Raw genomic sequence first — 144,179 nt, 5'->3', positions numbered from 1 at the left:
CGAGGGTCTCAGTATGAGATGTTTGGGATGGTCGAGACTTAGATATCTTTGGGTATCGTCTGCATATTGATGGATAGACGTTCGTCCCTCAAACGCTGTTCTAGGGCCTAAGTTAGACCGCGACGTAACTCACTTGCATCTGGTCACCTTGCGATGGTTCATAATCCATTCATCCCACTAATCTACGGTCATCTTGCGAGGAGTAGCCGGCAGCAATCTTCTATTCCACCTACCTGGTCATAACAGACAGACTTGAAAGCCATGATCCTATCACTGGTCTGGTGCTTTCGCTATCACATTCCCTTGTTGAGATGCTTAGAATGTAGCATCCTAGTACGAAGGAGCAGTGTCATTGCACTTCTCGTTGAACTGTTCTATGCCGCCCCCATCTGTCACTCGTACCTTTTTTTGGTGGTCGGCACCAAGGTTCTAGATTGCTGTTCATTTATTCACTCATGCTTGCACCTTAGAGTCTATGTTAGACATAGTTCTTCCGTTTTCAGGACCTGCCCTCTGGTGTGAAGCTACTTCCTGGTTTAATGGCCCATCAGCTAAGGCCCTGGACTTCAGAAGTATAATTATAGACCTAGCAGAAGCTATTTATTAGCTCCGACATCACGGTGATGTCCAACCAGAATATAATCAGTTCAATCGAAGTCTCTTTCTAGTCAATTGACGGCTTTTATGGAGAACAGCTTAAGGGAGCTAATGTTTCCGCGCCGGAACCAGGCTGCTTGCACACCTCAGGCATGGCTCCCCAACTCCCTACTGCTCGTCCCCGACGTTGGGGTACCAGGAAAGTCACTAAATAACAGTGCACCCCCTTTTTGCACACATGAACACCCGACTGTCAGGGCTGGCATGGGAACCCAAAGCAACCCTGGCAAATTTTGTCAGACCAGCTCCCATACTATGTGTAGCAAGCGCAGCGAGGGAGCTTGACTACTACAAGCGGGCTTGGGGAGGTTCTCCCCCAAGAAAATTCGGGAAAAAATGGGAAAAATGGTGCATTGTACAACACATTTTTCATTATATATATACTCAAATGTATTTGTTTTTAAAGCATAGTAAATGATGACCTTACAGTGCACCAGTATACAGCAATCTTTATTGGGGCTCTGTAATGATTCCCTCACTGTGACCCTCCAACAGTGCCTCTCGTCTCCCCATAGCCCCTCTCTCACATATATTTCATTGGTTTTATAGCGCCTCTCATACCAGCATAGGGTGTCGGAGCACTTTACATCACACACTCACATACAGAGACAATTAATCATACGTGTGTAAATAACTGTATAGAAAATGTTACGTAAGGCAAATGGCACTACAAGGTGTAGTATGCACATGTCACCCATATTAGTAGGCATTTGTTAAGAGTGCTTGGTATGGGCAAACACAAACTCAGGTTAGGGTTGCCTTTACCAATAAGAAGTTATTTCAACCCAAACAAACCCTTTTTAGGAAAATCAGTCTAATAAAAGACTGGGACAAAAAACACGTTCTTACCCTAGTAACTTAGTAACTGCACAGTAACAAAAGGATCTATGTGACAAAAACGGTAACCCACTGGGCTATGCACATAAAATATTGTTCTGTGATCTGCATTGTACATGTCCTTTGCAGCAGGCATATTAACCCTCTGTGCTACCTTAGATGAGTCAAAACTGCCACTAGACAAAACCTCATCTCTCTCCAGCAGGTACATTAATCACTCTTATTGTTGCCTGAAAACTGTCTGATATACAAGGAACTCTGCAGTGCTTTTAAACCTGCTGCACTGCTACAAAACCCACCCTTGCGGCCTCCCAGGGAAACGCCCGATGCCCGGTATGTGGAAATCGAAAATAATTGCTGTTAGCATGAGCTGAAGCCATCTTGTTTGCAGCTTCCATTTTGTTAGCCTTGTGATTCTTCCGTCTTCACTGTTGCTTGCTTTTCTATTCTGCTTGAGTCATCAGATTTAGTTAACTCCTTCTGTACTGAGCCAAAGCAAGACGTGCTGAGAAAAGGCCTGTAGCTGCTAGAATGCACCTGGCTAAAAATGTAACTGTCTACCATTTCCTACTGATGTAAGCAGTTCTGTTCCCCCTCCCACTTTGCTGACTAAGTGATATCCATCTGCCCATGTTTGTCAGTAGTTATTCCTGTGTATGCTTGTACCTTCTATTTGTAACTACATGCTTACTCTGCAACAAACTCAGTTTATAAGCACCATGGTCTGTGACTTCAATGTACTACCTCCTGCAGCACTTGAGGGTGTTGTATTGACGTAGTCCCACTCATGAGTGATTAATAAACTTGTTATTTGAATTCCAGCTTCAGTGCCAATCTCTATTTTGTTGGTCTAAGGGCCCGTGGAGAAAGATGAAGGGTGAACCCTGCACCGGTATGCCCCTTAAAAGGCACATTTCCACAGTTTGGCGCCCGACATGTGGGGCTCATCAGAGACGCGGCCGCCCGAAGGAGTGGTCTTGACGGAAGAGTGGAATTTTGCTGAGGAGACGTCCTGCATGAGGAGACCCTTGTCTTTGCAGACCGAAGTGATTTTTCCGTTTTTTTCAATTTGACCCTCCAGGTGGGGGCCGGTCCAGACTGAGATTTCCTTTGGCACAAGTTTTGCAGTGACCATTAGGTCGACCAAGAGATTGGCAGTTGGAGGTTGGAGACTTTTGTTTGGTAAGGTCGCTGAAGCGGCACTCTTGATTTTGGATTTGCTTGGCCAAGATTCTGGTTTTGTTTGTTTGTTTATCCTTTGCAAAAGATAAAGGCAGGTAATGTGGATATTTTTCTCTACTTTGACATATCTGGGATAAGTAATATTTTTTAAACATTTGGTAGCATGCCTGCTCCTAGCACACTCCGTAGGTTGTGTTGCTGTCTTGGAGGTACCAAAATGGATTTAGAAAGAAGTCAGCCGGCTCCCCCAGAGAGAACACCTAATAGGCATATGTACATTAAATGCGGTATTTCTTCCATAATGTATAGTACACTGTGGAACAAATATACAAATGGGTCATTTGACTTTAAAAAGATTCAATATTTAGAGCAGTGTTTATTTAAGAAAAAAACTCGACAAGATATGTTTGATTGTGTACGAATGTGGGAGAAAGAAGTGCATGAGAGAGTGAGGAAAGAAGAAGCTATAGCAGAAAAAGAACAGCGTAAAACGATATATCAAAAAGCGTTGGAATTAAAAAATAAAGAGATGAAAGCAATAAAAGAAAAAGAAGAAAAGGAGCGTTGTTTAGAGGTAACTGGCCAGTACCCTATTAGGCGCCCCATTTATCCCAAACTTAATAAACCTCAGGATGATTCCATCTTGTTAGATCGACCTCCGCCCCGTATAAGTTTCCTTCTGCCCCTGAGGATGATCTTTCTGAAGAAGAACATTTATCTTCAGACGATAAAGACATAGATAAGGAAGATGGGCGGCAGACTCACTCTTCTTTGACTACTGAAGGCAAGGCCACTCTTCGATCCGCTGCTCGTAAAGCAGCTCGCGGGAGGGCCTCTGCTCCAGAACTCGTAGCAATGGTTCAGCAGTGGACAGATTTAGAGCAGTTATATTTTGTAGAGATGTTTACTTGGGAAGTAATACTCAGTTTTAGAAAAAATTCTGATGATTTAGAGCTCTCTGATATAAATTCTGATTATAAACAATTAAGTGATGGCACCTTTCTTCTTTCACACGTGCCTGATTTAATTAGGCGAGTGGTTAAATTGCGAACTGACACGGAACGATCGGAGATCTGCGAGAGGAGAAAAAAGCAGCTAGCAAAGCTACAACCGCACAAACAGTTCAGACCCCAGTGCAAAAAGAAGAAGTTTTGGGGACAGATAATGACCCTAGTGATACTGTAGTTACTGTAAAACCGATGCGTGAAGCTGAGCCTCTGTATGTTCCCCCAAAGGGTACGGGAACAAGTGCTGATAAAGGTTCAGATAATGCAAAGGTATATTTTGTTTATAATTGGGTCTATACTCCTTGGAGTAGAGCAGATGTTATGGCTCTTAAGGCTACTTTGCCCAACCCGTGGAAAAACCAGTCTTCTTTCTATGAAGAAGTGGAAGGAGCTATTAGCTCCTGCACTATGACTTTGCCAGATATCGATATGTTTTTTGGACTTATTTTGCCCCCTAATATGTGGAGATCAATTCGGAAAATAGATGATAATGTAATATATGGTGATACTTGGGTGCATTTAGAAGAAATAGATGCGGCTAGGGAGCCTGCACAGAAACCACAACAGGAGATATTAGATCTTCCCAAAGCTATTGTGACAAAATTGAAAACTCTTATACCCCCTAAGAAAATAGATTGGACTACATTAGCGTCCTGTAAACAGAAAGCGGATGAGTCCGTTTCTGATTTCTTTACCAAATTTGAAGAGGCACTCCATGATTTTAGTGGGCAGTCATTGACAGATGACACGGGTAAGCATCTGTTCGTCGACAAATTTGTCGCCAACATGTTGCCAGAAATAGCTAGTCGCCTAAAGGCCTGAGAGTTCATGGACCACGTCTTCCCCAGTCTCCCTTTTGACTATGGCCCAGTATTATGGGCATCAGGAATTGGAAGCAAAAGGCAAGGAGGATAAAAAGGTTAAGGATTTTAAAATGAAAGTTAAGTTGGCTCAAGTATATGGTCCACCATTTAGAGGTGGTGGAAAAGGGGACGTGCGATGTATCGCCCTGGTGTACCCCCTTTCCCTCGAGCAACTTTGTCTTCTGATCAGTGTGCCTATTGTAAAGAGATTGGACATTGGTGTTCTGAGTGCCCCTTTTGAGAGGTCAGTAGTATCAGAGGGTAGAGGAAGTATGAGAGGCTGCCCAGGGAACTCAGGAAATAGGGGAGGCATGGATAATGATACCAGATTTGAGGCAGTTGAACACAACATAAATTCTTCTAATACCTTTGATAGACAAAACCAATATCAAATGTCTGATTATTCGATTGATGGTCTTAAGGATTCTGATTATACATAGGAATGCCTAGGATGGGGTAAGGAACTGGTTGAGGTCCCAGTAGATCAGAGGGGTCCCTATGTTGATGCAAACGTTTTGGGTTCTACTGATCAGTTTCTGGTTGATACAGGAGCTGCTCATAGTGCTCTGTCTAAACAATTGATTCCTAGGGCTCCCCTGTCTGGCACAATGATAACATTGATAGGGTTCGACGGGACACCTACACTTAGCCCACTGTCACAGCCACTTGCATTTAGTCTTGATAAATTCACTGCAGCATGTCCATTTTTGCTCTCCCCTACCACGCCAGATAACAATGTGGGTATTGATATGCTTAAACATTTTTGTGCTAAAATACGTTGTTTTCAAGAGGGTGTGCGTGTTATCTTAAATGATAACTATGAAATGGTTGAGAGGACTTGTCTCATTAAAGAGGATGTTGCGCTGGCATCATTACCTAGTTCTTTGTGGGCTACATCAGATACCGATGTGGGACACATGGTTATTCCACCAGCGCATATTCAAGTGAAGGAAGGTACTTCGTTGCCTCGATTGCCCCAATATAAAATATCTCGGGAAGGCGAAGAAGCATTGACACACATTGTTCAGGATTTGATCAAGGGGGGGTTGTGGAAGAAGTCCCTTATAACATTTGCAACAGCCCTATTCTTCCTATTTTGAAAAGAGACACTGATACTGAGATTTACAGATTCATTATCGATTTACGAGAGGTTAATAAAATCGTAGTGCCCCATTATTCGGTAGTCTCTGATATCACAACACTTCTTACTATGGTTCCTCCTACTGCCACTACATTTAGTGTCATAGATTTGAAAAATGCATTTTTTTCAATACCTATTCATCCTGATAGCCGTTATTTGTTCGGCTTCACTTTGAATAATAGATCATTCAGATTGTGTAGAGCTCCACAGGGGTATACAGAGAGTCCTAGCATTTATAGCCAGGCACTGAAAAGGCAGCTTGATTCTTTTCCTGTACTGAAAGGGGTGGCTCTTATTCAATATGTTGATAACATCTTGCTGACTGCGGATACCCCTGAACAGTGCGAAGAAGGGACACTGTTATTGCTATCATTCCTTGTCTCTCATCATCACAAAGTCTCTTGGAAGAAATTGCAATATTGTAGACAGCAGGTTACCTATTTTGGTCACCTCCTGTCTAAGGAGGGATGTGCACTCACACCAGATCGCATTCAAGCTATTTTAGACACGCCTGTGCCCCGTACTCAGAAGGATGTCCGTGCACTGATTGGCCTTCCTTCTTTCTGTAGGCAGTGGATCCCTGGCTTTTCTCACATTGTTAAACCCTTGTTAGCCCTTTTGACTAAAGACACTCCGATGCCCCTCCCACGGACTACTGAATGCCAGAATGCTTTTCAACAGTTAGGTCAAGCTCTTTGTTCTGCACCAGTATTAGGAACTCCAGACTACACTAAGGCCTTCACACTCTATGTACATGAGAGTGACGGTTGCGCTTTCTCAGTTTTAACACAGACACATGGTGATAAACAACGTCCTTGTGCATATTTCTCAGCTGTCCTTGATCCAGTTGCTCGTACGTTGCCTGGGTATTTTTGAGCGGTGGCGGCAACGGCTGTGTCCATACGTCAAAGTGAGGGAATAGTCTTGTCACATAGATTGCTTGTGCTAGTACCCCATTCAGTTGATGCTCTGTTAAATCAAACGAAACCCAGCATTTGACTAGTGCCCGTTTGACAGGATATGAATTGACACTTTTGGCCCCTCATATCACACTGAAAAGATGTTTGACTCTGAATCCTGCTACACTATTGCCATTTCCAGCTACTCAGTCTCAGTCACAAGAGTTACATGACTGTGTATCCCTTACTGAAGAACAAACAAAGGGTCATGTTGACCTACAAGAAATTCCCCTTTCTAGTGTTGATGGGGAACTGTGGGTTGATGGGTCCTGCCTGAAGTTGCCTGATGATGCGACATCCGCTGCCTATGCAATCACAACACTTCAGACAGTAGTTGAGACAGCTCGCATCCCACAGAAGTCAGCTCAAGCAGCCAAGTTGATAGCACTGAAAAGAGCATGTGAGCTTAGTACAGATTTGCTTGTTAACATCTACACCGACAGCCGATACGCCTTTGGAGTGGCTCATGATTTTGGGCAACTCTGGAAGGAAAGATGCTTTCTTACTTCACATGCGATACAAATAGTGCATGGGGAATTAGTACATAATCTCCTTACTGCCTTGACCTACCCCAAGAAAGTGGCAATTGTTAAGTGTAGTGCACACAAGAAAGTGACAGATAAAATAGGAAAAGGAAATGCCTTTGCAGATCACACAGCCCGTGAGACTGCATGGCAGCGAAGTTCTACATCTATGTATGTGGTCAAGTCACAAGATGAACGTTGGCATGATGCCAGACAAGAGGTGCTGGACATGCAACAATCTGCTTCTGTTGATGAATTAGACCAATGGTCTAAGGAGGGAACACTGAGGGCTGTTGGAGGAATAAAGAAATGACAAAATGGAAGTTACCCACAGCCTATTTACATCCTATGATTCACATGGCACATGGGCCGGCACATGTTGGAGCGTTCTCAATGATGAAGCAACTTATGCAAGTTTGGGATCATCCAGATATTGTCGGCAAAGCTAAAAAGATAGTCCAGTCTTGTCTGATCTGTCTCCAATATAATCCTGGAAAGGGAACACGAACTCCAATAGGAGGGTTTGCAGTACCAACTGCACCTTTTGAAGTCCTGCAAATGGATTACATCCAATTTGAACGCTGTAATAATCTGAAGTATGTTCTGGTGGTGGTTTTTGCCTTTAGTAAATGGGTGGAGGCATACGCCACGAAAGATAATACAGCTCTTACTATAGCGAAGGTGCTCCTAAAGGGCTTTTCCCCCAGATTTGGAATTTGTCGAGTTTTGTGGAGTGTCAATGGGCCCCATTTTATTGGGCAAGTTGTTGAGTATCTCATGAAAGGGTTGGGAAATAAGCAGAAATTTCATGCTGCTTTTCACCCACAATCAGCAGGACTAGTGGAACGTTACAGCTCTACCCTCAAATTGAAGTTGGCCAAAATACAGGCTTCCACATCTTTGAAATGGCCTGATGCACTGCCCTTGGCATTGCTATCCATTAGATCAATACCACATGCACGATCTGCCCTCACACCGTTTGAGGTGGTTTTTGGAAGGCCAACGAATATCTGGGGGATTCCTAAGCCACGCCCTATACATGATGTACCTTATGTATTGATGAATGACTAATTGTCTCAGTTGACTGACAGTTTGTCTTCTATTTATCAGACAGTGGAACTGCAGATTTCTTTCTGTCTGTGTCGCCCTCCCAAAAACCTGCACTGCCCCTTAAGACCCAAATGGAGAAGACGACAAAGGCAGACACCCTCAAGCTTCTAAGCTCCCCAATCCCCACTTGGACGTCCTGACTAGACTAAACCACAGGAGAGGATCAAACAGATAGTGCAAGGAGAGGTGTGGAAATGGTGGTGGAGTGGGGGTTAGAGGTTAAACGGTGAAGGGTTGTGGCATTACACTAGCCCTCGCAGCCCCCGTGGTGTGGGGGTCCCTGAGCTCCATGGGCCCCCCCCTCAAGTTTTGTTACGCCACTTGTGGAGGGAAATCCCAGACTGCACTAGGGGAAGGACTGTGTGCAGTTCAGGCATAGGGCAGGGATGACATATAAATAAAGGGAGAACTACGAGAGAGAAAAAAACAAGACAAAAAGAGGGGAAGTTAAAGGGACAGGGATGGGAAAAGCAGAACAAAAGAACAAAAGAAAGACCAGATAAAAGGGTATACAAATGAGGAAAGAAATATAAAAGAATACAGCAAAGGTATGAATGTTGTGCATTACCAACTCCTTTCCAGGGTGCAGATGTGGGTGGTCTCGTGAAGGACATCACAATGGTGGATCTGAGGTTTCTTTCACTAAAGCATCTATGGGACACATAAGCACCTCCGATACTCGCCGCTGGGTCCAGATCGTTGCCGTAAGCCTGCGGTCCTTTGAAGTAGATTCTATGAGATGGTGTTGTCATTTTTGCTAATGTTGCGGCTCATCTTGGAGAATTGCTCATGTGTCCAGTTGTGCACATGTACATGTGTGCAAACCATATGCTTATTTCAGGTGCAGGGATTAAAGCTATAGGCCTTCTTCAGAGTTTGGTGGATAGGATGGTCAATCACATACGTGACCGATATCTCGCCTGCCGTATTACAAGTGCCGTAGGATATAATGCACTTGTAATACAGTGGGCGGGAAAGCCATCACGTTTGTGAAGGAATATCCTGTCCGCCAAACTCTAAATCGGGCCCATTGTTTTGTTGTTTCTTGTGCTGGTTGTTTTTTTTGGAACAGTTTTCTCATGTCTGTTGTTGGTGATTTCTGTGTGGTTGGTGCAGCTCTTTATGTCACTCTTGCAGGTTCTTCATCTTTACTTTCTTCCTCTGTCACTCTTTTCCTTTCTCTTCCTCCTTCCTTCTCCATTTTCTGCCTTTCACTCTTTTGATCTAGGATCAAGTCTGATGATGAAATATAAGTCCAGCTCCCCAAAAATGGTTGCCAGTGGCCAAAACCCGCAATCCCTGGCATTGATTTAGCACTGGTTGCTTTCCCCATGGTTCCAGCGGATCGCCAGATCTTCTTAGGATCTCTGGGCCCTCAGGATCAGGACACTCACCTAAGCTGCCGCCGCCAGTAATGGGATCACTGGAGCCCTTTCACCCTATCTGTGTCTTATCCAAACCAGTCACCCTAGAACGGATCATGAGTCCTGCTGGTGCCTTGGAAGCCGATAGGGCACCTGCCATCTGCTGCAGTGAACGCGCTATGTAAAACTGCCAAAATGAAATGTCGCGGCCTGTCATGCCCGCTAATATCCCCCTCCAAGAATATCCCCTCCAAGAATTAAGGGCAATACGTTCTGGCCCAGAATATATATTTCTGAGCTCAAATTGCCTTGTTTCCAGTGGGTCATGATTCGGCAATCCAAATCGGATTTTCGCATGCAGGAGTCAGGAGGCGGGAGATGAGCCTTGAAATCGGTAGTCTCCCACCTGAATCCGGAGGGTTGGCATGTATGAGGTAGGAACATCCCCTGCCCCTCCACTGAGAGTGAAGCAGGAATGCCTGGGAGGGAAGATGGATCCCTGGGGCAGCTGTGGGGAGCGGGTGCAGAGGCAGGAGGTCTGAGGACCAGCGCAGTCCTCCGGGCCTGTGCAGTCAGGATTGTCAGGAGACTGGCCTGTTGCAGGCGGGGGTTTACCCCTGTTCCAAAGGATGAATACGCTGACACACAGCATGAGGGTCCCTTAGAAGGGTCTGGGTCTTCCTACAGGAGGGTGTCACTAGGGGCAGTGGACCCTGCAACGCTCCTCTCCCCGCGCAGACATCAGCAGTACCGCAGAGAAGGCCCCTGGGAGAGACGCACCTGCTCCCCAGTACCCAGGGGCGTAGCCTGGTCAGTAAGACCCGGGGTGGGGTGAGCTTCAAATTTCCCGACCATCACCCTGGCATAATATGTTAATCAGGGCCGGACTGGGAACCAAAACTGGCACTGGCAAAGTGCTCGGCTGCCAGGGGTTTGGGGGGCCGCTGAGCTCTTTGCCAGGGCCAGTTTTCGGCCGATTTTGTTACAGGGCCGCAAAAACGGCCCTGTAACAAAAACGGCCCCCAGGGGCCCAAAACCAGCCCCCACCCGTGCGACGCACCGGGGAATTGCCCGGTGCCGGCTACGGCCAGTCCGGCCCTGATGTTAATCGTTATATATGATGTGCGCTTCATGGCCAGTGGAACGGGACAAGAGTGTGGATTGTGAAGGCTTCCTAAAACACAGTGTTTTGTACAATAACCATGTTTTAAGACCTTCAAAACAGAGAGTTTGTGTCTGTGTGTTTCTGCCCGAGTATTAAAAAACTCTCAGATGAAATCAGACAGACACCTTACCATTGCCAAGTGAAAGCTCCCGTACCCAACTATTTATTAAACACTACTTTTATTAGGGGGTATAACACCCCAAACACCACCCCCCTCCTTCAAGATATGCCCCTTGACCTCAGACACGTGCTGGGCATTAAACTATACATGCAAACCCTTCCCTCTTCTATCACTCCACTATCCCTTTTCAATCCTAATATACTCACATATCCACCGCTCAATGGCGACGTCCCCCCGCCCCCCCATCACCATCTCCCCAGATAATGACAGAGGTGATGGGCTTTTAAGCATCTTCTGAAGAGGACAAGTGACGCAGGGGGAGCGTACCCGGCCCCCACCGCACGTGCCGCACGGCCTGCTCGTAGTACGTCATGTATGGAGCAGTAATTACTTAAACGGGAGGCCCCTTGAATGAATGGACCTTTTAATGAGGCGCGCGCAGCATCCTGCACGTACAGTCCGCGCGACCGGAAGAGCCAGAGGGGGCCCAGCTGGTGACAAGCAGGCGCCACGAAGACAAGCCGCCACTCAGCTGCCTAGTGTGGCAAACATGGAGCCAGGTTAGCTTTGCCGTACACCCTGGTTTGTCTTCGTGTTAGCTCATTGAATTCGGGAATGAGTTTTTGACCCTACAAATCCTGACAGGTGGCTAGATAGTGGGAATTACCCGAGAGGGTACCCACCTGTGAAAGTAACCTGGACACTCCAAGTCCTATCGTAATCAAATGGGCATGAAAAATAGTTTTTTTTTACAGCTGCACAATAAAAACGTAGTGACAATGGCTGTCCTGCCCAACCTTAACCCTCCCACGCTCAGGCAGTTGGTGTCAATTAAATTGCCAAATGCTCTTTCTGTGTGACGTCATCATGTGTCTCTTTTCCATCCATTGCACTCCTTTCTCTACTTCACTGCACACTTCATCTCACCTCTCTTTCTCTCTATGCCATAATACATTACCCCTTCTCTACCCCTGTCAGCCCTCTCTCCACCTCACCACTCTCTACCTCAAATCTCTCTGCTCTTCTCCGTCATTGCCTCTCTACCTCACACACACATCAGTCTCTGCACCTTCTTCTCCATTCCAGTTCACTCCTCTATCACCTATCTCCCTCTTGCTATCTCAGATATCTCTCTCCCTCTCACCCTCTGTCCTACTCTAACAGCGTCCATCGCCGTGGGAGAGAGACCAGCCAACAAGTAGACAACGGTCCCACCCACCATATTTTGATTACACCACTGTGTAGGCAGTCAGAAAATGCATTTTTCTACTGCGGCTTGTGCTGCGGCCCCGAAAAGGTATAAAAAGGCAATTTGCAAACATCCATGTGGTGCCTGGCACACTGTGCATGGATGTGTGGGGGAGCGCAACATGCGCCCCCCTGGCCACTTAGCAGTAGCCCACAAGGGCCCTACTTGGGGCTCCAAGGCCCATTTCCATCTGTTTATTCATGGCAGTGGGACCACCATGAAAAGGCATTCGGAAAGGGACATCGTGATCCTGACGGCGGTGTCCGAGCAGGCCCCGCCTCCATACAGGATCACGATTCGGACCGCCGCTCCAAAGGCATCAGTATATCCTGTCAGAGGCGACAGTCCATTCCACGAGATTTTAGGGTCCGACCAACTGCATCGTAATGCGGTGGTCGGCCCAAAGTGCTGTATGTCAGTGGGACCGCCACCGACGGCCTGTCGGTGGCGGTCCCACCAGCATCGTAATGTACCCCTTAGTTTTGATATAGTTCACTAGTCCACTGAATATCCATCAAGCCACCTTTACCATCCCTTTCCTACAATCAGTGGAATAGGACGGTTTAACACTGGATTTCACATAAAATATTATTACTGCAGATTTAGAAAATCTAAATCCAAGCACTAAAAGAAGTGGCTATATCAATGCCCGTTCAAGATTTCATTAGTGCTATGTAGCTGGCGGAAACCAGCATCCTGAGCATGTCGCTGCTTTTGCGTTCCCCTGTTCCTGAAAGTTAAACGTATAATTTTGTGTTGTGAGGGCTCAACATCTGAAAACTCAATCAATCAATCAATCACGGAATTTGTAGAGCGCACTACTTACCCGCGAGGGTCTCAAGGCGCTGGGGAAGAAAAACAGGGAAGAGAGGAGGGGGGGGGGGGGGTGCTGCTACTGGTCGAACAGCCAGGTCTTGAGTAGCCTCCTGAAGGTCAGCAGGTCTTGGGTCTGTCGTAGGCTGAGTGGAAGGGTGTTCCAGGTCTTGGCAGCGAGGTGGGAGAAGGATCTGCCGCCTGCGTGGTTCTTCAGATGTGGGGGACAGTGGTGAGGGAGAGGTCGGCGGAGCGGATCTGCCGGTTGGGGACGTAGAAGAAGAGCTGTCTGTTGAGGTAGGCTGGGCCGGTCTTGTGGAGTGCCTTGTGTGCGTGGATGAGGAGTTTAAAGGAGATTCTCCGGTCAACGGGGAGCCAGTGCAGGTTTCTCAGGTGGGGGGGTGATGTGGCTTTGGTGTGGTACGTCGAGGATCAGGCGTGCCGAGGCGTTTTAAATGCGTTGCAGTCGTTTGATGAGTTTGTCCGGGGCTCCCGCATAGAGGGCGTTTCCATAGTCGAGTCTGCTACTGACGAGGGCCTGGGTGACTGTTCTTCTTGTATCTGTCAGGATCCACCTGTAGATCTTACGGAGCATGCGGAGTGTGTGAAGCAGGAGGAGGAGACTGCGTTGACTTGCTTGGCCATGTAGAGCGTTGAGTCGAGGATGACTCGACTCAACGCAAACACAAAATTATCACAAAGAGGGGGATTAAAAAGATGTCTTGCTGTGGGAGCCAAAACTCCTTAAGTTGTCCTAAGGTTGTCCTTGTGTTATCCTAGTGTTGTCCTAGTGTTGTCCTAGGGTTGTCCTTGGGTTGTCCTATCGTTGCCCTAGGGTTGTCCTTGGGTTATCCTAGGGTTGTCCTTGGGTTATCCTAGGGTTGTCCTTGTGTTGTCCTAGGGTTGTCCTAGGGTTGTCCTACTTTTATCCTAGGGTTGTCCTTGGGTTGTCCTAGGGTTGTCCTTGGGTTGTCCTAGGGTTGTCCTAGGGATGTCCTAGGGCTGTCCTAGATTGTCCTAGTGTTGTCCTAGGGTTGCCCTAGGGTTGTCCTTGGGTTGTCCTAGTGTTGTCCTAGGGTTGTCCTAGGTTGTCCTTGGGTTGTCCTAGGATTGTCCTAGTGTTGTCCTAGGGTTGTCTTGGGTTGTACTAGGGTTGTCCTAGTGTTGTCCTAGGTTGTCCTAGTGTTGTCCTAGGGTTGTCCTAGATTGTCCAAGCGTTGTCCTAGGGTTGTCCTAGGATTATCCTTGGGTTGTCCTTGGGTTGTCTTAGCGTTGCCCTAGGGTTGTCCTTGGGGTGTCCTAGGGTTGTCCTAGTGTTGTCCTAGGGTTGTCCTAGGGTTGTCCTACTGTTGTACTAGGATTGTCCTTGGGTTGTCCTAGGGTTGTGCTTGGGTTGTCCTAGGGTTTTCCTAGTGTTGTCCTAGGGTTGCCCCAAATTGTCCTAGGGTTGTCCTTGGGTTGTCCTAGGATTGTCCTAGTGTTGTCCTAGGGTTGTCCTTGGGTTGTCCTAGGGTTGTCCTAGGGTTGTCTTAGGGTTGTCCTAGGTTGTCCTAGTGTTGTCCTAGGGTTGTCCTTGGGTTGTCCTAGGGTTGTCCTTGAGGTTCTCTGTGCTGCAATGCACCAAGGGACATAACTCCATGGTCCAACGACTGCATGGGGCAACAGGACTCTACCCTGGAGCTTATGGGGATCAGGCACCCCTCTTTAGGACCACTGTGAGTTAAATCAAGAGAATTAAACTGGGGTGCAGGGGTGAGATATATGGTGCCTGCATCATGACATATATCTGACGTGGCAGACTCTACCCGAGCCTTACTGGCCTACCAAAGGCGATGTTAGGAATTTGTGACTGTCTTGTTGACATGACTGACCCTTTTCCAGCCCCACTGGCCTACTAAAAGCACCGGCCATGAGCGAGCCACTGTACGACATTTGCACTGTAACAAATCATGCGATTGCGTTGGAAAAACAAAGAGTTTGAGTTGTTTGGATCTGGTGGCGTCAGAGATTTTCATGCTAAGAATTTAAGGAATGTCACTGGAAAACTGACTGATCTGTGGATAAATGGCTGGAATGAAGGGTATGTGGCTTTAAATACTGAGCCCGTCATCATCTGAGAGCACGAGATGGCTCCAGACCTCGAGTAGACCTCATGGTCATCACAGAGTGGTCACGCGGAGTCACAGGAAGTCGCCGGCTGCATCCTCATCACGGGGGAAGAGATAGACCCATGAGACAAAAGGAGGAAGCTCTTCTTCAGGAGGGGGCAGTCAATTAGAGAATATCATTCCAGAAAGCGAAGAGGGACAGGATCTGTGACATCATTCCTAAAGGCCTCCAATAGCAGTGTTGGTTGGTGAGCTTTGAAAGTGGTGGACCGTAGTGCTTGTCCCGAAGTCGTTAGAGCAATGGATGGAGATCTGATTACTTTCAAGCACTTGAATGAATGAATGAATGAATGAATGAATGCTACAACTTGTATAGCACACAGCTACTCAGAGAGTGCCTTGGTGCTGAACAGACAGGTAAAGAATAACAGCTCTCATGCTCAATGTAGAGTAATATGGCCTGGTATTGCCGAGTCCCCTCCCAGGTATTGGTCAGTTACACCCCACATATGATCCCTCTCCCTCCCGAGGTATCGATAGTAAATCATCCAACACAATTCAATTCGTTTTTGGATTTGGGGTCGAAAACCCCAGCCTTTTTTTATTAAAAATAATAAAACATAATGAAACATAATTCAAAATTCAAATCATTGAAAAAACGTTTTAAGCAGAAAACATCAACATATTCGCTGACGTTTGTCTTACAATTTTTGACATGATTTATGGCTATCCTTAACATGAATCTGATACATAACCATACCTAACCTAAACTGGAACATGTACATTTGTTTTCTGCGTATCCTGGATGAGCCTACGTGCAAGGTCATGGTTGTTCCAAGTAATTGACAGGTCCCCCTTTACCGGAGTGACCTTGCGCAGGAGGCCCGTGTGCCCAGCAGACTCTTTTTGCTGGCACCCCTTACACCTTCCAACCTAACTCCCAGGGGCTGATGTTATGCCATGTTTGCGCCCAATGTGCCTGCGCTGGGGTTGGCCCAAGCTGCCTTCCGGAAGCGGAAACTCCCTACCACCTGGCTGATGTTTATGCATATTATGTAAGAAAAACGGAGGCTACAGTAGCCAGCTGTGTGCACTGGCGAGGTGCTGTGAGGGCAGAGCGGCGAAGAAGAGACTCCTTTGCCGCTCCGTTCCTCTTTTTAAAGAGCACTTCCTCATCCGGCTAAAACAGGTCCCGGCTAGTTCGATGACCCATTTCCTGGCGTTGCCCCGGAAGCGCAAACAACTGCTTCCGGGGCACGCCCCCTCTTCTAACCCATGGGGTCCAAAAAAGGCAGGGAGGGGGAGACCCCGGCACGTCATCGACACTGGCCCCGCCCCCTCCCCGCCAGTAAATCCCACCGGGGACCGGCACCACCGCCATATCGGCGGCGTGACCGAGTTCCTGGTTCCGCCTTGGTTAACAGAAAAGGTTTCATAGCTTTTTGAAATAGAAATTCATTACTAGTACCCTGGAGGAGAAGTCAATTCCAAGCCTGCGCAGCCAGGACAGCGAAAGAAGACCCACCTCTCCTTGCATGTTGAATTCAAGGGTCTGCCATCAGGAGAGCCGTTAATAGACTGCCACCATCGAGCGCCATGAGGGACAGCCATAAGAGGCGCCATCAAGGGACTGTCTCAAGAGCGCCACCGAGGGACTGCCCTCAGGGGAGCCATCGAAGGACTGCCATCAGGAGCACCATTGCAGGGCGGCCATCAGGTACCATCGAGAGACGGCCACCATCGATGGACTGCCATCAGGAGCACCACCGAGGGACTGCCATCAGGGGAGTCATTGAGGGACTGCCATCAGGAGTGCTATTGAGAGACTGCCACCATCGACGGACTGCCATCAGGAGCGCCACTGAGGGACTGCCATCAGGAGTGCCATTGACCGACTGCCATCAGGAGCGCCATTGAGGAACTGCCATCAGGAGCGCCATTGAGGAACTGCCATCAGGAGCGCCATTGACCGACTGCCATCAGGAGCGTTATCGAGGGACTGCCATCAGGAGCGCCATTGAGGGACTGCCATCAGGAGCGCCATTGAGGGACTGCCATCAGGAGCGCCATTGATGGACATCCATCAGGAGAGCCATTGACGGAGTGCCATCAGGAGCGCCATTAAGGGACTGCCATCAGCAGAGCCATCAACGGACTGCCATCAGGAGCGCCATCGAGAGACTGCCATCAGGAGCGCTATTAAGGGACTGCCATCATCAGAGCCATCAATGGACTGCCATCAGGACCGCCATCGAGGGACTGCCATCTGGAGCGCCATCGAGGGACTGCCCTCAGGCGAGCCATCGAGGGAGTGCCATCAGGAGCGCCACCGAAGGACTGCCATCAGGAGCACCATTGCGGGACTGCCATCAGGAGTGCCATTGAGAGACTGCCACCATCGACGGACTGCCATCAGGAGCACCACCGAGGGACTGCCATCAGGGGAGTCATTGAGGGACTGCCATCTGGAATGCCTTCGAAGGACTGCCATCAGGTACCATCGAGAGACTGCCAACATCGATGGACTGCCATCAGGCGCACCACCTAGGGACTGCCATCAGGAGAGTCATTGAGGGACTGCCATCAGTAATGCCTTTGAGGGACTGCCATCAGGAGCGCCATCGAGGGACTGCCATCGGGAGTGCCATCGAGGGACTGGCATCAGGAGAGTGATTGAAGGACTGCCATCAGGAGCGCCATCAAGGGAATTCAATCAGGAGTGCCATCGAGGGAATTCTATCAGTAGCACCATTGAGGGACTGCCATCAAGAGTGCCATCGAGGGACTGACATCAGAAGCGCCATCGAGGTGCTGCCATCAGGAGAACCATCGACGGACTACCATCGGGAGCACCATCAAGGTGCTTCCATCAGGAGGGCCATTGAGGGACTGCCACCAGGAGCGCCATTGAGGGGCTGCCATCGGGAGCGCCAACGAGGGACTGCCATCAGAAGAGTGATTGAAGGACTGCCATCAGGAGCGCCATCAAGGGAATTCCATCAGGAGTGCCATCGAGGGAATTCTATCAGGAACGCCATTGAGGGACTGCCATCAAGAGTGCCATCAAGGGACTGACATCAAGAGCGCCATCGAGGGACTGCCACCATCGATGGACTGCCATCAGGAGCACCACCTAGGGACTGCCATCAGGAGAGTCATTGAGGGATTGCCATCAGGAATGCCTTTGAGGGACTGCCATCAGGAGCGCCATCGAGGGACTGCCATCGGGAGTGCCATCGAGGGACTGGCATCAGGAGAGTGATTGAAGGACTGCCATCAGGAGCGCCATCAAGGGAATTCAATCAGGAGTGCCATCGAAGGAATTCTATCATTAGCACCATTGAGGGACTGCCATCAAGAGTGCCATTGAGGGACTGACATCAGAAGCGCCATTGAGGGACTGCCATCAGGAGCGCCATCAGAGGACTTCCATCAGGAGAACCATTGACGGACTACCATCGGGAGCACCATCAAGGTGCTTCCATCAGGAGGGCCATTGAGGGACTGCCATCAGGAGCGCCATCAGAGGACTTCCATCAGGAGAACCATTGACGGACTACCATCGGGAGCACCATCAAGGTGCTTCCATCAGGAGGGCCATTGAGGGACTGCCATCAGGAGCGCCATCAGGAAATTCCCATCAGGAGAGTCAATGAGGGATTGCCACCAGGAGCGCCATTGAGGGGCTGCCATCGGGAGCACCATCGAAGGACTGCCATCAGGAGAGTGATTGAAGGACTGCCATCAGGAGCACCATCAAGGGAATGCCATCAGGAGTGCCATCGAGGGAATTCTATCAGGAGCGCCATTGAGGGACTGCCATCAAAAGTGCCATCAAGGGACTGACAGCAGGAGCACCATCGAGGGTCTGCCATCAGGAGCACCATCAGGGGACTTCCATCAGGAGAGCCAATGAGTGAATGTCATCAGGAGCGCCATCGACGGACTGTCATCGGGAGCGCCATCGAGGTGCTGCCATCAGGAGAACCATCGACGGACTACCATCGGGAGCACCATGAAGGTGCTTCCATCAGGAGGGCCATTGAGAGACTGCCACCAGGAGCGCCATTGAGGGGCTGCCATCGGGAGCGCCAACGAGGGACTGCCATCAGAAGAGTGATTGAAGGACTGCCATCAGGAGCGCCATCAAGGGAATTCTATCAGGAGTGCCATCGAGGGAATTCTATCAGGAACGCCATTGAGGGACTGCCATCAAGAGTGCCATCGAGGGACTGACATCAGGAGCGCCATCGAGGGACTGCCATCAGGAGCACCATCAGGGGACTTCAATCAGGAGAGCCAATGAGTGAATGTCATCAGGAGCGCCATCGCCGGACTGCCATCGGGAGCGCCATCGAGGTGCTGCCATCAGGAGAACCATCGACGGATTACCATCGGGAGCACCATCAAAGTGCTTCCATCAGGAGGGTCATTGAGGGACTGCCATCAGGAGATTCCCATCAGGAGAGTCAATGAGGGACTGCCACCAGGAGCGCCATTGAGGGGCTGCCATCGGGAGCGCCATCGGGGACTGCCATCAGGAGAGTGATTGAAGGACTGCCATCAGGAGCACCATCAAGGGAATTCCATCAGGAGTGCCATCGAGGGAATTCTATCAGGAGCGCCATTGAGGGACTGCCATCAAGAGTGCCATCGAGGGACTGACATCAGGAGCCCCATCGAGGGACTGCCATCAGGAGAGCCAATGAGTGAATGTCATCAGGAGAGCCATCGACGGACTGCCATCGGGAGCGCCATCGAGGTGCTGCCATCAGGAGAGCCATCGACGGACTACCATCGGGAGCACCATCAAGGTGCTTCCATCAAGAGGGCCATAGAGGGACTGCCATCAGGAGATTCCCATCAGGAGAGTCAATGAGGGACTGCCACCAGGAGCGCCATTGAGGGGCTGCCATCGGGAGCACCATCGAGGGACTGCCATAAGGAGCGCCATTGAGGGACTGCCATCAGGAGTGCCATTGAGGGACTGCCATCAGGAGCGCCATCGAGAGTTTGCCATCAGGAGAGCATCGGTAGAACGAAGTGCTCTTACTGGGCGATACGGCCCAAGACTCTCAGAAACATACTGAGGTCCAGTCTCGTAGAAAGCCTGATGGACTAATACCAGTGATTTAAACAAAATTCTCTTCCTAACCACCAGCCAATGTAGCTCTGGTGAATAGAAGGCTATAAAGGCATGCAGCTGCAGTTTAAATAAGAGGCCTGCACGTATTCTGCACCACTTGCAGGCGCTTAAAAAGGAACTCTGGGCAGTCTAGACCTGACCAGGGCGTGAACTACCACACTCCGGGCATCCAGTGGCAGCAAGTGTGGAGTGTTTTTATGCCCTCATAATCACAAAGCTGACCACCGAGGATACCTGAGGTTTAAATGAAAGTTGACAATCGAATTGAACACCAGGTTCCTGACCACTGAGGCTGGAGGATGGGTGGGGGAAGCTCACCTGGCCAACAGCCTCCCACCTCCAGGCGAGGTAGGCCAAATACGACAACTTCCATTGTATCCGGGTTCCATTGCAAATGATGGCCCTCATCCGGTTCACGAAAGCTCAGGGTTCACGGTGCGCCAAGTCTGTGAAACTTGACGCTCTCCAAGGGATCGACCCTATTTCCATCAAAGTGTGCAGTGGGTGCTGTCCATATGTAAACATTACCTCCATCATGCCAGGGCCATCCTTTCTCCACGGGTGCCCCCCATGTGAAATGCATGCCTTATGAGAAGAATTGCATCCGATAAGCCAGCGCCATCATTCTGGCATCGATGCTGTCTATATACCACTGGCGACCGATATGTAAACATTACCTCCATCATGCCAGGGCCATCCTTCCTCCACGGGTGCCCCCCATGTGAAATGCATGCCTTATGACAAGAATTGCATCCGATAAGCCAGCGCCATCATTCTGACATCGATGCTGTCTATATACCACTGGCGACCCATATGTAAACATTACCTCCATCATGCCAGGGCCATCCTTTCTCCACGGGTGCCCCCATGTGAAATGCATGCCTTATGACAAGAATTGCATCCCATAAGCCAGCGCCATCATTCTGGCATCGATGCTGTCTATATACCACTGGCGACCCATATGTAAACATTACCTCCATCATGCCAGGGCCATCCTTTCTCCACGGGTGCCCCCATGTGAAATGCATGCCTTATGACAAGAATTGCATCCCATAAGCCAGCGCCATCATTCTGGCATCGATGCTGTCTATATACCACTGGCGACCCATATGTAAACATTACCTCCATCATGCCAGGGCCATCCTTCCTCCACGGGTGCCCCCCATGTGAAATGCATGCCTTATGACAAGAATTGCATCCGATAAGCCAGCGCCATCATTCTGACATCGATGCTGTCTATATACCACTGGCGACCCATATGTAAACATTACCTCCATCATGCCAGGGCCATCCTTCCTCCACGGGTGCCCCCCATGTGAAATGCATGCCTTATGACAAGAATTGCATCCGATAAGCCAGCGCCATCATTCTGACATCGATGCCGTCTATATACCACTGGCGACCCATATGTAAACATTACCTCCATCATGCCAGGGCCATCCTTTCTCCACGGGTGCCCCCATGTGAAATGCATGCCTTATGACAAGAATTGCATCCCATAAGCCAGCGCCATCATTCTGGCATCGATGCTGTCTATAAACCACTGGCGGCCCATATGTCAGCCTTTACCTTTAGCATGTCACAGACAGCATTTTATCAGGGTTCCCTGGCCAGCATTTCATCAGGGTTCCCTGGCCAGCATTTCATCAGGGTTCCCTGGCCAGCATTTCATCGGGGTTCCCTGGCCTCATGCCCCAAGTGCCAGGGTTGTGCTCCCTAATGCCAAGCAATTCCGTCCAGTATGCCAGACCAAACCTTTTGCTACGGGTGCTCCAGATGCCAAGAATTCCCTCCAATATGCCAGCCACCGTAGTTTAATATCGATATGAAAATGGCGTGGTGTTGCAGAAACTGGATCATAACGTTCAAAGTTGTTCTGAACAGTGGGCCCCAAAATGTCTTTCCTCGGGCCCCATAAATCCTTAAGATGGCGCTGCTCGCTCTCATCTCACAGTATTACTTGCAACCAGTGTCACCTATTTTCACTTGTTGATTCTCACTCAGTTTCACTCATTCATTGACACGAGTGGCAGGACTCGCGCAGCAGCAGGAACGTCACAATGCGTAGATGGAAGACGAGGGCACGCGCGCTTCTGCAGCCCTGCACGTGGGTTGGATAATGCGCTCTCAGAACGGATGGCCATTGGTCACCAAACTCACTGTGGAAGTTGGGCCACTTGGATTCTGAGCTGTTCTTAAGGGAGCTCTCTTTAAAACGATGGGGCAGATTTATGTTAGACTTGCGCCACTTTTACGCCGCCGCTGCGTCACTTTTGTGATGCAGCGGCATCGTAAACCATGCGCCATGTTGCGCCTTATTTACAACGTGACGCATCTAGCCCTGCGCCACATTAAACCTGCGTCAGGTTTAATGTATCCAGGGTGGGCGTCACGGCGGAAAAAGCCTCGGAAAAGTGACGCAGTGAAATCTACGAGATTTCACGCAGTCACTTTTCTGACGCTGGTCCGTCAAATCCTTACGCCTGCTTCAAGCAGGCGTAAGGCGTGACGCACCATGTTAGGGATAGGGCAGGTTGGAACAGTGCTGGAGTTGCGTCGCGCTTGCGACACAACTTCAGCACTGTGCCAACCTTACGCCAGCAGATGCGTCACGCATCTGCTTGTCCTTGCGCCATGATGCACCGCATTGTAAATGCACCGCATCTGCAGTGGCGCAAGGGCAAACTTGCGTGACGCATCTTCCCTGGCGCATCCCTGCTGATTTGCAGGGATGCGCCAGGGAACGTAAATCTGCCCCGATGTATTCAATGTCTGAAAACAGGAAGGATGTTGTTGGCACGTGCCCCCTTAAATCCAATCACTAACCTCCCCCAGTGCTGTTGTGTGTTGAGATACTGACGTCTGGCTCCAGAATCTCTCTCGGTGCCAGCCCCCTCAGCGCCACAGCCACCCCCCACCCCTCACTGACACCTGGCTTCTGCTCAACATTTACCTTTCACACGCTTTTTAAGCAACCCCCCTTGAGTTGCGCCTCACACAATGACACTGCTGCCAATATTTGCTCACAATTAATATGTACAATGTTTATATTGCAAGCAAGTTAAACTATAGCAGTGAGAGTGGAGACATTTCCTATGAGAAAATGTATAAAATTGCATTTATTAGTGACTTTTTAGTCAGTTATTTTTAACTTACCACAAGTTCTAAAACTTCTTAAAGTCTTTTTGGAGAGGGGCTCGGCTCCAATAAATGTTGAGACACGTTGATGTACACTTCAACTGAATACTTCCTCCAAATGAAACATTGAACATTAAAGGCGTTTCAATGATGAAAAGGTCTCCCTTTCAGGTGTTCAGAGACACACTTATGTATGTAAACATGAGTGGACTTGTGTAGTGCACAGGTAGATGGGGGGAAGGGGGTACAATCCTCATTGGGGACCGGTTGTCAAGGGATGTCCAGTGCTGGGGATGTAGGGCTTGTTAGCCCTTGTAGTTGTAAAATGTATTTATACAGCACCTACTACCCCTGACGAGGCGTCAACGTCCTTTTTGGAGAGTAGCACGCCACTCCGGAACCCAAAGGTGGATTAGTGGTGGATTAGTAGCGGGAAATATACATTATGATTGTGAGTGGGGGGATGGTAGACATGAGAGCCTGTTAGTTTAATGAATAGGACAGAGGAGGAAGAGTTTAGAAAGGATTATGTGGGAGTTCATGTTAGTAACAGAGGTTTGGGGTGAGTCAGAAAGTGGAGGTAGTGCATATTTTGGCAGAGGAACAGGACGAGTCATAGAGTGGTCATTTGGTGAGGTTTGGGGAGATTAGTTAACTTTTTGTCTCTGCAATGGGAGGGAAATGTATTAATATGTAGATACATAACCACACATAAGAGGTATATATACATAGAGATTTTAACATGACACATATAGAAAATAATCAGGAGATAAAGAATTGCACTGGACAAAGTCTCATACGTACAATCGTGGATAAATATTTACAAACTCACGCTTTCCATTTTTGCTGCAAATTAGGTTTTTAATGGGATTTCTATTCCGGTGGACGGGATATCCGTCACCGTTGTGATGGAGGAACCACTTCGGCAAGATTTACATCAGGCGCTATGTTTTTTAAACTTATATTTGTCCCCCAGTATTTCAGCAGTGAAGCACTTATACATACAAATGCTCTAATCATATTTACACAATGTGACACGTGTCTTATTATAGAAAAATAAACCCACAAGCATTTACTCGGATGACAGAAGTATGGGCCGAGGCTCCCCAGAGACCTGCATCTCAGCCCAGGACATCTTTCTGCTCCATCAATTCTGGTTGGCACTTAGGGCCTCATTACAACGGCGGTCGACCTGCCACCGACAGCCTGTCGGTGGCGGTCTGACCGCCGATAGCCCTTAGGGCTGACACTGTGGCGGTCGCCCCACAGCCGTCCGAGGCAAGATCGCAGCTGACCATGACGGTGGTGCGGAGTCAGGCACCACTTGTTAAATGGTAGCGGCAGTTTCAGTCGATAATCTTTCAAGTATTTGCCCGGCGGTAATCGCCTCTCATACCACTCGATAATTTACCAATAAAAGAGGCAGGCGCCGGAGACTGGAAGGCAGGAAACAAAGTTTTATTCCGTCGGAGCAGAACACATCAGATCTGACAGCAAGGTATCGTCACGAGGTGCTCTAACTGCATCTCTGAGACCTGGTCTCTTATACACTGGTTTATTGCTTTATTACACATAGTATATTCTTGAGATTCCCTTGATGTGCGGGGAAATATCCCCTGAAGCCCCGGCTCAGATCCGATCCCACACATGGTTACAGTAGAGGTTCCCACCCTACCCGCAGTGGGAGATGGCTATCGCGCAGCAGGGAATTCCGCTAATTCCCGGGGGTGTGTGCAACCGGCCGGGTCTCAGGGGGTAGGGGCTTTGATTCTACTGTAATCCCTTTGATGTGGGGTGTTTCCCTTACAGTAGGGGCAATAAACTGCATCCGCAGGGCTAGGCGATGGCCTGGGACCAGTTCAGACAATGGGGCGCAGAGGAAGGGGGTTATCAAAGGAGAGGCATGACCATGTATGGGTTGTCGGTCGGAAGTGGTTCCGTAGCAGGGTCGCGCAGAAGGAGAGGGTTTATGGCCTGTATGAGAGAGCGGGGGTGGCCAGCGCGCGGGGGATGCTTGCAGCGCCAGGGGAAAGCGCTGGCGGTCGAGAGTTAGCGGGGAGAGAGTGGGGTGCCTAAAATGGCGGCCGTGCGTTCGCTTGTGCGTGGTGCTGGGGAGGGGCAAGATGGCGCAGATAATGTTCAGTTTGCGAGCTAAATTTCCACAGTCCTCCCTTTTAACATATCTCGCCAGCTTGTCCGGCCAATATTCGCCTTTGTTAGCCTTTCAGTTACAGTATCGTCAATGTTCGTCACACATTTAAAGATACAGAGTCTTTAGGGTAGGCAGGAGTAATCTGACACATTTGTACATTGTCTCATACAGTTTGATGAAGTAGGCGAGGAGGAAGTACATTCAAAGTTGCAGTATACTCGTGTACATGGCTGGTGTTGTATAAATGTTACTATACAAAGTTACATTTTCTTAACTTCTCAGTGTACAGTCGGAAGTGATTGATGCAACATCATGAAAACTTGATAAGAAGATAGTTAATATAATAAGGTGGTTGGGAGAGGATTTTCAACTTTGACATGGGTTCTTCTTTCCAGTGTCCTTGTTTTATAAAGAGCTATCACTGGTAAGCTCTCATTGTGGTTCTTCTTTCGTTGGCACTGTTGAGCACCGGCGGTGGAACTAAGGTCCAGCTCAAATCCGATTTCTTCACGTGGCAGGGTGTGACCACTCACTGTTCTTTGATCACAGTCCTGTTCCTTAACACAGTTCACCACAGGTACTTTTGAGACAGGGTGCCGGCCTTTTGTTCCTCGGTAGTAGGTCAAAGTCATAGTCCAAATGAAAGAGGAAGAGAGAATGGGGTGGCATGGGATCGGATCAAAAATGCGGACCAAAGGGGGGGGGGCAGAATCTTTTCAGCACTGGGCCCATCAATCGGGCCCGACGGGTTGAGACTTCAGGCACGCTGGTCAGTGAGCAGGGGCCTCGATGTAGCCCTTCGCGCTCATCGTTCTGATAATGGTGTCTCGTCTCACACCCTCGTTGCTTCGTCGCTTCCCCCTTGGTCGATGTCATAGATGCTTTATGATCCGCAGCCAGACTGGGCGTCACGTCCGACCCCTCTCTTCCGATGGCTGCAGGTTATCCTTGAATAGGTTATAAGAAACGAAAGTCTTAGAGATTTTGGCAGGGAAGACATTTACATACTTCATTCTCTCTCCCAACCACTGAGTAGTTGCGGAAATGCTCTTATCTGTTACTATATGATTGGTGTCTATTAACTCTGATGTTAATGTGCGTGTTACTAATCTATTAATTACTGCTGTGGTGCAGGGTTCTGTGGGTGTCCCTGTCCATCGTCTGGCCTTCTAGGTGTCAGTTTCTGCGCCCTATAATGCAAGGTTTGGTAATACCCGTAAGTGCGAGGTGCTATGGTCATGCGTTCACGAGTATCCTTTTCATACAGTAGGTGACCCTTTATCAGTTTAAAACAGGGGCCATCAGCTGTTTTGTTCGGGATACTCTGAGACGGCTAGTATAGGGCTGGAGTTATCTTTGGGAGAACAGGGTGCTTTAGACATTCTATTTCGGGCTAATTGGTCAGGGGTAATTCTGGGTGGTGGAGATGGTGTCCTTTAAGAACAAAAACCACTGACATATAGTCCCCGTGTTGTGGGTCAGATTGGGAGACATCAGTCGTCTTACCTGTCCTTTCCTTCTCAGCCGATTAGGCTTAATGTTTGTAAAAAGGAGAGGTAGTAACGTGGTAAAGTATGGTCGTTTTTGTTTCTGTCAATTTGTTCGAACACCACTGTGTTCAGGCCAATTATACACTTACCAAAGGGGTGTATGTCGTTAATTTATTCAAGAAGAAAAGAGGGCAAGAGAGAGCCTTTTGCGAGGGAGGGGGAGAGAGAGAGAGAGAGAGAGAGAGAGAGAGAGAGAGAGAGAGAGAGAGAGAGAGAGAGAGAGAGAGAGACGTGTGCATCAAGTAGGCTATTTTGGCATACATACGACACAAAACGAGAGAGAGAGAGATGGGTAAGATAATAGGCCACTTGGTGCACACACAACATGGAGTAGCATGGGTCTGTTCCATGTAAGAAAACACAAGCGGGGAAAAGACATAAATTCGGTGATCACGTACACACAAATGCCGGATAGGGTGTGACAGTACATGCATCAAGACGGAGACTCAGGGCTGCGTCGAGCACGGGGACCTCTCCTTTCCTGTCCTCTATTCCTATGCATGCTGCGTACCTTCAGTATTTTGTAGTTCATCTTATGGGTTGTCTGACCCTTTATTCTCCTCCCTTTGATCGGTGGACGCACACTTCAATCATACAATGACGCTCTCTTCAAGTGATCCGAACATGAAATGCATACACATTCATATCGTATAATCGTAGTACACACGCACAATCATATCATACAGTTTTTCATGTTCCCAATGGTGGTCTGTAATTTTACACACTATCTCACAACGTTTGTCTATGTTTTCCCTGATATTGAACTTGGTGCGGTCCATGTCCACTCCACTCTTCAGTCGGAACTTCGTCGTGACCTATAGAGGGGAAATAAGAGGGGAGGGGAGGTGCAGTATTCAAAATACCCCAGCGCGCGCAGACACGAAAGGTTCTACTTACCATGTACCAGGCTAGCCGCAGGGGTGGGTAATACCACGGACCCATTATTCTTTAGTTCGAGGCAAAGATGCTCTAGTTCATTCATCTCCTAAATTCGCGTTCCCTGGTCGTGCATGTATTTCTCAATTGGTCGTGTATTATGGTGCAGGATACCATACCTTGCATGCGACATATACCTTAAGTTATAGTTCATTATTGATTTGACAATTCTTGGAAAAAGGGCAGGCGTGATGGGTACAAATTCCGTTAAACAAAAAGATTTTTAGGCAAATTGTGTCTGTATTATCTGTATGCTTTCGCTTAGGAGTAACAATCATTTATTCAAAGGAAAAACCTTCAACAACCTAGATGATTAGTCATGACACTGATTCCGTAATTCCTTTTTAAGAAGCCCTTTATTTAAAACAATGTCAGTATGGAAATACGGGCCTACAGCCGCCATAGACCGGCCACGGTGTGAGAGGCGTCGAGCAACATGAGCAACACTGGATTAACATAAAAATCGGTTCCCCCCTTTCCCCCACCATCATGTGTGAAAGCATCGCATACATATATATATATATATGTCTTTTTAACACAAATGTCACGTGGCTGGAACGCCACAAGGAGTTATAGGCCACTCCTACATCAGCGCCATCTTGGGGCGGGGTCGGGCCAGTGCACAGTCTAAGTCTTTCCATGAATTAGCAGTTGAACCAGAATTCCTTTCGGTAGTTCGAGAACTTTCGTTAGCGTCAACTTTGCGTCAGCATGGCGTCACTGCAACCTTGTAGCAAAGCCACGGTTTGTTCTTAGGGCGGGGCAGCAGGCGGGTTCTTCCGCCGACGCTTTACTTTCTCACTGCACCAAGCGGAGGCAAGGCGGCTGCCGCCCGGGGGCAAAAGAGCAATGGCGGTGGTTTTGTCCTTACCGGAAGTCCGCAGGAGTCGAATGTCAAATGACTCCAACCAATTCTGCAAGGCTGAGGGGAGCGTTCTGTCAAGGGTGGGGCCCATGCCCTAGCAAACAAGCTTTCGAGTCCAGAATTGTCTCACGGTGGGCCAGGCCTGGAACCGGAGGGGTCGACCGCCGGAGTTCAAGGGCAGCAGTAGCAGCAGCTCTTCGGTACAGTCACCGGAGAGGAGCCAGCAGCAGTAACAGCGGCAGTTCGGATGGTACTGCCACCGGGGTGATTCCAGTAGCAGTGACGACAGCAGTTTGGATGGTATCACCACCGGGGTGGGTCCCCGATTACCTTGCTGCGGGGGCCCACTCCTCACGTCGGGTGCTAGCGGCAGTCCTGGTGAACCCGGTGCTTGGGTGGTTGCCTGGCGGCCGCGTGCAGGGGTGCCGGCTCAGCCGAACGGCGAATGAAGTGGCAGGGCGCAACTCAGCTGGCTGACATGTGAAAGATGCGGTTGGGGTGCCCTCATCTGCTGGCGAGCCTCCACCTGGGGAGGTGGGGGAGGCCCGTCCGCGTCGCCTCCCCCCGCCAGTGCACCCTCCGTTATTGAAGGAAGAAGTGACTGGGAAGATCCGCACAGCGTGCCAGGGTGAAATTCAGCAGGCCGATGAAAAAGATGGCTGGGGCAGCTTAGCTGGCCGGCGAGTAAAAGACGGTTGGGGTGCCTGGCAAGCCTCCACCTGGGGAGGTGGGGGAGGTCCGTCCGCGGCGCCTCCCCCCGCCAGGGCATCAGCCCTTATTGAAGAAAGAAGAAGAGAAAGCGGAAAGGCCCGCACAGCGTGGCGGGCTCCGCCTTGGTGTTGCCAGAACTTCGGCGCTTCGTATAGCCTCCGGCCTATTCGCACAATCGCTCGCCACTGATGTCAATGGATTTTTGCATGGCTTTTATAGCCCAAAGTCAACTAAGAGGGACCGCCCAAAACAGGCCAATGTTGCAATTTCGAGGAAGGAGAGGCGAGGACGGTGTCACGTGGACGTTAAGGCTTTGGGATGGAGGTTGCAGCAGACTGTCATGTAAATAGTTGTTTTAAAACGTGTTTTATCCTGTTCATTTTGCCGGAATGTTGTTATACTTGTAATTTATTAAAAATGTTTGACCATACTATTTTGCTGGAGCGTTGTACGTATCAGCGATCTGGTTAGCGTATTCGGAAAAAATGGCGTTTGCTCGATTGCACGTGATCCTAATCAAGTGTGGTGACGTTGATGGTGGGTATCAACAAACTTCCGGTTGTGTCTATTGGGGTCCCTATTTTTGTTCAGTTCCAAAAGGACCGGGCACTGGGATTTCCAGTGTCCGAACCCTCTACAGAATGCACATTGATTTCCATCTAAGTCTCTCCGTCCGTTGTAGGGTGTAGGTGTATGGTCTCTAGGGGGTAGTTTTCTAGGGGCGGTTGGTTGGTAATTCTCTTTTGGGGGTTCCCTTCCTATGGTCACCCCTTGTAACTGTGCTATCATCACCCTCTCCTTTAATTCCTTTTTCTTCTTCTCTGACGCCCTATCGTTCTCGTTCTTCTGGTTTTCGTAGTATTGGGCCATCTGGAGAATCGCTGCGGGTTTGGAGGCTGCCCAACTGCTCTCGCTGGTCTGTAGCTTCTGGGAAACTTCTTGAGACAGACCCTTTACATAATTCTGGACAAAGAGGTGGTGTCCGGTTGCGGTGGTCATGTCTTGGCCACTGTAATCGGAGAACACAGTCTCGAATCGGGAGAAGTATTCAGACACATCCTCCTGGGGTTTCTGGCGGCAAGCCGTCACTATCGACCAGTCTACCTTTCTTTCTGGGATTAGAGTCTTCAGCTTTTGTACAATCTTGTCTGGGAGCTCTAAGATGGCTTTCGGGGGTTTTTGTCCTGGTTCTCGCTGTTTATCTATGGTATCGAGTTGTACCCAGGTATATCCGAACGGCTCAGCGTGGTCAACTTTCCGGATTTGTTTCCACACATCAGCCGGCAGGCATAGCCCAAAGAACAAGTCGATATCTGCTAACGTCATTATCGTTGAGCCTAAGGCTGTACCCAATTCAGTGTAGAAGGCAGTCGGGTTCTTTCTCAAGTCGGGTAGAGTCTTTCTAAAGGTCAAAATATCTTGCCGGTCCCACGGCTGGTAGACCCAGTTATATACAACCCTTCCCTTCGCATCTTGGTGGTTGATGTCGTCGTGTGTTCCCTGACCCCGTGGGGGGACCCAGTAGGGGGCAGCTTCTTTAATGGGCATCATGGCATCGGCCCTTCCTTCCTGGGGCTTAGTTGCTATGGGGGTTTCTGTTTTGGTGGTCTGTCCATGTTCTTTAAGGTGTCGGTAGACCTCGAGTGTACGAGTGAAGAGGTTCGTTACATCGCCCTCTCCTTCTTCCCCAATGTCTACCTTCCTATATAGGGCCGCTAAGCCTTCGGGACCTTTATCGTGGTATCTGTCCTCATATGCATTCAGGGCGTGATAACAGAGCCGTACGACGAAGTGTCGTCTGCGGCTGTCGGCATACGAGCTATACACGTCTGTTATATACTCCTCACTTTCTTTTCGCTCCACCAGCGTCCCTACTATCCTATCGATTCCTGCTCGTTCATCCTTAGTTAATCGATTCATTCTGGTGGACTCTTTCTTTCCCATCTCATGGTCATCTAGCGTTGTAGTCGACATTGGGTTCAGTACAAGAGGCTCAGCCGGCGCGGAGGCCGTGAGGGCCGAGGCCCCTGTACTGCTTTCGCTCGTGTTCGGGGGTTGTGGGTGTTGCACTACTGATTGGGAGGGTGCATACGGAGGGGGCATGTAAATGATCGGGGGACCTAACAGTAATTCGTCATTCGTTCGCTGCTTGGAGGACAACTCAGGGTAGAGCAAAGAAGGGGTCCTAACAGCGTACTGGCCTGAGGTTTCGGGCTCCTGTCTTAGTTTAGTTTCCCTTCTCTCCTTTATGTCTTCTTCTAACTTTCTAGCGGCAAGGTGAGCTGCCTTTCGTAATTCCTTTTCTGCTTTTACTTCTTCCCTCTTTTTCCGTTGCGTCGCTTCTTTGCGCCACATGCCAATACTGTCAAGCATAGTAGGCGTCGTCTTATTGCTACGCAGAGCTACTTCTAGCGCTTCTATCTTGCGGTCATCGAAGGATCCCATCAGTGGCCACTGACTTTCGGGGTCCTTCTTGGTATATTTATGCCACAGCTTGCTATAAGCTACGGCGACTAGTCCATATTTAGTGAACATGTCCTTATTAGGGGTGCCTTCCAGTGGAGCCGGATGGTTCACCTCTAATAAGCGGTCCGGGCAGAACCAACTACCAATCAGTGGGGAGAAGATAGGCATGACGGGTTTCAACGGGGACAAAAGTCAGCACTACCTATCTTTTCACTGCTTGCAAAGACTAGACAGAATATCTCTATTCTTCGTTATTTGTAAGCAGAGAATACCTCCAAAGAACCAATATCGAACAACTAGTGTTCGGACAATCAATCAATCAATCAATGGGGAGATAAAGATAGGCACGACGGGTTTCAACGGGGACAAAAGTCTGCGTTACCTACCCTTCACTATTTGCAAAGACTAGACAGAATATTCCTATTCTACGTTATTTGCAAACAGAGAATATCTCAAAAAGCACTATTCTTCAAAACAATCAATGTTCGGACAATCAATCAATGGGGAGATAAAGATAGGCACGACGGGTTTCAACGGGGACAAAAGTCTGCGTTACCTACCCTTCACTATCTGCAAAGGGAGAGAGAGAGAGTATTTCTACTCCTCCCCGTTTGTAGACAGCGAATATCTCAAAGAGAACAATCAATGAGCAATACTAGTATTCAAACAATCAATCAATTATTTCGCACTTTTGTCGTATTTCACGACCTTACCCGGACCGCGTGGACAGTTTCTCGTCTTCCGCCTCCAGCGCCCGATCGTCCTCTACTCTCCGTATTTGCCGCGGCACTCCTGATGGTTCCCAGTCAGGACCGTAGATCACTCGAGAGAGGTCTGCTCGGAACCAGTGAAGTTCGGATGATCGGCTGCCAGACGAGGGTCTATTGGGCAGGAGCTCTCCCGATCGTTGCAGTCGTTCACTCTGTCGTCGGGACCTCTCCCACTGGATCCACGTGTCGCTGATGGGCCCCACGTTTGGGACGCCAATTGTTAAATGGTAGCGGCAGTTTCAGTCGATAATCTTTCAAGTATTTGCCCGGCGGTAATCGCCTCTCATACCACTCGATAATTTACCAATAAAAGAGGCAGGCGCCGGAGACTGGAAGGCAGGAAACAAAGTTTTATTCCGTCGGAGCAGAACACATCAGATCTGACAGCAAGGTATCGTCACGAGGTGCTCTAACTGCATCTCTGAGACCTGGTCTCTTATACACTGGTTTATTGCTTTATTACACATAGTATATTCTTGAGATTCCCTTGATGTGCGGGGAAATATCCCCTGAAGCCCCGGCTCAGATCCGATCCCACACATGGTTACAGTAGAGGTTCCCACCCTACCCGCAGTGGGAGATGGCTATCGCGCAGCAGGGAATTCCGCTAATTCCCGGGGGTGTGTGCAACCGGCCGGGTCTCAGGGGGTAGGGGCTTTGATTCTACTGTAATCCCTTTGATGTGGGGTGTTTCCCTTACAGTAGGGGCAATAAACTGCATCCGCAGGGCTAGGCGATGGCCTGGGACCAGTTCAGACAATGGGGCGCAGAGGAAGGGGGTTATCAAAGGAGAGGCATGACCATGTATGGGTTGTCGGTCGGAAGTGGTTCCGTAGCAGGGTCGCGCAGAAGGAGAGGGTTTATGGCCTGTATGAGAGAGCGGGGGTGGCCAGCGCGCGGGGGATGCTTGCAGCGCCAGGGGAAAGCGCTGGCGGTCGAGAGTGAGCGGGGAGAGAGTGGGGTGCCTAAAATGGCGGCCGTGCGTTCGCTTGTGCGTGGTGCTGGGGAGGGGCAAGATGGCGCAGATAATGTTCAGTTTGCGAGCTAAATTTCCACACACTGACCAGATTTGGACATCCCTTTCCCACAGCCTTTTCATGGCAGAAACACCGCCATGTAAAGGCTGTCGGAAGGGATATTGGGGTGCCCAAATAGGGCCTCCATCCCTCGTGGGTCACATATGGTGCCCTTATGCACCTCAAATCAGCTTGTGCCATGCACCACACGGTGCATGGCACACAGAGCGTGGAGATGCAGAAAATGCTCATTTACATGCTGGCATACATGCCAACACTCCCGATTCAGGCGTGAGACTACCGATTTAAAGGCTAGTCTCCCGCCTCCCGATTCCTGCAAGCAAAAACCCGATTCCTCGGGGTTTCAGCTGACAGGGCTTGGTATTGTGTAACGTGCTAATTCTTCCAGCAATAGTCAGAGTGGCGATGCGGGGGCTCTAGAAGGGGTGAAAAACCAACAAAGCCCCATTAACAACTGAATGGTCTTTTAAACGCCTGTGAAGTACTGGAGGGGGTGGGGGGGGGGGGGGGGGCTGCGTGTGTGCCCGGAAGCTGTTTCAGCCCGGGCTGACGGGGGAGGGAGGGGGGGGGTGTATGCACTGACCGCAACCTGCCAGGCCAGTGCACGACTCTTGCATCCCCCTCTTTCTCTGCCTGCCATTGCGCTCCATGCTTCTGAAAGGTGATAAAAAAAAAAAACACGTGAATTTGCTTTCAAATGTCCGATCATGCAGCGGCGCACTTCGAAAGTCCATACATGACAGAAACCCGATTGAAGGCCCCATTCTCCAGATTTTTTAAAACATTTTTTTTAAATCTCCCACTTTGCTGTTCTGAAATGTTGGCATGTATGTGCTGGTTTGCGCTGCGGCCCTTTTCCTGGCGGCAGTAGGATCGAGTACTCTGCCAAGCAGCCGGCCTCGCCACCGCCATATTAGGAGTTTCACGCAGGGCTGACGGTTTCACGGTAACGGAGACATGATGGTGGTACGGTATGCTGCTGTGTTGGATCACTGAATGGACATGCGCACCCTAAAACGTGAACGCAGTCGGTCGGGCGGAATTTAAAAAATATAAGGTTTGCAGTGTGATGTATGTAGTGCAAACCAGACCTTAAGGCGTTGCGGGGCTTTACATGTTCAACAGTGACAGTACACAAGGGCACAATCCCCTTCGGCACAATATTTGGCCTCATTTATTGCCTTTCTGCCAGCTCGCGTATGGCAGTGTCCCCACCATGAAAAGGTCAGCGGAAAGGCAGGTCACGATTAGCTCGGTGGAAAGCTTGACAGGAAACTCTCCATGGGCCGCCTCTGCCTCTCCCGTTGCGGGAGCAGAAGTATTGGCGGTGGCGGTCTTGTGGTGGTGTCAGTGCAGAGATCACAATCAAGCGGTCAGACCGCCAAGGAGGCGGTGCTCAGACCACCGAAAACGCGACGGCAGGACACATCCCCCCATCATCGTAATCAGGCCCAAAGTCTGCAAATATTCCAGTGAATTCGTTTTCTGCCACTGGTCCTGTATGTGCCTCCATAGAGATGGACCTCACCAGGCTCACAACATCACACAACTCTGAGAAGGAAAGTACCCGAGCCTGACAGTGCTGTGAGTCCATACTGATGGCAATACAGCGCTACATAGAACTCTGTTAACATGAAAAAATTGTGTGCCATTGCCTCACTTTTTTTTGCAGCCAGCCCCACTGTATACTCATGCGCTGCACATAACGTGTGGAATTCTGCATTAAATTCTAGCTCGCTTAGCCGTTTATCTCTATAAGGCTTGATGCACAGTAAGGTGCCCTCAGAATCGTGACTCCATAAAATCATAAAGTTTATAGTCGGCAGCTGCTGTTTGGAATCTGAGTCACAAATTTATTTATTAGGGCCTGATGCATTTCAGTGGACACGTTTCACTCACACCACACAAAAGGCCTCACTTTTAGTGCTGGAGTGGTTGCACGTGAGGTACCTTGAACCAGTGAGCAATCTTAATCAACACCACGCCTGTAACAAGAGCAATAATCCATATCAGTAACACAATTCCAGCAATACCAAGGTAGATATTCCGTCACACCTCAAAGTTTCGGTCTCACAGGATGGCCTTCATCAGGATCTCATTAATCTGTTTACATACAGCAATAAATGGCAGCCATTTAAACAACCTGATATGTTGCACTGACTGCAAATATCACAAAGCTTTATTCCATAAGTTCATCTGACCTATTCTTGGAAATTCAGGAGCAGTCAGGAGCCTGCCACACCTACTCACAGAAAAACCGATGTGGATCCAGCCATTAATGTTGCCAAGCAGTGGTAAAGTACTTTTTTTAACTTTCCACTTCAGATTATAACAGCATGAGCATAGCCCATTAAACAACATAATTCTGAATATTAGTAGCAAAGACATTCTCAGACACCTCACTTTTATTAAAATATGTAAAAGTGAACAAAGGCCAGAGGACTGACTTTACCACAGGGTAATCTTTTCTCCTGATGATGTTGATTTACCTGCCTACCAAGTGATGCGTACGGTGTCATTGCCATGCAAAGCGGCTATGTCTTCCCACTTACTGTGTCATTGCTATGCAAAGCGGCTATGTCTTCCCACTTACTGTGTGATTGCTATGCAAAGCGGCTATGTCTTCCCACTTACTGTGTGATTGCTATGCAAAGCAGCTATGTCTTCCCACTTACTGTGTGATTGCTATGCAAAGCGGCTATGTCTTCCCACTTACTGTGTGATTGCCATGCAAAGCGGCTGTTTTCCCACTTACTGTGTCATTGCCATACAAAGCAGCTATGTCTTCCCACTTACTGTGTCATTGCCATGCAAAGCGGCTCTGTCTTCCCACTTACTGTGTCATTGCCATGCAAAGCAGCTATGTCTTCGCACTTACTGTGTCATTGCCATGCAAAGCGGCTATGTCTTCGCACTTACTGTGTCATCGCCATGCAAAGCAGCTATGTCTTCCCACTTACCGTGTCATTGCCATGCAAAGCGGCTATGTCTTCCCACTTACTGTGTCATTGCCATGCAAAGCGGCTATGTCTTCGCACTTACTGTGTCATCGCCATGCAAAGCAGCTATGTCTTCCCACTTACTGTGTCATTGCCATGCAAAGCGGCTATGTCTTCCCACTTACTGTGTCATCGTCATGCAAAGCGGCTATGTCTTCCCACTTACTGTGTCATCGCCATGCAAAGCGGCTATGTCTTCCCACTTACTGTGTCATCGCCATGCAAAGCGGCTATGTCTTCCCACTTACTGTGTCATCGCAATGCAAAGCGGCTATGTCTTCCCACTTACTGTGTCATCGCCATGCAATGCGGCTATGTCTTCCCACATACTGTGTCATCGCCATGCAAAGCAGCTATGTCTTCCCACTTACTGTGTCATCGCCATGCAAAGCAGCTATGTCTTCCCACTTACTGTGTCATCGCCATGCAAAGCAGCTATGTCTTCCCACTTACTGTGTCATCGCCATGCAAAGCAGCTATGTTTTCACACTTACTGTGTCATCGCCATGCAAAGCAGCTATGTTTTCACACTTACTGTGTCATTGCCATGCAAAGCAGCTATGTCTTCGCACTTACTGTGTCATCGCCATGCAAAGCGGCTATGTTTTCACACTTACTGTGTCATTGCCATGCAAAGCAGCTATGTCTTCGCACTTACTGTGTCATCGCCATGCAAAGCGTCTATGTCTTCCCACTTACTGTGTCATCACCATGCAATCCGGCTATGTTTTCCCACTTACTGTGTCATCGCCATGCAAAGCAGCTATGTCTTCACACTTACTGTGTCATTGCCATGCAAAGCGGCTATGTCTTCCCACTTACTGTGTCATTGCCATGCAAAGCAGCTATGTCTTCGCACTTACTGTGTCATTGCTATGCAAAGCGGCTATGTCTTCCCACTTACTGTGTCATCGCCATGCAAAGCAGCTATGTCTTCCCACTTACTGTGTCATCGCCATGCAAAGCAGCTATGTTTTCCCACTTACTGTGTCATCGCCATGCAAAGCAGCTATGTCTTCCCACTTACTGTGTCATCGCCATGCAAAGCAGCTATGTCTTCCCACTTACTGTGTCATTGCCATGCAAAGCGGCTATGTCTTCGCACTTACTGTGTCATCGCCATGCAAAGCGGCTATGTCTTCACACTTACTGTGTCATTGCCATGCAAAGCGGCTATGTCTTCGCACTTACTGTGTCATTGCCATGCAAAGCGGCTATGTCTTCCCACTTACTGTGTCATCGCCATGCAAAGCAGCTATGTCTTCCCACTTACTGTGTCATCGCCATGCAAAGCAGCTATGTTTTCCCAGCTAATGACACCAGCAGCAGTAAATTGAATGTGAGAAAACACAAATTTACAGTTCTGATAGTTTGGAAATATTCTCTGGTCCCTCTACTGGTCTTTAATTGAATGTCTTTGTAAACTACAACAGGCGCCTTCAGGATGCAGAAGAGCGCTTTTGGTGATAGGTGCAGCGATAACAAGGAAGTGGCGGTACCCCCGGGTCATTTAGGTACTCAAGTGGGTGTTGTAAACAGAATGGATAAACAGTGGATAGAAACAAGGTGGTCAGATGCTAGCTATGGGCTGAAAGATGGGACCTCACCTATGCACCCACTAGCACTGAGGTGCATGAGGTCTGGAAGAGTCTGGGGCATCGGTAAAGTCATAGCCATCTGGCCCGAGGGAGAGAAGCATCTTTCGGCCCCCTCCGGTGCTTCAGGCCCTCAGTGTGCTGTAAGCCATGAGTTTCGGTATGGCCAGGTGGCAGGCAGGTCATGGTCAGGTGGCACAATGACTCAGCACTTCAGTTGGACGCTCAGTATCAGCAGGTGTTTCATCCATCACTTTCCACCTCTGCCATCTTGCTTCACGTATTCCTTGTCTGTTGCTGGACCGCAGACCAGTGGCGGCCTTGGCTATTCCTGGTATTAGACTGGATCACTATAGGAGTCTTTACCTTTACCTAAAGTCTTCCTTCCAGCACCTTTTGCAAACCATTTACAACTAGCTGAGTAGACTTGTTGGGGGATAGTACTACTGAATATCGAGGCTAGGAATGTCGAGATGCAGGAATTTTGTGGGCAGGTTATCGAGGGACAAAATATCGAAAGGTACGTGCATATAGGGAAGTATAGATTTACCATTCTTAACTCGACATCGATGCACCTTAAAGATGCATATATTGTCAAAGTACATATATGTGGAATCAGGTATAGAAAATCTATACGTACTTACCTTTTGATATCTTGTCCTTCGATATTGTACAAACGAGATTTGGTGCCATCAAGGTTCCTACCTCAATTTCCCGGGGCACACCTTATCAGGGCCCCTTAGTCCAGCTCTGTTTCTCCTTTTCTCCTTCCAAGGAACCAGCATATCATCTTTAAAACTATTTGCAAAGTTCATCATTCACTCTTCAGTAAGAATCCTGATTTTATTTCTCAACGTCTTTTGAGAGAACTTCCTTCAAGGAACATGCGATCCTCAAAGCCTTTGCTCCTCCAAGCCCCAAGATATTAGAAAATCTGAGCTGGCGGCTGGTCTGTCTCTGTTTGTGTTCCTAAACTATGGACTGTGAGGTAGAGCGGCTTCAGTGCTTCTCCAGCTCAGCCTACTCTGCTCTTCACTTAACTGCGAGATAATCTTCTCCTGGATCTTCTCCAGCTGTGTCAAACCACTTCTCTTCAGCAACTCTGCTCTTCTGTCAAACCTTTGGGAATGTTGCAGTAAGTCACTTTTAGCTTTTGATGCTGGAGACCTACCTACAGGTGACAATAATATAATATAATATAATATAATATAATATAATATAATACAATATGATATGATAAAATATAATATAATATGATATAATATAATATAATATAACATATATAATATAATATAATATAATATAATATAATGCGATATGATATGATACAATATAATATAATATGATATAATATAATATAACATATATAATATAATATAATACAATATGATATGATATGATACACTATAATGTAATATGATATTATATATAATATAATATACAATGTAATGTAATAAATAATATCTTATAATATACTATAATATAATATAATACAATATAATGTAATATAATACCATATGATACGATTCAATATAATATAATATGATATAATATGATATAATGTAATATGATACAATATGACACAATACAATATAATATAATGTAATGTAAAACGATATGATACAACATAATATAATATATATAATATACTATGATATAATATAATATCATACAATACCCTGGAGGGCTGGTATGACTGGAAGAAGCTAGTGGAATATCCTGGTGTGCGCCATGCTTCACTTTTAAGGAGCAGACAGATGTAAGAAAGTGGTTCTGTATATACTGTTCCCTAATAGGTGCAGGGTGCACAGTCTCCACAGTCCCCAGAGGTTTGGCAGAGGCTAAAGTTAGATATAACCTTACTCTCTAAAGTGGTAGCTTGGTCGAGCAGTAAGGCAGTATCAGAGGACAGTGTAAAGCATTTGTTGTACACACTCAGTCAGCAAATGGTCTCACACACTCAAGAACTGAACTCTAGGCCAATGGTTTTGTATCAAAATATATAGTTGTTTTATTTTAGAACCAACATTAGGTATCAAAATATACTTTCTCAGAATGAGATGCTTTAGATAAATACTTTCAATATGCAATTGACTTTTGAATGCAATAGATACAGTTGTTGCAATAGGCAACACAATTTCAAACACAATTATACATTGAGCTCAATGGGAATTTCTAGTTAAATGCAATTGATTACTTTTTGGGTTACTTTTCTTACCACAGGACTGGATCCTAGATTCAGTCCTGGGACATCTCCTGTAAACAGTTGAGTAAAAACGTTTTGGTTACAGTAGTGATTTTTAAGGAATATTATTGTATTTTAAAAGTTGACACTTAGAAACTTTTTCACATAGAATCCCCAAAGTTATCCTAAGGGAGGAAATTCACTTAGCAGGTAAGTGGGGTTATCGTTATTTTTTTCTTACTCCGTGTTGGATCCTGGATCCAGCACTAGTGCATCTTCTGTAAACAGTTGAAAGAATGCATTTTTGTTAAACAGGCGATTTTTAACTAATATTTGTAAGTTTGCTAAATTGACACAGAAGAATTTCTGGCAAAAACCAGGCAATATTATCCTATGGAGGAAAATCAAGTTAGCGGTAAGTACGGTTGTAATTACTTTGCAGGGTCAGTGCTGGGCACCAAGATCCAGCACTGGGATCTCTCCTGATAGCAGGTGAGTAAATTCGTTTTCGTTGATCGGCTGATTTTTAGTGAATATTTTAAGGTTTCAAAACTTGACACAGAAGAATTTCCAAGGGAAACCAGTCAATGTTACCCTGGAAGAAAAGTGAGTTATCGGCTGTTGGGTAAGTACTCGACTGGCAGAGTTAAGGTTCTGGGCATAGACTCAGGGGTCTCCCAGGGTCAGGTAGATTCAGTTGTTACACCCTCAGTGGCACAGGGGCAGCCGGGTGCAGAGTGAGTTAGGCCCAATGTTATCCTACGGGAGGCAGGGGGCCCTTGGTTGGTGGCTACTGGCTAGCAGGCCACGCGGCTGTGGGAGCTGAGCTCCTGGTCGCTTACTCAGGGTAAGTGGGGAAGTAGATTAGGATAGAGGCTGCACTGCCAGGGGCACTCGGGCGGCTGGGTGCAGGGTGCTTTTGAGCCGTCGGGCGCTCAATGGATTTCAATGGAGAAGCTTAGTGACGAACAAAGGCTGCAAGCTCGGGGACGAAGATTCTTCAGGTGCGACCACCACTTCGAAAGGTAAGTTGGGAATCTGTGGGTTAGGTTGGCACCTAGAAGCTGGGCACAGGGGGCCGCAGGGCGCCGGGTGCAGGGGTGTCTTTTCACGTCGGGAAACCTTACCCTAAGCTGGTCGCGGTTGGGGGGGTCTCTGGTGTTGAGGCTGCAGGCATCGTCAGGAGCATCGAGGAGGGTCCTTGAGTGCCGGATTCGGGGTCACAGTCGCCGGGGGGACGTCCTCGTTGTCTTTGTCCACTCTGGCACAGGCCAGGCTTGGCGGGTGCAGAGTGTGCAGGGGTCGCGGTTCCTGGCTGATGCAAGGGGCTTGTTACTTGCTTTGAGCAGTACCTCTGCTCGTGGGAGTCCCAGTTAGTTAGTGTCACAAGGCAGTCAGGTCCTCTGGGGTTTTTGAGGTTGCTGACCACTGGAGACGCCGGGGTTTAGCAGGAGCAGGTTCAAGGGTCGACAGGCCTGTAGGGCTGGGGCCAAATCAGTTAGTGTCTTACTCTTGTTAGCAGCTGCAAGGCAGGTCTTCTTGTTTCTTGATCTTCTTGCTTGTTTTGGAATCTGGATCTGAGGAAGGAAGGTTCAGGGTGCCCCTAAATACTAAATTTAGGGGCGTTACAGGTAGGTAAAGGGCAGGGACCAATGGGTCCCTTCCTTGGGGTGGGTACACCCCCTTTCCTGCCACTCTCCTGTGGGAGGGGGCAGTAGCCTAATCCTGATTGGGCAGGGCTCCCCATCTTCAAGATGGCGAGAGCCCGGAGATGTGCTTCACCTCGCCTCCCCCACCTGAGGGGTGGGGTTGGCAGAGGCTGGCACACCCCCTTTCCTTCCTTGGAGTTTCCCGCCAGTCTTCCCACCAGAGTGGGGGGTCAGAACAGGTGGGGGCCAGTTGCTGAGTACAACAAGTAGTCTGGAGAAGCTCACAAAGGCGGCATGCCTTTGAAGCTTCCCCTGCCCATCCTGGGGGAGAAGACCTAGCACCTCGCCCAGGATGTGCATTGTTGCAGGCCCAGGAGAGCGGATGGCTCTCTACCCAGGGGTCCAGCAACATGTCTGATGTGTGGCAGACTAGGCAGCCCCTCAGACAAGGCGTGGATTGTAGGTTAGGTTCAGGGGGCAACTCTAAGTTGCCCTCTGTCGTGCATTGTACATTAAATCCCACACTGGCATCAGTGCGGGTTTAATGTGCTGAGAGTGTTGCCATCATGGTGCTGTGGAGTTCGTGTTGACGACCTCCCAGCACCATATACTCTTAATGGTAGCACTGCACTTACAGTGCCCAGGAATGGACCTGGGTACTGTAGGGGCACAGGGCTCATGCACCTGTACCCACACCACTGGCATAGGGCACCTAGCTAGAGGGGTGACTGAGGTATGCCAGGGCAGTATGTGTTGTGGGCATGGCACACAGAGATGTGTGCCATGTTGACTCTCTGTTTTGTTCTGCACTTAGACACTCAGCCTGCAAAGACATGTGTGTGTCAGGGTGCAGGGCCTCTAAGGGTGGCACAATAAGTGCTGCAGCCCTTAGGGGGCTTCTCTGGTCACAAGGCCCTGGGTACCTAGTGTACCATTTACCAGGGCCTGACATGTGGCCAGAGATGCCAATTGGGTTTAGGCTTCAACACTGTTTTAGGGAAGGAACATAGGCCCTGGGTACCTGATTGGCAGGAGCCCAGGGCACACTCAGTCAAAGTACATAAGCAATTCAGCAAAAAGTGGGGGCATACCTTGCAAGAAAGATGGCACTTTCTCACACAGCACCCCCCAAACGAAAGGTGATGAGACTAACCTTGCCCTATGGAGTCTTCATTGTCTAAGTGGAAGAACCTGGAAAGTCCATCTGCTTTGGCACGGGCTGTCCCTGGTCTGTGTTCCACTTCAAAGTCCATTCCCTGTAGGGAGATGGACCACCTCAGTAGTTTTGGATTTTCCCCTTTCATTTGCATTAGCCATCTGAGAGGTCTGTGGTCAGTTTGAACCAGGAAGTGAGTACCAAACAGGTATGGCCTCAACTTCTTCAGGGACCAAACCACAGCAAAGGCCTCCCTCTCAATGGCACTCCAACGCTGCTCTCTGGGGAGAAGCCTCCTGCTTATAAAAGCAACAGGTTGGTCTTGGCCTTCATCATTGGTCTGGGATAGGACCGCTCCTATCCCTAGCTTAGAGGCATCCGTCTGCACTATGAACTGCTTGGCATAATCTGGAGCTTTTAGAATTGGTGCTGAGCACATTGCTTCTTTCAGGTTGTCAAAAGCCTTTTGGAAACTAACTGTCCAGTTAACCTTCTTGGGCATTTTCTTGGAGGCAAGTTCTGTGAGGGGAGTCACAATGGACCCATATCCCTTCACAAACCTCCTGTAGTACCCAGTCAAGCCAAGGAATGCCCTGACTTAGGTCTGGGTTGCTGGAGCTACCCAGTCCAAGATGGCCTGGATCTTGGGTTGTACGGGTTATACCTGGCCTCCACCAACAAAGTGCCCTGCCCTATCTGGCATTTGGATGCCTTGATTGTGAGTCCTGCAGCGTGCAGAGCCTCTAAAGCCTTCCCAAGGTGGATCAGGTGATCCTGCCAGGTGGAGCTAAAGACAGCAATAGCATCAAGATAAGCTGCACTGAAGGACTCCAACCCAGCCAGGACATGGTTCACCAACCTCTGGAAGGTGGCAGGGGTATTCTTTAATCCAAAAGGCATCACAGTGACCTGATAATGCCCATCAGGTGTGGAGAATGCTGTTTTCTCTTTTGCTCCTGGGGCCATGCCAATCTGCCAGTACCCTGCAGTTAAGTCAAAGGTTCTAAGAAATGTGTCTGCTCCCAATTTGTCTATCAATTCAACTGTTCTTTGAATTGGGTGAGCATCTGTCTTGGTGACAGAGATGAGCCCTCTATAGTCCACACAAAACCTCATTTCTCTCTTTCCACCCTGTGGATGAGGCTTAGGGACCAGAACCACTGGGCTACCCCAGGGGTTCAATAACCCCTAACTCCAGCATCTTGCTGACTTCAGCTTTGATGCTTTCCTTGACTTGGTCTGACTGACGATATATCTTGTTTTTGACAGGTGCACTGTCACCAGTGTCCACATCATGGGTACACCAGTTTGTCAGACCAGGGGTCAGGGAAAAGAGGCTAGCATACTGTTGCAAGACTTGCTTGCAGTCAGTCTGCTGTTGGGCAGAGAGGGTGTCTGAAAAGACTACACCATCTACTAACCCATCTTGTGGGCTGTAGGAGAGGAGGTCAGGGAGGGGTTCACTCTCTGCTTCCTGCTCCTCATCAGTCACCATCAGCATGGTGATGTCAGCCCTGTCATTGTAGAGCTTGAGGCGGTTCACATGGATGACCCTTTTGGGTGTCCTGCTAGTGCCCAGGTCAACTAGGTAGGTGACCTCACTCTTTCTCTCTAGGATAGGGTAAGGGCCACTCCATTTGTCTTGGAGAGCCCTTGGTGCCACTGGCTCCAAAACCCACACCTGTTGCCCAGGTTGAAATTCAACCAGTGCAGCTTTTTGGTCATACCAGTGCTTCTGGAGCTCCTGGCTGGCCTCAAGGTTCTTGGATGCTTTTTCCATATACTCAGCCATTCTGGACCGTATGCCAAGCACATAGTCCACTATGTCCTGTTTGGGTTCCTGAAGAGGCCTCTCCCAGCCCTCTTTTACAAGACATAGTGGTCCCCTTACAGGATGACCAAACAGAAGTTCAAAGGGTGAGAAACCTACACCCTTCTGTGGCACTTCCCTGTAAGCGAAAAGCAGGCATGGCATCAGGACATCCCATCTCCTCTTGAGTTTTTCAGGGAGTCCCATGATCATGCCTTTCAATGTCTTATTGAATCTCTCAACAAGGCCAGTGGTTTGTGGATGGTAGGGTGTAGTAAACTTGTACTGCACTCCACACTCCTTCCACATGTGTTTCAGGTAAGCAGACATGAAGATGGAACCTCTGTCTGAAACCACCTCCTTAGGAGACCCTACCCTGGTGAAGACACCCAGGAGGGCCTTGGCTACTGCAGGAGCTGTAGTAGTCCTAAGGGGAATTGCTTCAGGGTACCTAGTAGCATGATCCACTACTACTAGAATGAATTTGTTCCCTGAGGCTGTAGGAGGTTCAAGTGAACCCACAATGTCCACACCTACCCTTTCAAATGGCACCTCCACCACTGGCAGTAGAATTAGGGGGGTCTTTGGGTGTCCACCTGTCTTGCCACTGGGTTGACAGGTAACACAGGAGCTGACAAACTCCTTCACCTTTTGGTGCATCTGGGTCCCGTAAAAGTGACTAACTAGCCTTTCCCAAGTTTTGGTTTGCCCCAGATGTCCAGCTAGGGGGATGTCATGAGCCAAAGTTAGGAGGAACTCCCTGTACGTCTGTGGCACTACCACCCTCCTGGTGATTCCAGGAGTGTGCATTCTTGCCTCAGCATACAGTAATCCCTCTTCCCAATAAGCTCTGTGGGTACCACTGACCTCTCCCTTCCCTAGTGGGTCCCCCTGGGCCCAAGAGTTCAACCTGGTAAGGGCTCAGTTCCCTCTGGGGTGTCCAAGTCCTCTCCCTGTGGAGAGGGGTCCTGAGTGGTTTGCTGTACAGAAGCTGGTCCCCCAGTCTTCTTGCCTTTTCTCTTGGTTGGTTGGGCCATACGTTCAGGCTCCAAACCTACTTTTTCACCCTTCCTCTTGCTCTGCGCTCTGGTTTGCACACACACCAATTCAGGGATACCCAGCATGGCTGCATGGGTTTTCAACTCAACTTCAGCCCAGGCCGAGGTTTCCAGATCATTTCCTAGCAGACATGCAGCTGGTAACTTTTAGGAGACCACTACCAGTTTCAGGCCAGTAAACCCCCTCCCCCCCCAGACTAATGTCACTATAGCCATTGGATGATTAGTGGTAACACTGTCAGCATTGGTGACTGGGTATGTTTTCCCAATCAAGTATTGCTCAGGGGAAAGCAGTGTGTCTCTCACCATAGTGACACTGGCACCTGTAACCCTCAGAGCTTCTATCCTATTCCCATTAACCCAGGGGTATTGTAAGTACTTGTTTAAGTTGGGTGGCCACACAGCTACAGTGGCAAACTCAACTTCCCCTTCTGAAACTAGAACTGCTTCAGTGTGCATCCTGATTTGCTCTGGGCACTCTGCTGATCCCATCTGTAGACTTGCCACCCCAGGTGTAGCTGTACTGGTTGCCTTAGGGGTCTTGTTGTGAGGGCAAGATTTATCTACAGTTAAGTGGCCCAACTTCTTACAGTTGTTACACCAGGCCTTTGTGGGATCATAGTTCTACCCCCTATAAGGTTGAGGCACATAGGGAGTAGTCTGGGACCCACCCCCTGAACAGGTGTTTGGGCCCTTTGGAAGACTCAGACTTTTTATCTTGGGGATTGTTATGTTATGTTATGTTATAGCCATTTGTAGAGCGTGCAGCTGCCCCAGCGAAGGGGCGTCCTAGCGCTAACAGCAGTGTCCAGGGAGAGCCAGGCTAGGCTGTGGGAAATAGGTGTGTTTTAATGGCCTTGCAGTAGGATAACAGACAGTCTAAATGACGAATCTTCACAGGGAGGGAGTTCCACAACTTAGCGGCCAGGAATCGGAAAGATCTGCCCCCTGCCCTGGTGCGTTTCACTCGGGGCACAGTAGCCAGGATCTGCTCGGCCGTGCGTAACTGGCGAGTGGGGACATAGGGGACCAACAGATTAGATAGGATCTCAGGCGTAGAAAGTTTTAACATTTTAAAGGCTAAACACAGAGTCATAAATTCTATCCTCTTAGAGATGGGTAGCCAGTGAAGGCGGCGTAAAGCACCCGACGCGGAACACGTTCTCGGAAGGCTGAGCAAGACTCCAGCGGCTGTGTTCTGAGCTCGTTGAAGGCGGTTCACTTCCGCCTTCTTGGCACCTAACAGAAGGGAATTGGCGTAGTCGAGTCTCGATAAGATAGTCGCCTGGACTACTAGTTGACGTGTGGCCGAATCAAAAAACCCCAATATTGGCCTCAAACCCCGTAGGAGTCCGAAGCAGGTGGCAGCGATTTTTTTGGTATGATCTTGAAATCCCAGAGTAGAGTCGAGCCAGAACCCTAGATTCTTTTCCACCAACTTAGGGGTTTGAGCACTGCCCTGGGATGAAGGCCACCACTGCGTACTCCAAAGCCCCTTGTCCTTCCCCACCAGCAGCACCTCAGATTTATTGGCGTTAAGCTGGAGACAGTTCTTAGTCATCCAGTATGCGACCGCCTCTAGACCATTCGTGAACTGAGTAGCATCCCGAGCGTGATTATCAGAGATGGCTACCACCATCTGGGTATCATCAGCATAGGAGACCATGGTCAAACCATGGTCTCGCGTGACTTCTGCCAAGGGTTGGACATGAAGATTGAACAGAACCGGGCCTAACGCCAAGCCCTGGGGGACCCCCTGCTTGATGGAGTGAACGTAAGAGGTGAAGGGAGGGGCAAAGACCTTAAATGATCTGTCGGAGAAAAGGGACCAAAACCACTCCAGTGCCAAGCCGCCTACCCCTGCCTCTTCTAGGGGGTGCAGGAGGATCTGGTGGGAGACCATGTCAAACGCGGCGCTCAGATCAAGCAATATGAGTGCAACCGTTTGACCTTCATCCAGAATGGTCCGCAGGTGATCACTCACTGCTAAGAGCGCTGTTTCGGTACTATGACCGGGGCGGAAACCATTCTGGGAGTGGTCTAAGATCTTATTATTGTTCAGGAAGTCCGAAAGGACTTTATTGGCGTGGGCCTCCGCAATTTTGGCGACCCAGGGCAGAAGAGAAATAGGTCGGAAATGTTCCGGCTTGATGGGGTCCAGTGAAGGTTTTTTCAGAAGGGGGAGCACCTTTGCCTGCTTCCAAGCCGAAGGGACCATTGCTGTGCTGAAAGAGGAGTTAATCGTCTGCCATATAGGTGTAAGAAGTATGGGTAGGCAGTCTCTAAACTGGGCCGGTCTCATAGGATCATGAGGGGAGCCCGATTTGACTTTCGTGCTCAGGGCAAGAAGCTCATCCTGGGAGATGGAGGGTATTACTGCCAATATGGCGTTAGGCTTAGATATTAAAGGGGTCACCAAGTCCGTGGAGCAGTTAGGGAAGGATTTATATATAGCTTCTACCTTTTGAACAAAAAAGGTGGCTAGATCCTCGCATTGCTGTTCAGATGTAATAGTCGAGGTAGGCGGATCCTTCCTCCTTTTGAAATCGTTGAGTATATTAAAAATGCATTTCATAGGGTTTTTACTGGATGCTATCTTGTTGGCGAGATAGGCAGCTATGGCTTTATGGTAGCGTTTGATACTGTCCCGATACCGCTTTTTATCTGTGAGGTCATAGTCTTTTCTCCAGGCTCGTTCTAGCTGTTTACATGTGGTACACAGGGCAGCTAGAGAGTCGTTGTACCAAGGGTTGGAACTAGAGCTGCAGCCTTTGGACCATTTGGCACGAATAAGAGTGTCTAATGCCTGAAGTATCCACTCACAGATTGTTTCATACGATTGCTCCGGACTAGTTTCAAGAATAGGAGGGCAAGAAGCCAAACAGGCAAGGAGATCTTCCAGCTTAAGTTTGTGCCAGCAGCGTCTAAAGGTAGCCCTAGGGTCAGCTCTAGTCACTCCCTCCGCAAGAGGGAGGGCAATGGATATAAGATGGTGATCAGACCAGCACACAGGGCTGGGAGTCTTGACCGAAAGAGAGGGGATGTTGTAAAAAACTGGGTCGAGTAAGTGCCCAGCCGTGTGGGTGGAAACCACTACCAGCTGTCTTAATTGACAGGTAGCAAAATCCGCAATCAGGCTACTAATTTCCGGATTCGAAAGACGATCAAAATGGATTTTTAGATCGCCGTTGAGGCTGAAACTTGCAGCTCTCAGTGCTAGAGAGTGTACAGCCTCAATAATAGCTGTTTTAAATTCTGATATGGAACCAGGGGGGCGATAGACTAGAAGGCCAGAAAAGGAAAAGTGTGCACTAAATGAGATGGTAAAATGGGCGCATTCGTACCCTGTGACGTCTTCCTTAGCAAAAGTGCAGTGGAGGTAAGATTTAAAGATAACAGCCAATCCCCCACCTCTGGTCCCTCTATTAAGAGTCCGGATACTGAACCCCATAGGAAGTGCAAGGCCAGGTTCGGCCACTGTGTCCTCATTAAGCCAAGTTTCGGTAATGAAAAACACATCGGGAGATTCATTCTCGATAAGGTCATGGATCTCCCTATAGTGTTTAACTAAAGGGTGCACATTCAGATGTAGAATTCTTAGAGGGATTTTGGTAGAGGCAGGAGGTGGTATGGGCAATGAAGGGTAAGAGTTAAAACCACACTTGTAGCAGCAAAAAGGCCCTTCCACGGCTATCCTTGGGTACAGACCACAGGGGTTTATGCGCTGACCAATAGATAACAAAAGATACCTGGTATAACTAGGCGCCTTTGAATTGAAACCGGCAGCATGCCTGGCGTCTGGCGAGGTCCAGGCGCGGACGGGTGCAGACGGGCTTGCCTTAGGCGCGCCCGCTGCACGCACGCGGCTGCATCTGCTTTTGTAACTGCATAGAAGAAAAGCTAGTGCGTTAATCTGATTGCACCCAAGATGGCGGCCCCCCGACTTCCGCAAATGAAGCCGGAGAACCGGGGAGGGTTCCTTCCCTCACATTGGCGGCCAAAATCAGTGGCAAAGGTAAGGCGATGCGGCAATGCGGCAAAGTTAAAAACAAATTAAAAGTAAGGTAATCACAGTGCGATAAATAACACGCCCTTGAGGAAATAGATGGGCAAAATCACTACCTCCCGGCTCAAGCCTCAGGAGACTACTGTTACGCGCTCGCGGCTGCATCCGCTTTTGTAACTGCATAGAAGAAAAGCTAGTGCGGTAACCTGATTGCACCCAAGATGGCGGCCCCCCGACTTCCGCAAATGAAGCCGGAGTACCGGGGAGGGTTCCTTCCCTCACCTTGGCGGCCAAAACCAGTGGCAAAGGTAAGGCGATGCGGCAATGCGGCGAAGTTAAAAACAAATCAAAAGTAAGGTAATCACAGTGCGATAAATAACACACGCTTGAGGAAATAGATGGGCAAAATCACTAGCTCCCGGCTCAAGCCTCATGAGACTACTGTTACGCGCTCGCGGCTGCATCCGCTTTTGTAACTGCATAGAAGAAAAGCTAGTGCGTTAACCTGATTGCACCCAAGATGGCGGCCCCCGACTTCCGCAAATGAAGCCGGAGTACCGGGGAGGGTTCCTTCCCTCACCTTGGCGGCCAAAATCAGTGGCAAAGGTAAGGTGATGCGGCAATGCGGCGAAGTTAAGAACAAATTAAAAGTAAGGTAATCACAGTGAGATAAATAACACGCGCTTGAGGAAATAGATGGGCAAAATCACTACCTTCTGGCTCAAGCCTCAGGAGACTACTGTTCTCACCACCTTTCCCCGGGGGAGGTTTTGTAACCACCTTCTTCTGGTCACCCCCAGTGGCTGTCCTTGTCACCCTAGTCTTGACCCAGTGGTCTGTCTTCTTTCCCAATTCTTGGGGAGAAATTAGACCTAGGTCTACCAAATGCTGATGAAACTTTTCATTTGTGCAATTACTTAATATATGTTCCTTCATAAACCAATTGTAAAAGTCCAGTAAAATCATGCACATTATGTCCAGCTAACCAACCATCCAGTGTCTTTACTGAGTAGTCTACGAAGTCAATCCAGGACTATGTCTGGGTTTTGTGAGCCCCCCTGAATCTAACTCTATACTCCTCTGTGGTGAGCCCAAATCCCTCAATCAGAGTCTTCCTCATGAGGTCATAGGGCCCTGCCTCTGGCCCAGAGAGGGCCAGAAGCCTGTCTCTGCAGTTACCAGAGAACAGTTCCCACAGGAGTGCCCCCCAGAGAGGTTTCTTTACTCTTCTCATTTCATAAGCCCTCTCAAAGGCTGTGAACCACTTGGTGATGTCATCACCTTCCTCAAATTTAGGGACAATCCCTTTGGGGATTTTAGGATCAGAAGTTTCCTCCCTATCCTTAGTTTTAGTATTGCTGCCATCATTGATGGATGGTAAATCCATCTCTTTTCTTTCTTTCTCTAGAGCCAGGAGTCTGGACTCTAGTTCTAATCTCTTGGCCAGCTTTGCTAGAAAGCTGTCCTCTTCACTGGGGAGTTCCCCAGTGTTTCTCTGGGACCAGAGCCACCTATGTGGTCTCTAGGTCCCCAGAGGCTGATTCTTGGATTCAAGGGTATGGGGGCCCTTTCCGCCCTAGGGATTACTGGAGGGGGGTCATTCTCCTCCTCCCTGTCCTCATCTGACTGGTCATCACCATGTTCAGATGGGTGGTCCTTAGCATACTCAGCAAAGAGCTCCTGGAGCCCTAGTTTGGTTGGATGCAGGCCCATTGATACATTTTTAAGTTTGCATAGGGACTTCAATTCCTTGAAAGACAAGTGTAAGTAAGCTGTGAGGTCGAGCTCCTCCACCAGGCCCTGCATGGTATTAGCTTCACTAACAGCTGGGTTTCTTTGAGGCATTCTAACCTGACAGTTCTAACCCTCTACCCTGACTATAGTGACTTTTATTTTTCTAATATTCTAAGGGGACTTAAGCAAGGCCCTGACAAGACTTTTAGTATTTTGGAAAAGACCAATCAGAATTCTAAAGGCAATTTTAAGAGTTCTGTCATGTGATCAGATGGTACCCAAGTAGTCCAAAAAATGCAAGTTTGTATCCCACCGCTGATCCACCAATGTGAGAAAGTGGCTCTGTATATACTGTTCCCAAATAGGTACAGTCTGCACAGAGTCCACAGTCCCCAGAGGTTTGGCAGAGGCTAAAGTTAGATATAACCTTACTCTCTAAAGTGGTAGCTTGGTCGAGCAGTAAGGCAGTATCAGAGGACAGTGTAAAGCATTTGTTGTACACACTCAGTCAGCAAATGGTCTCACACACTTAAGAACTGAACTCTAGGCCAATGGTTTTGTATCAAAATATATAGTTGTTTTATTTTAGAACCAACAATAGGTATCAAAGTATACTTTCTCAGAATGAGATGCTTTAGATAAATACTTTCAATAGGCAATAGACTTTTGAATGCAATAGATACAGGTGTTGCAATAGGCAACACAATTTCAAACACAATTATACATTGAGCTCAATGGGAATTTTTAGTTAAAAACATTTGATTACTTTTTGGATTACTTTTCTTACCGCAGGACTGGATCCTAGATTCAGTCGTGGGAAATCTCCTGTAAACAGTTGAGCAAAAATGTTTTGGTTACAGTTGTGATTTTTAAGGAATATTATTGTATTTTAAAAGTTGACACTTAGAAACTTTTTCACATAGAATCACCAATGTTATCCTATGGGAGGATATTCACTTAGCAGGTAAGTGGGGTTATCGTTACTTTTTCTTACTCCGTGTTGGATCCTGGATCCAGCACTGTTGCATCTCCTGTAAACAGTTGAAAGAATGCGTTTTTGTTATACAGGCGATTTTTTACGAATATTTGTAAGTTTGCAAAATCGACACAGAAGAATTTCTGGCAAAAACCAGGCAATGTTATCCTATGGAGGAAAATCAAGTTAGCGGTAAGTACGGTTGTAATTACTTTGCAGGTCCAGTGCTGGGCACCAAGATCCAGCACTGGGATCTCTCCTGATAGCAGGTGAGTAAATTTGTTTTCGTTCATCGGCTGATTTTTAGTGAATACTTTAAAGTTTCAAAACTCGACACAAGAATTTCCAAGTGAAACTACTCAATGTTACCCTAGAAGAATAGTGAGTTATCTGCTTTTGGATAAGTACTCGACTGGCAGAGTTAAGGTTCTTTGTAGTGATCCTGCAGCACACCTTTCCTTGAAATTCAATCCTTTTAATCCATATTTATCTTTTTTAGCGTGCATGCACTCTGAATGCGCTCCGTCCCAAGTGCGCATTGGAAGAAAACATTATGAGAATATGACAAGCGGTTTGCAAGTCAAGAGTTGCACAGCTTCGTTCACATTTGTGTTTAAGTAATCCACGTAATCAGTGATAATTTGCAGTTCATCCACTTTATTCAAAAATTATGTCAATCCTTTCTCCATCACGTCTAAGATACATAGTTCCATTCTTTAGTGCATTTTACTGCTCCAGAATTGCCCATCCAGGCCTATTCATAGGCACATGCTGAAACTAAGTTCCTCCGTCACATTAAATTCCACCCAATGCATTTCGGTCCACTTGGACCTTCGTCAGGGGTATCTATGGTGATTTAAAAATACGTATCAACTGCATGCTATAAAAGTATATGACAAACATTAATAAATGATACATTCTTTAATTTGTGCAACATTAAATCTATACCATTAAACTCAACCTCTCCTCAATTAAACTATTGCACCCACCTCCACCGTGCCCATCGATTTAAACCCATCTGCACCCCCAATGAATGTTCCATTAAATGCAACTTCTGTTCGAAGAAAACTGTACCACCCTCTGTACAAGAACCTGCATAAGTATAAGTCCTCTCATCCCTCTTTTACCCACTTTCCCAATCACCAAGACGCTCCCTTCCTCGTACCTGTATTTTTGCAAGTCAGATTTCTTAACAACGTGATCGCCTCTCTCCTACTTCAGGGCCAGGTTCTGGCATAGACTCAGGGGTCTCCCAGGGTCAGGTAGGTACAGTTGTTACACCCTCAGCTGGGCTCCTGGTCACTTACTCAGGGCAAGTGGGGAAGTAGATTAGGATAGAGGTTGCACTGCCAGGGGCACTCGGGCGGTTGGGTGCAGGGTGCTTTTGAGCCGTCGGGCGCTCAATGGATTTCAATGGAGAAGCTCAGTGACGAACAAAGGCTGCAAGCTCGGGGACGAAGATTCTTCAGGTGCGACCACCAGTTCGAGAGGTAAGTCGGGAAGCTGTGGGTTAGGTTGGCACCCAGGAGCTGGGCACAGGGGGCTGCAGGGCGCCGGGTGCAGGGGTGTCTTTTCGCGTCGGGAAATCTTACCCTCAGCTGGTCGCGGTTGGGGGGGTCTCTGGTGTTGAGGCTGCAGGCATCGTCAGGAGCGTCATGGAGGGTCCTTGGGTGCCGGATTCGAGGTCACAGTCGCCGGGGAAACGTCCTCGTGGTCTTTGTCCACTCCGGCACAGGCCAGGCTTGGCGGGTGCAGAGTGTGCAGGAGTCGCGGTTCCTGGCTGATGCCAGGGGCTTGTCACTTGTTTTGAGCAGTACCACTGCTCGTTGGAGTCCCAGTTAGTTAGTGTCACAAGGCAGTCAGGTCCTCTGGGGTTTTTGAGGTTGCTGACCACTGGAGACGCCGGGGTTTAGCAGGAGCAGGTTCAAGGGTCGACAGGCCTGTAGGGCTGGGGCCAAATCAGTTGGTGTCTTCCTCTTGTTAGCAGCTGCACGGCAGGTCTTCTTGTTTCTTGATCTTCTTGCTTGTTTCGGAATCTGGATCTGAGGAAGGAAGGTTCAGGGTGCCCCTAAATACAAAAGGTAAAGGGCAGGGACCAATGGGTCCCTTCCTTGGGGTGGGTACACCCCCTTTCCTGCCACTCTCCTGTGGGAGGGGAGTAGTAGCCTAATCCTGAGTGGGCAGGGCTCCCCATCTTCAAGATGGCGAGAACCCGGAGATGTGCTTCACCTCGCCTCCCCCACCTGAGGGGTGGGGTTGGCAGAGGCTGGCACACCCCCTTTCCTTCCTTGGGGTTTCCCGCCAGTCTTCCCACCAGAGTGGAGATCAGAACCGGTGGGGGCCAGTTTCTGAGTACAGCAAGTGGCCTGGAGAAGCTCACAAAGGCGGCATACCTTTGAAGCTTCTCCTGCCCACCCTGGGGGAGGAGACCTAGCACCTCGCCCAGGATGTGCATTGTTGCAGGCCCAGGAGAGCGGATGGCTCTCTACCCAGGGGTCCAGCAACATGTCTGCTGTGTGGCAGCCTAGGCAGCCCCTCAGACAAGACTTGGATTGTAGGTTAGGTTCAGGGGGCAACTCTAAGTTGCCCTCTGTCATGCATTGTACATTAAATCCCACACTGGCATCAGTGCGGGTTTAATGTGCTGAGAAGTTTGATACCAAACTTCTCAGTCTTCAGTGTTGCCATCATGGTGCTGTGGAGTTCGTGTGGACGACCTCCCAGCACCATATACTCTTAATGGCAGCACTGCACTTACAGTGCCCAGGAATGGACCTGGGTACTGTAGGGGCACAGGGCTCATGCACCTGTACCCACACCACTGGCATAGGGCACCCAGCTAGAGGGGTGACTGAGGTATGCCAGGGCAGTGTGTGTTGTGGGCATGGCACACAGGGATGTGTGCCATGTCGACTCTCTGTTTTGTTCTGCACCCAGACACTCAGCCTGCAAAGGCAGTGTATGTGTGTCAGGGTACAGGGCCTCTAAGGGTGGCACAATAAGTTCTGCAGCCCTTAGGGGCCTTCTCTGGTCACAAGGCCCTGGGTACCTAGTGTACCATTTACCAGGGGCTGACATGTGGCCAGAGATGCCAATTGGGTTTATTCTTCAACACAGTATTAGGGAAGGAACATAGGCCCTGGGTTCCTGAAGGGAGCGTTCCCTGCAGACCACCCAGCCAACCTTGGCCGTCAGAGTAAGGAAATGCCTTATTTTAGTCTGGTGGTTGGGTGGACTCAGGTTGTATTTCCAGATATCGCATACAAAAATATCATAGTAAAAGTATCACAGACCAAAAAATCCACCATGTAAGCATACATAGATTAGTACATTAGTATTATATACACACACACTCTTTGTTGATATAATGAGCCGTTGGCTGTTATTAGCAGGATGGAAATTCATGGGGTCAACAAAGTCTTTACAGAACGTGTGTTCTGTTTTACGCTAACTAAAAAGGCGCCACAGTTTATTGCACAACTGTATCATTTAATGTATGCATGTGCCGAAGGTAAACACAACTGTAAATACACCCAACAACGCCAGCGATAAAATGAGTAAAACAAACGTGCCAAACGCATGGACCGCACGTAAAGTCAAACTGATACACAGATGAAAGCCTTTCTGTGGCCCTTTCTTGGGGGATTTCAACCCAGATTCACAGAGCACAGGGGAAGGTGTGGGTCAATAAATTCTCCCTTTTAATTTCAATGAACTGCAATAAACACACACAATGAAGTCATAAGCCTGAGGAACTATGAGTAGGAAACTGCACATTCATGTTTCTGAGGATATACATTTAGCCAAACATTTATATCCTTCAATTTGTTCATATTTATTTTGTGAAGCTGTGTAACTCACAAGCATTATTAAGTGCAAAGGGGTGAATGCTTAACATCCTGAGATCCACTGTGACTCCCGTTGGTGAAACCTTTCTATTCCTGCCCTCGCTCGCTCGCAAGACATGAGATTTGGCCTTCAGCCCTTGTCGCAACGGCCTCTGGTATTCCACCATGTCAGTGGGTTGACGCAGCACTTAATGTGCACGGCTCCTTGGGTTTCTCTCCTTCTAACGTCAACTGTTTGCATAAATAGATCCCCAAGGATGGTGAGCGCCGAGGATCAGCCTCCGCCACCTGCCACCTTTCCAAGAGGAGTCGAAAGAGTTTGCAAAGTGCCCAAAGGCCCGTGGAGTCTGTGCAGCCATGACGCTATGGGGCACCACCACGCTCCAGCTTTTTGCACTCCAAGGCGTATTGTGATGAGCAGCCGGCCTGATATGTATTGTATTAAATATTACAAGATGTATAGATATTTCTGTGAGCTACACATTTTATTCCCTTGTGGCATGGCATCAAGCTTGCCCTAAATCAACAGGAAACTTCTGCTTTCCTTTTGAACGAGCATTGGCAATACAAGTAGGTCTTTCTCTGACAGAAGTTTGCACGGTAGTGTGATACATTAAAAGTAAGTCGCATGGGAATGGATATCTATTTGTGTGGAAGCAAAGAACTGTAGAATAATAGTGCTGTAGATTGAAAGGTCAGGCGGCAGTTGCACTGTCATGTCAGGCCTAAATGTCCTGTAAGGTAATGACTGCCCTCCTCTCATCTCTGCGGCTGCCAGAGAAAAACACTATAAATTATCTAGTTATCTGTGACACTTTAAGAGCATTAGAATGTACTGTGCATGCTCGTGAAAGTCCAAGCTCAGGCAGCTGGATAAGTAAACAAAATGACCACAGATGTGTGAAGAGCAAGCACTCTTTTGTGGAAGCACACAACTTCTGCCCTATCCAAACGTACTTCTGGTTACCAACATGTGGGCGAAGGCAAAGACCCTCTCTCGTGATGCTCACATAATTGTCAAGCCAGACCATAAAAAGAACCCAATGGCTATTCTCAGGGTATAACTTGCCCATCACTGTACACGCTGATAAACAAAACTCTTGGAGAAGCGAATCTAAGACTAGTACTGCGCCATGTCGGCCCAGGCATCTCTTTTCAGTGCTTCTCACAGAAAATTTAATTTGTATCCTCTGCATTTTAATTTTATTCTCATTGTTCATGCTATTACTATTAGTCTTGTTGTTATTGTTGCTAACTGGGGACCAGATGAGCTAAACCACTTCACTGGTCCAATCCTCGAGACTCAACAAACATAGGGTTTGGTGCCTGAAAGTGGTGCTAGAGTGTATTAAATCTCTTTTGTGAGTCGGAAATGTCTTTCTAAATCACAAGGGGTCAGTCGTGGCTGGCATAACTTGCCGGTGGGGGGAGAAGGGGGAGTCACGCGGGGAGGGGGTTGCGCAGAGGGGTTAATTTTAAATAAAAAAATTTAAACTTACCTTCGCCAACCTGGTCTGGTCCTACGTCGTGTTGTATCTGCTCTGAGTCCTTGCAGGAAGCAGGCAGCCTCCCTCCCCTCCCTAAGCCAAACACAACGCTGCAATGACAGCGTTGTGATTGGCTGGGATGCCAACCACACAGGCATCAATGGGGGGCTATTTTCTCCATGTAGGCTGCTGACAGCCTACATGGAGAAAAGGGAGAGTGCGTATGACTGGTTTGGTCGGTCCTGGGGCCGACCAAACAGTCAGCTCCCACAACAGTGGGCACGCCACAGCTGGTTGGACAATATTGAAGGAGAAGATGCCTGTTGCGACTGGGATATGTAAAGAAGAACATATAAGAAGCTGAGAAGCATCCCATAATAGCATCAGCATTTGTGAAGAGCCATCCTTGACACTGGAGAATGGGCAGCTCTACTTCCTGAACCTGGGAGAGCCAGACCTTCTTGGGTGGATCATCTGCAGGTCTTCAGGGACGTTTGTCCTGAATCTACTTTGAAGGCCTGGACACCACTAACTAATTATAGGGGCAAACATCTGCCCAGGATAGGGGATGAGGAGCAGAATGACTTGCTTTCTCAGTGAAGATATGAAGAGAGTGGGCCTTCTGTCAAGGGCCTGCGACCTTCTGTACCGAGTGCCTCCACAGGTGGAGGAGGTCAGCAGTGTGTTGCAGAACCACAACCTCTTGATCAGGCCTCCAGAGTCCCATCTCCCACAGCCAAGTACCTAGCGTTCTTTGGGGCAAGCTTCCCAATGGAGCAGGAAGCAGTGTTTCTGTCGGAGAGACGCGCATGAGCTCTACAACAAGAGATGTCCTGGTGCGCCATGGCTCAAGAGGCAGGAACATATGTCTGTTTATCGATGGTGGCTTTGACCAAGCTGCATCTTTACCTTTTGGCCTCGCTCCGCATGCATCGGGGGATCCAGGTTTGCAGGATTCCTAAGTGCATATCCTGGTTCTGGACCTGGTAAGGGAAGTGGCTGATTCCATTGTAACCTTCCGGAGAAGGGTGCTCCTGTAAATCCACCACCCCAGGACCACTCCGATATGGTGGAGGAGCGTTGCCCCACTGCCCAGAGCCAGCAGATCATAAATGAAATATTAATAACACAATGTTACCATCACTTTTTTAAATTGCTGTCTGAGCTGTGCAATTAGAAATTGGTAGAGGGCAGCGGGCCAGGCATGGGGCCAGGCATGGCATGGAGGAGGAGGAGTGTGAATTTATAAGTGCACATATCTGTTTGGCCAGCCGTTTTAGGGCAGCCAATCAGACATGCACACTTAAGTTTCTCCAACCCAGTTGTGTTACACAGCTTGGTTGGAGAAAAGCCACAGGTGCCAAGGCACACAAGGGCACCCAGACCAATCCTGGCACTGCTCTCATGCTATGAGAGTGGCGTCTGGATTGGGTGGGAAGCCTGTGCCCTGAGGCCCATCCACATCTGCGCTGGACGAGAGAAGCAACAAAGCAGCCAGGAGCGCCAGCAGGAGTGGGGCGGCAGGTAAGTCATCTCTTATTTTATATTATTACCCACCTCACCCTGCCTGCCCTACCACCCTAGATAGGCAACCGCCACCACTGCCGCTGCCTGAAGTGACCATGGTGACAGGCGGCATTGGAAAAGATCTTGGGAGGAGCAGGGTGGGCGGTCCAAAGAAAAAACAATCAAATCCACGTGGAAGGAATCTAAGGGAATTTTCGAGGTGGTGCGAGATCTCCCTCCCTGGTGTTCTCAGAAGGCAGTGATGGTGAAGACAGGTAGCTCAGTCATGTAGGACTATGTCACAAATCAGTAGATGACCAGATCCTAAACCCTAGAAAAAGCAGTGTTCCATCTTGGGATCTGGGCGGAGGAGCATTTCTTCTCCGCGACGGACCCCTGTGATGTGTCTGTAGACAATGTGCAGGCTGCTGACCTACTGAGCCAGAACTTCCCAACCACCTGGAAGCGGTCTCTTTCTCCAAAGAGACTCTTCTGTCTGAAGTTCACTGTTCCACATTTAGATCTTGTCACTTCTACAGAAGTTGCCCTCCTTCTGCGCTGTCACTCAAAAAGTCCTCCCCCTCATGCTCTGGGGTAGGAGACCCTTGCTCCTTGACAGACCTGGCAGTTGCTAAACACTTTACCACAACTTCCTCTGAATTCCAAGTTGCTGAGCAGGATCAGGAGGGAAGGGGCAGAGAAAATCCTACTGGTTCCATTTTTGCTAAAGAGCGGATGGTGTCTTCCCCTATTGTTGATAATCCAGTAGCGCCAGTAGGCCCCCGGTTCTACAAGCTCAGCGCGTACGCCTTTCTCATGGATCTCTTGGTTGGTCGATGAAGAGGCTCAGTGAGCTGATCTGCAGAAGAGACTCTCCAGTGTACTAAAAAGGGCCCTCCAGAATGACTTCTACCTTAATGCAACTCCAGTAGACCCTCCACTCTCCAAGAACATTCCAGAATTGCTTCTACCTTGCAATGCAACTTCAGTAGACCCTCTACCCTGCAAGGACATTCCAGAATTACTTCTACCTTGCAATGCAACTCCAATAGACCATCTACCCTGCAAGAACATTCCAGAAGGACTGCTGCACTGCAATGCAACTCCTGTGGACCCTCTACCCTGCAAGAGCATTACAGAATTACTTCTACCTGGCAATGCAACTCCAGTAGACCCTCTACCCTGCAAGAACATTTCAGAAGGACTGTTGTCCTGCAATGTAACTCCAGTAGACCCTCTACCCTGCAAGAACATTCCAGAATTACTTCTACCTTGCCATGCAACTCCAGTAGACCCTCTACCCTGCAAGAACATTTCAGAAGGACTGTTGTCCTGCAATGCAACTCCAGTAGACCCTCTACCCTGCAAGAACATTTTAGAAGGACTGTTGTCCTGCAATGCAACTCCAGTAGACCCTCTACCCTGCAAGGACATTCCAGAATTACTTCTAACTTGCCATGCAACTCCAGTAGACCCTCTACCCTGCAAGACCATTCCAGAAGGACTGCTGCCCTGCAATGCAACTCCTGTGGACCCTCTACAGGAGTCCAGGATACCCTCTACTCTACAACAGGAGTCCAGGATACCCTGTACCCTACAACAGGAGACCAGGGTCCCTCTACCTTCCAACATGAGTCTTGGATACCCTCTACCCTACAACATGAGTCCAGGATACCCTCTACCCTACAACAGGCATACAGGATACCCTCTACCCTACAACAAGAGTCCAGGTTACCCTCTACCTTCCAACATGAATCTTGGATACCCTCTACCCTACAGCAGGAGTTCATGATACCCTATACCCTACAACAGGAGTCCAGGATACCCTGTACCCTAGAAGAGGAGTACAGGATACCCTCTACCCCACATAGGAGTCCAGGATACCCTCTACCCTACATAGGAGTCCAGGATACCCTCTACCTTCCAACATGAGCCTTGGATACCGTCTACCCTACAACAGGAGCACAGGATACTCTCTACCCTACAACAGGAGTCCAGGATACCCTCTACCCTACAACAGGAGTCCAGGATACCCTTTACCTTCAAACATGCATCTTGCATACCCTCTACCCTACAACAGGCATACAGGATACCCTCTACCCTACAACAAGAGTCCAGGATACCCTCTACTCTACAACAGGAGTCCAGGATACCCTGTACCCTACAACAGGAGACCAGGGTCCCTCTACCTTCCAACATGAGTCTTGGATACCCTCTACCCTACAACAGGAGTACATGATACCCTTTACCCTACAACATGAGTCCAGGATACCCTCTACCCTACAACAGGCATACAGGATACCCTATACCCTACAACAGGAGTCCAGGATACCCTGTACCCTAGAAGAGGAGTACAGGATACCCTCTACCCCACATAGGAGTCCAGGATACCCTGTACCCTACAACAGGAGACCAGGGTCCCTCTACCTTCCAACATGAGTCTTGGATACCCTCTACCCTACAACAGGAGTACATGATACCCTCTACCCTACAACAGGAGCACAGGACACTCTCTACCCTACAACAGGAGTCCAGGATACCCTCTACCCTACAACAGGAGTCCAGGATACCCTTTACCTTCAAACATGCATCTTGCATACCCACGACCCTACAACACGAGATCAGGATACCCTCTACCCCACATAGGAGTCCAGGATACCCTCTACCCTACATAGGCATCCAGGATACCCTCTACCCTACATAGGAGTCCAGGATACCCTCTACCTTCCAACATGAGTCTTATTTATTTATTTATTTATTTTATTTTTAAAGTTTTATATAGCGCTAGCTTGACCCGTAGGTATCAGAGCGCTTTACATACATACTGTACAGAAAAACAGACGGAAATTGCATTACATAGTAGGCAGTAAGGAAGCAAAACCAGGGATAAAAAAATACAGCATGGAATATAAGGTGGTTAACACAGTCCGGTAGCCAACTATCCTTGAATGTCAAGAGAGAGGAGTAAACTCAGATATTAAAGTCTAGGTTAGTTGACGTTGGTCAGGAAAGTATTTGTTAAGGAGATGGATTTTCAGGTCCCTTTTGAAACAGGAGGGGTTGCATCTGAGGACTATAGGGAGAGCATTCCACATCCTGGGAGCATTGCCAGAGAACGATCGGTATTGTGTGGTTTTCTTTTTCAGTTTCGGATGAATAAGAAGGAGTGAGTTGGAGCTTCTCAGCGATCTGGATTGACCTGCTCTTATCAGTTTGTTGTTCAGGTAGTTAGGGGCCGGAGAGTGAAGGGTTTTGTGTGTGATGCAGGCCAGTTTGTAAATTCACCTCCCTTCCATGGGAAGCCAGTTGAGGGAGTTGAGGGCTGGAGTGATGTGATCAAATCTTTTTACTCCAGATACGAGTCGAGCGGCCATGTTCAACACTGCCTTTAGAGAGGCTAGGTGAGCTTTTGGAGTCCCTGTTAGGATGGCGTTCCCGTAGTCGATTTTAGAGAGAACTAGGGATTGGACTACTGTCTTGAGGTCATCATGGGGAAGAAAAGGTTTCAATTTCTTGAGGTATTTTAGGGAGAAAAGAGCACTTTTTGCAGAGTTTTTGATGTGGGCCTCCAAAGATAAGTTCTTGTCAAGGGTGATGCCTAGAGACTTAACTAAGTCGGATAGGATGATGGGGCAGTTTAGGGCGACCAGATTCTTGAGCCACTCTTGGATTGGACGATGGTTGCTTTTTGGAGAGAATAGGATTAGTTCTATTTTATCTGGATTGAGTTTTAAGTGGTTAGCGTTGAACCAACTTTGGATCTCGGTTAGAGTGGCATTGAGGTGTTGGATGTCGCTGGGAGACTTGATTTTGAAATAGATTTGGGTGTCATCACCGTAAATGTGGTAATTCACTCCAGCTTTTTTCAAGATGATTGTGAGGGGCTCCATGAAAAGATTGAAGAGGGCCGGGGAGAGGATCGAGCCTTGTGGGACCCCAAGTGTGACTTTTGTTGGCTTCGAGAGACAGGAGTTGATTTTAATTTGTTGTGAGCGGTGTTGAAGGAAGGAGGTGAACCATTTTAGTACTGTGCCATTGATGCCGGAGCGCTTCGACATGGTCTCCAGAAGCGCTGGATGATTTACTGTGTCGAATGCCGCAGATAGGTCAATAAGGATGAGTAGGCAGGCATCACCTTCATCTAAAGCCTTGTGAATATCGTCCGAGACGTTGAGCATAGCTGTTTCCGTGCTACAGCCTTTCCTGAAACCTGATTGAAAGGTGTCGAGGAGGTTAAACTCATCAATGTGTTTGTTGAGTTGGTGGAGAACGCATTTCTCCAATGTTTTTGCAAGGAATGGGAGGTTAGAGATAGGTCTGAGGTTGTTGAGATCATTAGGGTCGGCCCCTGGTTTTTTGAGAATGGGTGTGATTTGTCCAAGTTGAAGGGAGTCTGGGACACATCCTGAGGTGAGAGAGGCATTGATGATTTTAGTCCAGAAAGGAGAAATGGTGTGGTTAAGTTCTTTTATGATTGTGGATGGGATGGGGTCCATAGTGTGGGAGGAAGGTTTTAGGTTAGAAATTATATTGAAAACCTCATTATCCGACATTAGCTCAAAGTCGGACCAATGCGCGTTGTTTTTTAGCTGGAGGCAAACCTGATTGTTCTTGGTAAGAACTCTTTCTGAATGATCAGGGGTGGTTAGAGTGGGGCAGGTTAAGAGGGAAGGAGGGTTAGAGGTTTGGATGAAGGATTGATCAATTTTCGAGACTTTATTAGTGAAGAAGGTGGCAATTTCTTCACAACGTTCATTAGTGGCTTTGATTTCTTGAGAGGGAGTGTAGTTAGTTTGGCTTTTGACAATGTTGAAGAGTTCTCTTGGTCTGTTTTTTGCCAGATCTAGTTGGCTGCGGAAGAAAGACGCCTTTTCACTGAAAATGTGTTTTTTGTATGCTTGCCGAGCAGATCTAAGTTGCGCTAGGTGTAAGGTCGAGGGGTTTAGTCTCCAAGACCTTTCCGTTTGTCTGAGTTGACGCCTTTCCTCATTGAGAACCACGTTAAACCAGGGTTTAGATTTAGTTCGCCTCACTTGTTTGAGTTTGAGAGGAGCTACTTGGTCTAGAACCTCTGTCATTTTTTAGTTAAAGTGTGTAGTGAGGTCATCGGCCGTCGATGATGAGGGTTGGAGTTTAAGATGGGCGTGAATCTTGGATTCGAGTTCGGATAAAGGGATTGCTTTGATATTTCTGGTCCAGTGTTTAGGTTTGTCATCACGAATAGGTTGGTGGAAGACAAGTGCATCAATCTTGAACAGAATGAGGTGGTGGTCGGACCAGTCAATGGGCGAAATCGCTGTCAGAGAGACCAGATCATTGTTGGTAATGATCGCATCCAGTGTTGCACCTTTGATGTGAGTTGGTTTATTGCAGAGTTGTTTGAGGTTATAAATTTCAAGTAGGTTGGATAGGTTCTTGGCAGTGGAGTCTTCTGGGTCGTTCCAGTGGATATTGAGGTCACCCAGGAACACGTCTTTAGTGTCTGTAATGGAGAACCGTGATATTAGGTCTGTTAGTTCTTCAGGGAAAAGGGTACGCTCTCCAGGAGGATGGTAGATGGTGTGGAATTTGATGGGTGAGGTGCCCTTGGCACTGAGTTCGACACCCAGGTATTCAAACGATAGCTATTCTGCAGGTTTAAGTTTGGTAATCTGAATTCCTGCCTTGTGGATGATGGCTAGTCCCCCCCCCGTTTTGATCGGTCTGTCTTGTCTGATGATGGTGTACCCTGGAGGGGTGAGAATGTCAAGAATGGGTGTGGAGTGGACATTGAGCCAGGATTCAGTGAGGATAGCGATGTCAATTCCTTCAGCGAGTAGAGCTTCAGCAATGTCTGTGGCGTGTTGTACTGCTGATCTGCAGTTGAGGAGCATGCAAGAGAGAGGACGGGGAGCTTCGATGATGGGGGAGTGAGGTGGATAGAGGAGTATTGAGCAGGAGGTCTAGGTGAGTGGACATTTTTGGGGATTCTGTTAGTGCCGATAATAACAGGGATGGGGAAAGGGGCTGGCTTCTGGCTCAAAGTGAGGTAAGAGTTGTTGATCTCATCAGGTTTCGGTATCGAAAAGGGTTGGCGATCCCGGTTGGGTCGAAGTGCCTGACTCGCTGATGGACTGGAGGCACGAGGGGTGCACTGAGGGGCCAAGGGAGCGGTAGTGAGTGGGGTGGGAGGAAATCTACCCGGGGAGAGGGAGCCCGGCGGCTTGGTCCTGTTGAGAAGATCTTGTTGTAAGTATAGGAGATCAGCAGCAAGGGAGTTAATTTTCAGCTCCATTCTGTTCAGTTGCTGTGCTATTGAGCTGAAAAAGTTTAAGGTTTTAGGCAGGGGCCAAGAATGACTTGGGTCTTTGGAGGGAGAGTGAACAGGGGTCGGGGATTGGACAGAGTCAGTGGGGTTAGGAGAGAGAAGAGGTTGGACGCGGGGAGCCGGATTAGTAATGCTCCCATTCAAGGGGTTCAAAGGAGGAGTAGAGGGTCTACTGTCCAAGTGAGGAGGGAGAGAAATTCTAGGTAAGAAGTCAGATTTCCGGGGAATGTCAATGAGATTAGCGGTGGAGGCAGGTTGTGTATGTGGGTGTGCGACGGCGGAGGGGGAGCGTGTAGTGATAATAGGGGGGAACGAGTTTAAAGGATTGGTGAGGACGTTGGTCATGGGGATATCGCGGGGGTTGTCAGTGAGGTAATCGGTGGAGACCGGTTGTGTCTGTGGAAGTGGGACATCAGCGGGGGTGTGTGCAGTGGTAGTAGGGGGAGAGAGATCACTGGATTGGAGATGACGTTGGACAAGGGGGACGTAAGGGTCGGGGAAAAAGGGTCTGTGTTGGAGGAAGAGGTAGTTTGTGAGGGAGGGTTCAGGTTATCATGGGTCGAGCGGAGATTGCCTGTGGGGATTTCGGTTACGGGAGGGAAGAGGTTAGAGTCCGAGCTGTCAAGATCTAGATCGGTCTTGTGGCGTTTGTTAATTGTGAGTTTGTTGTTCCTAGTGTTGTCAGTAGATGTAATAGTTGTGGGTGTTTGGCGTCGGAGAGTAATGATAGGGGTAGTGTGATTATAGTGAGTTATGGTGGATGTCCATGAGTTGGAGAGAGGTTCTTCAGGGCAGGGAGATGGGATCAGTTCCACGTTATTAGTAAGGGTGATGGTGGACATCCTCTACCCTACAACAGGAGTCCAGGATACCCTCTACCCTACAACTGGAGTCCAGGGTACCCTCTACCCTACAACAGGAGTCCAGGATATCCTCTACCCTACAACAGGAGTCGAGGGTGCCCTGTATCCTAGAACAGGAGTCCAGTATACCCTCTACCTTCCAACATGAGTCTTGGATACTCTCTACCTTACAACAGGAGTCCAGGATACCCTCTACCTTCCACCATGAGTCTTGGATACCCTCTGCCCTACAACAGGAGTCCAGGGTACCCTCTACCTTCCAACATGAGTCTCGGATACCCTCTACCCTGCAACAGGAGTCCACGGTACCCTCTACCCTACATAGGAGTCCAGGATACCCTCTACCTTCCAACATGAGTTGTGGATACCATTACCTTCCAACAGGAGTCCAGGATACCCTCTACCCTACAACAGGAGTTCAGGGTATCCTCTACCTTCCAACATGAGTCTTGGATACCCTCTACCTTCCAACATGAATCTTGGATACCCTCTACCCTACCACAGGAGTTCAGGATACCCTTTACCTTCCAACATGAGTCTTGGATACCCTCTACCTTCCAAGATGAATCTTGGATACCCTCTACCCTACAACAGGAGTCCAGGGTACCCTCTACCTTCCACCATGAGTCTACGATACCCTCTACCCTACAACAGGAGTCTAGGGTACCCTCTACCTAACAACAGGACTCTAGGATACCCTCAACCTTTCAAAATGAATCTTGGATACCCTCTACCCTACAACAGGAGTTCAGGATACCCTCTACCCTACAACAGGAGTCCAGGATACCCTATACACTACAGCTGGAGTCCAGAATACCCTCCACCCCACATAGGAGTCCAGGATACCCTCTACCCTACATAGGAGTCCAGGATACCCTCTGCCTTCCAACATGAGTCTTGGATATCCTCTACCCTACAACAGGAGACCAGGATACCCTCTACCATACAACAGGAGTCCAGGGTACCCTCTACCTTCTAACATGAGTCCGTGATACCCTCTGCCCTACAACAGGAGTCCAGGGTACCCTCTACCCTACAACAGGAGTCCAGGGTACCCTCTACCCTAGACCAGGAGTTCAGGATACCCTCTACCTTCCAGCATGAGTCTTGGATACCCTCTGCCCTACAACAGGAGTCCAGGGTACCCTCTACCTTCCAGCGTGAGTCTTGGATACCCTCTACCCTACAACAGGTGTCCAGGGTGCCCTCTACCCTACATAGGAGTCCAGCATACCCTCTATCTTCCAACATGAGTCTTGGATACCTTCTACCCTACAACAGGAGTCCTGGATACCCTCTACCCTACAACAGGAGTCCAGGGTACCCTCTAACTTCCAACATGAGTCTACAATACCCTCTACCCTACAACAGGAGTCGAGGGTACCCTCTACCTTTCAACATGATTCTTGGATACCCTCTACCCTACAACAGGAGTCCAGGGTACCCTCTACCTACATAGGAGTCCAGGATACCCTCTACCTTCCAACATGAGTCCTGGATATCCTCGACCCTACATAGGAGTCCAGGATACACTCTACTCTACTACAGGAGTCCAGGACATCCTCTACCTTACAACAGGAGTCCAGGATACCCTCTACCCTACATAGGAGTCCAGGTTACCCTCTACCCTGCAACAGGAGTACAGGATATCCTCTACCCTACATAAGAGTCCAGGATATCCTCTACCCTACAACAGGAGTCCAGATATCATCTACCCTACAACAGGAGTCCAGGAGTCCAGGATACCCTCTACCCTACATAGGAGTCCAGGATACCCTCTACCCTGCAACAGGAGTCCAGGATACACTCTACCCTACAACAGGAGTCCAGGATACCCTCTACCCTACATAGAAGTCCAGGATACCCTTTACCCTGCAACAGAAGTCCAGGATACCCTCTACCCTTCAACAGGAGTCCAGGATACCCTCTATCCTGCAACAGGAGTGCATGATACACTCTACCCTACAACAGGAGTCCATGATACCCTCTACCCTACAAAGGAGTCCAGGATACACTCTACCCTACAAAGGAGTCCAAGGTACCCTCTACCTTCCAACATGAATCTTGGATACCCTCTACCCTACAACAGGAGTTCTGGATACCCTCTACCCTACAACAGGAGTCTAAGATACCCTATAACAGGAGTCCAGGATACTCTCTACCCCACATAAGAGTCCAGGATATCCTCTACCTTACATAGGTGTCCATGATACCCTCTACCTTCCAACATGAGTCTTGGATGCCCTCTACCCTACAACAGGAGTCCAGGATACCCTCTACCCTACAATAGGAGTCCAGGGTACCCTCTACCCTAGAACAGGAGTCCAGGATACCCTCTACTTTCCAACATGAGTTTTGGATGCCCTCTGCCCTACAACAGGAGTCCAGGGTACCTTCTACCTTCCAACATGAGTCTTGGATACCCTCTACGTTCCAACATGAGTCTTGGATACCCTCTATCCTACAACAGGAGTCCAGGGCACCCCTTACCCTACAACCAGATTCCAGGATACCCTCTACCCTACAACAGGAGTCCAGGATACCCTTTACCCTACATAGGAGTCCAGGATACCCTCTACCTTTCAACATGATTCTTGGATACCCTCTACTTTCCAACATGAGTCTTGGATACCCTCTACCCTACAACAGGGTCCAGGGTACCCTCTACCTACATAGGAGTCCAGGATACCCTCTACCTTCCAACATGAGTCCTGGATATCCTCTACCCTACATAGGAGTCCAGGATACACTGTACTCTACTACATGAGTCCAGGACATCCTCTACCGTACAACAGGAGTCCAGGATACCCTCTACCCTACATAGGAGTCCAGGTTACCCTCTACCCTGCAACAGGAGTACAGGATATCCGCTACCCTACATAAGAGTCCAGGATACCCTATACCCTACAACAGGAGTCCAGGATATCATCTACCCTACAACAGGAGTCCAGGATACCCTCTACCCTACATAGGAGTCCAGGATACCCTCCACCCTGCAACAGGACTCCAGGATACACTCTACCCTAAAACAGGAGTCCAGGATACCCTCTACCTTACATAGAGGTCCAGGATACCCTTTACCCTGCAACAGAAGTCCAGGATACCCTCTACCCTACAACAGGAGTCCAGGATACCGCGTACCCTACAACAGGAGTCTAGCGTGCCCTCTACCTTCCAACATGAGTCTTGGATACCCACTACCATACAAGAGGAGCCCAGGATACCCTCTACCCTACAACAGGAGTCCAGGATACCCTCTACCCTAGAACAGGAGTGCAGGATACCCTCTACCTTCCAACATGAGTCTTGGATACCCTCTACCCTGCAACAGGAGTCTGTGATACCCTCCACCTTCCAACATGAGTCTTGGATACCCTCTACCCTACATAGGAGTTCAGGATACCCTCTACCTTCTAACATGAGTCTTGGATACCCTTTACCCTACAACAGGAGTCCAGGGTACCCTCTACCTTCCAACACGAGTCTTGGATACCCTCTACCGTACAACAGGAGTCCACGGTACCCTCTACCCTACAACAGGAGTCCAGGATACGCTCTACCCTAGAACAGGAGTCCAGGATGCCGTCTACCCTACAACAGGAGTCCAGGATACCCTCTACCATAGAACAGGAGTCCAGGATACCCTCTACCTTCCAACATGCATCTCAGAAACCCTCTACCCTACATAGGAGTCCAGGATACCCTCTACCTTCCAATATGAGTCTTCGATACCCTCTACCCTCCAACAGGAGTCCAAGATACCCTCTACCTCCCAAAATGAGTCTTGGATACCCTCTACCCTACAACAGGAGTCCAGGGTACCTCTACTTTGCAACATGAATCTTGGATACCCTCTACCCTACAACAGGAGTCCAGTATACCCTCTACCCTACAACAGGAGTCCAGGATACCCTCTACCTTCCAACATGCGTCTCAGATACCCTCTACCCTACATAGGAGTCCAGGATACCCTTTACCTTCCAAAATGAGTCTTGGATACCCTCTACCCTACAACAGGAGTCCAGGGTACCTCAACTTTCTAACATGAATCTTGGATACGCTCTACCCTACAACAGGAGTCCAGGATACCCTCTACCCTACAACAGGAGTCCAGGATACCCTCTACCCTAGAACAAGAGTCCAGGATACCCTTTACCTTGCAACATGAGTCTTGGATACCCTCTAGCCTACATAGGAGTCCAGGATACCCTCTACCTGCCAACATCAGTCTTGGATACCCTCTACCCTACAACAGGTGTCCAGGATACCCTCTACCTGCCACCATGAGTCTTGGATACCCTCTACCCTACAACAGGAGTCCAGGATACCCTCTACCCTACAACAGGAGTCCAGGGTACCCTCTACCTTCCAACATGAGTCTTGGATACCCTCTACCCTACAACAGGAGTCCAGGATACCCTCTACCCTACAACAGGAGTCCAGGGTACCCTGTACCCTACAACAGGAGTCCAGGATACCCTGTACCCTACAAAAGGAGTCTAGGGTACCCTCTACCTTCCAACATGAGTCTTGGATACCCTCTACCCTACAACAGGAGTCCAAGATACCCTCTACCCTACAACGGGAGACCAGGATACCCTCTACCCTGCAACAGGAGTCCAGGATACTCTGTATCCTATATAGGAGTCCAGGATACCCTCTACCTTCCAACATGAGTCTTGGATACCCTATACCCTACAACAGGAGTCCATGGTACCCTCTACCCTACAACAGGAGTCCAGGATACCCTCTACCTTACAACAGGAGTCCAGGATACCGTCTACCCTACAACAGGAGTCCAGGATACCCTCTACCATAGAACAGGAGTCCAGGATACCCTCTACCTTCCAACATGCATCTCGGATACCCTCTACCCTACATAGGAATCCCGGATACCCTCTACCTTCCAATATGAGTCTTCGATACCCTCTACCCTCCAACAGGAGTCCAAGATACCCTCTACCTTCCAAAATGAGTCTTGGATGCCCTCTACCTTACAACAGGAGTCCAGGGCCCCTCTACTTTCCAACATGAATCTTGCATACCCTCTACCCTACAACAGGAGTCCAGGATACCCTCTACCCTACAACAGGAGTCCAGTATACCCTCTACCCTAGAACAAGAGTCCAGAATACCCTTTACCTTCCAACATGAGTCTTGGATACCCTCTACCCTACATAAGAGTCCAGGATACCCTCTACCTGCCAACATGAGTGTTGGATACCCTCTACCCTACAACAGGAGTCCAGGATACCCTCTACCCTACAAAAGGAGTCCAGGGTACCCTCTGCTTTCTAACTTAAGTCTTGGATACCCTCTACCCTACAACAGGAGTCCAGGGTACCCTCTACCTTCCAACATGTGTCTTGGATACCCTCTAACCTACAACAGGAGTCCAGGATACCCTCTACCCTACAACAGGAGTCCAGTATAACTTCTAGCCTTCAACAGGAGTCCAGGGTACCCTGTACCATACAACAGGAGTCCAGTATACCCTGTACCCTACAAAAGGAGTCTAGGGTACCCTCTACCTTCCAACATGAGTCTTGGATACCCTCTACCCTACAACAGGAGTCCAGGATACCCTCTACCCAAGAAGAGGAGTGCAGGATACTCTCTACCTTCCAACATGAGTCTTGGATACCCTCTACCCTACATAGGAGTCCAGGATACCCTCTACCTTCCAACATGAGTCTTGGATACCCTCTACCCTGTAACAGGAGTCCGGGATACCCTCTACCTTCCAACATGAGTCTTGGGTACCCTCTACCCTACATAGGAGTCCAGGATACCCTCTACCTTCTAACATGAGTCTTGGATACCCTCTACCCTGCAACAAGAGTCCAGGGTACCCTCTACCTTCCAACATGAGTCTTGGATACTCTCTACCCTACAACATGAGTCCAGGATACCCTCTACCCTACAACAGGAGTCCAGAATACCCTCTACCCTAGAACAGGAGTCCAGGATACCCTTTACCTTCCAACATGAGTCTTGGATACCCTAAATAGGAGTCCAGGATACCCTCTAACTTCCAACATGAGTCTTGGATACCCTCTACCCTACAACAGGAGTCCAGGATACCCTCTACCTTCCGACATGAGTCTTGGATACCCTCTACCCTACAACATGAGTACAGGACACCCTCTACCCTACAACAGGAGTCTAGGATACCCTCTACCCGACAACAGGAGTCCAGGGTACCCGCTACCCTACAACAGGAGTCCAGGATACCCTGTTCCCTACAACAGGAGTCCAGGGTATCCTCTACCTTCCAACATGAGTCTTGGATACCCTCTACCCTACAGCAGGAGTACATGATACCCTCTACCTACCCTCTACCCCACAACAGGAGTCCAGGGTACCCTCTACCCTACAATAGGAGTCCAGGGTACCCTCTCCCCTTGAAGTCCAGTAGACCCTCTAGGGAGTCCAATAGACGAAAACACCTCCACCCAGCAGGCATAGAGGCGGCATCTGATGACCGTTGATGGATGGAGATTGGCGAGAGTCAGCCATTCTACATAGAAGCAAGGTAGGGACTATCAGCGCCTACACACTGAACAAACAGTATGAAGGCGCTGTATAAGTGTAGTAATTAGCTGGAATGATTAATTTATTGTGCGAGGGGCACATTGTGGAAGTAGAAGGGGCGCAGAAAGGGAAAGATACATTGTGGTAGGATGGGGGCTCCCTACAGGTGGGGGGGAGGTGATAGATGCAAAGACCGGCTCCGGTAGCAGCGATGTTGGCACTAGAAGGTAAAGACTTTGTGTGGCAGTTGCAAGGTGGGAGCTATAGAAGAGGGACTAACTATAGCAGTTGCAGGGTGGGCGATATAGAAGATGGATTAACTGTGGCAGTTGCAGGATGGGCGCTATAGGAAAGTGACTATGTCTGTAGCATGGTGGGAGCTATAGAAGATGGACTAACTATGGCAGTTGCAAAGTGGGCGCTATAGGAGAGTGACTAAATATGGCATTTGCAGGGTGGGCGCTATAGGAGAGTGACTAACTATAGCAATTGCATGGTGGGCGCGAAAGAAGACGGACTAACTGGCAATTGCAGGGTGTGTACTGTGTGAAAAGGTTAATGTTGGTAGTATCAGGGAACCGGGGCATCATAGATAAAGAAGCAAGGTTGGTGCTACATGGTCAGTAGCAGGTGGCATTGGAGGAACATTGGCATTATCTCAGGAGCACGAGTTGAGAGCTGCACACGTCATTGGGAAGGCCTGGTCACTTACACCGATTTATTTACAATTAGTGTAAGAGTAAACCCGAGGCTTTACCCTGTAACTGACACCTACTGTACGGTGCAACCCGAGCCGGCCCTGCAATGATGAATGTGCCAGCAGGCCTCCCCCTGACTGCCACCAAGCGGCCCCTCACTTAAAGAGATGAAGTACTGGGCACCGAGGCGCCCATGGCTGAGCCTCGGCCCCGGCCCTGACGTAAGAGGGTCAGGGGTGGTGACAGCCTGGGGCCCGGGGAGCTTTGTGGTCAGAGGGTCATCTTTCCCCCATGACATCACCAGCATCTCAGCAATGCATAGCTGGAGGAAGGGGGAGCTGGCCACGAGACCCCCACCCCAACTGGAAATGGAGAACTGGTGAGGACGACATGGAAATTCGTTCCTAGCGCTGGACCGTGCTGAGGCAGCCCGGGGCTTAAAATATCCGACCTATGAGCGGTGGGGGAGCGCCTGGGGCTCGGAGGATGGGCCACCATGACAGACATGGGTGGGCAGCTGCTGCTCGGAGGGCCTGCTCCCCCCTCCTGTTTATGTGATGAGCGAGTCCAAGGGGACACCTCTGGCTGTCAGCTGACAAACCTTCCAGAGCAGCCATCATAATGGTTACATGTTTTTATTGCTCTTTGCTGGTACAGTCAGTGTCTTCGTAGCACTTTAAATATGTCTTTATAGTTCTTCTTGGTACAGTCCAGTGGCTTCGTAGCACTTTAAATATGTTTTTATAGTTATTCTTGGTACAGTCCAGTGGCTTCGTAGCACTTTAAATATGTCTCAACTCTGCGTCATCCAGTTTATCGACTTCAGACTGAAGCCTCGTCCAGCTGGTGTGACCCACATCCTTGTAGCAAGTGCGTATATCTCATGAGCCCCTCCAGGTCTGTGCTGATAAACTCAATGCATAACCACTGAGTGAGCTCGTAGGCACACTTTTTGTAGCCACCAAAGTACAGGTGTTGGGATGAAGAAATGTCCCGTGAATGAATCTGGAAGAGGCGGGGCCTGCCTCGAGGTCACCATAGCAAGCTGTGGAATTGTGAGCCGACGATCATGGGTGTGCGCTGGAAGCACTGGGGGCACGGATTGAGAGCCAGAGAGGGTTTCAGTGGTCTGGAGCGGTACACCCCAGTCCTCAAGTGTGATTTCCACCAGCTCCCCGGGGCTCTAGTGGGCTGACAGTGGTGGCAGCGAGATGAATTAGTGCCCAGGCAGGCCATCTTCTACCTGCGAGAGATGCCCACCAGCAAGGGCGCCGTGAGGCCATGAGCCCAACCCTGCCGTAGCTTGAAAGGAGGGTGGGTGGGGAAACATAAACGCAGTACAATGGAATTTCTTGTCCTTAGACTTTGTTCAGAGACAGTGACCTCCCCAAACGAATCCACATCACCTGCACCTGAAGAAGGTACGCTGGCTCCTGACCCAAAAGAGATGCCAGTTCAAGATGCCCACCCACACATACAAAGCCCTGCACAGCCAAGGACCAGCGTACATCAACAAACGCATGACCTTCCGTTCCTTGGAAGATGCTATTCCTGTCACGCGAACGTGTGTTGCATCTCGAGATCTTCGTATTTGGTGTCTAAATATTAGATCGCTGGTAAAACATCACCTGTCCATTTATGACTTGCTTGAGAAAGAGGACCCCGATGTCTTTCTAATGACAGAAACCTGGCTTCTGGATTCGGATTCTGCCATATTGAATCTTGCATTCCCTCAGAACTATACCGTCTTCACTACCAATAGGACCACAAGAGGAGGTGGTATTGCTATGGCAGTCAAATCCTGTTTTCCAGCTGAATGGAAACCGTCGGGACTACCTGCATGTGAAAGTGCTATTTTCAAAGTCGCTTTTTCCCATCAATTCACTTTCAGTGGTATGCTCATTTACCGTCCTCCCGGCAATGATTCTGTCTTCAGGTCCGCACTGGCCGATATGGTCAGTCCTATAGCACTTGGTTGTGCCAATTTCAACATCGTGGGGGACCTTAACATCCATTTTGATAATAGGTCATCCACTACTGTGAGCACTCTGCTGGCGAACCTTGAAGCTCTTCAACTCACTCAGCTCGTCACCCTTCCAACCCACTCAGAGGGCCATATTTTGGACCCCTTTTTTTCCACACTTGATGGGGTGAGGTTGTCAGATCCGAGGCTGATGGGGTGGACTGATCATCTGCTGGTAGAAGCCTTTTGTCCGGTCCACGATAAGCCTTTTATAGCTGTGGACAGACCTATTCTAAAAAGGCTTTGGCACAAGCTTAGGCTTGAAGAGTTTTATAGCATACTGGAACAGAAACCTTTGAGCACTTTTATTAATGTGGAACAAGGTTACCAACAGTTCTGCGCTTGGATCACCGATGCCTTGGACTCTCTTATACCTCTACGGTGGTCGAAAGGCCGGACAAAAACACCTAGTCCTTGGTATAATGAGTCACTCGCAGAACTGAAAAAAGCTTGCCGAAAAACAGAGAGGGATTGGAGAAGATCCTATGACCCTGCTCTGAAAACTCGGTACTTTACTGAGCTGAAGCTCTACCATAGAGCAATTTGCAGAACACGAGCCGCATTTTACGCTCAAGAATTTGCTACCAGCCCTAACCCATCAAAACTGATCTTCAAGGTACTGAAGGATCTTATGAAAAACAGATCCACCTCAGAGGTGATTTGCACAGATTCCCACTGTGATAAGCTGGCCTCCTTTTTTGTGGAGAAAGTGGAAAAAATCTACCAAGGTTTTGACACACTCCACCAGAACCGAGAGGTTACTGTCCCCGATACGATGGGATATGAGACCCTTGCTATGCTACCTGAACTGACTATTGAGACCTTTGACAGGCTTAGCCTCAGGGTCAAGTCAGGTTCTCCCTCGGACCCGTTAAAGCCAGCCTTTATCAACACACTTTCCCCACTGTGCCGTGACCCCTTATTGAATCTTATCAATATGTCATTGTCCAATGGAACGGTACCTACGGCATGGAAACAGGCAGTGGTCACTCCTATACTAAAAAAAGCCAACTCTGACCCCCGGTTGCCAGAAAACTATCGACCCATATCCCTGTTGCCCTGGATTGCCAAAGTAACAGAAGCCCACGTCAACTCTGTTCTGTCTGAGCATCTGGCTCGCAACCAGATATTGGATCCCAGTGAGAACGGCTTCCGGTCGGGACACAGTACCGAGACGGCATTACTCTACATCACGGAACATCTTCGCCAGGTACTGGACTCAGGCCGTACTGCAGCGCTTTTACTATTAGATCTAAGCGCTGCCTTCGATACTGTGTCCCACCATATACTGATCCAACGCTTACAGGAGGCGGGAGTGACGGATCTCGCCCTCCAGTGGTTTCGGTCTTTCTTATCGGATCGTTCTTTTAAAGTGGCCATACCACCTGGCCAATCCACCACTTATCCCCTGGAGCTGGGGGTACCACAGGGATCCTCGTTGAGCCCTACAATGTTCAACCTCTATGCGAAACCGTTGGCTGGTGTCGTCAAACAGTGGGGTCTTACGATGGCCTCATATGCGGACGACACACAGCTAGCGGTGACACTCAGTGGAGACCCTGAGGTGGAGGCCCCCAGATTCCGAGCGGGTCTGATGGCAGTAGCAAGCTGGCTTCGCACCAACTGCCTTCAGTTAAATGCCACCAAAACAGAGGTGTTGGTACTAGGGAAGCACGCTGAGCTATGGGGTAACCAGTGGTGGCCATCAGAGTTGGGTGTCACTCCCATTCCAGCTTCTGGAGTGAGAAATTTAGGCATCTGGTTGGACTCTGCGCTCACCTTCAGGGACCACACTAAGAAGGTGGCTGCTACGTGCTATGGTATTCTGCGGGGAATAAGGCCGGTTTTAAAGTATTTTGATCCCCCTACCAGACAGCTTGTGGTCCAGGCCTCTATACTATCTCGGCTGGACTACGGCAGTTCACTGCTGTTAGGGGTGAATCAAGTAGAGGCCTCTAGGCTCCAAATGGTACAAAATGCCGCGGCACGGGCCATTGTGGGCCTCCCTAGACATTGCTCAGTGTCTGGTACCATCACAGCCTTACATTGGCTCCCGGTCAGACAGCGAATCCAGTTCAAAGCGCTGTGCCTGACCTTTAAAATTTTGAAATCTGCTTCGCCGCCGGCACTTGCCATCCTAATCACGCCCTATACTCCTTTGAGATCCTTGAGATCGGAGGGGCTTCACCTGGCTGTCTGTCCACGCTTTAAATTGAGCAGAATGGGTGGCCGCTCCTTTAGGGTGCTCGCGGCAGGTTTATGGAACTCGCTCCCGGTACACATCCGAGCTCTTGAAGACCTACTCGCCTTCAGGCAGGCGATCAAAACTTTCCTGTTTCCCGTGTCTGTTTAATTTCTTTTTCTTTTATTGTGTGTTATGTTGTAGTGTCTGTCATAGCGCCAGGACGCCCCTTTGCTGGGGCAGCTGTGCGCTATAAAAATATAAATAACATAACATAACATAACCGTCCACCAACCGACCAGACACCTACGATCCACCTGCCACGCCCTTGCAGCCCCCACCCTCCCGGATCCAACGAAGCAACTGCGGAGGCCGCTCCTTCCAACACCTGTCGCCCATCCTGTGGTTTCCATCTAGTATCATGCATTTAAATGAGTGATTCTGATGCTGGGTGTGTGACAGGCATGTGCCAGTGCAATATATTTATGGATGTAATCAAACTTTTGAGATACTGGGACGCTTCATTTGATTGGCAGATTCGTCATGCCTGTGTATCCTTGTTGTCATGCAGTTTGAGATCTAATTGTCATGTCATCTGTGCACAGTTCATCATGTCATTCATTACTTGTGAGGACAGATTTCTTTATACGGCAACTGTGTAAAGTGTCTTTCATTCCGATGCGTTGGAACATTTCAAGTAAAGGCGAGGTTTGCATTTAATTGGACAAATAAACAACTAAAATTTGAGAGAAACAATGCAGTTTTGGATTCATAACAGAATATCATGGCCAGAATATTGAGGATCAAAATATTGAGACAGTAAGTGCAAACAGGTAGGTATAGATTGAATATTCTTAACTCCATATCCATGTACCTTGGAGATATATATATATATTGTCAAGGTATACATATATGTGGAGTTAGGTTTAGTAAAACTTTGCATACCCATAGAAGGTGTTTTGGACAAAATATCGGAAGAATACAAGTGTGATACAAAAATATTGTGTCAAAGATTATTGGAACATCAAAAATATTGTGGAGAGGAATATCAAAGTTGAAAAGGTCATTTTTGGTGTTGTTATTAATATCGTTATCAAAATATAGATGTAGAAAATATTGTTGTATGTAATATTGTTTCTAAGTGTTAATTAGTTTGTAACGTACTGTAGTGTGTTTGACAGTAGGTGTTTATTATTTTTTGTGTTTGTGATTTAGTATATTATTTTACTTATGAAATTGTTAAAATTTGTAATTTTTTATTGTATAAATGTATATAATTAATTGTTGAACTTTTATAGAATCAAGATATTGGATTTTTAGGGGATACATTTGAGGACATTTAAAAAAAAAATATGGGGCACATCACGATATCGGTAAACCGCCACCAACAAGCTATCAGTGGCGGTCCCACCGACAGACAGCCCTTTGGGCTGACCGCCGCATTAGGATGCAGGTGGTCATACCCTTGTCTGTTGGGGGATGGATCTCCGCCAGGATCAATTGATCCCCACGGAGTGGCAGTTGGACTGGTGATCCTGAATGGAGGCGGTGCCTGCCCAGGTGCCGCTGTTAGGATCAAGATGTCCATTTCCCACAGTCTTTTCATGTCGTCAAGGGACTTTGGAGGCCCCAAGCAGGGCCCCTGTGGGCCACAGCCAAGTGGCCAGTGGGGCACATGTGCCCCCCAAACATTCATGCATATCTAATTTTTTTAAAAACATTTATTTACCAATTTTACAATATTTCCCATTTATTTCCATGGGGAAATAGTCTTTTGTTTAGTTTAGTTTAACAGGCATTTGTGTTTTTTTAACGCTACCTTATATTTTGTACTATTTGTGTTATTTTTGGTCGATTTTCTTAGAACCAGGTCGCAGTAAGATGCTACTGTTCGTCGGGAAAGGTAAGTCATTTTTAAGGATTTTTGAAAGGTTTTGAGGGATGGGGGGATTTCGGAGGGAGGGAGGTTTAAAAGTTAGTTATAGTGTTAGTTGTAGTTTTTTTTGTATATTTAAATATATTGCTGTTAGAGTTTTTCAATAGTTTTTCATTTTGCATTTTTGTACACTGTTTTAGTAATGTATCACTGTGCTATGTTAAATTGTGTGATGTTAATCATAGTTTGATGAATAACTGTAATGTATATGTATTTTTGTGAAAGTAATGTGTTTTTCAGTTGGGTTTTTTAATTCACTTTACAGACTTTTGTCTATGGACGCTTTCTATGGGCATTTGGAGTTTACGTTTTTTTTAAGGAAATCAATTTTGGTTTAAATTAATGGTTGTTACTTTAATTTCCTTTTCTTCGGGGCTCCCGGAGTTGTTCTTTTTTTAAAACACTTTTTCGGGTTTTTTACGGAACCTAGATACTTTGGATTGTTTTGGGAGATTTTTATTGGATATGTTATATTTTTACATTTTTGGGGGGGATTTTTGGAGTCCTTTATCTAATTTTTGGCGTATTACTATTTTTTATTATGTGGAGACAGAGAAAGATGCAGCTACAGAAAAGTTAGGACCTTATTAAGATGTCAGGCGGATCGCCACAGACAGGCCGTCGGTGGTGATCCATCCGACATCTGAGGCTGCGGTCTGACCGCCGGATTATGATACCGGAAGTCGGAGCGCATCGGGCAGGGGAAAAGACTGCCGCCTCACACAAGCTCAAGGAGCTCGTTGGGGCGGCGGTCGGAATCCTATTCCCTACAATGGGGGCAATGCCTGCTAACGCACCGCTGTAGAGATTTTCCTTTGCCTTTACATGGCGGTCTGACTGCCAGTTAAAGGCAGATGGAAAGGGACTTTAAGGGCCTCTAGCAGGGCCCCAGTCCCCTGTGGGCCTCCGCTATGGGGTTTGGGGGGCACATGTGATCCCCCCCAAACATCCATGCAACATGTGCCAGGCACTATATGGTTGTTTAAAAACATGCATTTTTCAATTGTGCTTCTGCTGCGGCCCGGAAAATGCCACAGCACAAGCCGCAATTGAAAAAGGCATGTTTCCGACCAACTTCACGGTGGTCAAATCCTAACAAGGCGGGTGGATCTGTCGACTACATGTCGGGTGGTCTCCATCCTGATACGATGGCAGTCGAACGCCTTCCAACCACCATCGTAATTAGGACCTTAGTTCCATTTCTTTCATTTTGGTAAGAAAGGTGATATTATATTGTTTATGTCAAATTTAGGTAATTGCTATGTGGAATTGTTGAATTATGTTTTGTAATTATTTTATGTGATGGATTGGGTTTGCTTTTGTCTAATTTGGTTAGTGATGGTTACATTTATTTGAAAATAATTGATATATATATATATTGTTATTATATCAGTGTTTATTAACATTGTAATTTTAAATAATTGTTTGTCAGATTTAATCTTTTTTTTATTTATTATTAAAAAAAAATAGATTTGCTATGTTGGTTTAGAGTGTGTCATCGTTTGAGGACTTTGGTAGGTTAGGATTTATTTTATAATATGCTTTTTGTTATGATTTCTAAGTAATCTACTCCTTTGTTATTTATGAAGAGTTTGAGTTTAAATGGTAGCACGTCCTAAATCGTTTGCTTTGTTTGCTAAGTTTACGGCCAATTAGGCTAACAGATTGCTCCATTGTTAGTTCTTGGTAGCGTTCCTCTTTTTGTAATGCTTCTGTAAATGTGTATAGTGTAGGTTGAGCTCTGCAGTTCTGCCTAATGTGGATTGGAAGGCATTGTGCCATCCTTCCGCTGCATTGTTTGTTTTGGCTTCCTGTGCTAAGGCGCTGTCATAACATTCCAGAACGGTATTTGGAATTTGGGTTGTCGTCTGTGTCTGGAGTGATGCAGTCTGCCAACCCAATTTTCTACGAAATAGTCAATTAGGCGACTACGTGTGTCTTCATTTTGTTGTCAGAAAGGGCTTTCTATTAGCAAATTTTAGTTGTTGGCTACCTCTGTGACAAAGACATAGGCTAGTGCTATCATTTTTTTTATTATTTCAAAGGCAAATTGGCTGTTTGTGGAATATTCTACACTTGGGGCCAGATGTACGACCATTTTTTGCGGCCACAAACGGGAGATCCTCCCGTTTGCAGCAGCAAAAAACGGTAATAGCATGTACAAATGCTATTTTGTGAGTCACTGACCCCTTTCCCTTTGTGAGTATGTGGGAAAATATTTTTTAAGAGCAGACAGTGGTCACAGAGACCACTGTTTGCCCTTAATAAAATGAACCTGAAAAGTTTCATTTTTCTTTTTTAAATGCATCCCGTTTCCTTTAAGGAAAACGGGCTGCATTAAAAAAAAACTGCTCTATTAACAAAGCAGTCACAGACATGGTGTTCTGCTGACCCCAGCAGGCCACCATCCCTGTGAATGCTAGCCATTCCTAAAAGGGTCGCAAATTGCTCCAGCCTCATTAATATTAACGAGGCATGCAATGTGCGACCCCATTAGGAATCGCAAACAGTGTCTGAGACATTGTTGTGCATTCCAATTAGCGAGTCGCAAATTGCAAGTTGCAAATGAGACGCATTTTGCGACTCTCTAATTGGCGGGTCGTACATCTGGCCCTTGGTGCAGGCGTTTGGAGGTGTTTCCATACACTTTGGTTGATATGATAGTAACAGCCTTGTAGAGCTGTGTGAGGGTATATTTTTAGAATTGTTTGAATGATGGCTTGCTCAAAGTCTATGATTATTTTTTGTGGGTAATAGCCATTTGTTTTATGTTTTACATGATTTAAGAGCTCATAGTGCTGCTTTGTTTGATCGGTAGTATGGCATATATAAAAGGGATATTTGTGTTTTGAGATTCACTATGTATGGTATATATTTACGTGAATGGTTTGGGATTTTAAAGGCCCCATCCTTCATCCAGATCTGACTAAGATTTATTAAATTGTTTGCTGTAGAGAATATTAGAATTTGTTTCTCATCATTTAGGTTGTCATGTAAAAGGAAAGGCTCCCTTACGTTAATTATTGGATGATCAGGTATGTGTATGTCTTGGTATCTTCTAGGGGAAGGGAGGGAATCGCTGGTGGCTTTTTTAGTTCATGCAATTAAACATTTTAAAGTAGGGATAGGTGGTAGTTACCCTGTTATGTGTTCGGGACTCTACGTAGTATATCTTTCAGGATGTTTTCTTTCTCATATCTTGCAGTATCTCTCTTACCTCTATTTCTATTACATTTGGGGGGTTGTTTTGTGCTCTTTTACATGAAATACAATATAACTTTTTTTCAGTTGCCCTCCCATAGCATGCATTAGAATAATATTTAGTACATTTCCAGTTTATAGCTTCTAATCATGTTCTTTCTTGGCCGTAGATGTACTCCATGTAATTTAGGGTTGGAATATGAGTTTGTCATCGTGGAAGCAGGCCACTACGCCACCACCCCGCTCCCACACTGCCAAACAGGGCCACTGACCACCCGCCAGATTACGAGTATTATTGTGGTCTAGTAGGCAGGCAGCTTGGTGATGCTGTGGTGGTGCAGTTTAAAGGCTCATATGTGGGACTGCCAGTGCATGTTTCTGCACGGCATGGACTGTGCGGTCCATGCATGCACGACTGGGATGCATGCACACAAGGGGGTACAACAGGTGCCCCCCTGCATGCACCTCCATGCACAAGGCCATGAGAGAGCCCTGTAGGGCCCACTTTCTATCCTCACCACCAACAGTTTCATGGAGTAAGAATGTCCAGGAGACTGCCGGCGGTGAGGAAAGTTGTTAGATGCTTGGCGGTGCCGCAGGGCACCACCAAGCATTTTGTGGCCCTTAGACTACCGCGTCACCACCAGGGATCTGCGATCCTTGACGGTTACAGCGGTGCCATGACGGTTCGACTGCTCAAGGTGTAATCCAGTGGGTGGCCCACTGGTGCAGTGGTGGCTGGACCACCACCACTGCTCCACCTTGAGTTTGGTGAGCCGAGAATCACCAAACTCATAATTAGGCCCATAGTAACTGCTTTCTTTTATTTGAAGTTATACATTTGGCAACCTCTGTCATTGTATGTGTAATAGTATAAACAAATATTATATTTTAACTTTTACATGTTTGTTATTAACATTTTATAAAATGCAATTACTTCTGTATTGTATTGTATACTTACATGTATGTGTTGTTGAGAATTTGTGCACTGGTTTGCAGCTTTTCTGTTGGGGGTGTTCTAATGTGGAGCAGGTACTTTACTTTCTGTGGAATGAAAAACAAATGTTAGTTTCATTTTAAATGGTACTCTGTTGATGGTTTGTAAGAGGTTGAGGTGGTTAGGTTTATTTTTGATCGTTATTTGTATGAGCTTATAACTTGTTATTTATTTATGTATACTTACTTTCTTATCTCTTTTTGTTGGTTTGTAATAGTTGTTATATTCTGATAGTGAATCGGTTTTCAAGTTGTAGATTTTTTCTTTTAGGAAGTCTTTGTAAAAAGATAAAAGTCGGAGCGTGTGCTCATATTTATTTGCTTTTTTACGTTTTCAAGTTTCATAACAGTTACGTTTTAGCTTAAATATAAGTATTACTTGGTTATGTAGTTGTTGAGATGTATATACTCTCTTCTTTCGTGGTTTGCTGAGAGAATTGAGCAGAGTTTCTTGGTCTTGTCGCGTTTGTCATTTTTGAGATATTTAGTAATTTAAATTAGTGTGCCTTTTATATTGTTGATTGAATTGTTTGATTTTACTGGTTAAAGTTGGCTATAGGACCATTTTAATGATTGGTTTAGTATAGTTTTTTTTTTTTTATTAGTTAATTTCCTTCTATTGTAAACGCTCATTTAGGCTTTTATTTTTATTTTTTTGATAAACAGATTTGATTGATTTTGAGCATCGAAGAACAATACAACACAAATTTTGCTCAGCAGAGTTCCATAATGTTATTGCAAAACATTGACACTCAGCCGATACAGTACATCATTACATAGCAGCAGCAACAGCGGCATTCCCACCTTCGAGCAGTCCCATAGATTTATTGGCCCAACCACTTCCCCCATACTCTAGGCTTGATTTTATATATATGATATTTAGTTTGATATTTTTGGTCATATATTTATATATATTCACTTAAAAAACCATAGGGCCCGATTCACAGAACTAACTTAAGACAAAATCCTAAACTTACTACCATTTTGGTATTCACAGAAGGCACTTACTCATTTTGGTATTCACAGAAGGCACTTACTCATTTCGGTATTCACAGAAGTTAGGAGTCCTAACTTTAGGACTCCTAAATGCCTTCTGTGAATACCGAAAGTCTTAAGATTAGGATTTTTCTCAGTTTAGTAGTAGTATAGTTAGGACTCCTAACTTTAGGACTCCTAAATGCCTTCTGTGAATACCGAAAGTCTTAAAATTAGGATTTTTCTCAATTTAGTAGTCCTAAGTTTAGGACTCCTAACTTTAGGACTCCTAAATGCCTTCTGTGAATACCGAAAGTCTTAAAATTAGGATTTTTCTCAGTTTAGTAGTAGTATAGTTAGGACTCCTAACTTTAGGACTCCTAAATGCCTTCTGTGAATACCGAAAGTCTAAAAATTAGGATTTTTCTCAATTTAGTAGTCCTAAGTTTAGGACTCCTAACTTTAGGACTCCTAAATGCCTTCTGTGAATACCGAAAGTCTTAAAATTAGGATTTTTCTCAGTTTAGTAGTAGTATAGTTAGGACTCCTAACTTTAGGACTCCTAAATGCCTTCTGTGAATACCGAAAGTCTTAAAATTAGGATTTTTCTCAATTTAGTAGTCCTCAGTTTAGGACTCCTAACTTTAGGACTCCTAAATGCCTTCTGTGAATACCGAAAGTCTTAAAATTAGGATTTTTCTCAGTTTAGTAGTAGTATAGTTAGGACTCCTAACTTTAGGACTCCTAAATGCCTTCTGTGAATACCGAAAGTCTTAAAATTAGGATTTTTCTCAATTTAGTAGTCCTCAGTTTAGGACTCCTAACTTTAGGACTCCTAAATGCCTTCTGTGAATACCGAAAGTCTTAAAATTAGGATTTTTCTCAGTTTAGTAGTAGTATAGTTAGGACTCCTAACTTTAGGACTCCTAAATGCCTTCTGTGAATACCGAAAGTCTTAAAATTAGGATTTTTCTCAATTTAGTAGTCCTAAATTTAGGACTCCTAACTTTAGGACTCCTAAATGCCTTCTGTGAATACCGAAAGTCTTAAAATTAGGATTTTTCTCAGTTTAGTAGTAGTATAGTTAGGACTCCTAACTTTAGGACTCCTAAATGCCTTCTGTGGATACCGAAAGTCTTAAAATTAGGATTTTTCGCAATTTAGTAGTCCTAAATTTAGATTTAGGACTACTAAATTGAGAAAAATCCTAATCTTAAGACTTTCGGTATTCACAGAAGGCATTTAGGAGTCCTAAAGTTAGGACTCCTAACTTCTGTGAATACCGAAATGAGTAAGTGCCTTCTGTGAATACCAAAATGAGTAAGTGCCTTCTGTGAATACCAAAATGGTAGTAAGTTTAGGATTTTGTCTTAAGTTAGTTCTGTGAATCGGGCCCATAGTTTTCACACATGTTATAGTTAGGTGGATATTTCACTCGTAAAAAAACCAATGAAATTCCCCCGTTATAGTTAGTTGAGATAACTATAACTCGCACGCCCGCAATCCTCTGCTCATGACGTCACATATTACATCACTCATGACATGGTCAGTGGCATCACTCATGACATCACTGATGACATCATCCTTGTGATAGAGTGGCGGTCGCGCGAGTTATAGTTATCTCAGTGATACCATCAGTTCAGCGCATGCCGCAACATATCCTCACATTAGCCACCTTTAATGCTTTGAGTGGCCTCCCAATCCGATCAAAGGGATAGTCAATTGTAATTACTTCCATTATTTTGTTGCACTATAATCGCGCAATTCATTAGACTGTTATTTAGGAATGTTTTAATTACATTGTACGCGGCTAAAAATCATGATTTAAGAGACTTTGAGAACATTTAAGCCACAAGTGAAGACCTCAGGCAATTAGGGTGGGTTCATAGACGCATTCTGCAGGTTATAGGTGCATATCATTGGATCAGGCACAATGCATTTAGACCACCATGATTACATGTTGATGTTATAATTTTCTTTAACCCCTTCACCGCGGCAGGAATTCCGCCGCGGCGCTGGGGGGGGGTTTGGGCGCAGCGCGGTGGCGCTGTGCTTGTGACGGAACCGCTCCGTCACGAGCCACAGTTGAGCTGTGCTCATGACGGAGTGGTTCCGTCCCGTCTCCGCCCACTGCGCTTATCGCCCGCACAGGCGGGGAATTAGCGCCGCGTGGGCGGAGCGGCGGCCAACGGCCGCAGCATGACGGAACCACTCCGTCATGAGCACAGCGCAACCGTGGCTCATGACGGAGTGGTTCCGTCATGAGCAGGGAAGGGGTTATAAATTTTTTTTGACCATCCTTTGTGTATATAACACATATAATTCTTATTTATTTGTATTTACATATGAGGGCTCGTGCTTCCTGGGAGTGTGTCTTTTTAAATTTCCAAAATGAAAGCAGTATGTTTTCTGTGTCTATACATTCATGTAGACTATAAATGGCGATTACTAGACTGACGAAGGCTGCTGCGACAGCCAAAAACGCGTTCTCTCTGTGCTACTGGGTCGGAGGAGGCTCAATGAAATAAATGCCTTTTAACCCAGCACTCTTCGTGTGCGTGCCCTTTTCTGTGAGGAGTAGGGTTGGATCGTGTATATATATATATATATATATATATATATATATATATATATATAAATATATATATATATATATATTTTGTAAATATGCACTTGCACTTTATAATAAGAGTAATCAAGTTTTAATTCCCTACAAGGGTTAGTTTGAGAAAAAAGAAGAGTAAAAGGATTAAATTGTGAATTAAATGATTGTTTTTTAGCATCAGCATAAAACAAAACACAATAACAAAGCTACTCCAAGATGGCACCACCTTTGGTGATAAAAGAAACAAAGGTGAAGGTGGATGCCAATCGGATCAGTCCCTTTTTGCTGTTTAAAATGTTTTTAAACCAATTGTAAACGAAAGGAGACCCGATTGTAAAGAATCCTTTGGTGTGCTGCTTGATTATTTTGGAGGAGAAATAATCGGATAATTGATATATATATATATATATATATAAAATAGCATTAACTACAAACATTGAATATATATGTATATTTTAGGTTGGTGTTTCAATGCTTCTAGTTAATGCTATTTTTTGGAGGGTTTTATTGTATGTATTTTAGATATATAATTTTTGGGTGTGAATGGTATATATTTTGTTGATGCATTATATTATATGTTTATTTAAAGGAAATAATATTTTTGTTTCCGATATTTTTGTTTTCGATATATGTAAAAATCAATATTTCTAGCAACAATATTTGTGTTCTTGATGCTTGTTTTTTTTATAGTTAAGTATACGGACTCAATACTTTTGTTATCGATATTTAATTTCCAATATTTTTGCGTTTCGGTAGTTTATGGATTGATGTTATGTCAGTGATCCCCATAGAAACTCACCTTCATGATATTCTTGTCCTCTATATTCTTGACACAATATTTTTGTCCTTACCCTATTTTGGACTCGATATTTTGTCCAAACACCACATTTTAGTCTGCTACCGCGAGCAATAACATCTCAACCCAGATCATAGGCCTGAGTCTATCATGAACACACACAATGAGGCTCAGGGCCTTAAACAACCATTATAGCCTGAGGCAGAAGGGCTGTAATGCTATTAGAACATTTCATTCACTTGGGATGGTGGAGACGGCAGAAAGAGTAAGACAAACATTGAAATGTTTGAAGGTCTCTACCAGTATGCAAATTATCTAGTAAAGATAAAGGACTCCTCAGTTGGCTGTAGAATTGTTTAGGGTTAAAGTGTGGTATGTTCTTACTCGAGTCGATGAACCCTTTTTGCTAAGGTAATTGTAGGGTTGGAGTTATTACTAGCTGTTTCGTTAACTAGATGATAAAGGGATGACACTGCTCAGTCGTGAGTTTTTGATGTAGACAGGCTAGTGTGAGGGTTCGAGAGTTCTATCTTTCTGGTGGTGCTGCAGTTTGACACTATTCCCTTCTCGCCTGCAGAGAGCCAGAACTTCCAGGTGATTATCGATGGCTCGTATCCTTGCCAGAAGTGAGTTCCAGTAATTGAGAGGCTTGGAGGTGGAGATGCTACTGATGGTTTCATTCTTGTAGCGTGGAATTGGGATGTACATCTGCCAAGTTGTGTCCTTTTTTGACAGAATTCTTAAGCCTCATATGTAGGAAGACCGGTCTCTTTAAATTTACAGCTTTGTGAGTAGTGCAGAGTACTTTTCTGTTAAACACCTTTATACCACTAAATACCCTTCTAAAAACCCTCTTATACTACTAAATCCCCTGTCGCAACACTTTTACACTACTATCCCCCGTTGAAACACTTTTATGTAAATAACCTGTTGCTAAAACACGTTTATACTACTAAACCCCCTGCTGAAACCTGCTTACACTACTAAATCCCCCGCTAAAACAGGTTGATACTACTAAATCCCTGCTAAAACGTTCACACAACTAATCCCAGCTAAAAATCGTTTATGTAAAAAAGCTGTCTGCTAAAACACGGTTATACTACTAAACCCCCCTCTAAAACCCGTTTATACTACAATACCTCCACTAAAACAGGTTTATACTACTAAACCCAGCTAAACAGGTTTATGTAAATAATCTGTCTGCTAAAACACGCTTATAGAACTAAACCCCACTACAATCAGCTTATACTACTAAACCCCCTGCTAAAACATGTTTATACTACTAAACTGTGAGAAGCTGACCTGGTATATGATATCCACTTATGCAACTGGGCACCTTGCACCAGTCCAGACAACCCTTATGGTGATTTAAGAGGTCTCAGACAACCTAAGAAAGCTATCCAAGTTGTAGATGTGGAGAGCAGCTTTCAGGCTTAGTCTTGAAGGAGTGTGAAGCAGCTTGTTTTACCAGAATGCAATCTTATAGTACAGATTAAATGAAAAAAGAATCACACAGTAGTTATGAAAATATGTATTTATTATATAACACTATCTAGTACATTACATTATCTCCCACACGGAGATAGACACAAAGCACACAATAATTTAGCAAAGAAATCACAGTAAATAAAGCTAATACACAGCAGGTCCCTGGGGTGGACCAAACCATATACTTAGAAGGAATATGCTACTTACCAGTATGCATCTGTTCTTGGCATGTAGAGCTGCAGATCTATACACTGTGCATAGATCGCCATCTGTTGTTGGGCCCGGATGTTTGCAGTTTGTTTTTCCTCTTGGAAAGTCTTTGGGAGTCACGAGGTCGGTGACTCCTCCTCTGGTTAGTATTGCGCATGGGCTTCGGCTCCATCCTCAGATTGTTTTTCGCCAGCAGGGAAAGATGGAGCGTAGTAGTAACAGTAAAGAAACCCATGTGTATTGTATCTAAATAAGATAAGACTGGAACGGATACAGGTAGCCGGGGAGGCGGGTGGGCGTGTATAGATCTGCAGCTCTACATGCCAAGAACAGATGCATACTGGTAAGTAGCATATTCCGTTCGAGGCATATGAGCTGCAGATTATACACTGTGCATAGACTATATAGCAGTACCCAACCCTAGCGGCGACCACCGGCATCCGTTGCAGTTGTTTGAAACAGTGTTTTTAGTACAGCTTGGCCCACACTAGCTTGTTGCTTGGTTTGCACATCAACACAATAATGTTTAGTGAAGATGTGTGGTGTTGACCATGTCGCTGCTTTGCAGATGTCATCTAGTGGTATGTTCCCTAGGAAAGCCATAGAAGCCCCTATCTTCCTTGTAGAGTGGGCTTTAGGAGGAACCAATAGTGTCCGTTTTGCTTTGTGGTAGCAAATCTGTATGCATTTTACAATCCACCTAGCTATCCCTGATTTGGAAATAGGGTTGCCTTTGTGTGGTGGGGAGAAGGAAACAAATAGCTGTTTGGTTTTCCTGAAAGGTTGTGTTCTCTGGATGTAGTAAAGTAAAGCCCTTTTAACATCCAGTGTGTGTAAGGCTCTTTCCGCAACTGTTTGGGGTTGGGAGAAAAAGACTGGTAATTCTACTGACTGGTTTAGATGGAAAGGAGAAATGACTTTGGGTAGAAATTTGGGATTGGTGCGAAGTACAACCTTGTTGTGATGCATCTGAAGAAAAGATTCCTGTATAGTGAGTGCCTGTATTTCACTAACCCATCTGAGGGAAGTGATGGCCACTAGAAAAGCTGTCTTCCATGTGAGGAATTGCAGCTCGCACTTATGTAATGGTTCGAAAGGGGGTCCCATTAACCGTGTGAGAACTACATTCAAGTTCCAAACAGGTGAGGGTGGCACTCTGGGTGGAATTACTCTTTTGAGACCTTCCATAAAGGCTTTGATGGCAGGTACTTTGAAAAGTGAGAGGTGCTGTCTGTTCTGTAAATAGGCAGCAATGGCAGCGAGGTGTAACCGAATGGAGGTATATGCTAGGTTACACCTTTGTAAATGGAGTAAATAACATATAATATGTTGTATGGATACATTTAAAGGGTTGATCGTGTTATTGTGGCAGTAAATAACAAATCTCTTCCACTTTGCTGCATAGCACGCCCTAGTAGTAGGGCGTCTAGCTTCCCTGATAATGTTCATGCAATCAGGGGGAAGGTTAAGGTATCCAAATTCTAGGACCTCAGGAGCCAGATCGCAAGGTTGAGCTGAGCTGGGTCCGGGTGCCTGATCTCTCCATGGTTCTGGGTTAGGAGGCGTGGTGAGAGGCGTAGCTTTTGGTGTGGTACCACTGAGAGTTCCAGCAGCGTGGTGTACCACGGCTGTCTGGCCCATGTTGGAGCTACCAGGATTAGGGTTAGGGAATGCTGCTGTAGCTTCCAGACCACTAATGGAATTAGTGGGAGAGGTGGAAAGGCGTATGCAAATTTGTTTGACCAGTTTCTTCCCTATCGCATTGCCTTTTGACAATGGGTGTGGATATCTGGCTGCGAAGCTTGGGCATTTTTTGTTTTCGTGGGTGGCGAATAGGTCTATGTGTGGATGCCCCCACTTTTGAAAGAACGGGTGAAGAACCTGTGGGTGAAGTTCCCACTCGTGGATCTGCTGTGTCTGTCTGCTCAGCAGATCTGCCACGGTGTTTTGTACTCCTGGGACGTGTTGGGCTAGGAGAAAAATCTTTTGTGGAATTGCCCATCTCCATATGCTCTGTGCTAACTGAGAGAGCTGTGGAGAGTGTGTGCCCCCCTGTTTTTGAATGTAGTACATGGCAGTCATGTTGTCTGTGCGAATGAGGACTACCTTGCCTGAAATCTGCGCCTGGAAGGATTTTAGGGCAAGGAAAATCGCCAGTAACTCCAGATGGTTTATGTGGAGTAGCTTCTGTTGCGGCGTCCATGTGCCCTGTACTGTGAGATGTAACAGATGAGCTCCCCAGCCGGAGAGCGATGCGTCTGCTGTTAGGACTATTTGTGGGACCGGGTCCAGGAACGGTCGACCTCTGGAAAGGTTTGTGGTGTTCCACCACTGCAGAGAGCGATGGGTGCGACCGTCTACCAACACCAGATCTGTCAGTTGCCCCTGGGCCTGGTTCCACTGGTGCGCCAAACACTCTTGGAGTGGGCGCATTTGGAGTCTTGCATGTGGCACTATAAAGATGCAAGAGGCCATCATCCCTATGAGCTGCATAAACACTCTTGCTGGGAGAGAGTGTTGGGATAGGAATTTTTGATGCAGCGCCTGTATTTTTGCAATCCTGGTAGGATTGGGATAGGCTATAGCCTTTGAGGTGTCTATGGTGGCACCGAGATATTGTTTTGTGTGCGATGGTACCAGGTGGGATTTTTGATGATTCACCGTGAAGCCTAGCTGGTGAAGTAGTTGGACTGTAGCAGCGGCATGGCGCACACACTGTTGGTAGGACGTGGCTTTTATGAGCCAATCGTCCAGATAGGGGAAGACGTGAATGTGCTGTCGTCTGAGATGTGCAGCCACTACTGCCAGGCATTTGGTGAACACCCTTGGTGCTGTTGTTACCCCGAACGGGAGCACCTTGAACTGGCAGTGGTGTCCATCTACCACAAACCTGAGGTACTTTCTGTGAGATTGGTGTACTGGAATGTGAAAGTACGCGTCTTTCAAGTCCAGAGTGGTGAGAAAGTCGTTCTGGGAGAGAAGTGGAAGAACCTGCTGGAGGGTTACCATGTGAAAATGGTCCGAATGAATGTAAGTGTTTAGAGGTCTGAGATCCAAGATAGGTCTTAGGGTCTCGTCTGTCTTTGGAATCAGAAAGTACAGGGAGTAGACCCCTACATTTTGTTGATTTATGGGGACCTGCTCTATTGCCCCTTTTCCGAGGAGGGAGACCACCTCTTGTGTCAGTAGCGCAGTATGTTCTTGTGACATAGGGCGGTGCCTGGGTGGAATGTTGGGGGGTGTAGATGTTTATTCTAGGCAATACCCTGACTGAATAATTTGTGTCACCCATTTGTCTGAGGTGATTGTCTCCCAGACGTGAAATGTTGTAGCCTGCCTCCGACCGGAGTGGAATGGTCTGGAGAGAGCGGGGGAAAGTCATTGGGCAGGAGGTGTGGCAGAGCGGGCGGTATTTGTTTTGCCTCTGCCCTTATTATTATTGCCTCTGTATCCACCTCTTTGATAACCTTTTGTAAAGGTAGACTGAGGGGGGGATTTATAGGATGTGGATGCACTGTCCGATGAGTAGCCTCTGCCCGTGCCCCGAAAGGAAGAACGGCGAAAGGAGCGCCTGGGAGTCTGTGTTTGTAGGGCTCCCATGGATTTCGCCGTGTCTGTATCCTTTTTCATTTTTTCGAGGGCTTCATCTACTTTAGGCCCAAATAGATGATCTTGGTCGAATGGGTGATTTAGTATAGAGGCTTAAACCTCTGGTTTAAACCCTGAAACCCTGAGCCAAACATGGCGACGGAGGAGGACACTGGTGTTTATAGCCCTGGAGGCTGTATCTGCCGCATCTAGGGCACATCGTATCGAGGTATTAGTTATTGTTTTACCCTCTTGAATAAGTTCATTAGCTCTAGTCTTGCACTTTTCAGGGAGATGGTGCATGATGGTCTCTAGCTCATCATAATGCGCCCTGTCATATCGTGCCAACAGTGCTTACGTATTGGCAATACGCCATATATTGGCTGCCTGTGACGCAGTGCGCTTCCCTGACGCATCTAGGAGCTTGGACTCTTTATCAGGTGGGGGTGCTTCGCCTGACGCCTGAGAATTTGAGCGTTTCCTGGCTGTGGATACCACAAGGGAATCTAATGGTGCAGGGCCCTTAATGTAAGAAGGGTCTGTAGGGGCGGCTTTGTACTTCTTTTCTATCCAAGGGCTTAGGACCCTGGCTCTGACTGGGTCTTTAAAAACCTCAGGGGCATGTTTAATTGCGCCCTTTATCATAGGTAAAATGGCAGTGGACCTATGTGTATCATCGAAGGTGTCAAGGAGGAAGTCCTCCTCCACTGGGTCGGTATGTAACTCCACCCCGTGGTAGTGTGCCGCCCTTTGTAGCAAGTGGTGAAAACCCAAGGAATCTTCAGGAGGGGATGGCCTAGATGGATAAAGGTCATCCTGTGGGACATCTTGGATGTCCGGATTGTTATAATCATCCCATGGGTCTGGGGATCCAGTAGGTGTGGGATCTTGTGGCGCATCTGCTGGATCAAAGTAAGGGTCCCCCAAATCGCCCGGGATAGGGGACAAGGTGGGGGAACGATGAGGTGGAGGGGGTGGAGGTGGAGAGGGTGGAGGAGGTAAAGGAGGAGGGGAAGGCACCCTGAAAGGAGAGGTGGCAATGTCCTTTCTCTTCGGAGGTGGAGGTGGAGCCGGCTTGTCCAAGTGTCTCTTTTTGGAAGACAATGTCAAGTGTCCGGTCTTTGGATCCTTGGTGAGGGTTTTCTGCAAAGGATCCGGCGTGAAAGCTCCTGTGACCCCGGTTGATCTGTCGGCGCCGACTGTTTCGGGGCCGGCGGCTTCTTAGGTTTGTCGAAACCGTGCTTCTTGGGAACCTCCGGTTTTTTGGTCGGTGTCGAAGGGGGTCTCGGCACGGGAGCGTCGGTGCCGAGAGTCTTATGATGTTTGGTCGGCACCGAAGCAGGTTTCGCACCGAAGACTTCGGTGTCGAGGTCGGTGTGGAGGTGGAGGCCGATTTTTTCTTCGGTGCTGAAGAGTGTGTGTCGGCGCCGGTAGCCGGCTGGCTCGAGCCCGAGCTTCCGGAAGGCTTAGAAAGCTTCTTCACCGGGCCCGGAGGTGGGGTGTCAGAAGCAGTGTCCTTGGTCTTACCCAGGCCCGAAGGCGAAGGTGTGACCGAAGCCTTTTTCAGGATCGGCGTGGGCAGGGGAGGGGGAGTTGTACTCACGACCCGCTGCGCCGGGGTGATGTCCTCCACATCTGAGTCGTCTGCCTCGGAAGCGCTGATGAGGTCGTCGTCCTCCTGTTCGATGTCCTGCTGTCCCGGAGCTTCGACGTCGTCCCCGAAGATGTCGACTGGAGCGGAGGTCGAGGAGTGCGCCATGTTGCGTCTAGCCCGTCGATCTCGAATCGTCTTTTTTGAGCGAAAAGACTTGCAGGCGGGACAGTCTCGGGCCTCGTGTTCTGGGCAGAGGCAGAGGTTGCACACCTCATGGAGATCGGTGTGGGGAAACTTGGACCCACATCGAGGGCACTTCTTGAAGGGAGTTCTTTCCATCAGCCGAGACCGGAGCCGGAATAGGCCCGAAGGCCGCCGTCGACGACCGGAATCGAAGAAGTGCCGAAGAGAAGATTAATAAGATGATTTATGTCGTTGAAGAAGCTCGATGAGCGAGGATTTATGCGTCGATCGGTGAACTAGGAAGTTCGAAACTGGAGCGCGAAGTTTTACATCCGAGCCCGATGACGGAAAAAAACAATCTGAGGATGGAGCCGAAGCCCATGCGCAATACTAACCAGAGGAGGAGTCACCGACCTCGTGACTCCCAAAGACTTTCCAAGAGGAAAAACAAACTGCAAACATCCGGGCCCAACACCAGATGGCGATCTATGCACAGTGTATAATCTGCAGCTCATATGCCTCGAACAGTGGTATAAGAACCACAACTCGAGTCAGGACGATGTCGAGAGGACATAGAAGTGCTGTGGATCCACAGAACCACCCAAGGTGAGTAGACAGGGACCCCACGGAGAGCGTGTGCAGTGTGTGAACACGACTGCGTGCTCCATGCAAGTCTATATGCAAGTCGCAGTTTGAATTTTAAAGATTAGGGACCCTTCCCAGTGGACCCTGAAGAGACCCAGTGGAAGACAGAAGGTTGGAGAGCCACCCCACCCTGGATACAGAAGTGCCCAAGTTACCTATCCCAGGGAAGCCGAGTGCATAGGTGTGAAGTGATGTAGGAAACCGCCGTCAAACCCAATGGAGGACTTCAGGAAAGTACCGCTGCTGGAAGAGGAGAAAGTGTCGGGAGAAATCCAAACATGGATTTGTGATGGAAAGTACCTGAAAGCAGAGGGGACAGAGTCTGGATCACTTGGGAGTGACCAGGGGCTCGGTAGACGAATGCCCACCGATATCGGGTGCTTCAGGATAGTTGATGGTGACCTTGATTCTGTAGCTGTGAGGCCCAGGCGAAGCTGAGGATGACCAGGAGTCAGATACGAGCTGTCCCACAAAAGATGTCGAGAGCTGAGGGGGTCGGTGTCCGGCTGGAGCACCAACAAGCCTTGGCAAATGCAACCCACGCAGGAAGTCAAGAAAGTGTATGGTTTGGACCAGCAAGGTCCAGGAGACTCACCACAAGCAGAGGAGTCAGAGCAGGCGCCAAGCAATTAGGGGAGCCCAAGGAAATCAAATATGACCCTCAATTGGACCCACAGGCTGGAGGCACAGGAGTCGCAAGAGGACCTTGAGCAGCTCACCAAAAGGAGCAGGCCACGGTGCCCACGAAGAGATGTGGCTGAAGATCTTGGTGGAAGAAGTTGCCGGAGGTTGGGGCTACGTGGAGCCCAATGCACTGTCACCAACAAGCATAAGCAATTTAAAATGTATGCGGTGCACAGGGGTTCAATTATTGCAGCCCTCACGAGGTATTCTGACCTCAAACTCGGTGACAGGGCAGCTCAAGCCTCGGGAGCTAGGGATAACCACCACATGTGTTGTTGAACCCTTCGGATTCCTCAGGAGCTTGGGATCAGCAGACCAGTTTGCAGGGTTGGGGTACCTACGAATGTAGGGGCGTGACTCCTCCACTCCAAGGGAGATAATCTTTACGTGTGTTGGGTGCTCCACAGGTCCTGAACGGATCGTGTATGGTGCACAGTCCCAGACGAGCCAGCAGACTGAAAGGGGGATGAAGTCAAGCCCAAACGAAGTCCAGCGAAGTCCATAGTGCGCAGACGGTCGAAGTGCAGTGGTTTCAGCTCTGAATCTTGTCCACGACGAATCTAAGGTCCTACAGCCAGGTAAGCCCTTAAAATACCCCAAGGAAAGGGTTGGGAAGATTCAGGGGACCCTCCCAGGGGAGGTTCTGGACAGGGGGGAGGTTACTCCCATGTCCTTTGTCCAGTTTCACGCCAGAGCGGGAGCCAATGGCTCCCAGGACTGGTTTGAACTGGACTATGTACAAGGACACCAAATGTGCCCCTCATGCAGACTTTCAGGCGCTGGCAAGCGCACCCACCCAGCCCTCATACACTAAATCCTGTCTGTGAGGTAGTCACAGCTCCTTGTGACAGGATGCCTATTGTCCTGCCTTCCTCTGCTCAAGGTTGGCGCAGCAGCAGGAGGGCAGAAATGTGTCTCTGGTCAGCAGCAGCCATTTTGGGCTGCCCGGAGCTAGAAGGCTGGTACCGGGAACACCGAGAGTCCCACGGAGGACTTTCCTGGTGGGTGGAATCATACCTCCCACATCGGTCACCGGTGTGGGGGTATGATTCCAACATGTTTGACACCAAACACAATAGGGTTTGTTGCAGCCGTTTTCGAGATAGTCATTGTTCAGTCACGTAATACCCCTCTACATTAGTATATGGCTGCTTCACTGACAACCCAGGAGAATGGACTCCATAGGCTGCAGGGGTGTACTGCTCATGCAGGGGCACCCTCTCACTTAGAACCAAGCACCCTACCTTCAGGATTGTAAAGGCCTACTATAGGGGTGACTTATTGGTTTTAAGTGCAGTGAACCATAGATATAGTAAACCTATATCTTAAGGCTGCAATGGCAGGCCTGTAGTTCTATTTTGAATGGTCTCTCATGGATGGTATAATACATGCTGCAGCCCATGGGAGACCTCTAGGTACCAATGCCCTGGTAACATGGGTACCATATACTAGAGACTGACAATGGTACCCCAGTATCCAATCTGGGGTGTACCTAAGTACATAACATAACAAATTAGGTAGAAAGCAGATAGACTGGGTCCTGATTAGCAGGATCCCAGTCAGACTACTCAAAAACAGCATCACATCAAGCAACAAGCATTTGCAATGCAATAGGTCTCGCATTAGGAAAGTTTGAGCTTTTGTATTGTAAATTGACTAATTTTTTATTTATGTGTTGGTATTGAAAACATTGAAATTACTAGCTTTCTCATGTACAATGTCAATAGTTTTAACTGTTGCAAATGTGACATCTATAGCATTTGTAATGCAATATGTGTTGTATTTACGTGACTTAGATGTATTGATATTACAAATAACAATAGCTTTTACATTTTGCAAATAATTAATACTTAAAAAAAAGTTAATGTCAATTATAATGGCAATCGTTTAAACTTTTGTTAATAACTCTTGTGAAGATTATGTTTAGTGTATTTAATTGCGCCTAAAATCCAAGAACAGAAGTTAAATATTATCATTTTTTGTGCCATTTGTAATAAAGCCTAAATATTGAGAGAACATATTAGAGCCAGATGTTGTTGAATGGTTGTACAGATTGATACTGTGGTGGTGCCGAGTGATGCTGTGGTGGTAATTGATGCTGTGGAAGCGCATAGTGATGTAGTGGTGCCCTTGAGTGATGTAGTGGTGCCCTTGAGTGATGTGGTGGTGCCCTTGAGTGATGTGGTGGTGCCCTTGAGTGATGTGGTGGTGCCCTTGAGTGATGTGGTGGTGCCCTTGAGTGATGTGGTGGTGCCCTTGAGTGATGTGGTGGTGCCCTTGAGTGATGTGGTGGTGCCCTTGAGTGATGCTGTGGTGGTGCTAAGTGATGCTGTGGTGGTGCTAAGTGATGCTGTGGTGGTGCTAAGTGATGCTGTGGTGGTGCTAAGTGATGCTGTGGTGGTGCTAAGTGATGCTGTGGTGATGCGATAGATAGATAGAGTGAGACAGACAGACAGACAGACAGACAGACAGACAGACAGACAGACAGACAGACAGACAGACAGACAGACAGACAGACAGACAGACAGACAGACAGATAGACAGATAGACAGATAGATAGATAGATAGATAGATAGATAGATAGATAGATAGATAGATAGATAGATAGATAGATAGATAGATAGATAGATAGATAGATAGATAGATAGATAGATAGATAGATAGATAGATAGTCAGATAGATAGTCAGATAGATAGTCAGATAGATAGTCAGATAGATAGTCAGATAGTCAGATAGTCAGATAGATAGTCAGATAGTCAGATAGTCAGATAGATAGTCAGATAGTCAGATAGTCAGATAGATAGTCAGATAGTCAGATAGATAGTCAGATAGTCAGATAGTCAGATAGATAGTCAGATAGTCAGATAGATAGTCAGATAGTCAGATAGATAGTCAGATAGTCAGATAGATAGTCAGATAGTCAGATAGATAGTCAGATAGTCAGATAGATAGTCAGATAGTCAGCTAGATAGTCAGATAGTCAGATAGTCAGATAGATAGATAGTCAGATAGATAGATAGTCAGATAGATAGATAGTCAGATAGATAGATAGTCAGATAGATAGATAGTCAGATAGATAGATAGTCAGATAGATAGATAGTCAGATAGATAGATAGTCAGATAGATAGATAGTCAGATAGATAGATAGTCAGATAGATAGATAGTCAGATAGTCAGATAGTCAGATAGATAGTCAGATAGTCAGATAGTCAGATAGATAGTCAGATAGTCAGATAGTCAGATAGATAGTCAGATAGTCAGATAGATAGTCAGATAGTCAGATAGTCAGATAGATAGTCAGATAGTCAGATAGATAGTCAGATAGTCAGATAGTCAGATAGATAGTCAGATAGTCAGATAGATAGTCAGATAGTCAGATAGATAGTCAGATAGTCAGATAGATAGTCAGATAGTCAGATAGATAGTCAGATAGTCAGATAGATAGTCAGATAGTCAGATAGTCAGATAGATAGATAGTCAGATAGATAGATAGTCAGATAGATAGATAGTCAGATAGATAGATAGTCAGATAGATAGATAGTCAGATAGATAGATAGTCAGATAGATAGATAGTCAGATAGATAGATAGTCAGATAGATAGATAGTCAGATAGATAGATAGTCAGATAGATAGATAGTCAGATAGATAGATAGTCAGATAGATAGATAGTCAGATAGTCAGATAGATAGTCAGATAGATAGATAGTCAGATAGATAGATAGTCAGATAGATAGATAGTCAGATAGTCAGATAGTCAGATAGTCAGATAGATAGTCAGATAGATAGATAGTCAGATAGTCAGATAGATAGTCAGATAGATAGATAGTCAGATAGTCAGATAGATAGTCAGATAGATAGTCAGATAGTCAGATAGATAGTCAGATAGTCAGATAGATAGTCAGATAGATAGTCAGATAGATAGTCAGATAGATAGATAGTCAGATAGATAGATGGTCAGATAGATAGATAGATAGTCAGATAGATAGATAGATAGTCAGATAGATAGATAGATAGATAGATAGTCAGATAGTCAGATAGATAGTCAGATAGATAGATGGTCAGATAGATAGATAGATAGTCAGATAGATAGATAGATAGTCAGATAGATAGATAGATAGATAGATAGTCAGATAGTCAGATAGATAGTCAGATAGATAGTCAGATAGATAGTCAGATAGATAGTCAGATAGATAGTCAGATAGATAGTCAGATAGATAGTCAGATAGTCAGATAGTCAGATAGTCAGATAGTCAGATAGTCAGATAGATAGATAGATAGATAGATAGATAGATAGATAGATAGATAGATAGATAGATAGATAGATAGATAGATAGATAGATAGATAGATAGATAGACAGACAGACAGACAGACAGACAGACAGACAGACAGACAGACAGACAGACAGACAGACAGACAGACAGACAGACAGACAGACAGACAGACAGACAGACAGACAGACAGACAGATAGATAGATAGATAGATACAGTGTAATTATGTAGAATATAATTATGTGGCACTGAGTGGTTTTGTGTGGAGTGTATGTTGATTTTAGTGGCGTGTAATTATGTGGCATTGAGTGTTATTTTGAGTGTATCTTGCATTGTTTGCATTGTAATTAATTGGCACTGATTGTTATTTGGAGTGCATGTGGCATTGAGTGTAGTGTAATTATGTGGTGTGTAATTATGTGGCGCTGAGTGGTATTTGAAGTGTATGTGGCATTGAGCGCTTTGTAATTATGTGGTGTGTAACTATGTGGCACTGATTGGTTTTTGGAGTGTCTGTTGTATTGAGTGCATTGTAGTTATGTGGCATGTAATTATGTGGCTCTGAGTGGCATTCGGAGTGTATGTTGCCTTGCCTTGTATTTCTATGGTTCCTTAAACCCTTAGAGGCAATTCTTTTATTTTAACTAAAAGGATGGTAGTTAAATGGTGTTTACGGCAGGATGGTCGTTAAATGGTGGCTACAGAGAAGCTGTGTGCTGAAAGGCAAAGAGAACACGGGCATGAAAGTGAAAGCGAGGATGAAAATGGAATAAGTGTGGCAGGATGGTCGTTAAATGGTGGCTACGGAGAAGCTGTGTGCTGAAAGGCAAAGAGAACACGGGCATGAAAGTGAAAGCGAGGATGAAAATGGAATGAGTGTGGCAGGATGTAAGTTAAATGGTGGTTACGGGGAAGCTGAGTGCTGAAAGGCAAAGAGAACACGGGCCAAAGATGGAAGAAAACACGAGATGCGAGAGGCATGTGTGTGTGGCAAACACTGGTGGGGCTCAGAGCATTCTGTTGCTGCCTTGATGCCTGTGTGTGTGAGCAGTGGGGCTGTGTGTGTGAAGTGCCTAAAGTTGCAAGAAAACATGGTTATTTAAATCCTTAGACGCAGAATTAATGGAGCTAATGTTATCGACCTTAGAAGGATGAAAAGGGAATGAGCGCGGTATATGTTAACTTTGTAAGCGCAGAAAGCGTGCAGGGTTGTTTGAGACTCAGATCTGGGCAAAGCTGCAAGAAAACATGGAGGGGGGTGGGCGGGCTGTGTGCTGAAAGGCAAAGAGAACACAGGCATGAAAGTGAAATCGATGGATGGCAATGCGTCCGTGAGACTAGCCCTGTGGTGGGGAAGGAACAGTTGTGAGAGGCGCCATGAGGAAACAATCTTTCGGCATGCTGTGCGGGGGCGGGGGAGCGCATTCCAGGCGGGGGAGCGGACCCTTTGAAGTATGATGCCGAGGCTGTGGCTACACGTGCACGCGCCAGTGGGCTGAAGCGCTTCCCCAAACGGATTGCATAGCGGCACGATGCACGTGATTGTGCGCGTGCTCGCCATGCAATCCACTTTTGGGAGCACTTTGAAATGCCCCTCTTACTAGAGTCTCGCATTGCGATTGCGTAAACGCAATAGCTAGGTGAGACCTAAAAAGTGGGGGTAACCATAAGAAGCAGATTCCTACATAAACCCTCTTCTAAACCCCGTTTTTTACTACTAAACTCTGTGCTAAATCACATTCATACTACTACTTTGTCTGCTTCAGCTAGTTTGCAACTAATGAGTGAAGTTTTCAATGGTAAAACCATAAAACGCGGTGAGCCCTCCTAACCACAATTTTCCCTGAAGCCCCTGCGCTGTCTTCAGAGATTTTCAGATTTCCAAATTGGGATTAATTTACTGTTCAGTTGTTTCTCAACCATAATGTAATACACATATCAAGATTGCCCTTCCAGAAAACGACATTTTAATAATGTTTTCTATTAAGCGAAGAATCTACCCACAGCTACTGACCAACACACTGGTTCAAATGATCCTGAACAAAACCTCAACCCCCAGAATGGCCTAAAGGCCCAGAACTTGGAAGCAGAGGTTCTGGTAACCTGGAACAACAGGTAAACTACCAGCCTCTTCTTTTCTGTTCAACATGTTTCAACCAGGTTCTAGAGTGGTGAACTGCCCTGTGAGCTGCATCTGTTGGGCCCAGGGGGCCTGCTGCCCGACTACTCCTAAGGCCTTGCTTTCAACATCCCAGTCAATAAAGCAAGTTCAGGAAAAGTGTGAACACAACTATCACACATCATGTACAAATCTCTAGTACAGGGCACGGACATGTGGTTGACTTTTCTGGGGGCCCAGTGGGACTTTCCAGTGAGCCGGTGTGCCAGAAAATCTTCTTGTGTGCCTGCAGACCTGACGCTGTCGAACCGTGGGACTTATTTATAGTTTGGTGGACTGGATACTCTGTCAAAAACTGACTGACAGACCGTCCACCATATTACAAGCTCCATGAGTTATAATGCACTTGTAATAAGGTCCGCCATGTTTCTGACGGAGTATCCCATCTGCCAAACTCTACCTTATGCCTTAGGGCCTGATTACGAGTCCGGCAGTCCGAGGACCACCAGACTCGCGGGGGTGCGGCGGTCCAGCCATCACTACTCCAGTGGTCCGACCACCGTATTACAACTTTTGCGGTTGGACCGGCATTGCACCGGCGCAACTGCCAGGGAACCGCGTTGCCTGGTGGTGGCATGGCGGTGTGAGGCCGCAGTATGCTTGGCAGAGCCGCTGCAGCACCACCAAGCATATAACAAGTTTCCTCACTGCTAGCAGTCTCATGGCAGTGTTCACGCCATGAAACGGCATTTGATGAGGAAACTATGGGTGCCCTACAGGGCCCTCTGGTGCCTCATGCTATGATGATGCATGCAGACCCCCTGTGTGCATGCATGCCCAGTTCCTGCACGGCATAGACTTAACAGTCCATGCCGTGCAGGAACTTGCTTTGGCGTTCTCATTGCAGAGCCTTTTTCAAAGGCACCGCCGAGGGAATGCCAATGGACTGGCCGTCAGACCAGGAGAAAACTCTTAATCTGGCAGGCAGCCAGTGGGCAACTTTGGCAATGCAGGAGCGGGGCAGTGGCGTGCCGCCCTGCTCCCACACTGTCGAAGATGTAATCAGCCCCGTTGTTTTAATTGACATGGCTAGCTTCTTAGAGGCGATATAATGAAGACCTGTGTGAATTTGTGGCGTGGGTTGCAGTGTTTGCTGTGGACCCCAATCTTTCTTTGAAAGTCTCTAGAGCCTGTTTCAGAGTTTAGCGAGTGGGCTGTCCGCCCGCCATGTTGGTGGATTAACATCATTAACCTAGACACCGGTTTCTCCAAAGAGTGGCTGTCTGTCATGGGAGGAGCCACTCGGGGGCAGAAATACTCTGCTGGGAATTCACCAATGTCTGGCGCCGCCAGCAGAATTTCCACCAGGAACTGTGGGCACTGAAAATGCACCCCCAAAGCGAGTGCCCACATAGAGCGTCATTATCCGGTAATCGTGAGTAATGCCACCTCCTTCTGATGTGGTAATGCTGTGGTATTGTTAAGTGGGGGGTGTGGGGTGGGAGGCGGAGGGAGGATATAGGGTACTTGCTTGCCACCTCTTATCCTTTCTCCTAATGTGCTGGTGGGGCATCGTGCTTTACTTTCACTGAAAGTCTGCCCATATTTCCATGTCGGGTTTTCATGGAGTCCGCTCTCCCTGCCATGGAGTGGATTGGGTACCCTAAAGTGAGTGGCTGAATGGCTGCTGTGTCAGGAGCAGTCAACTGCAGAATCCTGGAGCCTATGGTGGTTCTGAAGGAATTCCCACCCTCTTCCCTCTCGTGTCCGGCATAGGGGGAGCCGGCAAAGGCAATTTATATTGTATTGTATTGCAGCATTTATATAGCGCTTACTACCCCTATTAGGGGCATAGGGGTACTGAAGTGCATGATTGACTACATGGGTAGCACGGTACACCACGAAGGGTGGGTGGTAGGAAGATGAAGCCTTTGTTTTGATCCTATGTGTGAAGTGTTTCCATGTCATGTGTGAAGGCCACAGAGGTGCCGTTATCCTGTTACATGGGATGCAGCGTGTTACAGTGCGGTGGGTGATGCAGTGTGAGACACAGATGTGCAGTTTTATGGTTTCCAGAATGCTGGTCGCGTTGAATAGTTCTGCAGGTCCCTGTATGGTATTTCTGATTTATGCTATAGTCTGTTTACCTAGTTCCTGCCCTGCTTGTCCACTCTGAGATTTTGTCCATAGCTGTGGTCCTCAGGTGGCATGGTTTGAGGCAGAGGGAAGTGGGGAGATCTGCTGGGGTGGTCATTTTTATTATCACCCTATATCTGAGTGTCTTTGTGAGGTGTAAGTGGTCAGAGTTTATAGATTTTTGGGACCAGCGGTTCTCCGAATTATCTGGCAATTTGTGACAGATCTTCAGTTATGCCATGCCTGTTCATGTGGTGAATGGTGATGTTTGAGGATTCTACATTAGAAGAACCATGTAATCCGGCATTTAAATTGTTGAATTTTAAGACACTTGCTTTCTAGTCCCGGCTCCCCTGCTTAACCAAGCGGTGTGATCCTGAAAGAACCCGCGTTTCCCCTCAGCCCAGACCCAAGGTTCCTCCGGTGTTGTGTGCTCGTGTGCACTCTCTCATTTACTCCTGTTTCCTGGAGTGCATTTCTCCGGCGCTCCGCACTCCCTGCCACGGCCCCTCCCCGGGGAATGCGTGTTCCCATGAGGTGAGCAGTCTTGTGAGGTGTCACGAGCTGCCCGCCCGCCTTGCTGCCGCTTGATGCCCTGGTGCAGTGCCCAGCCAGCTCGCAGGAATGCAGAGCACGGAATTCCGCGGTTTTTGTGCATCTGTGAACACAGACACATTTACTAGCCAGAGCTTATCACACGCTGCTGGGGCACGTGCTGGCGTCGTGGAGGCGGGGTGCCAACCGATGGGCCTCGTTGAGCTGTGAGGGTACCGACGGGTGCCACGGGCCTACCTGTGAGGGTAGCACAGAACTCTACCTGGCCACGTGCTGGCGTCGTGGAGGCAGGGTGCCAACGGATGGGCCTCGCTGAGCTGTGAGGGTACCGACGGATGCCACGGGCCACCCTGTGCGTACTGCTGTGAGAGCGACACAGAGCCCTCCCCGGCCACGTGCTGACGTTGTGCATTGAGTCTGGGTGTCCATGGATGGGCCTCGCTGTGAGGGTGCCTTCACCATGAGGGACCAACTGATGGGCCTGGCTGTGAAGGACCAACGGAGGGGCCTGGCTGTGAGGGTCCAACGGAGGGGCCTGGCTGTGAAGGACCAACGGAGGGGCCTTGCTGTGAGGGTCCAACGGAGGGGCCTGGCAGTGAGGGTCCAACGGAGGGGCCTGGCTGTGAGGGTCCAATGGAGGGGCCTGGCTGTGAGGGTCCATCGGATGGGCCTGGCTGTGAGGGTCCAACGGAGGGACCTGGCAGTGAGGGTCCAACAGAGGGGCCTGGCTGTGAAGGACCAACGGAGGGGCCTTGCTGTGAGGGTCCAACGGAGGGGCCTAGCAGTGAGGGTCCAATGGAGGGGACTGGCAATGAGGGTCCAACGGAGGGGCCTGGCTGTGAGGATCCAACGGAGGGGCCTGGCTGTGAGGATGCCAACAGAGGGGCCTGGCAGTGAGGGTCCAACGGAGGGGCCTGGCTGTGAGGACGCCAACGGAGGGACCTGGCAGTGAGGGTCCAACAGAGGGGCCTGGCTGTGAGGGACCAACGGAGGGACCTGGCAGTGAGGGTCCAACGGAGGGGCCTGGCTGTGAGGGTCCAACGGAGGGGCCTGGCTGTGAGGACGCCAACGGAGGGGCCTGGCTGTGAGGGTCCAACAGAGGGGCCTGGCTGAGAGGGTCCATCGGATGGGCCTGGCAGTGAGGGTCCAATGGAGGGGCCTGGCTGTGAGGGTCCAACGGAGGGGCCTGGCTGTGAGGACGCCAACGGAGGGGCCTGGCTGTGAGGATGCCAACGGAGGGGCCTGGCTGCGAGGGTCCAACGGAGGGGCCTGGCAGTGAGGGTCCAACGGAGGGGCCTGGCTGTGATGGTGCGAAAGGATGGGCCTTGCTGTGAGAGTAGCTGTATGGAACTGGAGTACTATTTGTGATGGTAACACTGATGTCCCATAACATTTGGGATGGATGCAGCACGAGGCTGGGATTGCACAGCACCTGGTGCACGCGCATTCAAACTCTTTCTGAAGAGGGTGGTGCCAGGGTGCCTGTTTAGAGGGTATATGTAGGCTTCGGGTGGGTTGCCCCAAATAACAAGCATTGAAAATGCAATAGGACTCACCTTTCATTAAGTTAAAGTCATTTGCTTTGCTATACAATACGATTAGCAAAGCAAATGGCTTTAACTTAATCAAAGGCGAGACCTATTGCATTTTCAATGCTTGTTTAGCTATCTGGTTGGAAACAAGTGCCCAGGCCTATTTGTCCCAGTCTAACACTGGCCCGGGGGGCCATTTCCTTCCTTGCACTAAAGCCCGTAACATACTGGCCACATTACTATTTGCCTAACCTGCAGTTAGCTTTGCAGTACTCCCATCCACCAGGCTTACATTTGGGTCTGGTCATTCTTTTTCGAGATAGACTACTTAATTTGCAAAAGAATAAGTGCCGATGCCCAAAGTTCTGGAGGTGCCCAAAATTTCACTCATAAACCTTTGGCTGTCTGTACTGAATGATGGCACCAAATGCAGTAGCAGCTGGTGTCAGGGCAGAGTGGCGGGCGTGCGGGGGCAAAGGGGACGGAAGACGAGAAAAAAAAAAACATACCTGCTGCCCGCCACATTGCCACTCCTCTCTGGCTCCACTGCAGCACAGGCTCCCATACTCCCCTGCGGCCAATCCAGACGCTGCTCTCATGCTGCTGCTGCTCTCGTGCTGCTGCCAGGATGAAAGCAGTGGCAGGATTGGCTTGAGCGCCCTGGATTTGCGCTCCCAGACTCCCCTGCGGCCAATCCAGATGCTGCTCTCGTGCTGCTTCCAGGGTGAAAGCAGTGGCAGGATTGGCTTGAGCGCCCTGGATTTGCGCTCCCATACTCCCCTGCGGCCAATCCAGATGCTGCTCTCATGCTGCTGCTGCTCTCGTGCTGCTGCCAGGATGAAAGCAGTGGCAGGATTGGCTCGAGCGCCCTGGATTTGCGCTCCCATACTCCCCTGCGGCCAATCCAGATGCTGCTCTCATGCTGCTGCTGCTCTCGTGCTGCTGCCAGGATGAAAGCAGTGGCAGGGTTGGCTTGAGCGCCCTGGATTTGCGCTCCCAGACTCCCCTGCGGCCAATCAAGATGCTGCTCCCATGCTGCTGCTGTTCTCGTGCTGCTGCCAGGATGAAAGCAGTGGCAGGGTTGGCTTGAGCGCCCTGGATTTGCGCTCCCAGAGACACTGAGAGCCTGTGCCTGCTGTCTCCTTCCCGTGAGACATCTCAGTGCGCATGTCAGTTTGGCCATCCTAAGACAGCCAGCCAAACCCACATGCACATTGACAGCAGTGCCCACCACTCCCCCTTCGTGACTGCCCTCGCGATGGTCCCGCCCCCAAGACTTGGTCTTTAGAACTTGAATAATAAAACGATAACCTATTTTTTATTGTTTTATTTTTCAAGTTTTGAGGCTGCTGGCGTGGGGGGGGGGGTACTCCGTCATAGCGAAAGAGCCACTGCTGACCAAATGCTAGTCTTGATTCAAGCTCATGCCTCTTTCATCCACAACCAGATATTCCCAGCTACTAGCACTGGAGATCCTAACTAGAAGCCACTATAGCGGCAGGATCGCCCTTCCTGACATCAGACTTTATTACTGAGCGGGAACACTTATGAATATCAATGACTGGATATGAAACAGCCTTCAGACTGGAATGATAGATGCTGGTCCAGCCGACATTTCTTCATTAATTGTATGGCGGCAAAAGGAAAACACAACTTCTACTAGCCACAATGGTGGCACTGATGGCTTTGGAAAAAGCCACAAGATGCCTCAATTGGACAAACAAAATTACAAAGAAACATCCCTTCAGGAAGGTAAAATACTCATGGATGTCACTAAATAGAAGATCTTTAAGGAATGGGATAGTATAAGAATATCAAAAGTCAGCATCTCCTAAAGGAGGTCGTTGGGAATGCGGGACAGTCCTCAGGGCAGGCAGGAAGCAAGGTGGATACGCATGAGGTGCTGCTCCTAACAGCCAATAGAATCAGTGCTTGGAATGGAAAAATAAAAGTGCGGATAGCAGAGCACCTGCTTGTTTCTGAGAAGTGCTGGTACTCTCCAATAAAATGTATTACGTGTCTCTTGAGATGTGCTGGTATTCTCCCCCTTAAAATAAAAAAGTGCCGGTACTCAGTACCGGACAGTACCGGCCCATTTAAAGCACTGAATAGAATGAGGTGAGGGATAAATGCTGCACTGAGTGCAGCCACAGCATGCTCTTTGTGTAACTTAAAGCATCAGTAATAATATGTTTTGCACACAGCCCTGCGAGACTTAAAAATGATAAATCCGTTTCTTAAGCAGGAGACCTCAATGTCGTCCACACACCAAAATAATCATCGAAATGTACACACTAATTCTGCTTACCTCTTTTCAGCCATTTTTTACAGTTCCTCAAAGTACTTTAGAACTGGAGTCTCTCTTTGAAGCCAGGGATTTCACCTGCTCCTCTGCTGTGCCGGGAGGCGTATGGCCTGCGGGCTTTATACAGAAAAATAACTGAATTCCTTGGCGCTCTTCCACCATAGCCCCTCCGCCCACACACCCTTCTCAACCTCAGACCTAATGGGGATTTTACCTTTGAAATCCTCGAAGGGTGCTGGTGCTGCTGTGAGGCATGGGGGCAGCATAGGGGGAGTGCGCGGGCCTCACTCAGCTACACTTGGACCTGGTCTGCGCTCCTACATTCATTCCACAAGCAGCGGAAGAAAGGTGGCGGAGGAAAGAGGGGTGTGGGATTCCGGGCGCATAGAGGGGTGTGGTGACGGCGAGAGAAGGGGTGAACACGGGGCACCGGCATAGAGCGTCTGAAAACAACCTTAATTATACCGAACACAGCAATAGCCCCGTGGGGGTTCTTCTTGACCCTAAACGAGAGGGGTCAAGAACGCTTGGTTTCTCCTGGGTAGCATTAATTCTGAATGTTGAATATTTTTTTATCATGAAAAGGGCATATAGATAAAGTCGTTTGACAATGCATCCAAGCAATTAGTTCGCTGCAGTTTACTCTCAGACAAGACGCATTCTATCTAATTTTTCTCACACTACTCAGTAAAAACACAAAACACAGAGATGCGCAAGGGTGGGCAACCCCTATCTGCGACAGCTTACTAAGTTCACACTCTACTGCAGAAAGCTGTGTGAAACCTGTAGGTCGCAGTTATCTAATACTTCTGAGAAATATCGGGTCTGGACAAACGTGAGAAACCCCATGTGCCTAAGAAAGCACACCGAAGATACTTGCTGTAAATACTGACGTCCAGTGAGAAATTCACTTCTGACGCCCGAGTTCAGTTCAGCAGTGGCGTAATGTAAAAATAATTGCCTCCACCCCTCTCAGAATGTGAAAAAGGGGTTCGCCAGGTCTTACACATATGTTTAGGTCTCGGGCAGAATCGAGTCCCTCTGAAGGGTTTGGGGCCCCTTGAAAGGGTTGGGGGACGCCTGCGCCTCAGTGGCTGCAGGAGGCCTTGTTACGCCCCTCGTGACACAGGCAGGCCTCAGGCCTTGACAAAGCCAGATTTTGAATAAGGCCACCGCAGATACATTTTCATACCATTCCAAATTTGAATCATTTAGAAAGACAGAGACATTCTCAAAATCTTACGGGAATCTGGCTCTGAGGGCCCGCGTTGGGCTACTTTCTATAACTGTGACGAAATCTGAACCTAAACCAACAAGCGCTCACCATGTTGTTTTTGTTCGCATTTTTGTGCCGTCCCACTTGGACGGACTCGCTTGCTAAAAGGTTTCTTATCTTTATGGGGCCATGTGTTTGGACCCATAAAGATAAGAAACCTTTTGCGACGCAAGGAAGGCAGACGAGCCCGTCCAAATGGGACGGCTCAAAAAGCAGAGCAAATACGTCATGAAAAGCTCTGTTCCAATGGCTGGCCACTGTTTACCATAAACGGTGACGCCAGCCAATGGAAAAGAGGGGCGGGGCTTAAAGCCTTTTACCGAAAAGACTTAAAAACGTTAAATCTCGCCAGCGAGACTGCGCAGGTGCGCAGCCAACGCTAGCGAGACCTAAAAATGGCCCACTTGGTATCAGCTAATTCTCAATATGTGGCAAACCAAAGAATCAACACAAACAGCAGTGCTCCATGTGACAGCAGCAGTGCCTCCAGGATGCTGACATGGAACATTACCTGTCAGTCCTCTCATATTCACTCACTCATCCATCTATGCATTCCTTGCAGTGAGTTACACATTCACTCCAGAGAGCTGTCTATAACGTGAATAAGGCTCCTGACTTAACTGCACATGTTCTGTGAGTGATGAAATGTGTACTTGTTTGCCCTGCTGAGCGTGTTCTTGTCAGGACCCCTAATGTGAGTCCCAAAGCGAAGCGCAAGGAACTTGGTTCAATAGGCGTTTCAGTTTCAAATGGGCTTCAATGGTCGAGTTTGTGCCATGCCCGCAATTCTAAGATGGCCGCTCAGGTGCTGGGGTCTGCGGTCTAGTTGTTTACAAATCCAGAGAGACGATGTGACGCGCGCACGCCTGAAGTAATGCGCACTTCACCCAGACATTTCCTCAGAGAAGACGTGTTCGAGTGTGTTCCCAGTTCTGAAGTAAATATTTGAGTAAGAAGCTTTCCAGAGTAACGCTTGAGAGTAGTTCCGAGTCAAGAAACCGAAACTTACCGAAGAGGTCAGAAAAGCCGCTAGAGTCCGTAGTGGGCTATTAACCGGGAGTCGTGTATGGAGTCACCTCGTCTCTACAGGGAAAAAAACGAGTGAAGACTTCAGCCGCACCTGAAAAGAAAACCGAAGAAAGCTAAGTGAATTACTGATAGTTTATTCGTTCACATTAAAATGTAAGCAGTGTTTGGTGACGCAATAAGTATAACACTTACCAAGGTCAGCAGAGATCAGCATACAGAGTCCTGTAACAGAAAATGAAGAACATTATAGGATTTACTGAGAAAAGGTTCCTAAGGAAAAATTAATTGACAAAACCATCAGTTAACTAGGAAAGTAAGGAGAAAGACTTACCAGAGTTATAGCACCTCCGCAGTATCCTAAGGAGAGGAAGCAAACAGGAAAAGTTAAAAGCACAAAAGGCTTAATTTAGAAGAAGACAGTTTTTAGAATAGCAAGAGGCAAGAAAAGAAAGAAGAGAAATCACGAGAAGAAAGAGAAGGCCACACACAGAAACATTAATGGTAGGTTTAAAAGAGAAAGAGTTAGAAGATGTTTAAAAACAGAGAATAAATAGGTATAATAAAAGATATATGTTTTACAGATAATTAGTGACATCAATAACAAGAAAGAAGAAAAGACAGAGTTGAACAGGAAGAGAGGCACAGAGTTCAGGATTCTGGGTAGGTAGAAAAATCATAAGAGAAGAGAAGAAAAGAGACAGAATAGAGTAGAGAAGGAACAACAGAACATTTGTATCTGCACCAAGACCCAGCGACCAGCGATATTCCTCCTAGGGGGGCAGCTGACTGGGGCATTCCTGCAAGGTGTCTCCCTCGCTGGCGGACCATTTCACCTGCAGCCGTGAGTGGAGACTACGAATCCCAGCAGCCCCTGCTCCTCCCCCGACGGCACTTCCGCCGCCAGCGCGCCCGGAGGCGCTAGAAAAACGACAGCTTCCTCGGCGGAGCGGGTGGAACAACAGAACATTTGTATCTGCACCAAGACCCAGCGACCAGCGATATTCCTCCTAGGGGGGCAGCTGACCGGGGCATTCCTGCAAGGTGTCTCCCTCGCTGGCGGACCATTTCACCTGCAGCCGCGAGTGGAGACTACGAATCCCAGCAGCCCCTGCTCCTCCCCCGACGGCACTTCCGCCGCCAGTGCGCCCGGAGGCGCTAGAAAAACGACAGCTTCCTCCGCTCCGCGGGACGCGCGCGGGCGACGCCGGGCTGAGCCCGGGCAGAGGGCGGGCCGTCTGTGGCCGTCAGGGGCCGGAAGAGGCCGGGCAGGGCCACCCCCTTTATTCGCTGCGATACGGACACTGTAATAAGGTACTGTGACAATTGTAAACGTTGGGACTTTGGTATCCCGTCGGACATTGTGGATTGTGACAGTCCGGGACAGGAGGGGGCCGTGGTCTTCTCCTTACGTGTAGAGGTACCAACTGGGTCTAGCTCATATTGTCGTAGTGGTGTTAGATTATAGCAGGACTGTGGAGAATACGAGAGGGTTGTCAGGGTTGGTAATCGTTTGTTATCTATGCTCTAATTGCCGTAGGGCTGTATCAGTTTAACCCATGTCTAAAGTTAAATCTATTGCGGTTAAATCAACCATGGATAACTATCTTGTGAAGATGGTCGATAAGATAAATCAGGAGCGGAGAAAATCATTGGGGAGGGTGGAAGCCACTGATCCTATTTACCCAAATATTAACTCCCCTACTTCTTTACCTGTTGTAGTTAATGTAAATGATGAGATCAATGACCCGACTCATGATACGGATGGCACCATAGTGGTTGCCACCGTAGATGAAAATAGCATAGCTGACCCCTCTCTTGAGGATTTAATACGTATATCAGACCCATCGACTGCTACCCTGACGGCTACAACATCGCAGAGAATACTACGTTCTAGCCGGACACATAATAAGATTGTACATTCCAAAAAGGGGGGGGGGCGATCATCTAAGAGAACTGATCCTTTAACCATTAATTCTGCTCAAGCCCCTACTGTGGTACAGGATAGCCACCCGGTCACCATTGATAGTAGACAGTTGGATCTTTTAATCAGTATGATTGATGCCAAGTTTGATCTACTAATTAAACCATTATTGAACAAACTTGATATGGTAGTTACCGAAGTGGCCAGATTAGGAGGCTTGTTAGAATCACATCTCAACGCAAGCACTGGTACCAAAGTTAACATTGAGGTACCAGAAATTAGTCATGTACCCCGACAGGCCTCTGAGATAGTTAAACCAACGGCTAAGATTAACCCCCCTAAGATACCATACGGTGAACACTGTGATGAGAGAAGAAATGTTATAGACCCTCTGCAGACCCTAGGCCAACAAAGATTGTCGTATACCCCTGTCGCTGTGAATCAGCCTGGACCTGGTGTAAAAAACACTGGTACTTCTAGGCCTGATCTGCCCCCAGCTTGTGCCCCGTTTGTGGCAGTTCTTACCAATGTTCCACCAGTTAATGAGACTGGCCGCAATCATAGCGAATCCCATGCTTCTTTAAAAAACAAAACTGTGGATTGGTTGCATCGGGAATGCGGCTTCCCAGTTGTTTTGGCAAAGGATATACTAAGCACAAGAAGAGTCAATTGGATCGGGAACTCGCGCAAGACTTGCGGGGGTGACTGTATTGTAGTTAATTTCCGTAGCCCCCATCTTGCATCCACAGCTTTGTTAAGAGCACAGTCATCCTCTTCATTGGATCAAGGGATATCTCTTCGGCCTCTAGGGTACTTCTGTAGGCATCTTAATTCCCGTCCCAATATTGTACATACTGGGGCGAGAGAAGGAGATATGAATGTTTCCCCTGGCCCTATCATTGCTACGGCAAACCGATTTGAGGCACTGAGCGGACTGGATGGGAATGATTGACTGGCGCCAGTTTCGTTTAAACCAACGGATGCTGCTGACACCGTTGGAGGCAAGGGAGGGAATGTTATTGTAAGGGTGCCAGATACAGTAGATGCCAGTGGGAATGACATTACCAGTGGGATGATCGGATACTGTGAAAGAGAGAATTGTGTCCCCCTGTCTGGGGACCAGCCTTGTAGTTCTATCCCTCCTGTTCCTACTAGCCCCATACCCTCATCCAGACCCCGGAGACAGAGTGCTTGTTTGATTGCTAGTTGGAACATTGCGGGACTCTCATCTAAGGACACTTGTCTGGGATGGGTAGAATTTATTAATACTTTTAACATTATATGTTTTCAGGAAACCTGGTGTGTTGACCCAATCAATTATAATGGTTTTGTTTCTTTTCATTTACCTGCTGTGGCCTCATCGTCGGGCAGAGCAAAGGGTGGGTTATTGGTTTTGATTTCTGTAGATATACCCATCAAAGTTAAGAAACATGTTTTGGTTGGTGCACACTCCCAGATTTTATGGCTTCAACAGGAGCAGGACAGGAATATCCTTTTAATTAATTTTTATAATAATATTTTCGACTGTTCAAGGTATCAGGTTGTACTTGCATTGGAATCTGCTATGGAAGACATTGTAACCAAATTTGATATTGTTTTTGATATCATTTGGATAGGAGATTTTAATACAGTGGCGTGTCCCCTTGCCGCTCAAAGGGTGTTTGGCTTTACTGACCATTGGGGGGATGGTGTTTGCCATTTCCCTCACAATTCTTATGGTAATTCTCTGAACAAAATTTTAACTATATATGACATGGAAATACTGGTTAACCAGGTTAATCACTCAGGCGAAATAATTCCCACTTACACGGGAAGGAACGCTAATACAGTAATTGATTTTATCTGTATATCATCCGGTATTGGCCCATGGTGTTCAACCCCTGTAGTTGTGGATAACTTAATTAGTGATCATAACTGTATCACTGCTGAGGTAACCTTATGGAAGGACCGACAGGTGTATATTCCATGCACTATTACCAATATCGAGCCACATCGACCTAATGGTATTCGTATCAGATGGAAAGGTAATAAAGCGGACATTCAATCTAATGCCATTGTGTCAAAATGTCTTACGGAAATTGTTACAATTTTAGAAAGTGAGGAAGGAAATGCTGAAATCGTGTATAATTTTACCAATATTAATTTAATTATAGATAGCAACTTCACCGTACCCCATAAGGGTAGGAAACTCCAGCATAAGGGATGGTTTGACCATACATGCACTACTGCACTTAAGAGGCTCAAAATAGCACTGACAGCAGAGAAGAGAGATATTGGTATCATTAGGGAATTACGAGGGATCTATCAGACCGCTATTAAGTCAAGGAAAATAGAATTAAGACAAGAGGCATGGGATAAACTAGACCAAGCAGCCTCTAATGCGGATTCCTCATTATTTTGGGCAACTGTTAATAGTCCCTTTTTAAAGGATAATAAGATGCCCGAACTATCAGCAAATGTTAGTTCGGAGAGTTGGGTCACCCATTTCTCCCTGATCTTTGACTCGGCTAGAAACGGGGGACCTTATCATGACAGGTGGCCTGTCACACCTTTGGATATCACTACCGCCGAAGTGTGGGATAGTATCAAATCTAGTAGGGGTGGGAAGGCCCAGGGACCAGATGGGGTTCCCATTGATGTATACAAAACAGCGCCCGAGATATGGGGTCCGTTGCTTACAAAGGTATTCAACACTGCCGTTTGCAACGGGGTTCCCCACACCTGGGAGGAATCCATTATTGTACCAATCTACAAGAAAGGAGACAGGGGGGATGCGAAGAACTATCGCCCAATTTCCCTCCTGGACTCCTCGGTGAAAATCATGAGCCGGGTACTTTTGGTTAGGCTGGAAGAATGGGCGGAGTCCAACAATATCCTGGCTGATTCCCAATATGGCTTCAGGAAGGGTAGAGGAACTTTAGAACAATGCCTCAACCTCGACTTAATTATCGGGAAATATACCAAGGCAAAAAAAGGATCTCTCTATCTCTGCTTTGCAGACTTGAGTAGCGCCTTATGGTGGACCATAATATTTTATGGGCCACATTATTGGAAATGGGGGCACCGGAGTCTATTGTTTATTTCTTAGCGAGACTCTATGCCAAATTAAATTCTAGTGTCCGTTATGGTCAGGCTGGGGAGTGTACCCCCAAGTTCAGGGTTAGACGGGGAATTAGACAAGGGTGTGTGCTTGCCCCTTTACTTTTTATTCTTTTTATTAATAAAATGGACTCAGTTTTAAAGGAGGTCGCGGCCGATGCACCAAAAATTAACGACTACAGCGTCCCCGAACTTCTTTATGCGGACGACGCTGTAATTTTGTCCAGGACCCCCATCGGCCTACAGCGTTTGATGGACAGGTTCTCACTGTTCATCAATGACAGGAAGCTGTTGATCAACAAAACAAAAACTTTTATCATGGAATGCGGTGTGGTATGTAAAAAACCCCATGCCTTTTTCATAGAAGGTCACAAGGTGTCAACAGTGGAGTCTTTTAATTACCTCGGCATCACCTTTTCTAAATCGGGCAGCTGGACCAGTGAGATCAATAGCGTCCAGGCTAAGATGGCGAAAAGCTCTTACGGGGTGTTTAAATTTGCTACTAATATCGGAGATAAACGGATCAAGATATGCTAACGATTTTTCAAATGAGATGTCTCTCGGTGGCCCTTTATGGAGCCGGGGTGTGGGGGCATATCAAGGCAGGGAACCTGCAAGTGGAGGAAAATCTCTTCCTTAAAAGGCTCCTGTGTTTGCCCAAATCAGCTACGAACGACTTGGCACACAGAGAGCTAGGTATTTTCCACCTCTCTGATTTATTGACAATAAGGCCTTTAATGTTGTGGCGCTCCGTCTGGTTAAAAGAAGAGACCTCCTTAAGTAGAGCAATTATTGGAGATTGTCTCTCCACTGACGGCCATCTAAAAATTCCCTGGATTAAATATGTCATAAATTGTTATTTAGAGATTTATGGTATTAAACTTAAAGATGATTGTAACGCCCCTTCCAGTCTGCCCAAAGAAGTGATGAAGTCGGTTTTTATGAATTTTAAGCTAGGGCAACGGGAAAGGATCAGTAGTAACTTAAGTACATGTATGTTCTACGGCAGATTCTGTGAAAACGAGGGATTTCAGCCGTATCTGAGCATAGTTACTCGACCCTCCCACCGGTATGTTATTACCAGATTAAGGTTTGGGATAGTCCATCATCTGGTGGCCTACCCGTGTATCAAAAAACATCCGGTAGGCCCATGCCCATGTGATAATGTATCAGCTCAAAGCACCATGCACTTTCTTTTACTATGTAACCTATATGATAACTATCGTCAAGCCTACCTCAAACCTATCCTGTTAAAATATGGAGTTAGGAATATACAAGATGCTATGAAGTTGCTTTTCAAACCATATCCTGATGTATGCTTTTTGACTGCTACTTTCCTCCTATTAGCTATCAAAGCAAGGCCTGGTATGCTTTTTTAATTATTTAAATGTTTTAATTATGAAACCTGTCCGCAATTTTATAATATGAAATGTTTATTGTATTTGCTGTGTAATTGTTTTGCTTTTATGGACTTGTGTTTTAAGCTCCGAATAAAGCCTTATGAAATGAAAAATAAATGAGTAGAGAAGGAATAATAATTTGTTGTGTGCTTAGTTACCCTTAGGAGTCTTCAGAAGGCAGAGTGATAGCTGAAGAAGAATTCCAGATAGGAAAACCAGAAGGTCCAGAACCAGTCTCTTCTATCGTTTAATATTTTATCCAATTTCCCCCTTCCCCCTTGCTGATCAGTTAGAGCCAAAGACATTTCTTGGGGCTGAGTAATTAGTAGTGGGAGTCGGGAAGCTAGCGACTTCTGTTCCTGTGCAAGACAACAGTAACCAGCGTGAAGCTGAAGGTGAGCTCTGACAGAGTGAAGTGCCCACGTATTAATCTTGCACCCGAACAGAAAAGAAATGGATGAGGGAATACATTTACAGACCTTAGGGTCAGTCCTAGAGGCGATACAAAAGGAATTGGTAGGAGTTAAGGAAGAGAATCAAAGTCTAAGGCAGGAGGTCATGAATTCTAGGAAAGAGACGGCAGAATTAGCACAGAGGATAAGACAACCGTATTCAACTGGAAGGGAGGGTCCCACCACATCAATGGGGGACGCAAATAAGCTAACAACACAAGTAATCCATTCCCTATCGCCAGTGATACCGTTGGCAGCGCCAGAGAGATTTAGTGGGGACCCACAAAAGGCGCAGGTGTTTATTACACAATGTTCACTTCATTTCTTGTGTCGCCCTTCTATCTTTCCTGATGCACAATCTAAGGTAGCCTTCATTTTGTCATATTTGAGTGGAGATGCAGCGGCATGGTCGATGCCGATAGTCTCACGAGATGATCCATTATTTCAGAATTTCGATGAGTTCAAGAAAGAATTTCTGAGAATCTTTGACCGAAGACGGATCTCTCAAGCAGTAGATAACGAACTCTTGGAATTGAAGCAGGGAAATAGAGACTTAGTGGCTTATCTAGCTCAATTCAACAAACTTGTAATGGAGACTGATTGGCCAGAGAACAAGAGAACAGCAATATTTTATCGAGGCCTGCGAGATGAACTAAAAGATGGTTTGGCTCAAATACCGAATCGTCCAACTGAAATTTCCGCCCTGATAGACCTAGTACTAGAACTGGATTTCCGGCAGGGAGATCGAAGGGGAGAGAGAAGACGAGAGTACAGAAGTACGGTTCCGCGATTCGACCGAGCTAAGGCTGGAACAGGAAGGAGTACAGAAGGAACCACAGGATCTGAACCTATGCAAATAGGAACGATTCGGGGACCACTCACAAAGGAGGAGAAGGAAAAAAGACGAGCCAACAACTTATGTATGTATTGTGGATCTAATGGACATTTTGTGCGGAATTGTCCAAGAAAACCAAAGGGTCCATTTAAGCCGAAGGAAAACTCGCATAACCACCTGTAGAAGGAGTTGTGCAGGTGGATGCGAATCAGAAATCAACTCCTCAGTAACATCGGCTGGTGAATACATTACAGTCGTCTTCGCCCCATTTGGTTTTATCCTTGACAATCCGATTTCATGAAAAGATAATAAAAGGAGTGACTGTGATGGTGGACTCAGGAGCCACGGGTAATTTCTGCGATCTGAAATTCGCGGCTAAGGTGGGGCTGCGAGCAATTGCCAAGGCTAGAAGTGAATCAGTTCGAGCAATCGATGGTACCAATCTATCCTCAGGGCCAATCACGAGTCACACAGAGTTAGTTGAGCTGATTCAAGAAGATGGGCATAGACAAGCTATACACTTTAATTTAATTGATGCCGCCCAATTCCAACTCATATTGGGACTTCCTTGGCTCACAGAGCACAATCCTTCAATCAATTGGAACAACAGAACAATTGAAATGAACTCAGCATATTGTAGAGAGAACTGTTTTGGGGCTTACGAGGCAATGAGTAAACAGAACCCGGCTCACGCCTTATGTTCAGCTGGAGTCTCCGTGTGCGTAATAAATACGCAAACAATTCCACCAGAATATCAAGACTTTGAGGACGTTTTCAACGAACAGGAAGCTGAGCAACTGCCACCTCATCGAGTTTATGATTGCAAAATAGACTTAGAGCCAGGGGCGAATCAGCCTTGCAGTCGAGTGTACGCCTTGACGGAACAAGAGAATCATCACCTGAGGGAGTATATTGACAAGTACCTGGCCAATGGATTTATACGTCCTTCCCAATCGCCAGTGTCCTCGCCACTGTTTTTTAAGCCTAAGAAGGAGCAGGGCGAGTTGAGAACGTGCATTGATTATAGAGCCATAAATCGAATAACAAAGAAGAACAGGTATCCTCTTCCCCTTATCTCCGTCTTGTTGGACCAGATCAAAGGAGCACAGATGTTCACGAAGTTGGATTTAAGGGGAGCTTATCACCTTATTCGAGTGAGAGAGGGAGACGAGTGGAAGACGGCCTTCAGGACACGCTTGGGCCTATTTGAATACCAGGTGATGCCCTATGGGTTGTGTAATGCGCCTGCAGCGTTTCAACACTTCATAAATGATGTGCTCAGTGAATTCATTGATCAATGTGCAATTGTGTATATTGATGATATACTAATCTACTCAAAGGATACGCAGGAGCATCAAACACAGGTTCGAGGAGTTTTACAAAAACTGCGAGAGAACAAGCTATTTGTCAAGTTGGAGAAATGTGCTTTTGGAGTTTCACAGGTAGAGTTCTTGGGCTTTGTAATCTCACCAGCAGGAATTCATATGGACAAACGGAAGATTGAAGCCGTACAAGAATGGAAGTCACCCATTTGTGTGAAAGAAGTCCAAGCGTTTATTGGGTTCGCAAATTTCTATCGGAGATTTATCGGAGAATTTTCCCGACGAATACTACCCTTGACACGACTACTGAAGAAAGGGACACGATTCGAATGGTCGGAAGAAGCAGAGCAAGCCTTTAAAGATTTGAAGATAGAGTTCACCACTGCGCCTATCCTCCTTCATGCCGATCCGACGGAGCCCTTTTATGTCGAGACAGATGCCTCGGACCTTGCGATTGGTGGAGTTCTTTCTCAAAGGAATAAGGTGACGGGCCAGTTACACCCGGTGGCTTATCGATCCAGGAAATTGACTCCAGCGAAAATCAATTATACGATTACGGAAAAAGAGTTGCTGGCAATAAAAGACGCCTTCAAGGAGTGGAGACATTATCTAATGGGGGCCCACCACGTGGTAACAGTCTACACGGACCATCGAAACTTAAAGTTCCTGAAGTCAGCCAGAACCTTGACACCTCGCCAACTCCGTTGGTCACTGTACTTTGCCGATTACGATTTCGTGATAACTTATCGGCCGGGTGCACAGAATGGAAAGGCGGATGCTTTGTCTAGGTTGAGAACTGGAGAAGAAAGAAGTCCACTAAGCGCTCAAGTGATCATACCGGATACCAAGATTATAGGCGCCACAGATATATTGAACTTTAAGGAAAAAGTAATCCAAGCTCTAACGCCAGAAGAAATGCAGAAATGGGCGCAACAAGAACCTGGAAGAGAAATTCGTGATGAATTACCATTTAAAGAAGGTGCATTGTATCTGCCGACTACAGCATTGCAGAAGCAAGCCTTGCAGGAATGCCATGATCACCTGTTGGCTGGCCACAAGGGAGAGTCCAAGACAGCAGATCTAATCAAAAGAAAATATTGGTGGCCACAGATGAGTAGAGACATAGAACAATATGTAAAGACTTGTGAGATATGCGCTCAGGGAAAATCAGAACGGCACGCTCCTCAAGGGCTGTTGCAACCCCTGCCCATTCCTCCTCATCCTTGGCATACAATCACCCTAGACTTAATTACAGACTTACCATCCTGTCAAGAGACAAATACGATACTAGTAATAGTAGATGCATACACGAAAATGACACACTTCTTGGCCTTAAAGGGAATCCCTACAGCAAAACAGTTAGCAAGGCACTTTAGTACCCAGATTGTCAGATTACATGGAATACCCAAGATTGTAATATCAGAACGGGGCACCCAAATTGTTTCGCATTTCTGGAAGGCTTTTATGAAAGGGTTAGGAGTAGAAACTCATTTTTCCACCAGTTTTCATCCGGAGACGGATGGACAAACGGAAAGGGTGAACCAGGAATTGGAGCAATATTTACGTTTGTTCTTGTTGAAACAGGAGGGAGAATGGCCGGACTACTTGTGGACAGCAGAATTCGCTCATAATAACGCGAAGAATGTGTCCACTGGATATTCCCCGTTCTACTTAAACTATGGTAGACATCCAAATTCAGCAGTACAAGATGTAGAGCTCACAGTCCCAGCAGTCAAGGATTTGGTAGCTCATTTAAATTCAGTACATGAAATAGCATCAAAGAATCTAGTACAGGCTAAGGAAAAGTATAAGAAGTACGCAGATAAGAAAAGAAAGAAACCTCCTCCACTAGGAATAGGAGATAAAGTCTGGTTGAATACAAAGAATTTAAGGCTAAAAGGGAACCGAAAATTTCAGCCACGATTTATCGGCCCTTACCCAATTGCAAAGCAGATCGGTCCAGTGACCTATAAATTGACTTTACCCTCCCAATTCAAAATTCACCCAGTGTTTCACGTTTCCCTTTTGAAGAAGGCAGTTCCTAATTTGAGAAAAGAATCGATTCCAAACCCAATTCAGCTGGATACAGGAGTGGAGCTTGAGGTGAAAGAAATTCTGGACTCAAAATTAGTCAGAGGTAACCTGTATTATTTGGTAGATTGGAAAGACTACGGTCCTGAGGAGCCGTCTTGGGAATTAGATTCAGATGTTCATGCTCCTAGGCTAATAAAACTTTTTTATCAGCGCAATCCAACCAAGCCCAGAGTGGAAGGACTACCCTTGGTCGGGGGTACTGTCAGGACCCCTAATGTGAGTCCCAAAGCGAAGCGCAAGGAACTTGGTTCAATAGGCGTTTCAGTTTCAAATGGGCTTCAATGGTCGAGTTTGTGGCATGCCCGCAATTCTAAGATGGCCGCTCAGGTGCTGGGGTCTGCGGTCTAGTTGTTTACAAATCCAGAGAGACGATGTGACGCGCGCACGCCTGAAGTAATGCGCACTTCACCCAGACATTTCCTCAGAGAAGACGTGTTCGAGTGTGTTCCCAGTTCTGAAGTAAATATTTGAGTAAGAAGCTTTCCAGAGTAACGCTTGAGAGTAGTTCCGAGTCAAGAAACCGAAACTTACCGAAGAGGTCAGAAAAGCCGCTAGAGTCCGTAGTGGGCTATTAACCGGGAGTCGTGTATGGAGTCACCTCGTCTCTACAGGGAAAAAACGAGTGAAGACTTCAGCCGCACCTGAAAAGAAAACCGAAGAAAGCTAAGTGAATTACTGATAGTTTATTCGTTCACATTAAAATGTAAGCAGTGTTTGGTGACGCAATAAGTATAACACTTACCAAGGTCAGCAGAGATCAGCATACAGAGTCCTGTAACAGAAAATGAAGAACATTATAGGATTTACTGAGAAAAGGTTCCTAAGGAAAAATTAATTGACAAAACCATCAGTTAACTAGGAAAGTAAGGAGAAAGACTTACCAGAGTTATAGCACCTCCGCAGTATCCTAAGGAGAGGAAGCAAACAGGAAAAGTTAAAAGCACAAAAGGCTTAATTTAGAAGACGACAGTTTTTAGAATAGCAAGAGGCAAGAAAAGAAAGAAGAGAAATCACGAGAAGAAAGAGAAGGCCACACACAGAAACATTAATGGTAGGTTTAAAAGAGAAAGAGTTAGAAGATGTTTAAAAACAGAGAATAAATAGGTATAATAAAAGATATATGTTTTACAGATAATTAGTGACATCAATAACAAGAAAGAAGAAAAGACAGAGTTGAACAGGAAGAGAGGCACAGCGTTCAGGATTCTGGGTAGGTAGAAAAATCATAAGAGAAGAGAAGAGAAGAAAAGAGACAGAATAGAGTAGAGAAGGAATACTAATTTGTTGTGTGCTTAGTTACCCTTAGGAGTCTTCAGAAGGCAGAGTGATAGCTGAAGAAGAATTCCAGATAGGAAAACCAGAAGGTACAGAACCAGTCTCTTCTATCGTTTATTATTTTATCCAATTTCCCCCTTCCCCCTTCCCCCTTGCTGATCAGTTAGAGCCAAAGACATTTCTTGGGGCTGAGTGATTAGTAGTGGGAGTCGGGAAGCTAGCGACTTCTGTTCCTGTGCAAGACAACAGTAACCAGCGAGAAGCTGAAGGTGAGCTCTGACAGTTCTGCAGGGAATCGAAGAGGGAACTTGCTGCCTTTGGTGAGACAGGGAAGCTTGCTTTGCTACTGCTATGCTGTACCTGTTGTGTGAGTATTGCTTGATTTGTGTGTGTGTCCTGTGATGGAGAAAGCTGGCACTTCTGCTGCTCTAGCTGTAACTATCCTCTGAAGAAAGGATGCTTGCACTGTTTTTGCCCACGCTGTGCCTTTTGTATGAAGGAGGGATGTTTCCACTGCTGCTGCTGCATCTTGTAAAAAAGCAAGGATACACTCAATGCACTTGTATAAATAACGTGCCCTATGAGCCAGGGACTGTCTCACAATGTTGGGTGTGAGATACTTAAAGTCCTGAGGAAGATGCCTGACCCCATAGGGGTAATACTCCAGCACTGAAACACGTCAGCCTTCCTGTTTTTAGGTCTAGCGTTAGCCAAGGCCTTTTGATTTTGCTAAAGTAATATGTATAAAATACTTATTTATAGGAGCACTCAGCCCCCCTCTTCATCCACTGGTCTGTCAGTGTGCCATTCACAATGGGGCAGTTGTTCAGCCTCCTTCAGCCACTGGTTGACTTTATTTTGAGTGACGGCATTCTGCCATTTTACACAGTGCACATCCACACACAGAGTTGTGCCAGGGACTACTATCCAATGTGTGCTATTTGACCCCAAAACATATTTTTGATTTAACTAATGTTTTTTCTTTTTATTGGTGAGGGCCCAGCAGTTTCCTAAACAAATATATACCCAAACCATAGCCACACAAGCATTGACAAAGTTAAAAGGCTGGTTGAGAACGCCAGACCTGTTGGCTTTGTCAATGCTTGTTCATCTTGTGGTACGAAAGCACAGTCATAACCAAGTTTAGCTCACCCAAACATAGTTTTTATATAGATCTGACAGTTTAACAAAGTGGAGCATAACCGTTCACATAAAGTTAGCTTCACTAGGAGACTGTGCAACGCGTGAATGGTAGTACTCACGGATGTTTCCCAGTGCGAGATGTGGACTCATAACACACCAGGACCCACATAAACGACAGGGTGCACTTTCCCTGTTTATGCTACAGTGCATCTTTTAAACAGGTGCACCGTGAGAAAACAGGCATAGTGCACCCTATTACTAATGTTATGCTGCCCTCAGGGCAGCACATTATTGAAAGGCAGACCGGCTGTTTGAAGAAGCCGCTCGGTCTCTCTGTGCAGGCGGCACCCGCCTGCACTTCAAAGACGCGTTTGAGATCCCCAGCAGGGGAGTGAAGAGCGTGACTGCATCCGCCTGCAGAGAGGATGTCTAGGAAGTCCATGGGACCCGTCTTCATCCCTGCAGAGGGCTGCCGTCAGGTGGTGCACTGACAGTGTGCCTCCTCTTTGTGGCTCCTCATGACAGCTTCTTTGCCTCGGTGACCACGTCAATAATACGCTGCAGGCACAGAGGCAAAGGGATTCCCTCATTTGTGTGAGGACACACCCTCATGCAAATGAGGGACCGCCTCTTTAAATTAGCACCGGTGCTACATGTGCAGTGCACTATGCAGAAATGGGACCGCACTCGTCTGTGCCCTCTTCTGTAATACTACAGTGCCCTGAGGGCACAGAAAATGGGTGCACATGCCCATTGCACTCCAGGGGCCCCTTATCGAATACAGACCTAGGTAGTTGGGTCTTCTTCCGATGTGAGTACATGAATGTGTGGTAATCCTGTTTCTTCTATGACTGTTGTACTTCCGGTTTATGGAGAGCCTGCTGCAGTCCTTTAATGCCTCTCACTCCCTCTTTAGTGTGTTAGCTACCTGTCTTGTACCTGTCCTGCGTGTGTGAGAGAATTGTGTATTGTTCCTTCTGCTGCTGCTACAGTCCTTCACTTATTCTTTATGTTAGGAGCTATAAAGTGAACTCCTATAAAATATGTGAGTAGTTCACTTTTGGTTTTACATGTGAAATAAGCCGTTATTTTTAAAAGGACTACACAACTTTGTCAAACTTTAAAATATAGCTTACAAGTGGCTAATACGTTGAGCAATTCTGGCATTTCAGCGAACAGCACTTTGCGTGCTGTGGTTTTGAGCCCATCATGGCAGTGATAAAAGCAAAACTACCAGCTCCACAATGCAACATGGAGTTGGCTTATGAGCATCGTAAAAACTATCAGACTAGTGACAAGCAAAATAAAATGTTGTTCTTGAATTTCTGCTTTTTTTGTAGTCAGTCAAGGCTTAACCAGCTCACTGGGAGAGATGGCAGAGATAGCCTTTCAAATACAAGTGCCAGCATGCCATTGCTAATGGACTAACACTCTTTGGATAAACAACTTGGCATGTTATTTACTAGAACCATGTGAGCAACAGCAGATGAAGTTGACTGAAAAGGAAAAACATACAATCTTTTCCTGCCCGTCCCTGGCCCAGAGCTCGGTGTGATTGGGTGGAGAGCCTGAGAGAGCCTGCCGGGAACAGGTGCAACACGTGATGAAGGTGGGGTTCAGTGAGGGCCACCAGTGCACAAGGAATAATTGCAACCCTGTTCAGGGTGAACCCTCAAAGTCAATAAACCACGCTGAACTCAACTCCCCTGTAGCTACAGCACAGTTCAGACAGGCTTAACTTAGGGCAATGTGTAAAGTATTTATGCAGTACTAAAACAGTCAGACAGGTGAAATGCAAAACAATAAAAATCCCATACCGGGTTAGAAAAATAGAGTAAAATTTTATATAATGAGACCAAAATGAAAATAATCACATAAGGAGATACCGAGCTATGGATCTGTAAAGTTTTAAGTTTAAATAGTGCCAGGAAACACAAACTGCCAATGATAGTCAATGATCATGGTAGATCGGAGTCTAGGCGCAATTTGACGCTGACCACGGTGGAGCGCAGGTTGGATACACCAACTAGGGTCATCATGGTCAAAGATTCTACCTTCTGACTTTAGGGCCAGATGTAGGACCTGTTTTTGCATGCGCAAACGGGTTTGCGAACCAGTTTGCGCATGCTAAAACATATTGGGCCATGTACATAGCCTATTTAGCGAGTCGGAATTTTTTTACGATTCGCTATTTGGAAGGAACGTTCCTTTCCAAATAGCGAGTCTCAAAACAATGTACTAATATTTTGCGACTGCAATTGCTGTCGCAAAACACTCACGATTACCACCTACTTCAAGTAGGTGGTAATGCATTTGCAATGGGGAAGGGGTCCCACAGGGACCCCTTCCTCTTTGCAAATGCATGCGAAATATTATTTTTAAGGGCAGGTAGTGGTCCCAGGGACCACTGCCTGCCCTTAAAAAACTGAAATGAAAATGTTTCATTTACATTTTTTAGGTCTCGCCTGAGCCAGCGCGCATGCGCTGCTTTGCGAGACTCTTTGTAACGGGGCTTCAAAATCTGACCTGATCTGGTTTGTTTTTGGTCAGAGGCTATTGGCCTTTGCGTGCATTTTTCTAAGAAAGACAGCACGGAATTGGACAAAGGCGGGTGTATGTTCCGCCTTTGCTCTGCCCACGGCCCATTGCTTGCGTTACCCGCACAGGCACCATCTGTTTTGAATTATCGTGCCCAGACGCGTGCGCGATAATTCAAAACAGATGTCTCGCAGTGGCGCTCGCACGCGCACCACTCGCGTGCCTGTTGCTTTTTGTCCCCGTCCAGTCGTCTCTGTTTCGTCTGATTTCTGCCTATCTTTCTTCAGCTGATCTTTCTTTATTTTGTTATCTCTCCGCGATTCTCCCTCGCGTGCTCGTTGTTTTCCCTCTGTGTGTGTGTTTTGCTCTCTTGGTTTCCGAGTGTGCTCGCTACGTATCAAGCTGTGTGCGTGCAGCACCCCAATAGTGTTGTGACCCTGCCCTTCACAGGCTGGTGGTAGGGCCTGTCATTGTGTGGTGCGTTCATGAACCGCATTGCCTCAGGGGTAATCTTCACAGTCTGAAAATACGAATCGGTCATTGCAGGTATGGCAGTGCCATGGTGGCACTATTGACAGAACCTTGGGCTAGGTCAGTGTGTGGCACGTGTAGGTACCACAGTGCCTAGGGGGCACTTGTCATTGGCTGATTGTAGAGCCAGTGCAGTGTGTGGCACGTGTGGGTACCACAGTGCCTAGGGACCACTTTTCATTGGCTGGGAGACTGGACACCTTGGCTGAGACCCCAGGAGCGGCGCCAACGACTCGTACCTGCCACCCATTGTAAACCAAGGAGCAGAGTTTACAACTCCCTTGTGTATGGTGGGTTGTGGGGCCGGGGGGTGACTTAGTAGCGTGTTGGGTTACATGCTTGTGGTGGGGCGATTCCGCAGTTCCTGCATGGGCTGCACACACACTTTATCACACACACACATATATCTGAACTTTTTCTCAAGTTGTCTATCATGCACACGTTCTCTCAAACACATGCACCCAAGTTCTCTCACGCACACACATTTCTCTCAAACACATTTCTCTAAAACACATTTCTCTTTCACACATGCTTTCAGAAGTGCTCACTTCTCTCACAGTCAGACACTGTTTCACCCTCACACTCTCTCTCTCGCTCAGACTCGGCTCCCTCACGCACGCTCTCAACTTGCCCTATCTGATGTGTTGCATCCTGTGTGACCCTGGACATATTGAACAGGTGCAGCACAGGGGCTACTTCAATTAACAATGACCTGCTAGGTAAGGGGAGAAACATCGTTAACATCGCAGTCAGTACACCGCGATGCTGTTACATCGCGGTCATTACAACGAACGCAATGTAACCTCGCGATGCCATTACAACGCAAGTCTTTACATCGAGTTGCGCTAGATGGCGTGCTAACATTACAAATATTGTAGTTTACTATCCCAACACCTTCCCTACTGTTAAGTGGACTGGAGTTGGAATAGAAAATTACGCTTTTCTAATGTTAGCACGCCATCTAGCGCAAGTCGATGTAAAGACTTGCGTTGTAATGGCATAGCGTAGTAACATCGCAGTCGTTGTAACGATTGCGATGTAACTGCACGCGTTGTAATGACTCGCGTTGTTACGTCATACATCCGGTAAGGGCAATGTCTTGAAACGTGGAAAACCAAATAATTAACACGAACTCCAGGATTTTGTCTATCGTGTCAAGCTTTCATTTTCCCCAGTTTCCCGATTAAATATCAAATTCATTTTGAAATCATCATTGCATTGATTTTGTACAGATTTTCTTCTCAGATCTTATCATCAGGGCCACTAAGACCATGTTGCCAAGAGGTGGATCCTAGAATTAACAAGCATAGGCATAGCCAATAGATCTCGCTTTTGGGACCTTATAAGTGTTTAGACATGCAACAGTTGATGTTGTTGCACCAAGGATATTATACTGCATAACTAAATACTTTTAAGGTTCCAAAGGCTGTTGTGTGTCGATTTGGATACCGTATATAGGTTTACCGATTTATGTCCTTATATAAGCACAATTCGCATTGCCCATATTTGGGCATAGAAATCCTACCCTTATTTAGGCATTATCCATGCTAACCAAATACTGGCATGGATACCTAGATCCGTTCATCTACGTCACAACGAGTTCTTGGAAAACCAGACTCTTAAGCCTTTAGGACTTCCCCTTGCTTGGATATTGATTTCTCCAAGAACTCCTTTATTATGCATAAACATCTATTCCTTAGGGGTTCATTCATGACGTTCTTCTGCCCGACTTTTACGTCAATACTGGCATTCCTAAACACCTTCAAGGTATAAATATACCTTCACTTACCATGGCAAACCATGGTTCGGCTGCCTACTTGCACGACGCGGCTCGCCACGGCAAGTTCGGAAGGAAGTCAAGGCCCCGCCTGACGCACTGACCAGACGCTGTCATTCTCCTCGCAGAGAATCCAGCTCCAGTGTTTCTGACTCCCCTTGCGGGGTGTTAGAGACCGAGACTCGGAAAGAGATTCCAACCTCACTCATTCTAAGGTATGGAGCTGACTAGAACCTAGAGGGACTTTTGGCAAATCTTGGCAAGTATAGCTAAACTAGACTATAGACAAACAGCACCTACTTCTTACCTCGTACTACACTTAGGTTAGGTACACTGGGGCAGAACTAGCTAGCAGCATCAAATGAGTATTAACATTTTAGCCTGTGTTATTTATGTATGTATTTTAGTGAATATATGTCATAGCTACAAACCATGCTATTGCAGTATTATTTTATCTTACTGCTAACGCTGTACAGATTATACTTTGCATTCTGTTTTACGATTGTAGCAGTTCATATCTCTTGCACGAGAAATAAGACTGTTCAATAAACCTTTTTTATTGAAACGCCCGTCTATCTATCTCTGTGTAACTCTGTAGAAACGAAGCATGCACGATTGACTGAGTGAAACTGTTATCTATTCTTTCCACGATTCTGAGATTGTTTTGATTCTTAGGGAAACAAAGTTGTCATGTTTATGCGGTTGTCAGAAACAAATCCCTTCTTGATTATTCGAGAAGTATCTAGTGACCTCTGAGTTAGCTGGCACACACAAGTAATTAAGTTTAATGTGCTCGATAGAGACATACTGACCTCAGTCCTATGTCAAAACATAGCATAACAAAGCAGAGCCTATCAGGGATATAGGAACTACACTACCAGGCGAGACCTATTGGCTATGCCAATGCTTGTTTTTAAATACATCCCGTTTTCCTTTAAGGAAAACAGGCTGCATTTTTTTTAAAAGCTGCTTTATTAAAAAGTAGTCCAAGACATGGTGGTCTGTTGAGCCCAGCAGGCCACCATCCCTGGGAGGGCCTGTCATTCCCAATGGGCTCCCAAATTGCGAGAGGCTCATTAATATTAATGAGCCTCGCAATTTGCGCCCCCATTGGGAATCGCAAAACAGTGTAAACACACTGTTGTACATTTCATTTAGTGCCTCGCAATTTGCGACTCGCAATGTGTCTCAAATTGTGAGGCGCTAAATGAAAGGGTCGTACATCTGCCCCTAAGTCCTTTGAGTCCAAATTCACCACAGCAGTGCACTTCTAAAGGCTCCCATGACCTCTGGGGAGGCCCTTAGAGCCTCATGTGGTGAAAGGCAGATGCCAACAGCAGTGTTCAGTCCAGGTCCATTTGCCACTGGTCAGCTGGATTCTCACAGGAGAAGACCTCTTGCAGCAGCTTGTTGTATCCCTTTAGCTTACACAGGAGGTCAGCCAACTGACCCTTGGAATCCACTCTTTTGCCCTGGGTACAAGAGGGAGGAGGTGCAGTGCTTCAGAGCTCCTCGCAGGTCACAGACAGCGGTCCAGTCTTCTTCTGACTTTCTGCGGATCCAGAAAGTGTTCTGAAGTGGGTACCTGGACCTGCCACATTTATACCTGAACTAGCTCATGGGTGGGAATGACTCTTGGACATGCCCCATCCAAAGGGGTAAAAGGTCCATGGGCCAACTGTACCCACTTTGGGCATTTTCAAGATGTTGTTTGCCACACTCAGCATGGGCTCTGAGGGCTGGGGTGTGTGTGGGGAGTGAGCGACGGCAATCCTAGTTTCCTCTCACATCTACCACTAAGACCCGTTTTGGGGCAGCCACTGTACCCACACAATACCTAGAGATCTAAATCCAACAGAACAAACCAACGCCATCCTGCGAGCTTTAGTTCTTCAGTACACCCAACATCAATACAGGAATCTAAATGAAAATTGTTTATATAGTTTGTCGTCATCATGAAAACCTGGTAGGTGTGAAGACTTGCGTGGCCTGAGGATTCATGTGTGATAGAAATGTTTACAAACGCCCAGCTAAAAACTGAGAGACTTACCGGAAGCCCACTAGCCTGCCGGCTAGATTTACCGCGTGTCCTAGCTAGAGATCCCTGCTGGGACTGTCTGTGCCAAAAGTACTTCTGGCAGGACGGTTGGTGCACCTGCGGCACAGCTGAAGGCCTACTGGGCTGTCATCAGGGACACAACAAGGCCTGACCTTCAGCCCGGCTAACAGGTCAACCAAAGGAGGTGTGGGTAACACCTTAATCACGGGGCGGAGCTATTCTTAGAGCCAATACATGCAAACAGAGTGATAAATTGTGCATTTTAAACATACTGGTTAGATTGGATTAAATTACAACAAACAAGTTTTAGAACATTTAACAATATTAATAGGGTAGTAGCAGAAAGATCTTTTTAAAAAGAAGGTGAATGAATGATTTGACTACTGAAAAGCAGTCTATATAGATTTCAATACAAAGCACTTTAGAACCAGTTTTCACAAAGTTAGTTCAAGACAGACTCTGTTTGACAGTTCCCTCAACATTCCTTCTTTGAAATGACCATGTACTCATGAGATATTTTTTAATTTCATCTTCAGAGAGACACTTCTGTCTGACTGTTGCCCAAAGCTATGTTTTGCTGTCTGCTCATTTGGTCACGTCAACATATGCTTGTTTGCGGCCACATGCATGTACTTGTCTCCGAATATTGAGTTCACTGGGTTTACACACTTGATTTCAGGATGGGTGACTGCCAAGTCTCGGGTTTAATTCCTGATGCACCTTTCATTCCTCCTCAGATTGGATAAACGAGTGCCAATCGGTTGGCCATATTACTGCCTGCTCATTACTGTCAGGAATCTGGGCTGTTATCAATCAAATTTAAAACGTTGTTCTTAGCGCCCCATATTGAGCAGTTCTCATATGGCATGACCGAGGTATATCCATGCAGGAAGTCACTAGGCCTAAGGAATTTGCAAAAAGGTATTTGCCTTGGAACAACTTTGTAACAAATGATGTCCCAACATGCAAAGGATACAAGTAGTCCCTCAGGCTCCAGAGCCCATAGATGCGTGACTCAGGGGCAATGTCCCGCAGCCCATCACCCCGAACAGAAACAGAAGAAGCGCCTCTTAAGAGCATATGTTATAATAACAAACCGGGCGTTCAATTCTGCGTGGAAACCCAGTACACAAAGTCTAAAACCAAAATCTCAATGTTGTTTTTATATCCTGCCCAGCCAAATTGTAGTCTAAAATGCAATATGTGTTATGGATTTTACCAAAATTCCTGTGGGAAGAATGACCTTAATTTCTAAAATGGCTGTTCCTGAATGTGTATTCTAATTATAACCATTAGACTGGCCTCGATAGACAAAGGTCCGGCCCTGAATGGGGCCAAATAGAGCACCCAGGCAGACAACATGGTTATCAGTTTGTCATTGTAACACTGGAACAAGTAGTACACACAATAGTGTTTGTATTGTACAACGCTATTGCATTTCTAACCTATACCAGAGTTATGCTGAGTTTGACAGCAGAATGAGGTTTTGCACACATTGTGCTGCCAAACCTCACTAGTGAGAAGATGCAGGACACATCAATGCAATACCTACACCAGGAGGAAAGGATGCAAGGCATAGGCTAAAGCAAATTCCACACCTTCCCATGATGCACTCTGGCTGCCATACTAATCCGCCATCTCTGTATTGTTTTTTTTGTCTCATTAACAAACCCTAAAAAACAGGGATTGGTTCCAAAACATCAAAAGAACCTTGTCCTAGATGATCCCTCGCGTGCTGGACCCGGTCAGGGAGAGTATTCGTCAAGAGGATGGCCCAAAATAGGGCGGACCTCGCGATGCTTCAAAGGTGGCACTCCTGGATTGGATGGGCTGCTGAGGCTCCGCCCACAGTCAGTTTCCCTAAATGGGATGGGCAGCCTCCAATTTGGCAGCGCCCCCGCTTTTGGAGCATAAACTGCAACAAAAGTGAGGGCCTTTCCTCTCAGTGAGAGCCCTTGGACAGTGTTGTTACTAAAGAGCAGCAAGAGAGTGCATTGCCCTAAGATTTATGTCTGATGAGAATTACAACACCCCCCCCCCCCCAATATTTGAGAATGTGTTATTTTCACTTCATTGCCAGATCCTCGCGAACAGTTAAAGTTGTTTAATGCAGCCTGGTCTTCTGCAGTTTAGCAAATGCTGGACTAGAACAAGTATAGGAAAAACAATGGGTCTTTGTGGGGCTTTATAGTAAAAATGGTGGGCATTATGTGGTGTGGTGTGGTGTGTCTATATAAGGTTCTGGCCGGACTCTGTGGGTCTGTGGAAATACCACTCATCCTTATATTCTGAAATGTCCACCTTTGGAACCACGGGTGACCCTGGTTCAATACTTTGGGTTCATCAGTGATAACTAGAGAGTATATCCTTTTGGAAACAGGCATCTGTTGCCTTCAGTAACCAGGCATATCATCCGGGGAGCATCTTGAAATTAAGCAACAGTCAAACTTTCTGTGACCAGAGCCATGTAAAACAGAGAGATCTTGTCGGCCAGCGCTGCCATCTTTAAAACCAGACGGCTACGTCATTCTGAACTGGGGAAAGGATTAGGCTCTCGTACACTAGGAAGAACCTTTGCGTTTAGTTTGCCACGCCCCTGTCTATAGCTCCCTTGGTGGGTCAAGCAGGGGAAGGTATGGTTTTAACACATGGGCCTATTCACAAAGTTAAATCTACATGTGTAAATGTATTCACGTGCAAATGTACCTTTGCACCTAGTTGTAAATCTACTCTTTGAGCTATTCACCATTTCCAAGTGTTGATTTACACCGAGGTGTAGACTTACATGTCTGCCCCCTTCAGCTCGTGAGAGGAGAGGCATCTAGGACTGGATTTATGGGCCCTATTCACAAACTGCATTTTGTGGCCCCCAAATAGGTATTACACAGTACCAGATACAAAGCTCTACGTCCAGCTATTCAGAAAGGTACATTCACATGTGAATAAGTTTACAGATAAAAATGTACTCATGTTTTAGAGCAGATTTACTACTTTTGGATAGTCACCATTTCTGAGTGTGAGTTTACTTTGCTACTGTGGTGACGATCTTCACCACCAAGGGAAAGAATAGGGAAAATGTAACAAAAATATTTTACCGATTTTATTATGTTAATGTATTCATTTATTTATATTTTGTTATAAATTATAAATATAAAAAAAAATTAAAATAAGTTATTTTTACTCTAGAACTGGTCAAATAAAATATTAGAGCACATTACCATTACCCTTTCAAAATAAATGTTTATTAAATAATTAGAAATATCAATTTCTAAACAAAATAAAATACAAACACCCTAGGCAGCAAATCTGTTTTTAGATAATATTTAGTAAATGTACTTCAAAGTTGTGTTTAAATATTGTAAATTGCATTTAAATTTTATAAATGTTCAAATTGTTATTTTGAAGTAGTTATTCCCCATTTTCACTGGTTCCTCTCACATTTACTATGAAGGGTCTGATTACAAGTTGAGGCATTATTTATTGACCCTGATAAATAACTATACGACGGGGTTTGTTATTTATCGGGTGCGATAAATCACACCTAGTATGAGTTTATGGGGAATAAAATGTGGATTCTGGTGTTTAATGCACAATAATCTGCATGATACGGTAAACACTGTATGTTTTCCTCTGTTTCATTTCAGCATGTTTGAACTGTCTAAGTAACGAATGTTGGGTTATTTAAACGCATCCGCTAATTATTGGATGCGTTAAATGAAACCAAACTCGTAATTCTGTCCTGTGCGTAAATAGGAGTTTACACACGGGCCGGAATCAACAGCCGGACTTATAATCGGGGCCTAAGTAGTTTACTTACATGTGGTGCGATCTGCTCATAGATTAGAAAAGCGAGGTTCAGGTGGAATTAACACTTGTAGGTGAGTGAATACCGTTTTCTAGTATGAGTAGTACTAAGTAGTACAACATTTACGCCCCTGCAGTCACAGAACGACTGGTGGTTTTAGCATCATTTACAAACTCACCACCCTGGCCAATGGTGTCCCATCTCCCACCACACCCACATTTAAGTGCCCTTCAGGGCCTTTCCTGCTTTCTTTCAAGTGCCCTCCCTCCTCTGTCATTCTCCTAGACACAAAATTCACAAAATCGTTACTAGTGACTTTACTAATCTCATTTACACACCATCCTTCACAACCCTCAACAAGACTTGGTGACTTTAACCTCCCAAAGCTAGGAGAGACTCCCTCAAACATCTCTTCCTATATCAGCCTCACCAGGCGCATCTCCGCACCCACCAGCAATATTGATGACAAAGTAGATCGGACTGTGTGCGTAAACTGTACCCCTTCTTTCCTCCGTCCCCCCCCTTAAATGGATGGACCAGTGTGCACTACTGCAAGCCTCCATATACCCTCACAATAGTGGCGGCTCTTCCGTTATGGTGGAGAAGCTTTGCCCCACTGCTTTTCAGCACTGTAAATAAAGGAAATATAATCTAATAATAACTCGATGTTATCATCTCATTTGCTCCTGCTGTGGCAGCTTTGTGGGGTGGGGCGGGGCTCCTCTGCTCACAGAGCAGGGGGAGAAGTGCTGGGCACTCTGTAAGTGCGCATGAATGTTTGGCCGGCTGTCTTGGGCACAGTCATGTGCACTTTTCATGTTCTCCACCCAGGCTGCATTAGAGTCTGGGTGGAGAACATGCCGAGGCTTCCAGTCCCCATCAGAGCACTGAACCACGGCGCTCAGACCAATCACAATGCTGCATTGCAGGATTGTGATTGGCTTAGGGGAGCCTGGGTGCTTCCTGTTCCAGCCTGACGCGGAGGAGAGACGGAGGAGAGATGCGGCAATAAAGTACGTTTATATTTCTTTTTTTACTCCCTCCACCTTCTCACCACCACTGACCTGATCAGTAGTCACCAGTCCCACAAAGATGCATCACTCAATGTCAACACACTCCCGTCATGCACATCAACTTCCTCTCCACAATTCTCATCACTTCAGTCGAGAGTGCCAATGATGCTGTACCAACCACTGTTGGTAAAAGGGACAGTCGAGAGTGCCAATGATGCTGTACCAACCACAGATGGTAAAAGGGACAGTCGAGAGCGCCAATGATGCTGTACCAACCACTGTTGGTAAAAGGGACAGTTGAGAGGGCCAATGATGCTGTACCAACCACTGTTGGTAAAAGGGACAGTCGAGAGTGCCAATGATGCTGTACCAACCACTGTTGGTAAAAGGGACAGTCGAGAGCGCCAATGATGCTGTGCCAACCACAGATGGTAAAGGGGACAGTCGAGAGTGCCAATGAGGCTGTACCAACCACTGTTGGTAAAAGGGACAATCGAGAGTGCCAATGATGCTGTGCCAACCAAAGACGGTAAAAGGGACAGTTGAGAGTGCCAATGATGCTGTACCAACCACAGATGGTAAAAGGGACAGACGAGAGCACCCATGATGTTTTGTCAACCACTGATGGTAAAAGGGACAGTCGAGAGTGCCAATGCTGCTGTGCCAACCACAGATTGTAAAAGGGACAGTCGGGAGTGCCAATGATGCTGTGCCAACCACAGATGGTAAAAGGGACAGTCGAGAGTGCCAATGATGCTGTGACAACCACAAATGGTAAAAGGGACAGTCGAGAGCGCCAATGATGCTGTGCCAACCACTGATGGTAAAAGGGACAGTCGAGAGCGCCAATTATGCTGTGCCAACCACAGACGGTAAAAGGGACAGTCAAGAGCGCCAATGATGCTGTGTCAACCAAAGATGATAAGAGGGACAGTCGAGAGCGCCAATAATGCAGTGCCAACTACAAACGGTAAAAGAGACAGTCAAGAGCGCCAATGATGCTGTGCCAACTACAGACGGTAAAAGGGATAGTTGAGAGTGCCAATGATGCTGTGTCAACCCCAGATGGTAAAAGGGACAGTCGAGAGCACCAATGATGCTGTGCCAACCACAGATGGTAAAAGGGACAGTCGAGAGCACCAACAATGCTATACCAACCACAGATGGTAAAAGGGGCAGTCGAGCGTGCCAATTATGCTGTACCAACCATAGACGGTAAAGGGACAGTCGAGAGAGCCAACAATGCTGCACCAACCGTAGACTGTAAAAGGGACAGTCGAAAGCCACAATGATGCTGCACCAACCACAGATGATCAAAGGGACAGTTGAGAGCGCCAACGATGCTGTACTGACTACAGACGGTAAAAGGGACAGTCGAAAGACCCAATGATGCTGTACCGACCACAGATGGTAAAAGGGACAGTCAAGAGCACCAATGATGCTGTACTGACTACAGACGGTAAGAGGGACAGTCGAGAGCGCCAATATGCTGTACCAACCACAGACGGTAAAGGGGACAATCGAGAGCCCCAATGATGATGCACCAATCTCAGATGGTAACAAGCATTTGCAATGCAATAGGTCTCGTATTTGCAAGAGTTTCAGGTTTTGGCATTGTAAATGGCAATGCCTTTTATTTATGTGTTTTAAAAAACAACACATATATAAAGGCATTGTCATTTCTAATATCAATAGCTCAAGATCTCGCAAATGCGAGTCCCCTTTCATAATGGCAGTGCCCCTTTCTTTTAGACACTGCTCGCTGTATTCAGGTTACAGTGAGCCGCGTCTAAAGTAACGGGCGTGGCCACCATTGAAGTGAAAGCAGGTCATGTGGCGCTTTTACAAAAAAAACTAAAACATTTGTTTGCAAACAAATGTTTTTTTTGTAAAAGAGCCCCATGCCTTGTTTTCACTTTAATGTTGTGCACGCTCCTTTCTTTATATGTGGCTCGCTGTAACCTGTCCTGTATACGGCAGCAGCGTCTAAAGAAAGGAGCACAGCCACTGTGTTCTTACTGGGAAAACAACGTTTTTTAGTGCGGCCGCTAAAGTTAAAGAGGACCGCGCTGCTAAATTAAATAAGTAAATAAATTAGCGCGGCACTATACTTAAAGTGGACCGCCCTGCTAAATTAAAGAAAGAAAGAAATGCGGCTGCTATAGTTAAAGTGGGCTGCCATTAATAATTCAAATAAAAGTGGGGGCGTGCTGCTTGTAGGAAAGCACGTAGTGGTGGAATAGGGGCAAATCATTGAAGAACATAGTGCTCACAGCCTAGATAAAGCAGACCGTGTAACAACACAAGTAAAAAGTCCCGTCCTCATGGGAGGTTACAAATGCAGACACGGCCGTACCAAGGAGGGACTACTATACCTATTCATGAAGGAAAAGCAACAATTTAGAAAGGACAGGAACCAAATGAAAAGATGGGCGGGACATGGGCGGAGCTTCAAGTCCCTACCTGAATACAGCATGCCTCGCAGACCAGTGCATGCACTGCCCAAGCTCGACCTAAAAAGAACAGTCGAGAGCGCCAATAATGCTTAACCAACCACAGGCGGTAAAAGTGACAGCTATGAGCGCCAGTGATGCTGTACCAACCCCAGATGGTAAGCGGGACATTCGAGAGTGCCAACGATGCTGTACGAACCACAGACAGTAAAAGGGACAGTCAAGAGCGCCAATGATGCTGTGCCAACCACAGATGGTAAAAGGGACAGTCGAGAGTGCCAACGATGGCTCACCACCCACGGACAGTAAAAGGGACAGTCGAGAGTCCCAATGATGCTGCACTAACCACAGACAATAACAAGCATTTGCAATGCAATAGGTCTTGCATTAAAGAGAGTTTAAGCCATTGGCAATGCAATACCTTAAACTCTCGCAAATGCAAGACCTATTGCATTGCAAATATTTGTTTACTAGCACCCAAGCGTCTCTTTCACATTTATGGAAGCCGTGTACCCTATCTTTAGAGAAGCCGCATCTAAAGAGAGGGGCGTGTCATACATTAAAGTGAAACTGACACATGGGGGCTTTTGACCAAAAAAATACATCTGTTTTGTCAAGTTGACAAATGTTTTTTTTGGGTAAAAGCTGCTCCAACACCGGTGGACAGCACTCTTTCACTTGTGAATAATTAGAAAAAACTATGAGCTACATCCAGAAACACGTGTCCAGAAACACAAGCACTGGCTGCTCCAACACCGGTGGACAGCACTCTTTCACTTGTGAATAAGTAGAAAAAACTATGAGCTACATCCAGAAACACGTGTCCAGAAACACAAGCACTGGCTACTCCAACACCGGTGGACAGCTCTCTTCCACTCGTGGGTCATTAGAAACACCATGAGCTGCATCCACCAGAAACACGTGTCCAGAAACACAAGCACTGGCTGCTCCAACACCGGTGGACAGCACTCTTTCACTTGTGAATAATTAGAAAAAACTATGAGCTACATCCAGAAACACGTGTCCAGAAACACAAGCACTGGCTGCTCCAACACCGGTGGACAGCACTCTTTCACTTGTGAATAAGTAGAAAAAACTATGAGCTACATCCAGAAACACGTGTCCAGAAACACAAGCACTGGCTACTCCAACACCAGTGGACAGCTCTCTTCCACTCGTGGGTCATTAGAAACACCATGAGCTGCATCCACCAGAAACACGTGTCCAGAAACACAAGCACTGGCTGCTCCAACACCGGTGGACAGCACTCTTTCACTTGTGAATAAGTAGAAAAAACTATGAGCTACATCCAGAAACACGTGTCCAGAAACACAAGCACTGGCTACTCCAACACCGGTGGACAGCTCTCTTCCACTCGTGGGTCATTAGAAACACCATGAGCTGCATCCACCAGAAACACGTGTCCAGAAACACAAGCACTGGCTGCTCCAACACTGGTGGCCAGCACTCTTCCACTCGTGGGTCATTAGAAACACCATGAGCTGCGTCCACAAGAAACACATGTCTGGAAACTGTACTCTCTTCTCAATTTTTTGAGGTAGCTTTGCTTCTTGTAATCGTATTTTTTACCTATTTTTCTTATTACTTTCCTTATTTCTCTTTTTTTCTTTAAACGATCCACAGAAAACCATTTTAGTTGTCCAACAGGGATTATATAATGATTTTTTTTATCCTTTTTTAGTTCTTTTCGTAGGCACTGCACTACTTGTGCTATCTTTCCTTCATACCATTCCAGAGTCTGGCCCCCTATATCTCCGAGGACTATCTTTTGTTGGAGTTTCTCTAATTTTTCCATATATTCTACTGTTAATCTAGCAGTCACTCTTTTAGGATATTCAACTTGTTGAGCAATTACTATTTCTCGGGGCTTCAGGGAGCTCCTTTGGATCTTCATTTGCAGGGAATTATGATCACTGCCATCTTTCCAGTGTATTTTAAATTCCCTCACGCGAGGGAAAATCCATACGAACATAAAAATATAATCTATTGGGCAATTTTGTGTACCTGTCTTAAACGTTTTCTTTGATGGGCGATCTAATTCAGTTCTGCCATTCAGACAGAAAAGGCCCTTCGTCCCTAGATAATTCCCCAGAACTTGATCTCTTTTCAGGGATTCACAGCATGGAAAAATTGCTTGTTTAACTCCATATGCATCCAGAATTTCCCTGTGCCAAAGATCCACCTTTTTCGGATGCAATTTATGATTAAAATCACCCATAATAAAAAATATATCTGCCTCGTACTTTCCACATAGAGAGTCTATGTCCTCTTTAAAAAGTGCCATCTCTGTTCCATACTCTACAACATTATCCCACTGCATATACATGTTTATAATAATAACATTTTCATACTTTTTATCCATTATTGGCAACAGTGATCTACATACCAAGAGCCATTTACATTTTACTTTTAGCAAGTTCACATTCTTTGCTACTTTTGTAGACAGTAGCGTCATAATCCCCTCAGCCGGACGACCAAATATTTTTTTCCTGGCTGGACGGTGGAGTTGGAGGAACCCATCAAATATCGGGGTTTCGTCGCATAGCCAAGTTTCTTGTAAGCAAATAATTTCCATATTATTTACTATCTTAATTATACATTCTTGTTTTGTTATATCTCCGAGTCCATTGATATTCCAAGATAAAAAAATTCAGGCTATGCGACTCCCCTCCATCCTATTCCACCTCACTCAGGCCCCTCTCTTCATCCGTATCAACCGTATCCCACAGGGAATGATCTGCTGAGCTACTTCTTTGATTCCATAAACCCCAGGGATTCTCAATTACTGAGTTATTGACAACTACCTTCAAATTCCTTCCCCCTTTGTCTTTTTCATCCAGTAACCTCACCTGTCTCTTTCCCAGGCCTGCATGACAGTCTAAGAAATTACTACCAAGGTGTCCGTTTCCCTTTAATTCTCTCTCTGGGATTAGGCGGATACCCTCCTGCTCTATCTCCCTCGCTGCCTTCCCAATCGCTGTTTTTACCAGATCCGAGTGAAAAAGAACTCTTGTAATCTCCTTTCCATTCCTGTTTTCCATAAAGCCCACCTGTCTCAAATCTTTTGTTCCTATTCCCCTCAAACTTGGACATTTAGAGAATGAAAATAGGATTTGAGACCTATTTAAGGGTTTAAGCTTCCTTATTTTCTTTCCCTTTTTTCCTAGTTGGTCGGGTTCGAAATACAGCCATTTGTTCCTTCCCCCCTCCACCTCTATCTTAGGGAATTCTATTCCTAGTTGCTCAATGTTTTCCCACTTAGCAATTCCCTGTTTGTTTTTTCCTTCTATTTCACCTGGTTGCCGAATTTCTATTTCCTGCTCTTGGTTCTTCTGGGAATGTATTTTATAGCCTGACTTATCTATTTCTAGATCAGGTTTTATTTTCAGTTTCCTCTTTCTTGGGTTTTTACCACTTAGCTCCTTTCCTTGACTATTATAGTCCTTTCTTTTACTCTCAACTCTTGGAATCTTTACTGGTAATGGTTTCTTCAAAGGGGGTTTTACAGCAGTCTCTTCCTCCTTTTTATTTATTTCTTTCCTTATTTCTACCTTTGTCTTTCTCATTTTCTCTACTTTTCTTTTTGGTTGACCTCTATTGTTCCGGAGGCTATATCTCGAATAATCCCCCCTTCTTTTTATCAACATAGGGCATTTAGATATATATACACTGTGACAACTATTTCTCTCGGGTCCTCTATTCTTTCCGCACTTGATATTTCGAGTTGAGTCTGAATTTTACTCTTGTTTACTAGTAGACCTGTCATATTTTGCACGTCCCCCCAATCTACTCTTGAGACTTGACTAATATTCTCCGCTTGGCCTAGAGTCTCT

The 144,179-nt window shown here is 47.0% G+C and overlaps 1 long non-coding RNA gene across 1 annotated transcript; it reads right to left on the bottom strand.

Moving 5' to 3' along the window:
* Window positions 1-25,072: 25,072 nt before the first annotated feature.
* On the bottom strand, window positions 25,073-124,640 carry LOC146797328 (uncharacterized). Its single transcript, XR_014968471.1, has 8 exons — window positions 124,613-124,640; window positions 124,474-124,503; window positions 124,263-124,372; window positions 112,940-112,965; window positions 112,801-112,830; window positions 112,589-112,699; window positions 84,586-84,668; window positions 25,073-26,483 (listed from the first exon to the last, which is right to left on the bottom strand). It is a non-coding gene; the product is annotated as an uncharacterized LOC146797328 (long non-coding RNA).
* Between the last annotated feature and the right edge of the window lie 19,539 nt (window positions 124,641-144,179).

Source organism: Triturus cristatus, chromosome 9 (genome assembly GCF_964204655.1).
Source record: "Triturus cristatus chromosome 9, aTriCri1.1, whole genome shotgun sequence".
NCBI lineage: Eukaryota > Metazoa > Chordata > Amphibia > Caudata > Salamandridae > Triturus > Triturus cristatus.
This window is presented reverse-complemented; position numbering and strand designations above follow the sequence as displayed.